Below are 102,056 nucleotides of genomic sequence, written 5' to 3'. Positions count from 1 at the left end.
GGTATGGGTAGTGGGTAGTACCCATTGGGTACCTAGTTATATGCCAAATATCATGATTTACGGTGAAAAGTGTTCCGTGCCCGCATTGAAAGGGCAGTGATTGCATGTATCGGAAAATATGAATTCACCGTACAGCGATCAGCTAACTAGCCTCGCGTACCATACCCAAAATAAGACAGGTAAGGACCTTTAAAAGCCAGACATAAAACGTGGTTAATGTTTGGCAATGCGGAAGGAAAGGGCAGCGTTGTGGGAGGCTATATTTTAAATCTATGTTATGTAACGGAATTTTATGCAAAAAGTGCACGACAAAAACTGATAAATTATGAGGTGAAATAAAGAACGTTGGGATATCCATTGGGTAGTGCAGAGTTCAACATGTTACATCTTTAATCATTTTTTTTGTCTTTTTTATTGCTGAACTAAGCACTGCATTAGGTACTGATAATGATTCAGCAATAGGCGATGCTTACAATAACATAAGTAACATGTTGTTATAGCATAAGTTAACATCTTGCCCCTTGCTCCCGACCAAAACAAAGCGTAGTGTTCCCGGTTCCGCTTAGGCGACGTCAAAATTCCACTCAGGCTTAGAAACTAGTTTCGGCACCGTATCATCTCATGACTGCACTATTACGACCAATTTACCGACATAGTTTCTGCGATCACAGCTTCCCCAGCTAACTATAGTAAATCTCAATTTGTAGCTAACAGTCTAATTCTAAATCCAGCTGCCGCTGTCTCCACACCAGACCAGAGCATAGCTCTGCAGTCTGCGGTCGCAGTGGTGCGCGGAGTCTCATCACCTCAATCAAAACACCGGACCGCTCCCGGCCGCGGGCCCACAGCTATGAGCAGCCGACCCCTGTCACCTGAGGCCTCAGCACACAGAGCCGGTCGGCGCCAGACGCGCGTGCATTGAGAAACGGTCCGGTTTGAGCGAGCTGCTACCGCCCACGCCGCGCGCGTGCGTGGGTGGACCTCGGCCCGAATCGGCACCTGGCAACAGACTCGGCGGCTGCCCCGGGGGCATTCGGTGGCCAGCCGGGTCATGGCACCGGACTCCCGTTAGTTGCTTTCGCCTGGCAGCAAGATGGCTTCGACTGACAGGTTCTTACGTAAAATACAAATATGGAAAGACTACGGCTCACGTGGTTCGGCGTTGACCTAATTTTCAGATATAGGAGTAGTAGTTATAGGTATGTACGTAACAGGTATTGAGATAAGTTGATTCTCTGGACCATTTCGTTTAACAGAAAGGACAATTACCTAATGAATTCCACCGAATTATTTTGTACCTTATATCAAGTCTGAATGATGCATTGCTGCGCAATTTATCGATATTTGGGCCGGCGATACCTACACCGAAGCATTCTTGCTATTCCCTCACGATCTGAATTTAAATAGGTATTTAGATTTGAAACGACAACTCTCCCTACATTTCAATGAGTTCCGCAACCACATAAGACATTAAACTTCTTCACTAGAAGTGTCCTTACCCACAAATGTCAGATCCCACCCTTTTTAAGATTTTGTATTCAAGTCCTCATGCCTACCAACGCTGACATTTTACCTAATGCGGACATTGTTCCAAAATGCATACTCGGAATGCGGATGGCTGCACACTGCACACTGCACAGTGATCGTCTATGTAGAGTGTAGACAGTCAACAGGCATACGCTTCACTACAACAGTGAGACACGACGATGCATGCCTCACTGCGGTGATGACATTAGCAGCTGCGGAAGGTCTGGGACCCGGGCCGCCCCACTGTGCTCAGATCGCGCGAGGTGCCGGCCAGGGTCTGCCTGACCCCGTCGGTCGGTTGGTCGGTTCAGCCAGAGTCGGCTGCCAACGCGCCCTCTGCCGGCGGCTGGCGGTGCGGGTCCTCCGAACTGCGGGTCCGGCAGTGCGTGTGTGGGCAGGACGAGCGCTGGCCAGGCAGGGTTTGAGCTGATACAGTGAGACAGAAGTGTGAGGGATTGGTGTAAGCGAGGAGAGCGACTGTGACGGAATCTGGAGAATGCTGAGATATGTGTGATCCTGTGTGATCGTGACGGTGACAACGTGCGGAGCGCATGAGTCCGCCGTGCTGGCGCATTTATTGAAACCAACCTGTCTCATCGCTGACGGTTCAAAACACTCCTGAGCTGTGTGAGCCGGATCGTCCGTCAACTTCATCTGGCAAATTTCATGAGTACCTGAGTGCGTGTCACCACATCGTGACGTCAGTAGCCGTCACGTGAACATCCGCCAGTGTCTGTGAGTGAGACACGGCGTGCGTTCGAAATCCAAGGGAGATTTCATCCTGCGAAGAAGGTGAATGCTCGCTTATATAGTGTCATACTGCGTGACAGTGGCCAACTCGTGGTCACAGGGTGAACGCTTTGGTCCCCCATATCCTGTGTGAATGTGCAACCAACTCCTGGGATTGTCGTATGGCCAGGAACGACGAAATACCCACAGAAGCGTGCTGTTTTTATTGCTTCTGCCATTAGATCTGAGGACTCCTGAAAAACAGCATCGATTTATTTCCTTTTGTTGTCTCAACTGGTAAACAAGGAGAGACCTTGCTCGAATTGGAGTGAAGTGGCTTTGAACTTTGCGGAGGGTGCAATCTAAGTGTTCCTTTATTATCCGCCGTCTTTGTTGTGAAGAGCGTCAGCGAACTTGTGGAACAGGACCGCTGAAGGAGTGAAGCGACCGCAGGGAGTTCAAGGTCCCAGCGACGGCTGGGTGCCAGCAGCAGCTCCGTCATCGCCAGGTGGGTCCCGAGCTGTTTACCCGAGTCCAAATTGAAATGACAGAGTGGCCCTGTGCGCCGCGTTTCTAATCGATTAGCCTTGGCTGCAGTCGGTGGATCAGCCAGCGACCTCAGCCGGCTGACATTACGGCTCAGTTCTTTGACATACCTACCCATTGGGCTGCTCTTTCGAAATCGAAATAAGTAGGAAAAAAATGTTGGCTTTTGCTCCATATTGCATACATATAAACAAAATTTAAAAACCTTTTTCCGCGGGAAATTAAAAAAGATTATCAAACTAATAATTTTTAATGAACGTTTTATTTTTATTTTTATTGAACTGTGAGAAGCAAGACACATTTTCGCACAGTTGAGGCGCTATATGGCCGAGCCACTTGCTAATGTTTTCCCTCGAGTTGAAAGGTAGCCAAATGCAATTCTCGAGTTGTGAAAACATCCTGAGAGCTATGAGATCACCCATTAGCTGATGTATATTTTAATAAGCGGCGGTTCACTTTAGTACAACATGGAAGCAGTTAAAATGCCTGTTCATGCCTAGCATTTTATTTGTTTGCCTTCAACAAACGAAGTGAACAACTAATTAGCCATAGATGGTCGGACTGTATTTCAACGGTATGGGACATATTTTCCAATTCGTTTGCGCTGTATTGATTTTAAAAAGGGCATCATTGGCATACCGTTTGTATATCATTAACTGCCCCTTTTCATATATTTTTGTGGGTATAGGCACCTACTAGGTGCTTATGGTTTTAAAAATCACCTCTATTCCATAAAATCTCAAAAGCATGCTGTGTCCTCTCGCTGTGCCCATGTTGAACTCGATAATTATGCTAACTAAGCATGACGCCTTACTAGGCTGGAGCTGTCGTTTCTTGCTAACTCATGACATGACAGGCGAAATAAGTGGTGAATGGTTTTTTAGCAACTTTCGAGACCTCTCCGGCAGTAAATGCAGGCCACTTTGTAGACCGCTCGCTAAAAAAAAAAATGGGAGACTTATGAGATTAATTGCTTACAATTGAGGCTGAAGGGATAAGAAGCATGGCTTATCTTATGGATGCTCTTTTGCCTAACCATTCAGCACAACGCATGTGGAAGAGAAATGTGCTCCATCATTTTTTTTTTCCTGTTCATTTCATTGATAATGCGACTGCAGAAACTCCGGCATCCATCTTGCAGCGTCATGTGGTGCCTTTTCAAATGCGATATCATCCACAATGCAGCAACCATCAGGATAAACGACAAATATATGAATGATTCGATGTCATTCATGCGCTTCGAGATTTATACTGCATGTTTCCTTTCCTTTCGACAGGATATTCATTCAGACACAGTGATTGATTTCAAACTTCACTGGGCTGTATCAGCCGTCAATCTCGTATATTTCTCCATAAACAAAAACAGTTCCCGGCGGTCGTCCACGAAGGTTGTGTTGGTTTGCGTACAATGAGCGTTATAGCCACGGTCACGTACCCCTGGACGTCCCATGGCCCCAGGATGTTCAGTTTGTTTTGATAACGGGCGCGAAACGATCGTCTCGTCATTGGCGGTGAATGCCGGATGACAGGTTGTTGTTGCTCGTCTGTTTGCACGTCTTGTCTTGAACGACTGGTAACGACAGGGTTCTGCACTGTCGTCACACAAGGGTGCTGTGATGGATTGTTGAATCAAGACGGTGCGTAGTTAAAACAAGAAAAATGTAGAATGATGCGCACTTGGATGGGTCTGGTGCGGCATATCGTTGAGGGCAACTGTTCAATTTCACTCGGCTGCATTGGAATGTCTAAAGTAAATGTTGCCATTAGTGTTTTATAGATAGCACGGCTGCAAGGCGCATTTTTCAGAGAACACAACTATTTTCCATTCAGCTGAGTGATGCGACATTCACCACCGAACAGCATATCATCTTGCATATTAATTGCAATGTGGGCAATGAATACTTAATGTTTCCATTATTTGAAGCAAAGCATTGTTGAAATTCGTCTAAAGCACATTGCTAGCCATATACGAGCGAGTGAATTCACAGACGGCGACCAGCTGTGCCGTCTGCGACTGTCGTCGCCGACCGACTCCCAGGCCAGTTTACATGCTCCGACCGACCCGCCGCCGCCGATGCCATCGGCTGTCAATGGATTAGTGGCCACTGGCCAGGCCATGTCTTCAGCTTAGGCAAATGTGGCGCGGCGAAAAGGTAATGCATGCTTTACAATGCCACGATCGCCAGCCGGAGAGTAATAAATATAAACTTAGCTCTGAGAATTCTCGCCCTCCTGTTCACATGTAAATTATTCTTTTCTCGGGCTAATTTACACATCAATTTTGAACTATGGCAAAATTACGCGAGCGTGAACACGTACCTACTGTATTTCGCCTTTTGTTGTAGGTCTCATCACGATCACTTTCGATGAGTTATGCAATTACAACAGCTTTGGATTTTGATGCATTCCTGCTCTAATGCCTATTTCATGCTAGGGGAGGAGTGAACTGAGCATCTGACTATCGTAAACTCAGGGTTTTAATTGCTTTAAATTCCATCCAAACGCTCGCGCAGCATTCGTGGCGTGCAAATATAGACTATGTGCAGCCGCTAAAAACTGCCCCTTCCAAGCATTGATTTTTATAGGAATTATCCACGCGGTAAGCATGCAGATAACCCCTTTGGCAAAGCAAAATGAAAAGATGTTATGCATGAGTTGTGAGAGCGTCTGTACGATTTAACAAATAATCCCAAAATTTGCTCCTTCACATGTTATGGAAGGTAGTTAAAACTTAAACTGCACAAGCCATGAAAGCTCTGGTATTTGAAATGACAAACGTTATGTTGACGAAGTTCCTACCACATGCCTCTCGACACTTGATAAATCTCATTTGAGGTGGCCATCCATATACAGTAACATAAGTTCTCAGATTTTGTGAAGACTTAGAACGCTGCTTCCCGAACAATGTCCCTAAGTAATAGCGCTCGCCGCTGAGCATGTTAAGAATATCAAGTAGCCGAAAACCACGGCCATTTGAGCCCGCCCGATGATCTGTTAGGTACTAATGTATTCAGTTTGCTTCTCGTAGAACGTTCTTTGCTTCTGGCACTTACCTTAATTGCAACGTCATATATGCAATAAAGGCAATTTTATGTTGTCCAATTAATCACAGAGTTTAATAACAACATCTACCTTCTACATGAACGACGAGCATATCCATCCCACGTATTTATGTGGCATGTTTTCGTGATATTTCTCTCGTGTCGTGGCATTTATCTGATGATATCAGACGACACAGAACCAACAATAAACGCTCCATCACCAGTAATTAAGTTTTCCATTAAAAAAGCCCTTCCTCCGACAAAACCCTAGCTCTAATTGCACCACTTGTACATACACTGCATCCCGCGGCTATGTCTCTGATAATGGGAGGTGTACCTGAGAGAGGCTTCATCGACGCGCGTGGGAGTGTCGCCACCGCTGCAGACCGGAAAGCGCGATTGCACGGGGGTTTGCGGATGTGGGTCTACCGTCTGTGGGTTCACAGGAGAATGGGCCTGCTGTTGGACAGGAGTGACCCGTCGCGACTAGCACGGCGGCTGACAGCGTACGGTAGCCGCGGCTCGTCTGAGTGACAGCGGCACGACGGGCCTGCACGGCGGCAGCTGGCATGCGAGTGTCTGGTGGTAGATGATCGGAAACGGGTGTTTACTCTTATTGGAATAAATATGGTGGCCAGCTGAAGAATTTCAACGTGATAGTAAGTACTTCCACGGATGGGTACGTGCTACTTTCGGTTTTGATGGTTCCTGGTTCCTGACGAAAACGCAAATTCCCGAATGATCCTACCTAATGGTTTAAAAAAAAAATGAAAGCACTTTTCCTCTCGTTGGCATTGTTGGCGACTTGAAAATAAAAAACTTGCTGTAACCGAGATAAAAAAGTGTCGTAAGAAAGCACTGCAGTAAAGCAAGCACCAAATTACCCATCTTTCGTGGTGATGTCTAGTATGAGACTGAATCAGCGTCTTCTTGCCAGTCGCACGGCAGCATTAACTTGCGCTGTAAATTTCCTATCATGTTGTATTCTGATTGTTTGTTTGTTTTGTTGGGTTAGGCCCTTTCGGTCGACAAGACCATTGCAGAGCCGGAAGGATGATAGGATTTAGGGGGAAACATTGGTCTGGGCAGGCATCCTAGTGAGTCGCCGGGGCTGAGCCCGTCCAGAGGACAGGCCACCCAGCCCCAAGGCACTCACTGCACCCGGCTACGGGGTGCGCTCCCTCGGGAGCAGCGGTGCCGCTCCAAGGGAGCAGCCCGCATGAGATAAAGTTGCCTGTCCAGCCCGGAAGGGGGTTGTGGCGTGGTGGAGAAGGATTTCAGTTTCCTGAGGATAGAAGCACGGATAGGTGTATTCTGATTTCTTTTCCAGGTCTTTTATTCTGCTTGTCATATAGGGGAGAGTGGGGCAAAGCGGCCACCCGGGGCAAAGCGGCCACCCATCTTTTTAGCCCTTCATAGCTGGCGTCAGTTCCAATTTATGGTTTCCAATTATACTTCTCTTCACGATCGTTCGAATGAGCCAGACCGGGGTTTCAGGCCCATCACCATTGTTCTGTGAAACACGGAAAAGCATTTCTTGCCAGGTTACCAACTATGTTTACAATTTTTAAATGTTATGTTATTCCATAACCGTTTTGGAATTTTATAAGCGTTCTTGTCCATGCATTGCATGGTTATCGTACATGTATTCTACCAATTTTAATGTTTTTTACCCCACTAATAGCTAAGCTGGAATATTTTTGTCTCGGACGGTATGCGCGGGGCAAAGTGGCCGGGGCAAAGTGGCCACCCCCCAATTGGCCATAAGTTGCTTCCATCTGGATAAAAACATTATTTATATTGAAATGTGTCGTCATGCATTCATCTTGGCCACTTTTCAGTTGCATGAGTTACCAAATAATGCAATTAAATGTTTATTTTCATGAAAGTCCTTTCTTTGTTTACCTACAGGTGGAAGATGATAAAGTAAACATCCATCTTCGATTAACCTTGTCACCATCAAATACACTAGTCGTACACGAGGCAACTGTTTTGTTTCTCATATCGGGACTTGAGAAGACGCCGGTGGCCGCTTTGCCCCAGGGTATGGGGCAAAGTGGCCAATATGCATAGGTTTAAAGTTTTGTCAATATCTTTCATATGTGAACGCCTTTGGAAATAAAACGCAGTTGAAATAAAAGGCAACTTACTAGGGATCACATTGGTATAGAAAGAATCTTTCCAAGTTTAAAAATCAAGCGTTGGCATCGTGAGAAGCGTTAGGGTGGCCGCTTTGCCCCACTCTCCCCTACTCATGTAGCCCGAATTTCAGCCCACGTTTCGGAGCGATCGAAATCCGCGAAACACTTTACTCCAATCCCGGCGAGCTCGGCCATTTATCACAGAAAGTGCGCCAATCGGAATTCGATAAAAGCTCCGAGTGAGTCCTGATAAAGCCATGATACCACAAAAGCCTCCTGCTGGTCCTTTCTTGGCCACAAAGTCGATTGTGCAGAGAACTAGGCCGGCCCCGCGACATTGTTTATAGGACAGCCATAACACTGGTACTATGTACGCGCCCGGGTTTGTGCATTGTCTCAACATTGCCAGCCGTCTGCAACATGGGGGGTGAAAGGTAAACGGTGACCGGCCGCCAGACGGGGCGGTGACAGGCAGTCCCCGGTGGTAGGATATGGGATCCGCTGGAAGCCCCAATCAGGTTATCTTCTCTGTGTGCAGATGTACCGATGTGGGGCGAACCTATCGGCGCATCTGACCCCAATACGAGGGCTACCAGCAATAAGGGGGAGGTGGGACCGCCCGGTGGGGTGGGCTACCACAAAATAATACAGCACACAGATTGGTGCAATGTGGTGACAGTCACCGAATGAGTGAAGTGAAGTCAGCATTGCTCCATGAGAGAAAAAGGTGGAGCGTAACCTAACATTCGATAATTAATTGACGTAATATGAATGGCAGGCGGCAGCCACCTTTCCCAGGCAATACACTATGTGTTACAGGGTTTTCGATCAGCCACGACAATGTTTGGAAAGGTGGTGACGGACACTAATGTCACCGGTGATTGTGTCTGTCGCTGCGCCTTTTCGAACATTACTAAATGCTGCTTGAAATGAAATCCCTAAACTGGGCCTTGTCGTTGTGCTAACACAGGAAAGGAGAAAATGTGTGATTGTGGGTCAAAAGCAGCAGAAAATGCGTATTAGATGGGAAAACAGTAGGGCAAATTTGGAACAATATTTAGAAATGGTGGTCAGCCATCGCACAAAAAGAAGGTTTAAAATGGTCTAACTTTAACTGACGCTTTAATAATAAATGCATTCTTAATTTATCCTTCCTTGGCAATGTGGCATTTGTTATTGGATTGACGGTGGCCAAAAGCAGTGAGCAACCCAAAAAATGGTTTGATTTGTGGATGGGACATTCTCAAACCTTTGACATGTGTTGAACAATATCAATCAAAGTATCCGTCAGTCGTAAGCCATCCATGCATTGATTACTCCGGAGTCGGACCTTTGGTAGATAGCGGCAAAAATACATATATGTATCCTACGTTTGTTTACACTGCGCGCGATATGACAAGCCGCCGTGCGGCGGCTGGCATGCCGACAATAGATCATTGTTTGTTCATGCCACTTTGGTTGGCGAAAACCGTACATAGAGTCCTAAATAATTGTACCAACGTCGATGCATGGAGCTGTATAAATGGCAGGCCACAATCAGAGAATAAGCTGCCCGGAGACCGAAACATACATAGGCTGGGGGGGGGGGGGAACCCGACTGGTCGTGGTTTAATGGCACTGTATCAGGAACTGCTGTCACTGCTGCTAGTTATTACGGAAAAGGTGTCGAGTGGCGCGCTTTTGCTAGGACGGGATGCCCGTCAATGGCCTCCGACCCTCTGTGCCACTTAAAAAATCTCCATTGAGCTCTCGTTAAATTGAACATTTTAGCAGCATTTTCTCAGCGCGTTCTCGCTTAAGTAACTGTGACCGTGACCGCCCAATGACCTCAGCTGTGACTGCCTTTTGTGACCGCGCCCCGACTGTCCGGAGTCGATGACCGGCCATGGTGAGCCTTTGACCGCCCGGTGACCGTGCGGTGCCTATAGCCGCCCTGTAGCCCTGTGGTGACCTCCGCCGGCCGGTGCCGCGGTGGTGGCGCGGCGGCGGCCATTTAATATCCCCGTCCGATCCCACACAAACACTGCTGCTGACCGGGGGCGTCAATATAGCCGCCTATCGCGCCGGCCAGGTATTAGCGACAGCTGATTGCGGCGCGCCGCGGCGCAATTGTCACAGTGCCATCGGCGCCGCGTCTGCCGCGCCCGCGCCACCGCCCGATGGCCGCTGAAGGTGATAATGGGGCCCGGATTGGGCCACAGTCGGACGTCAACCAGCTGTTGGTTGTCTTTCCTTAGCCCTTACCGTTTTCGAGCCATAGCTTGTGTTTGCCGTTTCTGCAACGTTCAAAAGTCGCAGTTTCCATTGCGCATATGTTGTCTGCGAAATTTGTGCCTTTCAGACGAATATTGCACCTTCCAATAACGCAGTTGCCGGTTTGCTTATGTATTTATGCAAGCCTAAGGCAAATCAGGGTTTGTTAAGATGATGATTAATTGCATGCATGTTCAAGCTTAAATTAAATGCCCGGCACTTATTTTAGTAGCATCACTTATTTCAAATGAAATGGATGGCTGTGATGAGCATCGTTATATATACTATGTAATACGAGAAGTAGTAGCCTTTGCTCATACTTTAATGTTCAAATAATGCACAAAATTGGGTATATTAAAATAATACTGATATTTCACCTTGCGGCATCATCAGAGTACACCTCTGATGATGCCGCAAGGCGAAATATCAGTATTATTTTAATATATCCAATTTTGTGCATTATTTGAACATTAATATGAGCAAAGGCTAGGTACTACTTCTCGTATTACATACCATCACTTATTTCTATTTACTTTGTTCTTGAATAATTGTGCAATTACTAATCCATTTACCGTAATGTTTGGGGCTGTTACATATCGATGGTCAGCGCCATAGGATTCCAGGAATCATTCCACCAGAGCTTTGAGTCGGTGAGGCTGATATCATCACCGTCTCGCCAGCAACTTTTAACCGTGAAATATTGGATTACTTTCACACACAGCACCGCGAAATGAGACGAGCCCTAGGGAAATTCACTGTCTTAGTATTTGCTACCATAGTGGAAAAGCTGCTCTCATACCTCAGATTGTCTGGATGAATGCGCGGCTCCTGCTGGCTCTGGAGTAGGTACTGGATTACTGGATTACTGGATGCATCCCATTACAAGACAAGTGCTCAGGGGAGCACTTTTTCTCGGAGCCGGCTGTGGTGACATGCAGGCATGCATAATGCAATATGCATGCACCCACACTCCACAGCTGGTGACTTTCGACCGTGGCTGGAGATATTATTTTGGTTAGTTATTTGGTAAGAATTTATTTCAAAATTAAGTTTTACGCATTTTATGACACCCAGTAGCGTGCTGTGTGTTCGGCTTCTTGTCTCGGTGAAAGCTCAGCGTGGTCGAGTAAACCACAGTCAGTCGGCTGTGTAGTGTGTATAACCGGCCACTTTGGGCAGCCGGGCCGCGCCGGCTCGGCCGCTATTTGCCCGGAAGACAGATTGTGGGCTATGACGCGCACCTTGCCGGCCCTGCCGTCCATAACAGTCACTCTGAATGTGTTCGGCCGCCGGGGGCGCCTGCGGAGTCGCCAGGCGATACTAATGGTCGGCCCCGGGCCCATTGTCGATGCATTACCAAACGGCCAGCGCGGCGGCCGGCGCGGCAGCCCGCCAATACACGTGCCTCGATACGATTTACTGAGGCGGGTTCAAAAGTCATTTTGATCAAATGGTGTGTAATGGCTCGTGCGTCACCGGGCTTGTTACACGTTAATCATACTAATTGGAATTGAAAGAAATGCAGCGGCCGCTGTGTGAAATCTTAGAATAATTATAAATCTAATCTCGAATCAAGTATCGATATTTTCGGATCGTTTGTAGGCATGCCATAATTCAAATGCTTCTGGGAGCGTGCTATGTTTCTGCCACAAACTGGATGTATTTCTGCTATGAAATCACTGCAGGTGAATTTTCGCTCTGCTTCTCCCGCAAATCTCTTTTCGATATCGCTTGTTTTTACATACCGTCTGAAGCCGATTGGAATAGTCCCCAGTGAAATGGCTGCAACTTTTCACATTCCCCATACACATACAGCCGTCCCCGTGGAAAAGTTGATTCCTTTTAAGTTATTCGTTTTCCCCACAACTCGACCGTTTCGGTCGCTCGTGGTCACTGTCTGGGGGCCAGACGCAGTTGCGGGCGGATAAATTCCCGTCGATTCGACGGCGGCCAAACACACTAACTACTCATCGGCTTCTCGGATTTCTTGGCGTGTCTAGTGAATGCAGGGTGGGACCCTCCCCCCCCCCCCCTCCCCGGTGGGACGGGTCGGATGGCACGGCTTCTTCGGGCTGTGCTCCCGGGACCGGGGAGGGGGACGGCTTGGGGTAGGGGGAGCGGTAATAGGAACAATGGGGCATTGGGGCAATTAGGTTGTGCTGTCTGCGAGCAATAGGTGTCCGTAACCCTCCCTGTCCCATGCGGGCGATTCATGGTGCTAAAACATAGCAATAAATTCATCAGACCTCATGATCATTTTACGTTATTATTTCTTTATCATGGCTCATAAGTTCATACATTACCTACACTATTTTCATGGTAATTAGCTTCTTCCATTGCAGTTCAGATGCATCACCAGCAGACGGTCATCTGGAATGGTTCCAACTGTTGAGCCGAGACCGATGCAACCAAATACGTCTGATGTCCAGCCCCTCCCCCCTCTCCCCCTCCTCCGTCCGCCCATCGGCACTCCGACAGGCCGCGGTATCGATTATAAATCAGTGTCGCCAGTTACGGGCGCCGCTGAAATCGGCGGCCACACCGCGGCAAACAGCGCTCCCCGTCGTTTAGCGTCAAAACGTCGGAGTTCGGCGTCGTCGCCGACGTTTGGCAATCGATGGGCATGGCCGCGCGGTGACCGGTCAGGGCCGGGGGATGATTGCATTGCTACGCATGCGATTGCGGAGCCCCCGGCGACTCGTTTCAGTCGATGAGTTCCGCAGACGTGATGTGAAGTCTGACGATCGCCGCGGCACAATATATTCTACCGACCGACTTCATTGAGGCTTGTATCAATGGTGAACCGGGCGCCGCCGTATTTAAAATTGGGTTCGTTGGAATAGTTGAATCCGGAGGTTCGAATCTGATGGTTTAATCGCCTTTTTAGGGCAACAGTCTTCCGAGAGTTGAGTCGGAAAGATGCGCTTTAGCATAGTCTCATAATAACTCCAATCTTACAATGGTTCTAACGAAGGTAACTTGAAATGTGAAGGAGGGTGTCGTTGTTTCGAGGTCTGCAATACGTATGATTGATTAGGCCAAGTTGTGATGCTTCAGCATAGTCAAGGCAGTCTTCAGTGTGATTCATTTAAATTTTAACATACACTACGACAAGGAACACGATTTTATGGAGTAGGTATGTCGCGAATAAAAGATGACACATGACGAGAAAAAATGGACTGTTCTGTGACACAAAACAAGCTCGAGGCTCAGACACTAATAAAGAGTATGATGGTACAGACAATCAATGAGTCAGACTGTCACGGCAGGGCGAAAATTCTCAGCGTTAAGTAAGTGAAATGCATTTCGTTGGAACTCTAGCTCGCATTGATATGGTTGGGGTAGCACATCCGAAACTTTTCTGACAAGAGCTAATTTAGCAAGCTTTTATGGTAATTCAATTGTTTCCATCGAATCACTAAAATACTAATTTTAAAAAGTACAGAGGATATAGGTCTCAGAGTTTGGCAAAGGGGGAATGGTATCAATTTGGTCGTGGTTGTTTCAGCTGATGATAAACAGCTAACACAATTTGCTGTAGGGTTTGTTTCACATCCCCTCTCAATGGCAACTCTAACCCGAGCCCCCTAATGAGGTATTTAGCCAAACACCGGGGGCTGGTGGTGGCGCTTCCGCTCACCTCTTTGTCTTTCTTCCGAACGGAATAAGCCACGTCAGATCCGACTCACGCCACCGAGTCTTGATCAGTTACTTTTTCAAGGTCATCATTCGCGGTCTCGGCTCAGGTTTTTCACGTTTATACGGCGACAAAAGGCCAATCAGAGGGTCACCATTCGCCTCCGTTCGCTAGGAGCAGGTATTGACTTACTAATTGAGACTTCCGACGGAAGTCGCCGATAGTCTATGGCACACCGATTGCTGGATAAAGATGCAGCTTTTTTGGCAGAAAAAGACCCCTTGAAAAAACCATTGGTATATTCCAGCCATTTCCATACTCTTGTGCCAGCTCCCTGGCGACACTCGAACATTTCCTCGCGGCCCGTATCCTTTGAGGGACAGCATTGCCTGCTAGGCAGTGAGCCGACATGACTCAATTTCAATCCTTTGAGTCTTCATTCGATTCAGTAGCCGATCATCCAACAAAAGTGTTCAATCAACGAGGAGTCCATTTTTGCAGTGTAGCGTTTTTCACTTTTGGATGTGTGCTGACTGCTGACTTTTGTTTCTGTTGAGCAAGAAACACTCAGCAGAATCATTTGAAGCAGATCCAGAATTTGTTCTCTGTTTTTGTGCTATGTTTATCGGACTGGTATTGAGGCGGCGCAGGACTGTGTTTGGAGAAGAGGAGCAGATATTGTTCGAGAAAATCATTTAGCGAGAAAAACCCACCCCGCAATCTCAAATCAAATGACTATCATTCTCCGCCGCTAAAATTGAACCATAGCTCAACAACGCTGCTCACTGGGAGAAAACCCTTCCGATTCACAGGTCAGGACAGTACCTACAAAGAGGCAATCATAGTGCCTAAAGATATACGAGGTAAAACCTTGTAAAAACACCGTTCCATGCTTCTATCCTCAGGATGCAGAAATCCTTCTCCTCCACGCCGCAACCCCCCTCCGGGCTGGACAGGCAACTTTATCTCATGCGGGCTGCTCCCTTGGAGCGGCACCGCTGCTCCCGAGGGAGCGCACCCCGTAGCCGGGTGCAGTGAGTACCTTGGGGCTGGCCGGCCTGTCCTTCGGGATGGGCTCAGCCCCGGTGACTCACTAGGGTGCCTGCCCAGACCAATGTCTCCCCCTAATTCCTACCATCCTTCCGGCTCTGAAATGGTCTAATTGGACCGAAAGGGCCTAACCCAACAAAACAAAAAAAGAAACTTGTAAAACATGAATTCATCAGACGTCATGACACCTTGATGCACTGGTAAGATAATGCCATAGAGTCATCAGTAACTTTTGTATGCAATGTTACATAAAAACGTACCGATTTTAACAATTATTGTCATAAACAACATACCAACCCACACAGATAGGTAAGTCGTCTCATAAATTTGGACCGAACGCCAACCAATCATACCCGGGGGTAATGTTACAAATCACTGTCGTGCTGCACAGACGGGGATTCCGGCGCCCGCAGCTCCGGCAGCCGGGGACCCATCTCACTCCAACCCGCGGCGGCGCTCCCACGTGAGCCGCCGTCGGTCCATCGTCGGTGGCGACGCTCCGACGCAGCCTCTGACGGCCGCCGGGTCGAGCCGAGACGGTGGGGTGGCCGGCCGCCGGCCGCAGCGGCCAGTCCCCGACGGCCCGCCGCCCCAGGCGGTCTCGGTGACCGGGGTCAGCGCCGGGCCGTCAGAGGTCAGCGCCAGGCCGTCGAGGTCAGCGGCGGCCGTCAGAGGTCAGCGGTCAGCGTCGAATCCCCTCCGGTTGAAGGGTCGCCAATCGACCTCGCTGGCTCAGCAACTGGCCACAGAGTGGCAGTCACTGATCGGTTCACGTCAGGGTGGAAACTAGACGATCAGAGCACAACTTTGCCGGTGAGTGTCCAATATGATTGAATATGGGGTCATTTCAAGTGTTATTTAAAGTGGCGTGCTCACATAGATCAGTACACAACCATATAATGTGTGTATGGGATAAGGGCGTTCTCAGCTATATCAGTAGGCGGAACTATGGTCAAGCGTACCCATTTTCGGGAACGCATTTTCGTTCCCATGTTTGGGAACGATAAACCCAAATATGGGAACGCCATGTAGGCATTATTTAAAACAAGAAAAAGAACCGTTAAATGACGTCCAAAAAATATAAAACGATCGTGAACCGCCTGATAGTTGTCTCAATATTGTTGGGAAAGAGTTTGATATTGTAAGGCCCATCGTAGTTTCAAATCGTTCCCCTATTTCTAAAGCAGTCCATCACCCGGGCCGCGAGCCCAAATTTGGGAACGCTCTCGTATACTGGCGCTGCAAGCGTTCCTTATTATGGGAACGGCGTACCCAAAATTGGGAACGATTTCACCGACGCCTTTCAGGGGCTCTTTTCATTAACAAGCATCACGTCCAACGCCGCAAATTATTGTTAATGCAACAATCATCAGATGACCTTTCCGGCAAGACCGTTGCATGTTTCGCCCGGTCTTCTGCGCTTTTATTCCCGTCGATCTCGCAGCGGGCACGCCCCCCTCTGCAGGATTACGTAATCCACAACGCTCAGCGATGTTCAACAAGGTCTTCCATACCTATATCCACCGTCCGCGCCGAGGGTGGAGACATGTCAAGCACCTGTCTGCTAATCACCGAGAGTTGACGAGCACAAGAAGTATCCAAAAATGGGAACGCTGAATATGTTACACCCTCAAAACACCTAGTCCCAATGAAAATCTAGTTTTTTCCTTTCTTAATGAGTGTAGTGGCAAAAGGCCTGGTAGGATGGGCACGAGGAACGATCGAAATCAGCATAAAAATTATAAATAAGCCACACAGAGCGACCTATATCAGAGAAATTCCCTCCAAACGATCATGCTTAGAAACGCCGAAGACAAAAACCACGCTCATGACGCTGCTTATAAAACAACGCCAAACAGCTAGCATCCAAATAAAATATGTCTTTCAGGGCTGATAAAATACAGCTGAATGATTTTAAACCACTGAAACTGAGTTTACAACAGTAGTTCGGTAAAATCACTGACGTTGCACGCGGTCGATCGCCCCGACACCAAAAGTCAACAATATTACCTCGGGACTGTCCGCGTGTTCGCTTGCATATGTCAGCATCTGGTGTCGCTAGAATGAAACTTCATAACCAGGCGAAAATTATTATACTTGACCTCAAAATGTAAAAAATGCTTCATTTTCCTTAAAATTGCATGTTAAATGTCGTATAACCCATATTTCCACCATTCTGTCATTTTTAAAAAATCATTAAAAATATCATTCCACGGTCAATTTCCTTGTTCCACGGTCAGATTAAAGATAACTTTATGGAGATTTAGTAGATACTTAAATCAGCGTGCACTTTTTTGAGACGTGATGCACTTTTGAGTTTTAGTGGGCGAACGGCCGAAAAATTGCCTTCCGTTCTCATAAATGGGAACGCCCGTTCCCATATTTGGGAACTCCGTTCCCAAAAATGGGAACGTTCCTATATTTGGGTACTCATGACCATAGTTCCGCCTACTGATATGTGGTCTGCAGTGCTCATCTGTTTGGTCGCCTCGCTTCGCACAATACTTGCTTTGTCATATTTTCGCGGGACACGATGAGGAATGTAGTTGCATTTCAACATTTTATTTTTGAAATGCATGGTGCTCGCAATAAGGAGACAAGAGACCGCATCATCGGAAACGGGCGATTTGGTATAAAACAAATATGTGGTTACGGGCTTTGCATGCGCATCGTGCATACTGGCCCTAACAGTATTACTCGTCCAACTGAAGTCGATTCCTCGCAATTCAGTCCCCTCGCTAGCGACTTTGAACTGCCACAGTGCACTGTGCAACTTGTGCCGTCTCTCTTTTGTTTTGTTGCATGAACACCAATTGAATTACTCCACTGTTCGTAACAGCCGGGCCATGGGAAGCTGGCTAATTTTCGGCGGCTGCAACACCGAACTAACCACCTACCCACCCGCTGGCGCTGGGACCTCCACTCATTTATTATCGCGACGGAAATGGAAGCGGTTCATTGTCAGCAGCCACGCACACCGCTCATCAGCTGTATAACGTATGGCCTGTTACACTTTATTCTGCGCGTGCCATGCATGAAATGACATTGCACGGGGCGCTAGGTTTCACTATTTTGGTTACATCATGAAAAATGCGAAAATTTGTTCGAGAGGTATGAGCCGATTTTGCTTTTAGTGTAGTAAATGACAAATTAAAAATAATAAAGGCTGTTCTTAAGTCAATGTAGTTAGTATTCCTTTATCATTGGTTACTTTACTCGCACTGTCCTTTTCATTCATGAGGTGAAAATAAAATGGAATGTGGAATGGATTTGACGGCAGAGATATGACGTTCGAATTCGCGTAACAAACGATGTTGATTTTTTTAAGGCAGGTCCGTCCAAGGTAGGTCCATTTTAGCAAAAAAAAAAAACACATTCGCATGCACTGTGAGCGAGCCGGACGTCTAACAGGAGCAGCAACGTTATGTTTAACAGCTAGATTATGTCGGGCCCTAATTCTCAGAACGTTGCCAATAAAGTCCCGTAATGACACTATTTTCACCCGCACAAGCACCGAGAACGAGGTAGTTGACGGCACTAACGTTGAAGTTAAAATATGAAGGTGAATTTTCATGTTGGCCGACAGGGCCTCACCGACTGGTGCCTGATAGGGTTACGCAGTGTTGTCCGCATCAGGATTCTTGTTTTCTTTGCCGTGCCATCCGTCCCCGGGAAATTCGGGCAAGCTATGGGGAAAATGGCAGAACAACAGTTGAGGAGTCCATAGACAGAGAGGGCTTCTTGGCGATTAACGCAAACAGTCTTTTATATACGAACCAGAAAAAAAATGGTAGGCATGGGGCTCGACCCGATCGAGCTTGGCCCGACCTGTAACACTTTTGAGAAATCAGGAACTTATAGCGTGTATGAGAAATAATAGAATTTAAATACATCTCCCATCTATGCTTATCTGTTATTTTCTTCTCAATCGTGCGTCGGGAAGAACAATCTCTTTTGTTAGGTAACCCATGGCCTCAACCTCAATGTTGAAACCTTTTCAAACCTTTTTGTGGGGACAATCCTCGCACGTGTTGCATGCTAAATCAGGGTTGTAAAAATTGTCCCGTTTGCAAAAACTCCACAATGTCCGTATGGAGTGCTTTGGCTTGGAACTGAATGGTGATGTTGGTGTATGGTAGAGTGGTGCTGTTGGTGTTGAATTGAAGAGTGGAGAAAGTTGACAATGTATGGGCTGATGGCGCTTGATAGAAGACTCTTTGACCCACGCAAGTTCACTGGGATTTCGCTTATAACGTGTGTACGTGCAAGGCGTTATTGTGCTCACTCGTCAGTCGTCCAGTGGCCCAAAAACGCCTCACCGGTTATTTCACTGATCTTAGCGCTCAGTCCGTATAGTAAGGATCTCCAGTACTATAAAGCGCTGTTCATGAGCTCCATGCAAAACTCAAGGGAGATAACAATCAAGTCTGGCTCAGTGAATGGGCGGCAGGGGAGGCGACGTTGTACACAGGTGACATGTCAAGCCACCTCGGCTTGGCAAAGCAATGCCAGCTGACTTATATGACTATACCGACCATTCGTGTCATACCGATTTGTATTAAACTGGCACATCTCAGAAGCAAGACCTATTATTTGATCTTTGTGTTGTGCTCTTTGAGCACTACCGAAATTTTCTGAGTGAGGATAAGGTGAAGAAAATGCATTTTCTTTTGTAACATTGACAGATCATTAATCTACACTAGCTGTGGATATACTTTTACGATGGGAGCGCATTCTCCTTAGGACTGCATTCCATTTTCCACGAAGTTATGCTCCTTTTACCCGATGTTGTGCGATTTATTCAAGCACGGCGCATTATCACTCGGACGTATCACGCGAGCGGTAAGCTCCGCTGATGTTAAGGTTATTACGTGTCGGTAACGAGAAGTAATGACCCATCTCATACGGTAAGTGAGACACCGGAGATGGATTGAAGGGCAACAGGTCTGCGGCAAGAGACGCTGCATTTGCGTGCGTGCGTGTCGTGGATTATGCAAATAGGGACGCAGAAGGACGAAAGGCAAAGCAAAATGGCCTGATGGGCGAATACCCTGCCACACCAAGGCAGCTATAAGGCGGTTGTCACTGACATGTCCAAATACATCTTACTAGAATGTAAATCATTTACATTCTATTTGGATGTATTTGGACATGTGTAATGTGTATGAAGTTTGCGCATTTTTGTAATTTGATAAGAACTGTGTTCGTTGTGGAGCTTCCATTTCCAGCTCCCTGTCAGGAAGACAGATGGTGTTTATAACGTCGTTTTTTTCTGTATAGGAAGTCCATCTATGTATGAGAAGACTCTCCCTACTTAAACATGCTTATTTCGGATTCCTGGACACATGGGTGGAGAACCTGCCCCGGCCACCCCGGCCGTGGCCGGGGTAACTTTCAGCCTACCCCGGCGCGGCCGGGGTAACTTTTCTACTCTTGTAAATCCTAAAAGCTGTCTCCATACGAGAAAAGAAAACTCACGCTCTTCGAATGTTGACTTCCATGGGCGTAATATTGCAAATCAGGTAGGTATTTACCATTTACTTAACTTGCCATAATCTCCAACCCAAAGACCCGCGTGTGGTCGCCAATGCCAAGATTGCTCTCACATCCTGTTCAGTTTCGAAATTTTGTCGCGCCTTCGGCGCACTTTTTTAAAACCACTGCTTAACCTCATTGCCTTCGACTGACCTGCCACCAACCGCAACCACACCCGTTTATGAGCGCACCCGTCAGGGTGCTCATAAACACCGAGCGGCCATCATGCTTCGAACTCGGACTGTTGTAACCGGGCCGCGTGCTCTCGCCACGCGGAATCCAACGCTCTAGCAACTGAGCTACGAGACCGGGACCGGTCGATATTCCTGGATCGACTCCATGTTTGTATTATAAGAGCCGTCCAACATTGAAAAAGGCTACGCCCGTGGATGTCAGTGACCTATTGTAGTGCTTTGCTATGGTTCGATCTGTCAATTTCTCTGTAAAGCTTCTACTATGGTGAGTTGTCTTTTTGTAGCTATTTTGAGACACAATAAAAAGCTGAAAACGCAACATTTAGGTACTCAAAATGGCATATGGTTTGGTTTGGGTTCGGTGTGAAATTGGAAGTTTAAGTAAAAAGAAATAATAATTTAAAAGGAAATTGCCTTTTCGATCATTCCAAAAATGTTTTGAATAATACGGTGTCGGATTCAACGCTCATCCTTGAACAAACACAGCATCCTATTCCATGCGTCAGAATAGGGGTTTGATGATGACCGTTGAGAACAACGTGAGTATATCGTCTTCCCGCGACTATCGGTCGCCGGCCGGGGTAACTTTTTCAAACATTCTCCACCCATGCCTGGACAGCACTCAGTATAATCCGTTGCAAGCAAGATGTATCACTCTGGTATAAAAGAAGTTGAAGTGCAGCATGTGACAACATAGGTAGATTAGCAGATGTGTCCTTTTCCACGAGCAAGCTTCACGGAAGCATTTGTCTTTGGTGCTCATTTTGAGTGCTGTTGGCTGAGTTGATAATGCCTTTTGTCCTAGACTGGTGACTTGGTCATCGCTCACTCAAGAGCCTTGCAACTCAGCGGTGCATGGCTGTGCAATAACGTCAATGGATTTCCGGCCCGGCAGAGAATAATGACTCACCAGTCTGGTGTCAGCCCGTTCAACGCGCGATCACCAGTGAATGGCCTATCTCTTCTCGCTGGATGTATTCCGGCCTGAGTGGATCCTGGTTCCATAAACTACATCTTCTATCGTCGTCAGTAAATCCACCTGGGTGGGATAAGTCCCATTGATGGGCCTGAAACTCACCTAATGAGTGCTATGGCGGGTGACGTTGAACATCATGTAGAACACTTGTCTGTTCAGTTTCCACATTTTTATCCATACACCTACGAATAATGTGATACAAATAACATTATTAACACTAAGGTAGATAATAATATATTACAACAGTGAAACCCGAATAAGAAACAATAACACTGATTTTTTTCTGAAGCTGGCTAGCTCCCTATAGGTAATACAGTGAACAGATCGAGTAGAACGTATCACTACTAATGAATGCCTAACTCAATACCTATTACTTTCCAAAAAATAGTCACGCCACCATGCCGCAAGGTGGTGCAAAAATGTGTTATGCAAGCAGTCGCATTTTAGTACATCTTATGGCACGTCCTATCACATATCGTGTAAACGACGCTGAACGTGCGTTACGTCTACCTGAATCTATTAGTTACCTTACCGTCCCCCTGCATTGTGTTTGTAGCTCTAAATTCAGTACAAAATGTCGCCTTTCGTCTTACGGAAGAGGCTTTCCGGCGAATTTACGACTGCTCGGGCCGTTAAATTAAAGCGATGACTACCTCCTAACGACACGTGAATTGCAAGTGGTCGAGGACATTGTTCTCGTACACAGCCACGACCATTGAGGTCAGACGCTAAGATGGGTGGGGTTCCAGGAATTTCATATTCAGGCTTCAGCTCTGGCTTGGCAAGAAGAATCATATCTTTCCGGTCTGTCATTGTATTGATTAAAACATCTGGAAAATATTTCTTTATTTTATTTACAATCTAATACATCACCCGTTTGCTTCTCTGAGGTTCTCGATCTATTCCTCAAATCCCTTTTCATATTTTGGAATGTTATTTCGTTCTGTGAGCGTATCTCTCTTCAGCTCTGTGGCTTCTTTCAGCTGCGGCACGTTTCCGTCTCTCTGCTCTCCTCCGTTCGCTGCCGGCGTCGGCCCATACCGCTCCTCTGTTCCGACAATAAACAAACGCTAGCCAGGTCGAGCTGCCAGCGTCCGTCCCCGTCCCCCTCCCCCCAGCACCTGGCCCCTCGTCTTTCGAGACCCGTGGACTCCTTCTGGATTCGGTGGCAGAGTTCCGATCAACCGAGTCATCGAGCCACGCCGCGTTTCACAAACAGATTATGACAAACCTGCCGTGAGCCGCGGCGGAATCCGTCTGTATTTATCGCGCAGCTCCGCCACCGAGGCTCGGATGGGCAGGCCGGTTTATTTCAGTTTCAGCCACCAAGTCTCCGAGGCCAGGCGCTAGGACGTGGGTGAAACAATGACATTCAGGTTATTTGACATTTGGTTCACTTCATGCCGCTCTTTCTAACACTTGTCATCAAGTCAAGTAAGATGACGTGCAAGCCCCTCCGAGCCTGCGAAAATAGTATAATGTCGTAATATATAAATAGTACAATGTGTACTTGTAATTTTGACAGCCTGCAAACGCCAATGAATATTTCTAAGAAATAGAAAACGCTGGACAAGTCCTTTCATTGCCCAGGTTTTGAACGGAAATTATGATTTATGATTAACTGATGCACAATGCAGATCTAAAAGCTGTTGTGATTACATACGTACATACCTAAGGTTCCATTTTCAAGATTGTCTTTCGATCTCTGCTTAGAAAATAAGCGAAAACCGACCCTGTATCGGTCTCTAAGTTTGCCAAATGGGGCCTGTCTTTCCGCTCAAAACACGAATTTTCTCGGTAAATCAAATCAAAACAAGGCTCCAAGTAGTACCAGCATCGTATTGAACGCGGCCGAACGATTCTGGGCGACACGACCGGCTCCATCAAGGATATGACAGGCACCCTGCTGAGTTCAGAATATTTGTGTTAATTTCATCAAGTTGTGATCCTATACCTATATCCAAACCCGAATATAAGTCATTCAAGCTAATTTCAGTTTCACTTTATGAAGCATAATTAAAAAATTGCACAGCGGTATGGCTCTAATTAACCCCTTCAAAAAAGTTGGATAAAATTTGTACTCGAATAGGCATTCGAAATCGAATGTCTTTACCCGAATTTGGTTTTGGTTTTGTATGTTTTGATCATCTAAGATGTGCTTGAATGAAACATTGCATTAAAACCGCCATTCAGTATGCCCTTGGAACCCCGTTATGGCCTTAACAACGACACACTGTTACCGATAAGTTTTTAAAAAGATATAACCAAATAATTTTGTTGTATCAACGTATAGCCTTGTGATAGCCCCGCCACCATATAACCGCTGATTCATTAGACCACCATAGTCGGTACACAGGTGCGGCGGAAGGCCCTCCGCTGACCCGGCCCGCTCGCCACGCCTCGGCAGAGTGCCCTGCCGCTATAGCGACCACATGATGACTGAGGTGTGTCAGGCCGCGGCGGCAGCGCTGTCGGCGTTATTACCTATCGGAGACGGTGTCGACAGTTAACCGATGGCCACTCCGCGCCACCGCCAACACCCCACTAATTCGGCCAACCTCGGGCACGAGATGGTGCCCGCAGTGACCAGCGCGATGCTCGGTTGGCTGTCACTGGTCACTGGACACAGCTCGGGTGACCAGAGTGGCCAGCCCGAGTGAATATCGGGGGTGGACAATGGCAGCCTGGAAATATCCTCGAATGTCACAAACATGGATGAGCCGAGAAAGCCGTTGCGATGGGATATGTTTGCACATGCACGACACGTGGCCGGATCTGGTGTCCGTGACAGTCTGTGTTGGTTTCGGGGAATAATGGCTGGGATGGTGTGCTGGGCTGGGCAACGGGCATGATACCTGAGGTCAGGCAGGGCTAAATTATGAGTCGGAGTTTACAAGTGGCATGAGCTTTCATGTGACAGGATGTGACATATTGCGCAGGGTCGAAGATTTAGGACAGGAGCCAACGGTTGGCCGTGGGATTGTCATTGTCTGGACACCGGATTTTATCCCGTCTGTCCCGTCCCTTCATCCTCTCTGGGCGCAGCAGTGGCGATGGGCTCGCTCCTCAGTTGGTACGTCGGTTGACCTGGTGTTTGGGGAGAGGCAACTCACCCACTGCGGTGGCTGGAGGGGTACAGCTCTCCCCCTCCCCCTCCGGGACGCTAAAAATAGTTCACTGTTGTGGCGGGAGCGAATTACGATATATCGGTGTGCCGTCGGCCGGTCCGAGTAATTCATGGCGCATCTTTCTGCGGCCGGCCGTGGGCGGATATTTCACGCCACTGCTTGTAGAAGATCGGCGGGGATGGAGTGTGGCTGCATCCAGAGCCGACCGTGAAAGCATCCACCCATAAATTCGCTGAAATAAGCGATAAATTCTGATGGAAAATAATCACCGACATCGGTAGAACATGGGTCAGAGAATCCGCCGCCCTCGGCGTCTTATGAGACAAGTGTGTCTACTTTCTGTCCAAACAAACAGGAATGCAGTGGAGACAAATAATCATGTGTCTTAGTTCATACATGCCGGATTGGAAAAGGTATGGTAGAAAAGGTATGAAAGGGATGAAAGGTTGGAAAAGGTATGCTATGATTCCTGCGTAGCACGTGCGCCCTGTTCCGTTGCTCTTGTTTTAAGAACTGTAAAGTTTTCGGTCAAGTTTAATGCCAATCTTCCAGCGAGTTACGTTTTTATACAAACTCATATTCCTACAAAGTTGTAACACTTTCGCCAGTGTTTTCTGTAGGAGCGCTATAATTGTATTCATCTGCCATATAGTGTTTGTTTAGCTGCTAAATTAGGGCCAGAAGTCAACATGGTATAATAGGCGTCATCCTTTGGGAGGGAAAGCGCGGGAAAGCGCTCGTTCTCAAATAATCTCGGACGAGTGCTGGTCAGGAATTAATCACCATGTTGGTAGAAATATGCATACAGGTGTCATATGAGTAGTGGCAACGACAGATTTGTATTCGGCTTCTTGTAGCATTTGTTATTCCTCAATAATATGAAAACTTCCGCTCCAGTCAAACCATTCTTCAAAAACTCGGAGCCCAATAGGTATAAGAAACGTGAGAAACACAAATATAATATTTCCTTACGAGAGCCGAGAATGGTTCAATGTTGTTGTTCGAGACTGCTCTCTGTAGCCATTAATTACTGATTAGGGATGGCAATTGGCTAGATTCAATTAACCTTCGCCCCAGTGGGGGGGGGGGGCATATGTTACCACCCTGTCGCGTTTTTTGCGTGTAAATAAAAAACCGCGGCGCGTAGCGCCGCGCCGCTTGGGGTAGCTTTTTGTACATCAATTTTGGACAATGTGTGAAATTTTTGACCCCAGGTCATGTCAGGTCAGGTCACCAGGTCAAGTTAACTGACCAAGCCTAAAAAAAAGTTTGCGATCATGTCCAGCCTGCAGTGTTTGTCAGAAAGGTTTCAAACTTGGTGGATTGCATGATGTTATAGACGCCTACAATTTGTTTATCTCGGATTTTTTTATATCTGTGACCTAAGGTCAGGTCAGTGTCGTGACCTTACCATTATAAGGCAATGGAGAAAAATGAAAATGTCTCTAGATCCGTGTGTACGCATAGGAACAGTCCAAATATTTCAGAATCACAATGATTTGGACCACCCGTGATGACCAAGGTGTCATTTTTGCTGATAGCCTCTAGAAAGGTCATCCGAGGTCATTTGAGGCTACAAACAGATTTTTGCCAATAACTCTCGATTGGAAAGAGATAGAACGCTGGGGATGGCTTCATTGTGTTTGTCTTGCCGAGACGCATCGAATGATATGCAACATGACCTTTTCCGGTCAGGTCATGACCTTGACCTGAGGTCAAATTTTCAAGTTGACCTTTGAAGGTCAAATTATAGTTCATTCGACGCGTCTCGGCGAGAGGAACACGATTCTGGCAATAGAAATGTCGTGGCTTTTTTAGTCGAAAGTTATTGTCGAAAAACACTTTTCGTAAAAACAGGTATTTTTGGAGTTTTTGCCCTCTGGAGGCTAAACCGTTGACCTGAGGTCAATTTTGGTGATGACCTTTTCATAAGAAGAGTTTAAAAGCTATCGATTGCTTTCCCATTCGTTTTTCTAGCTATTTTGATGATGACCTTTTCATAAGAAGAGTTTAAAAGCTATCGATTGCTTTCCCATTCGTTTTTTCTAGCTATCATAGTTCCTGAGATAAATGCATGTTTTCTGAGAAATATAATGACATTTGGCAAATTTTGACCTTTGATGACCTCCAGTGACCCCAATATTGTTCTAAGATGAAAATGACCTGAGTACTTTCAAACGTACGCATTGAGAGCTATCGACTGCTTTTTACCGCGTCTTCCTAGCCCTCTTAGTTTTTGAGTTAAGAGGTGGGTGGTAACATATGCCCCCCCCCCCTCCCACTAGGGCGAAGTTGGCTGAGACCGCCACTGGGGCGCGGGTTAAACGCAGAAGTGTGGGGAAAAGATTAGAATACTGGCTACAAGTGATCATTGCTTTATGCTTTGTTCCTCCGAGCACGTAAATTGCTTCCGTTATTTTGAATTCGATTATGTAACATGTTATTGTTTCTGGTTAAAACTGGCTTAAATCACTCAACTTAGGTTCAGGATAACCAAAATATAACACACATACTGGCATGTTAAATGTTAATATTCTGTTAAGCTGACGTAGCAATAAAACTTGTGCGAACACAGAAGTTCCCCATTGCAGCAGCACGCAGAGCACCGTTCCCCAACGTCAGGAAGAGATGAGAGCCGGCTCGCATCTCTGGGGTCTGTCTGGTGCGGTGTGGTGGGCGAGTATTTCCCCGGAGTCCCCTCCCCTCCCTCCTTCAGGAGACGCAGCCGACTGTGGCCTCCCCGACAGACCTAACGTGATACAATCAGCCGTGGCACGAATAGGGCGCCGGGTATAAATAGCCCCAACTGATGCCGCGACCGGACCTATTTCTGGAATTCATAAATGGCTCAATGCGTTTGATTTGATGAAGACAAAATCTTTAAAGGGGAAGAAGTAGATGAGATCAGAAGAAACGGGTGAGTAAGGAGAAACACTGTAGGAGAGAAGACAACTGGTTTCTGATACTTCGCGTGATTTCTTTATCGCCGTCTAGCATCAACTTTGAAGCGTTCTTGTCTTCAAGCACTATGTTCATGACATTTTCCCTGCGTAGAGATCTGGTTTTGTACATAAATAACAGTGTTATAAATTATTCTGTATTTTTCGCAACTCACAAATATAAAAATATGTTTCGGCTTGCGTCGTCGGCAGAATGTAGGCCAAGATTATAGTTCGTTTTTTCTAAGTTCGACCCTCACTGTAAACATCTCTTTGAACACAGCACGAGAATTGGCAGCCGAATTACTGAGAAAACTCGTTGGCGCACAATGATTTCGCAGACGATCAATTGTATCAAAATTATTTCTACCTGGCTTCTTTTCCCAGACTCGCAGCTCGGTATTTGCAGCCCCACAAGGATCGAGGACTTGTCAGGAAGTATAAGTAAACTAATTAATAAATCGCACGGCGTTAAACGTAACAGTATATCGTCGGTGTTAGAAATTTATTTTGAAAATATTAATTCATATCTCCAATACAAAGTGCGCTAACCAGTTTTCTCAGTAATTCAGCTAGCAATTCTCGTGCTGTTTCCAAAAAGATGTTTACAGTGAGGGTCGAACTTAGAAAAAAACTTGGAAAAAAAACGAACTATAGTGATAAGTAATAGCATGCCTAAGTTCCAACATTTTCTAAAGCTACATTTTCTGTATTTACAAGCTACGACACTACTGAACGCCAGATAGCAACAATATTCGAAAAAGAAAATGAAAAAAACGAATAAAAAAGGAAAAGGGAAGAAAAAGTAGCAAAAAAAAACATGTATGTTTGTCTCGGTATATAAGATAGCCTATTGACGAGCATAATTGTGGTAGATGTTTTGAGCTGCAGGTATATGCGTAAAATAAATCTAATAACTGGGTTACTCACCCGAATGTAAAAATAAAGCAAAACATGATTCTACATACCGGAATCAACTAAAGTACACTGTAAACCAAATCTACAAGTTGGCTCCTTGTTACAAGTTTGGTTCCAATTCGCATAGGCGTCACCTTGTCGATACCTTGTCGATTCACCAACCACAGGCTTGTTTGCCAACAAACTAACGGTTTGTCTACAAGTTTGGTTCCAATTCGCATAGGCGTCACCTTGTCGATACCTTGTCGATTCACCAACCCCAGGCTTGTTGGCCAACAAACTAACAGTTTGTCTACAAGTTTGGTTCCAATTCGCATAGGCGTCACCTTGTTGAGTACTAGTTTGGGCCTTGTGGACCTACCAACTTCTGGATAGGCATAGTCGTTTCCTTGTCGGTTCACCAACCCCTGGTTTGTTGATGAACTAGCCTTTGACTGGGCATTGCTAGCTTACGAATTGTCAACAAGTAAGTGTACTAACGCTCTGTTCGAACTTGTTCTTCCTTACAATCGCTTTGTTTGCGTTGATAACCTTAAGAACTTACGATTCGCGTTCGTTTTCAATTGCCACGATACTGATTCAGGAAATATTTTCGATACGGACAGGTTATTTTTTGGCTGCCAGTGGTGCACAAAACCATGACTGGCATCAGTTATTGCTCAAAGGCTTGCGCTGACAAGAAACGAAAAACTGATGGGTTATATAATCAATGAATGCATACACCACATCCATTCGGAAGTTTCTGGAATCATTAGTATTTATTACGGTCACGTAATTAATACTATTGACTGGAGACAATTCCGAGGACCAGCATACACATGGTCAGCTGCGCCTATGACGTCAGACTTGGCGGACCAATCAGCGGTCGCCGCCCGCCGTTAGCGGGCCCCGGCGCGGCGGTTTCAAACCAGCAGTTGTCGCGCGGCCGCCGTGCAGCCTGGAGCAGCGACGAGGGCTGTTCCAGCATTTGTGCAGTAAAAAGTGAAATATGTGAACTGTGGTGTTCGTGCTGTGAGTGAGGCCCCCTCTGGCCTGCGGGACGCACTAATCGTGCCTATACCCGCGGTCGAGACGCCTCCATTCCCCTGCGTGCGCAATGTAAGATGGACCAGACCTGTGCATGCACATGTGAGCAGATGTTTTGCGGTCGGTGTTTTTTTATATATAAATACATTTATTTGCCTTTCATTCAACTCTTTGTATTTTTAACTTAACTGATGGACATATATGGGCTGTAAAAGCTAATCTGGTTGGCGATCATGATTTATTCGAATTATCTGCGTGATCGTGCACGGTGCAACTGCCATGATTGCTATGCTTAATGTTCAGGAAATATTCGTCATACGGGCATGTTATACTTCTGGCTTGATGCGGTGCACAAAACCATGTTCTTCCACATACGCAGCAGTTCTTGCTTCAAAGATTTATATGCTGACGGTGCACGATAGGTATACCTACTGGGTATACCTACCTCACGCATTTACCACATCCATTCGGAAATATGCACTCGGAATTGTCTCCAGTCAATAGTACCTATTAATTACGTGACCGTAATAAATACTAATGATTCCAGAAACTTCCGAATGGAATGGTGTATGCATTCATTGATTAGGTATATAACCCATCAGTATTTCGTTTATTGTCAGCGCAAGCCTTTGAGCATGAGCAATAACTGATGCCAGTCATGGTTTTGTGCACCACTTCCAGCCAAAAAATAACCTGTCCGTATAGAAAATATTTCCTGAATCAGTATCGTGGCAATTGAAAACGAACGCGAATCGTAAGTTCTTAAGGTTATCAAGTATCAACGCAAACAAAGCGATTGTAAGGAAGAGCAAGTTCGAACAGAGTGTTAGTACACTTACTTGTTGACAATTTGTAAGCTAGCAATGCCCAGTCAAAGGCTAGGCTAGTTCATCAACAAACCAGGGATTGATGAACCGACAAGGAAACGACTATGCCTATAATCCAGAAGTTGGTAGGTCCACAAGGCCCAGACTAGTACTCAACAAGGTGACGCCTATGCGAATTGGAACCAAACTTGTAGACAAATTGTTAGTTTGTTGGCCAACAAGCCTGGGGTTGGTGAATCGACAAGGTATCGACAAGGTAACGCCTATGCGAATTGGAACCAAACTTGTAGACAAACTGTTAGTTTGTTGGCCAACAAGCCTGGGGTTGGTGAATCGACAAGGTATCGACAAGGTGACGCCTATGCGAATTGGAACCAAACTTGTAACAAGGAGCCAACTTGTAGATTTGGTTTACAGTGTATCGTGCACCGTCAGCATATAAGTCTTTGAAGCAAGAACTGCTGCGTATGTGGAAGAACATGGTTTTGTGCACCGCATCAAGCCAGAAGTATAACATGCCCGTATGACGAATATTTCCTGAACATTAAGCATAACAATCATGCAGTTGCACGATCACGCATATAATTCGAATAAATCATGATCGCCAACCAGATTAGCTTTTACAGCCCATATATGTCCATCAGGTTAAAAATATAAAGAGTTGAATTAAAGGCAAATAAATGTATTTATATATAAAAAAACACCGACCGCAAAACATCTGCTCACATGTGCATGCACACTGCACAGGTCTGGCCCACTTACATTGCGCGCGCAGGGGAAGGGAGGCGTCTCGACCGCGGGTATAGGCACGATTAGTGCGTCCCGCAGGCCAGAGGGAGCCTCACTCACAGCACGAACACCACAGTTCACAGATTTCACTTTTTACTGCACAAATGCTGGAACAGCCCTCGTCGCTGCTCCAGGCTGCACGGCGGCCGCGCGACAACTGCTGGTTTGAAACCGCCGCGCCGGGGCCCGCTAACGGCGGGCGGCGACCGCTGATTGGTCCGCCAAGTCTGACGTCAGGCGCAGCTGACCATGTGTATGCTGACCAGCTGACCAGTACAAGTTAGGCGCCGGTTAAATAACCATGCGGCAACAGGTTTCCAAAACTGGTTAAGAAACAAACGTTGAAACAAATGTAGAGTTGGTCTGGATGCTGAGAAGTTGGTGTGCATAGTAACTATTGACTCGTAGTTGTCACCTGACAAGCAATGCACCAGACAACGGCTTGTTTAAAAAGTATCAGTTGGTAAACATACCAAGAGATGATTGGTTATATTACACAAGACTTGTCAATTTGGTTTACAGTGTAACTGCACTTTTAAAAGAAGCAGTCACGACTAACGATTAGGTTCAATTCAATTAACCGAAGGTTTGTTGTCAATAGTTAAAACACTATTCTTTAGAATTGTGTTTTTCTATTGAAAAGCAAATCTGAGTTCCCTGACGCAATTTGGCAAAAGCTGCCTGAGATATGCTTGGTCTCTTAGAATATGGGAACTTCGTGTTATAAACTGAATAATGAGTAAATTTCTTTTTATCGTAAAATTGTTCATGCCTGGTCAATGTCATGCCGTTGAAAGCGTAATTAAGGTGCGTGTGTGTGCATATGTCTGTCTGTGCTTTTGTCAATAATGTCGTAAACGTTATGACACTGATCGGCCAGCGATAAGCACATCAGGTCCGGTGGTCAGGGGTGCTGGTCGGGACCAGGATTGTCAGTCCTGTCTGCCAGTCATGGTCCGTCAGTCGGTGCTAAAACTGCAGTGCCCCATGTGTGACTTGGTGATTATTTTGTGTCTTGATAGTGACACCAGTGATTAAATTCGTATCAGAGTTCTGTCGACGTGGTGAATGAAGACAGTGACTGGTGAATGGAGAAAGCGTGAGGATAAAAGATATAATCATGAGTGGTTTTAGCCATGTGGAACTAGCTATGCATCATAAAGGAAGTGGAAGCTGTTGAACTTTGATCAGTTAACGTACTAGCGAAATTGGCCAACGACTACTGATATGGGGAAAGGCACTCAGAGAAATATATTGATCGTCAATCAAGGCAAGTTCACTTTGTTGGAGTCTACCAGTTTTCAATACAAACTGACTAGTTGGACTCGAACTATTTATTGTCTATCCATGTTTAGTTGGCGAATAATCATCCCTGAAGATATCATTTGTTCGCAAAATGTTCATCTAGCTGAGTTACCAGTGTTTGGTGGCTGGAAGGACTCTCACCTTCTTGTTTGTGTTTGGTGAGAGGACTCGAGATTCTGAAAGTGTCCGATTATAAAGGCTCTGGGGGCTCGCTCTCATCTTTGTCTGTGATCGTATGGCTCGCCTTTTTGTAGTGTTGAGCTCCGGAACTCGCCGGCCAATTTGTTTGGAAATATAATTATCAAATACGCTGTCACATCGTCTCAAAATCAGCAGCACGCTTAGATTTTGTTGAAGTTGATTCTTGCACTCAAACTAATTAAAACTTTATGCCCTATTATGCGGCTGACAAAGTTCTTCTTAAGCCCTTATAGAACAACGATTACGTACAAAGTTAGTAATGCTTTGTGCGGCCTTCACTTTAGGCTTGCGAGGACAATTAGTTCCGCGAAGAGGCAAATTTCATTGTAAACTGGTCCGCACAACAATCAACTTGTTGATAGTCTTCAGATGGAAAAGTGGTGGACAAACTTAACTCTTAAGCATGTTGACCATTACCAAGGTGGGCTGGCTCAGATTATGTAGGTATTGACATTGGACAAGCATCATTTATCACTGCTACAACGACCAATTGGGTTGAGATGGACACATTTTATCCCGCGATATCGATACGCTGACGCGTTCAGTGATATCACAACTGGCAGACGAACCTGTTTTCTCTGTTATGTTTGTTAGTTGCGGTGTGTTTGTTAGTTGCGGTGTGCAACTCCGAAATTGTTACCGAATTGCTTAAAACTTCACCATATTCTCGAATTCTAGTGAGAGCCCTTGTTCTTACGAATAACACAAAATGATTGGTTACGTATTCTCTTATTGTACACTTACAGTTATTAACTATCATTGAAATGCAAATTTTTAGGTAGTTGTTTTCCATCTCCTCATCTCCTATTTGAACTAAACTACGATCACAGTGCAATGTCTGCGTTTGTTTCAGGCAGTGGGCGGCCCGGCGGGCCCGGCGGGTCGGCAGCCATGGGTCAGAGTCCGGCCAAAGCGACGCCGGCTCCGGCGGCCAGTATGAACGCCACCCTGCGGCAGCACATGACACTGCTGGAGCAGCAGCGACTCTGCCTGCAGGCCAACCTGACGGAGCCGCAACCCGGTGAGTGCAGGCGGCGCGGCGCGGCGTCTGTCCTTCAGTCACAGGGCCAGGGCCGGCATCGAACCGCAGACTGAGAAACAGGCCGCAGGCGCAGAGCCGCAATGAAAATGATATATCAATGCCATTAGCCTGAGGTCAGTTTCAGGTGAGGACCTAGGAATGGTAAACCTATGAAAAACATCGTCAATTAGATCTGGTTCCAAAAACATTTAGTCAGCTAGACACGAGTTTGATTTAGCGATGAGGTCCGTTCACATTATAGCACCCATAATGAGGGGGAGAATAGCAAAAATCCCAGTCATTTATTCTCTTCCATAAGGGTAATGAAAAGTCACGATATTTTTCAGTGTCCTGAACAAAACTGTTCTCATATTTTTGATGGGAATCATAATAATAACGAAATGAAGCAAAATCAACGTCACCTAATTGTAAAATAGTGACAAAGTGCTTGCGCTGCGCTGGTGCATTCCAATATCTTTTGCATCGATTGTGTGGTTGATGGCATACCAAGCACAAAAGCACAACATCCAATAATAGCACTGATGGACATTCCACTATGGATGTAATGCATAATTTGTTTCAATAAAATCATGCAGGGTTCTTAAAATGGCGCGCACTTGATCACTTACTGCCTCTCGAAATAGTTCGCGTGACAAATGCATGACAAATGATGCTCAGTGGACCTCAGGACATATTATTGCCCGTCATATCATTGCATTTGCAATATGTGTTGTGGATTATTTTGCAGCGATTTGTGACGTAGGAAGCATACACTGGCTACAAATTGTGGCTGATATTGATCTCGCTTTTGGGTTTTCAACACTGCGTTCGTGCCCCCGCTACCAGATCGTGGTGAAAGCGTTTCTTTGTGAGCCTTTTTATAGTTCGGCTTATGAGCATTGAACATGACAGCAGGACAGAATTGGCCAGACCATTATTAGATATCGCGCTGCATGTCTATCGCACGGAACAAAGATAAGAGTTATTATGCTGGTTTATACCGACCTGTATGTATACCTACTGTATGGGATATTTAATCTAGCATGATTCCTTGCTGAACTATACATGACAAAATCAGAACTTCCGAAAACGACCGATAACATCCGTTTAAAACAACACACTGAAGAAGTTCGTTCATTCGTTTTAAGCTGATACTTTAGGCAGGCGCCACTGACTGAGGGGAGCAGGCTGCAGAGTGCAGATTATCTCCGAATTGTAGCATCATTGCGAGAAGCGCAAAGCGGTTTTAGGAAATGCTCATCGAGAGGCATCTGAAGCTTATATGTAGTTTGATTTTTGGGGGCACGTTACCCTTCAAGGGAAGAACATTTTTATGTTAAGTTCTAGTAGACGCCATGTTGTCTGTTGATTACACCAATATCATTTTCGGACCCAATACTGACTAAATTGGTGTAGATATACGTACGGTCAAAGTCAGGACCCAGGTTCAAAAGGTAACTGATTTCTATAAAATTATGTAAATTGTAAATGCCATGTCACCGACTTATCCGTGCCGGCTTTGATCGTGGAACTCGATGGAAGTGTCGTCTGTTTCCTTTGAGGCTAATTTCATCAGGTGACTGACATTGAACTCAGTTCCAGGAAAGGTGACAAAAGCTCAATTTTTGACGTTGAAAAATTTAAACAATACAGGTCAACCGTATGAACCGATGTTATCATTTTTATTTTACGTTATCGACGCCTGGCCGCGCCTCCGAGCGTCCCGTACTCTTCTGACAGTCCTGACCGGCGCCCCCACCCACAGAGGGTCTGCACTGCCCGCGGGTGTTTGACGGCATCTCGTGCTGGGATCCGGCGCCGGCGGGCACAACGGTCACCCGGCCCTGTCCCGCCTACTTCCAGGGCTTCTACGAACATGTGAGTTATCCAATAAGAATAAGCGGGCTTACGTGGGCCTGTGGACTTACTGGCAACGTAAAGCAATGAGGTATATTATTGTGAAAACTATCCTGCAAGGTTGATAGCCAGTTTTATCTGTACCTTATCTCTCTTATCTCTGATCTTTCTTAAGTGTTTTTTTAATTGTATTGATATTTGGTAAAGCTTACTGATGTCTGCGTATCTATAGGGCGAAGCGATCAGCTGAGCAGGTCCATTTGCGGCCAGCTTTATATGATATATCTGAGTTCAGTTTAATTCGACTTTCCGATCTCCACTTATCAGGTAGTGTGCGTATGTAATTGGTATTTGAGTGTTTATTTGTTTTGTCTTTGAAGAGTTTTATCTGCCGTTATATATCAAGCATTGCAGGCAGACATTTACAAACGAACCAACAAATCACATCGAGAACGTCTGAATGCAAGGGCAAGTTTCTCATCTTGCAAGGCATCTATAAATGCATAAGCTATGCGTTGTATATGAAGCATTATAACTTCCGACAGAAAACTTCCAATAGTGATTTAATGAAGCGATGAATAAACAGAAGAATGATAAATGGCACACAGTGATTACACGAGCCTATGCCTGGCCTGGCGTCTCGGCGGATGACGAAACTGACGGCTCTTGTCGACCACACAGTCATCTTTGTCTCGGGCGATTGATTGTGGCCCGGGCGCCACAATGGCCTGCTATCGCCCCTGCTTCCATTCTCCGGCTCAGCGCCAGGTCAGCGCCGAGAGGAGCCACCGACTGAGAAAGGCGGCCCTCTTCAGCTCTGCCCGATCAGTCGTCACGGTCGGGAGAGAGCCGCCGCCGCGCCGTGACCCGACTGCGTCCTGGTGGTCTTTGGCCGGTGGATCTCCTAAGTAGCTGTGACTGGTGGCACTTTTGGCAGTCGGCCGTGGCTCAGCCAGCGTCCCCAAGTCTCACTTCAGGCAGGTGATTAGCCTTCAGCCTCATCAGCTGTCGCGGCGACTGCCCAAATGTAAACAGACCGGCGGGACAAAGGCGGCAGCGCGTGGCGGCGCGCGCGGTGGAGAGGTGTTTGGGCCGCCCGACCGCCGAGCGGTGTTTGAGCGGAACTGTCAGACCCGAGCCAGGTTAGATCCAGACCGGCACCGGCCGCAGAGCCAGGCGGGATCCAGGCCGGCCGCAGAGTGAAGTCGAATTTTCCGCATAGCTAAATTGCAGGACAGTGGCGAAGCGAGGCTGAGCAGCATTGTCACGTCTTTCGGAGCACGTCCTCAGGAGTTTGGTTTTGAAATAATGGACTTTGTGAGAATATCGAACCATTAACACTTCCGGGCGAGAGGAGAGGGATGGAGCCGACCCCACACGTTTTTGTTCGCGATTTCTTGGTATCCATTAGAGATAGGGCCCTGATAGCTGGTATACTTGACCCAGACCATTACCGAAACCTGGTCCCATTTTAATCTGACCTCAGAAATCAGCGATTGAGTTCGCACTTTGAATTGAGCACCAGTCGCTGCGTCTCCGTAACGGCGCACAACTCTTGTTCTCCACTTGGTTTCGAATGTCTAGCTCATGTCTAATGTCGAGGACGGTCGTGGCTACTTTGACTTCGGCCTGGACGTCATTGAAGACTATATGATTCTGCGGACGAGCGAGGCGTTTTGCGAGTTTGCAGATTCACTTGAGATTGCGAAGATGAGGAAGCGACTCCGCAAATTAACCACCTCAATGCAACATGTGCGACATTCATTCATGGTTCTCAAAAGGCCCAGGACGAATTCAGACAGCTTGAGCCTTTAGTAAAATATATCACAAATCATGCGTTGATATATCCGTAGATGTGGCACCACACTAGGCCACTCATTTAAGTAAATTGACTCTGTTATTGCTGATGAGGCTGCTGTTGCAACTTTGACAGAACTTTCATTCACCAAGGGAGGCGAAGTTACCTAATATGCCGTGACAGCAGCGTCGTTCCAAAAACGACGAGTGTACGTCCCTCGGCCACGCTCCACGACAGGTCGCCGAGTCAGACGATCAGCCTGCATCAGATCTGTCTCAAACTAGGCTTTCTGCTGATAAAATACATCCGGTTTCTGTTCAGAACATACTCAGAAGTCAGAGACGACCAAAGAGTGGCAAATACTTCATACATTTTGCTTAAATTTGATATAGATCCGTTGTGATAAAAGAATGCATCTGGTGCAGCAATATTGTATTTCAAAATTTCCCCGACTTTGATGTATTGGGAAGGGCTCTGTGATTTTATTCATCACAAAAATGGCCAGGTAGGTACTTCCAGTCGGACACCATTGATCTAGTCTACATTTATGTACGCATGCATATTGCATAATGCATGTGATCTAGGGAGCTGAAATGTTTCCTACATGTTCACATGTAGGTAACGACCGACCATTTCAAGTGCCATGCATTTTCAAAGAAGGCGGCTTGCTAAAAACCAGCTTGTTACGCTAGTTCGATACATCGACCGGAACAAGACGACGTGGTAAATAAAGACCTCCGAGTCTCCCGGATCCGAGTGAGACGAAAATGAGCCACCCAACCATTTGTCGACACTCCGGGGGTTCTTCCCAGCGACTCACAACATGTGTCGGACGACACACATTAGTATGCATCCGCTCAGGGACGAGTGTCTCCTCTCCCGATAGACACGTAATTAACTGTAATTATCTGCGCTGACAAGATACATAAATTACGCAGAGAACTCGAATTACTGAAAATGGAACAGAGGCATAGGAACACATTGGAGAAATTCCAAGCATGTTACTAGTACACCAGTTATTCATGTTTATTTATGGGTGAGCAAATAAAAATTGCTATTATTTGCAATGACACAATGATGAGCCGGATTTTTATACAGTTACTCGGCACAGCCCAAAATACACACGCCTGTGTTGTTTGAGTACGAAGTACGAACCATACCAAAATAAAATATTAAAAACTAAAAACGGAAGTTTTTTCTTCTTCTTTAAAGGTAGACTGCCACCTTTTTTTCACAAAACGGTTTTCACTAGAGCTGAGCCACCTATGTCCCAGACTGAAGTCGGTTTTCCGAAATTCGAACCCGTTTGCGAGAAATCGGAGACCAAAGTTCAGTTTGATGCCATTTTTTTAGTCCAAGAAAACCGACATCTCTACTCATGGGTGGAGAATGTTTGAAAAAGTTACCCCGGCCGGCGACCGATAGTCGCGGGAAGACGATATACTCACGTTGTTCTCAACGGTCATCATCAAACCCCTATTCTGACGCATGGAATAGGATGCTGTGTTTGCTCAAGGATGAGCGTTGTATCCGACACCGTATTATTCATAACATTTTTGGAATGATCGAAAAGGCAATTTCCTTTTAAATTATTATTTCTTTTTACTTAACCCTCGCCCTGGCAGGGGGGGGGGGGGTCGATGCGACCCCCCCTAAGGTTTTTCGAAGATAGCGTAAAAACGGCGGCGCGCAGGCCGCCAAATTTGGCACAGCCTATGGGGCAACCTTTTTACATATGACCTGAAAATTTCAGGTCCGGGTGACCTTGGGTCAGGTCACCAGGTCAGAAAAACCGGTACAAGGTCATGGTCAAATTTCAATTTTCTTTTTGCACCTGTCCAACTCACAGTTTTGGACTGATTTCCTTCAAACTTTCAGGATGTGCTAAGTTCACCGAGTTGTATAACATATAGTTCGGGGTTTTTTAGGTCACTGACCTGAGGTCATTTAGAGGTCATTACGTCGTAATGTTAAGCCTATGGGAAAATACTAAATTCCGAAAATACTGGAGATATCTACTTCTTTCTATCACTTTTGTGCTTTAAATCCATAGTAATTAACAGCAGGTCACTAGGTGCTTCGTTGTTTGGTGTACTTATCCATGGGTCAGGTCAAATTAGGTCAACTGAGGTCAAATGACGTTTTTGCCAATAACTTGGCACATAATGACGCTAGAGCTTAAAAAATGGTATCATTGTGTTCCTGGTGATCAGCGGAATCGAATGATATGCGATATGATGCAATTTGGTTAACTTGAACTTAATTAATAATTTTAAGTTTACTTAAAATTTAAGAAAAACTTTAAGTACACTTAAGCAAGCTAAAAAGTATATCATTCGACGCGCCTTGACGTGCTGAGTTCACTGGTGCTTTTTTTTTTGCTCTATCTTAATTAGATCAAAAGTTATAAGCGAAAAACGTTTGACCTGTTTTTAGCGAAATTTTTACATTTATACCCCCCAAAACCCCCCTAAATATTGACCTAGAGCAACCAAATTTGCACAGGGGCGAGAACTCCAGGGGGCCCACCTACCTACCAAATTTGGTGTTTCTAGGTGCCATAGGAGCCAATCGCGAGGGGGGGGGGTCGCATCGACCCCTCCCTGCCAAGCCGTGTTATGAAAAATGCCCTGCCAGGGCGAGGGTTAAACTTCCAATTTCACACCGAACCCAAACCAAACCATATGCCATTTTGAGTACCTAAATGTTGCGTTTTCAGCTTTTTATTGTGTCTCAAAATAGCTACAAAAAGACAACTCACCATAGTAGAAGCTTTACAGAGAAATTGACAGATCGAACCAAGCAAAGCACTAAAATAGGTCACTGACATCCACGGGCGTAGCCTTTTTCAATGTTGGGCGGCTCTTATAATACAAACAGGGAGTCGATCCAGGAATATCGACCGGTCCCGGTCTCGTAGCTCAGTTGCTAGAGCGTTGGATTCCGCGTGGCGAGAGCACGCGGCCCGGTTACAACAGTCCGAGTTCGAAGCATGATGGCCGCTCGGTGTTTATGAGCACCCTGACGGGTACGCTCATAAACGGGTGTGGTTGCGGTTGGTGGCAGGTCAGTTGAAGGCAATGAGGTCAAGCAGTAGTTTTGAAAAAGTGCGCCGAAGGCGCGCCAAAATTTCGAAACTGAACAGGATGTGAAAGCAATCTTGGCATTGGCGACCACACGCGGGTCTTAGGGTTGGAGATTATGGCAAGTTAAGTAAATGGTAAATACCTACCTGATTTGCAATATTACGCCCATGGAAGTCAACATTCGAAGAGCGTGAGTTTTCTTTTCTCGTATGGGGACAGCTTTTAGGATTTACAAGAGTAGAAAAGTTACCCCGGCCGCGCCGGGGTAGGCTGAAAGTTACCCCGGCCACGGCCGGGGTGGCCGGGGCAGGTTCTCCACCCATGTCTCTACTGTTTATCGATAACTTTGAAACATGAATTTTCTTATCTTTTGGCAAATATATGTCAAAACTTTGATTGTTTCGAGATCAGAGAAGAATTTTGGAGTGTCAAAATAAAAGTTAAACTTATATATTCAGTAGTTCATTTTTTCCAAAAAAGTGTGGGAAATGGGGTTTAACATGGGCCAGACCCATTCCAAATGAGCCATGATTTTTAAATGTTTTACGAAGTTAAATGCAAAATAAATTAAACATGGCCAATTTCTTATGAAATCATATATTAGTAAATCATAAAATACCTTACTTTTTCAAATAAAATGTAATAATCTTATGACCTTGAAGTCTAGTGATGTGTAAACATTGTCGCCAGACATTAACCGATTGATAATTGTATGATAATCGATAATTTTTTCGCGATTCACGTGATGATACTTTGTCAGGTGAATTCTAAAATTTTGTTTTATCCAGGGAATAAATCATAGGCCGATCTGAGAAAACTTTTTGAAGGTGGCAGTCTTCCTTTAACCCTCGCCCGTATACCCAGGGGGTGGGGGTGGGGGGTGGGGTTCGAACGGACCCCTCTCTCGGTTTTTCGCGAATAACTCGCGTAAAAAGCGGCCGATCGCAACGAAACTTTCAGTGCCCTCGCATTGCTCAATTTTACACCTACCCTGAAAATTTCATGACCCAGCTTGTTAGAATAAAGTCACAAGCATAAAACGTGGTCTCCTTTGTTGCGCTGATTGATCTCTTTGAAATTTGATAGTGGTATTCATTAAAAGAATTTTATTTTGAATTGAAAACACTGAATAATGTTCACTTTTTATGCCACTTAACCATGTGTCCACATTTGTTTTGCTAATAGTTCTTTTTATGCTGTACCATGTAACTATAAGAAATCTACACTCCATATTTCATGACCAGCGAACTTCAGCTGGGAAATGGAGCGCTTAAACAGAGCCTGTGATAGGCGAGGGCTTGATATGTATGATATGTACTTGTGTAGTTTTTATTCCGAAATGACATGAGTGCAGTATCATATATGTACAATGTACGTACATGTATACAACCTCTCAAATTTGTAGCGGCAACCGAGCATATTAAGCTAATGGAAAAATGCACGAAATGCCCATCGTCGCTCACCCGGTCATCAGCTCTGCGCATTGGACCAGTTGTGCCCGAATAGATGGCTTTCAGACGGTCGTCACTCGTCAAATGCTGATCAGAAGAGTCGGCGCGGAAAAACGACCTTATCGTGTAATTTAGGCCACATCCTCTTTAGCTAACAGCCTGGTCTTTATTTCCTTTGGAGCCCAATAAGGCTGATGAACTGCTCGTTTTCACCTAAAGAAGAACGGCAGGGCGTTGGTAAGTCGCTATTGGGCGAACTCGGCTTTCAGTCGTCCGCCGCTGCCGACTGCTAGGATCTCGAGGAAACTGCCGAAAAAGCAGGACCGCTGGAATGGGTCACTCGGCGCCGCCGACGGTGTCAATTTTTCACGCCAGCGCCAACTGAGAAAGCCGATGCCAAACAAGATTAGCACATTAGTCTCGCCCCCAGCTCGGCTGCGAGTGTGGCTCGCTGTAGTCCACAGCCACAGTCCACAGTCCACAGCAAGCCAATGTCGGCAGAGATAGCCACCGGATCCTTGGATACGAGTAGATATGAGGACGGCTGTTTGGAACCGGTGGAGACACGCTCGTCGGGTGACAGTCAATCAGATGTTATTGCCAGTGATAATTCCTGTCAGTGTCGCTGTCAGTACCAGTGACACTGTCAGCCCGAGTCACTGGACCAATGTCACATATCTCACTGGTGACACCACAGGGCTGCAAGTGCAGGCGCTATTGTCCCCAACTAGTGATGCATTTCGCGTTTCGACGATCCGGGGTCATAGGATCGAACAAATAACACCGCAGTCAGAGGTTCGATGTCATTTGCCGAGCCACGAACACCGGTGTCTAGTCCGATGTCATTGTGTCGAACCAGTCACAACGGTGTCAGTAGTCTGATGTCATTGTGTCGAACCACTGACACCGGTGTCCGCGGTCCGGTGTCAGTAGTCTGGTGTCATTGTGTCGAACCACCGACACCGGTGTCCCCGCGGCGGTCAGAGTCTGGAAGTTGCGGCGCCCGTTATTACTCATCAGCCCTGACCGGCCTGACGGGCGCCCAGGGACACGGTCGGCCGAAATTTATCGCCCCCGGCAGTCGCTGACCCGCCGATGACCTACGCCTGCGTAACCATCGGCCGACTACGGGCGGAGAACGGCCCGACAGGGACTCCTCAGTGCAGCGGATAGGAGGGCGTGTGGCCGATAACATCTCTTCCGCAAAATGTCCGCTGTGCCTTGTGAACAATTCAACTGTTATCATGAATGATGACAACATCAGAGGGGGGTGTGCAAGGAGGATTATATAGTTTTCCTGGGATGAAAATGAGAGTGATGACTGATGAGTGATGATGTCATTCTGTACGCGAGACATTTCGTACCGTTTCAACAACCAAGGGCATTTACATTGCACGGTAGATTCTGCTTCGCGGTCATTTGCCATATTTTCTTATAACATGACCATGTCAATATGATAGGTAATGTTCATTTATTATTTGGCTTACCTTTTTTACGACACACGGCTAGCTTGTTGATATTCTGTGTGAGATTCAGTCGCTCAGCGTCCATGTATTGTGTTGATGTTTATAGTAATACCTAAAATAGCATGCCAATGCAGGGCTGGATAAAACTGTTGGGCGACCTTCAGGTATAACGGGAACTGGGCACCGCCAAGTCACAGTAATTGAGCCGGGCCCGATTACAGGGAGATTGCCTCGCCCGTCACCCCAGAGAGCCGTCGGCGCAGATAATTTAGAGCCAGGGTGTCGGCAGACTCTGATGTTCCGACAATTAAATATCACGGCAATTAATCCGAGCCAGCTGGTGCCAGTTTAGGCGTCAGCTGAGAATGGTCCCAAATTTGTCCACCATGTTGTCGCACTTTACATAAACAACTTCATTAATCGGCTTACGCCTGCTGGAGATGGCCCGGTCAGTCAAATGTCTTGAAAGTCCTATTGTAATGAAGCGTATAAGCTGTCCAATTCGATTTTCATTAAACGCTTTTAAGGGTAAGCTGTTCTGACATCACCAATACATGCAATTGTGTGATAATTCCAGAAAAACGTTCAGAAAGCACTTTCATATAGCCCAGCGCCAAGCAGTGTCTCGCCATCGACCAAACCATGCTGTTGTTTTCCCGACTTATAATAAAATTTGTACATGAATGGAATATCCGTGAAATATGTCTATGAAAGATTCTTCCAGCCATGAAAGACATAACTGGAACCTTTCAGGACAATAAAAAGGCATTGCAGGCCTTAGATCGGCGGTGTTTTAATCAGCAATAAGTGTTAACATTTAATAAGGAAATGGGACGTCGCAGCAATATGAGGGTCCATGCACAGACACAGATGCCATGAGTGATTGATATTGTCATTGAATGCGTTTTCGTCTCCAAATGATAATTACTTTGCAGTGCAATTTATTAATTTGCATTTTGAAACGTTAATGTCGGTATAATTGCACACTTCAAAGAGAATTCATCACACAGGCATTGCCAAAACATTAACAGGGCTTACACCAAGGGAAAAATCCATCAGACACCAAATTTTAATGCCTTTTTTGGCGAGGCTGCTCTCCAGAGTGCACTTAGAGACATTTGTGTATTACATATAGTTACGCAATCCATGGAATGAATCAAGCTGATGCTCAATGATGTTAGTAGATATATTTGTAAAAAGAAGGGATAACGTTTTGAGCTCGGCTCGTCTTCTGACATAAAAAATCAATTTTTGGCTTGTGTATCTTAGGACGAGCTCTAAAGATAGACATAGACAGAGCAGACACAGAGATCTGAAAAAGACCAACAAATCTCTATCGAATCCGGCGTTGATGTATTTTTAGCTTACATAATTAATATCCGTTTAGCAAGATGAATGCAAAAATTCTCTTGAATAGTTTTCACGTAATTTTGGCATAGCCGTGCTCCATCTAGCACGCAATTATAATAGTCCTGAATCCCAACACCTCCCAACACAGCTTCGAGTCTGTCGGCTTAAAAGCTGCAGACCAAAATGTTTTTTATTTCAATCTAACGACCAAAGCTAAGCCTATCGATGCTTGAATATCTCTTAATTTGTATTTATAATGAAGTTTTACCCATTTGGAGGACATAATTTGAGCGGAGCAAATATCGAAACAGAATGTTTGGTGCAAGTACACCTATCTGCAGGCCTGCGTCTCAAGCTCATGGGTTTTTCTCAGTGATCCAGGCTTTGGCGATGCGTCAACATTGACGTCCGCCGCACATCCGCGCTGCCTCTGCGGATTGCTATCAATCAGGATAAGAGCAGCGGCCATGGCGCGGTGATCCACGCCAGTGCTGAGCTATGCACAAAGCTGGGCCATCACCATCGTGTATTTTATTACAGTTCGGGGCACGCAAAATTGCTGCTCTGGGAGGACATAATGAAGACTGATGAGCTCCTGAAATTGTATCACATGGCCCACATTAAAGTCTAGGGCCTCCATTCCCAGTAGCAAAACCTGTTAGCCATCCAATGCATAATAAAGGCGAGTTTTCGTCGACGGCCGCCGGTCCCTCTCATCAGGAACCGGTGGATTTAGAGCGAACAGCGCTCTGCACTGCGGTATAGGGTGGTTTGATCAAACTGTTCAAACCTCTATAGCCAGAGTGGCTTGTGAATGCGGTAGCAAAACGGCATGTTTGAAATTGCTGATGCCTTTGGCCGTGACTGCAATTCTTTTACCTATACATATCAGGCGGGTATGAATTAGTGGTATCAGTTTTAAATTATCGGAAGACCAAAACCAAACCGAAGACCGACAAGAACCATACGGAATATAAAAATGAACGAAGCCGAATCCATTTGCATAATTGAGAAAAACAAATCATATTTTTGCAATAAAGAGCGTTAGTACGGTAGTTAGTACGGTAACTACCGTACGGTACGTTAGTACGGTAGTGAGGATTCATGAAAGGTGACATCAAAATAGCTGTTTTCATCACAGCACTATCCCACTAGGAAGGCGACCACAACTGGGCATTATGATAGTTTGAACACAGGAAATGTCTTCAAAACATGCATACCGTGCATTTATGTGCAAGTTAATTAAGGCTGTATTGCATGTTTGTGAAGAAAAAACACGCGGAACCCTCAGTTTGAATAGTTATTTCGAAACATGAGTACTGAAATGCCCCACACTAAACTCCGTCGTATCAATAGATGATTCGATGAATTGCTAACATCTACAAACACGATCACAAACTTGTTCGTGCCTAAGTGCTGAATGCAGTTTTAATTCGCGTTGCAACCGTATAGTTGCATTTCACGATTGGATGCATACATGCTACATGTCAAAACACTCTGCTATTTTACTGGCGACTATTCACGGTGCGTCAATTGAAACTATCTTCACGTTCCGATATTGTGTTTCTCAGAACCAGATGCAGAAGCAATGCATGCCAGATGGCACTTGGTTCTTTCACGGAGAGCACAACAGGACCTGGACCAACTTCAGCTCCTGTCACATCGCGCCCGAGTCTAGCGGCCACCTTCTGCCCGATGAGCATCTCACCATGATCAACTACTCCGATAACGACCTGATCAAGGTGAGATGACAAACATCTCACCATGATCAACTACTCCGTTAACGACCTGATCAAGGTGAGTAGCAAACACTGATCATGATCAAATACACCCACAAAGACCTCATCAAGGTAAGGTGATAAACACCTCCTCATGATCAATCGCACAGACAACCACCTGATCAAGGTGAGATGACAAACCCCTCATCATGATAAACTTCACCGAGTACGAGATATCTTCACTCAATAGAAACTCTTTAAATACCTAATAAGATATCACCTGACCTTATCGAGTGGCTATAGATGACGGAAGTGTTAAAAGTGACACATAAATAGGTATGCATGCAACGTCTCTGTGCATCCTTGTCCCACTAAGTGCATGTGAGAGCCCTTAAAACAGATCAGTAGCAGGTACCATGCCTGATCATTTGGACGTTTTCGACAGGTGTGGACTCCCGTCATTAAGAACATCAGCAGGGCCGGCTACGGTATATCGCTCACTTCTCTCATCATGGCCATGGTGATATTCTGCAGCATACGGTGAGTACCAGTCACGGTGGCTGGGTGACTGAGTCGCCAGCTCTGCACGGAGCTCGCTTCATAGCCTGTGACAAAGCGGGTAGATGTATTCAACTGCGAGAGTGTGTGTATGTAAGTGTATCGGTAGTTGCATGTCGTCTAAGTCATGGTTGTCTTTTTCAATGTCTGTGACTGCGTCTGTATCAGCTATATATATGTGCCATTTTTTATTGGCCTGTGTCCATGCCTGCTGTCCGTATCTGTTCCATATCGGTGTCTGTAATTGTTGTGTCTGTATCCGCAACAAGTGCCCTATCTGTAACTTCCTATGTTGAAGATGTATCTGTATTAGGATATAGCTTTGACTTTATCCATCTGTTTGGATATGTGATGAGTTTCTTTTAGTGTGTCCTATATTTACAAGTTGATCTGTGCCTGTAGTTGCGGTTGAATCTCTTGTATATTGTTTCCGTGTCCGTGTCCTGTGCCTATAATTCCTGTCTCTCTGTCGATGATATCGGCTGTAGCGGGGTAATGTGCACGCTCGGTCCATACCTACTGAATTGTCCAGTGCCGTTCAAGAAGTCGGCGCGTCCACCCTGTGGCTTCGACCACTACGTGTATGTCTGTCAGATGTGTCCCGTGGCAAACAACAGGGCTACTAAATTATTCAGCACTCGCTCTCCGGCGACGGGAATGTTTGGGTGTCTTGAGCCTGCGGGCGCTGACAGGGTGCTATTATTCGCGACAGACAGACCGTACTGACAGCAGCCTGTGTGCTGTCATGTTAAGGACAGGGCCAGGCATCCAGTTACACTTTTCCGCCTGCACCTTCTTGACATCTGCTCAATTTTTAATTATCACACAGGCGGCAGTGTAGAGCAGTAGTGTACACTGCACAGCTTCCGGTCTTGATGGATTGTACACTGATAATCTGAATGAATCATTGCATTGCGATCTCATTCCGACGTGTACGAGTTGTTTTCTTGGTCACATATCTCTGTGAAACTGAGACGACGCCCCCGTCTCGCCGTTTTTCAGGAAGCTGAGGTCGTGCCCGCGGACAAACCTGCACATGCACCTGTTTGTATCGTTCATCCTGAAGGCCGGCATGTGGGTGGCCATGGATGTCGTCTCGTACGACTGGCTCGGTCCCGGCTACAGTGGCGTAAGTACGACCGTACCGCGGCTACAGTGGGGTAAGTACGACCGTTACCCCGGGTGCAGTGGGGTAAGTTCGATTTTATCCCGGCTGCAGTCCGGTAAGGACGATTTGCTGGGCCTGAATAGAGTGGGCCAAGTACGATTTTTACCCCGGGTTACAGTAGGGTAAGTATGATGTTTATTCCTGATGCATTAGGGTAATTACGACTGACTGTGACCGGCTATAGTGGGGTAGGTACGATTTTAACCCGGCTACAGTGGGGTAAGTACCTAACCCCATTTACAATTCGAAAAGAACAATTGGCTGAAATTGGGGATGGGCAGTGCGGTAAGTAGTTGCGAGTGGATGCAGTCCGTGCAGTGGGAAAGTTGGGAAAGTTGGGCCTCAGGGCACCGGCGTATTTAAGTGCATTCAATAGGTACATGCATTATGTGCACTGCACGATGTGTGTCATAGCTTAGGGTTAAATATATTAACCAGTCATCTGTTTATGATAGATAACCGTCTACTGTGTATAACCACGGTAATAAAAGGTTATTTTCTTTTTGTAAGTTTAATTTGTACTGCGCTATTGAGGCTTTATGTGCAGCAATCTTGAAAATAATTTTTTTTTTGTATGACGCAACATGCAAAAATATTTTTCCTTTTCTACAACTTGGAGATATTTATCACTTTCACGTGATATTTCCGCACACACTTATCACGACAATTGGTGGCATCCAGCAGCATCCTATCACATCACATGATGTTATTTCCTCCTGCGCTGTTTTTGATGAGTCGTGCTGCATTTCCTCGCCGTCTGTCGTGGAGCTGTGTGTCTGCTCGGTTTAGCTCTGCCAGTCTGCCGCCGGGCCCGGACAGCTTACGATGAATCCCCGGAGGACAGAGGCGCGCCACGGGCCTGTTCCGGAGCCGCGCCGCCCGACAGCCGCCCGTCCCGTCCCGACACGAGAGCTTCAGTTGTCTTGTTACACGAGATTCACAACAAGCCGGCGCCACTGGCGGATCCAGGGGGGGGGGGGCCACCGGGGCCATGCCCCCCCCCAAAAGCCTGAAAGGGGGGCCAACATATCTTTTGCCCCCCCCCCCAAAACGCTTGGAGAAAAATTAATGTGAGAAGGTTGCGTAGTAAATACCTACTAGAATCAGCAGCGTGATTCAATAGCGTAGAGAAAGTCAGGGGCGCGGGAACTACTTTCAGACTGGGGGAGCACACCATAATAGAGATCAACCTAGGGTCCCCCCAAATCTAGTTTTCTCACCGGTTTTAGGCCACTTATTTTTCATCCCTTGGCTTTTTCAAAAAAAAAAAAAACAGTTGCAAAAAAGGACGGTAATCCGTCTGAAAGTTGTGGGGGCACCGCCCCCACTGGCGGATCCAGGGGGCCACCGGGGCCATGGCCCCCCAAAAGCCTGAAAGAGGGGGCCAACATATCTTTTAGCCCCCCAAAACGCTCGAAGAAAAATTAATGTGAGAAGGTTGTATAGTAGATACTTACTAGAATCAGCAGCGTGATTCAATAGCGTAGAGAAACCCAGGCGCGCGGGAACTACTTTTAGACGGGGGGGGGGGGGAGGTCACACCATGATAGAGATCAACCTAGGATCCCCCAAATATAGTTTTCTCGCCGGTTTTAGGCCGCTTATTTTTCATCCCTTGGCTTTTTCAACAAAAAAAGAAAACATTTGCAAAAAGGAGCGGTATTCTGTCTGAAAGTTGTGGGGGCACCGCCCCCACTGGCGGATTCAAGGGGGCCACCGGGGCCATGGGCCCAAAAAGCCTGAAAGAGGGGGCCAACATATCTTTTGGCCCCCCAAAACGCTCGAAGAAAAATTAATGTGAGAAGGTTGTGTAGTAGATACTTACTAGAATCAGCAGCGTGATTCAATAGCGTAGAGAAACTCAGGGGCGCGGGAACTACTTTTAGACGGGGGGGGGGGGGTCACACCATGATAGAGATCAACCTAGGATCCCCCAAATATAGTTTTCTCGCCGGTTTTAGGCCGCTTATTTTTCATCCCTTGGCTTTTTCAACAAAAAAAAGAAAACATTTGCAAAAAGGAGCGGTATTCTGTCTGAAAGTTGTGGGGGCACCGCCCGCACGGCCCCAGAGTTGGGGGGGGGGGGGGCAAGCTGCCACCACTGCCCCCTCCCCCGGTTCCCGCGCCTATGGAGAAACTACCGGGTTTACTTTACTAGCTTCCTTCATAAAGTGTCGTCATGTCTTATCGTCACCCGAGAAGGTCTTATTGCATAAATATCGATTGAGCTGTCAAGTTAACAAACTTGCTGTGGCAGCCTGACCTGACATGACCCGCAACTTTTCATTCACGAAATATGCGCAATAATTTTTTTAGGAAAACTCACTGAGTTTTCGTTGAAAAAATTGTTTTGTTTCGTAATTGCACAAGAAGCATATGAGGGACCTTTTTGTCCCTTCCTGCGAAACGGTAAAAGACTTATTTCGGTCACAGCTCAGGCCAATCTCTAAGGGTCAGTCGGGTCACTTATTTCTTAAAAGGGTCCTTACGGCATCCAAGGACCAATTCCGGCTTTTGAGTGCGCCACATCAGCATTTGATGCTACGACAGATGTCGAAATCTGAATATATGTTACAGGCCGCATGAAAATTCGGTCCGTTTGCAAACGGCCTGGCCCAGTCAGGCCATATGAAACTACCTGAAAACACCGGCCGTTTGCAAACTATGACCTGAAATATCAGACCGTTTGAAAACGACCTAGTTAGTTTCGGCCTAGCGGATCCAGGGGGGCCACGGGGTCATGCCCCCAAGCCTGAAAGGGGAACAACATATATTTTTGTCCCCAAAAACACTTAAGAAAAATGAATGTGAGAAGGGCGTAGTAGGTAGAGAAAATACCGTATCATTAAAAATCTGTGAGCTTGATAAAAGTGTTGGTCTTGTCTTCACCCAAGAAGTTCTTATTGCACACTTTAACCATGGATGAAAGAACCTTCATCCCCAGGTTCTCCTTCATCCATGCTTTAACTCTCGATCGACGTGTGAAGTTATCGTGTAAGGTATCATGAAGCCGATCGCGACGAAACTTTAGTACCCTCATGGTGACAAATTCTGAAAATTTCATGACCCTGACCCAAGTGAACTTTGACTTGTGGCCTATTTCTCGAGACTGTTTGGCCATGTTGGAGGCCATGTTTGGCCGGAATAGCGATTCGGCGTATGTCGGCTCACATTATCCGCGCTTTTATAGTCTTTTCGTGGTTTAAAACGCTCAAACATGTGATATGATGTTGCTCCCACGCATTAGGGCGGATGCCAATGTCACCTTACGGTCAAGTCAGGTCATTGACCTTTGATGACCTCGGTGCACTTTTCCGAGTTTAACATGTTTCTAGGATAGTTTCGTTTAGCTGATTTTGAATTTAGCATTTTGCAGCCATTTGAACATTTACGAAGTAGTTTTGATGCCTTCGTATCATGTTACGTAGCTGCCAGTGGTAGTGGACACCTGCTATACGGACGCCCATAAGTACCCCTACTGGTTGATCTGACCTGACCTGCCCCGACATGGCCTAAACGCATGAAGACATTATCTATGATCCAAACTAACATGAAATTTGTGATCAGCACAAAAAAACGTATTACAGCCTTACTTTAGGAGGTTCTGACAGGTCCTGATTTTCCCGTCTTTTGGGTCTGTGACCTGACCTGGGCGGTGTTTCACGGCACGCTGCCAGCCGCTGCCAGCGCTGATGGCACTTTTGGTTTCAATGGAGACATCAACAAGCTTATACCCACAACACTACCGAAGGCTGACCTTAGCTCGCAGAATGCGCTGTCAGCGGCTGTCAGCACGACCGTGAAACACCGCCCTGGAAGGTCAACCAATGACCAAGGACCTTAAAATCGGGTATCATCGGCTTCGTCTCGTCACTCACGGGCAACACGCCTGTTTTTTTTTTTTCGCGAGCTCTAGCTTAATCAGGGGCCGAACGGCAGGGGGTCCAACCGACACCTCCCAGCCCGCGAAGGCTGCGCCACGCACCGACCTGGAGCGGGCTAATTGGTCGACAAAAGCAATTTGAAGTGTTTTCAAAGTAGTATTTAGGCTCGGGTTGGGTGGGCTACCATTTCTATATTTTTTATTTTTAGTTTAAAAAAATATCGTTTCAGGGCTGTGACGAAAAAATAAGTGGCCTAAATCCGATGAGAAAACAGGATTTGGGGGTACCCTAGGTTTGGTTACTTGCAGGAGTTGGCCCCCCCCCCCAAAACGCAAGTCTGGATCCGCCAGTGGCCGGCGCAGAGGTGGCACCAGACTTGGCAGGGTGATGTGTTTGGTTGGATTTGAGCCTGGAGCAGAACCCAAAAGGACTGAGATTTTGGGCGTATTTAATCTCAGTAAAACCACATTATGAGGCTGAGCTGTCAGAGACTTAACATCTGCATCAAGTGAAGATCATTTTATAAATAGTTGACACATATGAATCAAAGTAAGTTAACAAAAACCAACCATCCTAATTTTATAATGTTATGCCCAATTAAGTGCCTCGACTCAATGGAAAAGAACCCAAGCATTGTGAGTTCATGACACAATGTGCCAAACACATTATGTCTAGTGTTAATCATAAACGGGATTAGCATTGCACTCCGTTTAGCATGTATGTATTGTTAGTTCATCGATATAGGTATACATATTTATTCATACATGAATTCATATACAGATTTACAATGGCCATTCAACACTACGCTACTCAAGTTTTCTTTCCAATTCTTTAAATACCCCAGCATCGTAACAGTTTGTACCTGCCTACGTTCCCGACCCCTGAACGATAATGTGATTGACCCCGGCCTAACGTTCCTCTCCGACCATCTGCCCCTACAGCTGAGCTACACGGCTGGACAGGGTCCGGTCGAAGCCCGGTGCCATGCTGCTGGGGGCTGCTGCGGCCTGCGACGGATGGCGGCTGTTGCTTCCGCTCCCTGAGGAGATGCCGTCCTTGTGGCGCACAGGGCGGCTACCCACGGTTGCAGCCCGATGGCTTCATTCTCGGGACGCGGCCCGTTGGATGTGCGACGACCGGCACCTTGCGACCGCTGCGGTGACCGGCAGCGGTGCCCGCTCTCCTGACTTGACAACGGACTACATCTTCGTGCTGCCATGGGGTGGCGCCACTGCACTGGTGGGACGAGCGCCACTGGTGGAGCAGGCGCCATCTCTGAGGCGGTACAGCCGACCGGCTGGCTAACGGCGTCGAGCGCCTGATGAATGCTGCGCTGAGCGGCGATACTGAGTCGCCGCTCTCGAACTGTCGACGTCCCACTGAGCTTGTTGGACATGACTACGGGGCAGCCGACTAGACTACATCCTCGGCCGCGGCCCGTTGGATGTGCGATGACCGGCACCTTGCGACCGCTGCGGTGACCGGCAGCGGTGCCCCCTCTCCTGACTTGACAACGGGCTACATCTTCATGCTGCCATGGGGTGGCGCCACTGGTCGGACGAGCGCCACTGGTGGAGCAGGCGCCATCTCTGAGGCGGTACAGCCGACCGGCTGGCTAACGGCGTCGAGCGCCTGATGAATGCTGCGCTGAGCGGCGATACTGAGTCGCCGCTCTCGAACTGTCGAAGTCCCAGTGAGCTTGTTGGACATGACTACGGGGCAGCCGACTAGACTTCATTCTCGGCCGTGGCCCGTTGGATGTATGATGACCGGCACCTTGCGACCGCTGCGGTGAGCGGCAGCGGTGCCCCCTCTCCTGACTTGACAACGGGCTACATCTTCATGCTGCCATGGGGTGGCGCCACTGGTGGGACGAGCGCCACTGGTGGAGCAGGCGCCACCTCTGTGGCGCTACTGCCGACCTTGGACCGGCGGGATGACGGCGTCGAACGCCCGATGACTGTGTGCTGGACGGCGATACTGAGTCGCCGCTCTCCGGGCACCATCCCCATCGACCAAGGCCCGGCTGGTGCTTGGCGCCGGGTGCCGGATGGCCGCTGCGCTCGGCGGCGGTGCTGGGTCGCCGCTCTCTGGAATGACCGCTGACTCGTCTTTTTGATCTCGTCTTTGTGTTACCGTCTGGTTAGGCACTGTCAAACTCCCCAATATAACCTTTAACACTAACTGTCCGTATTCTAACAAAATTAACATGTGAATCCTTTCCGACCAATCCCGTTTGACAGTGCCATAAATTATGAATTGTTCAATGTGTGATCCCAAATTATAATCAATAAACGGAACGGAACGGAAAAATGTGCCGTTCTAACATGACGTTTCGTCAAGACATCCTGAAATATTCAATAGTACCAAGAGGTCAGTACCTTGCCACCTCCCCATGAATATTGCGGCGAACCACTTCCCCGTCACGCTGTTGGCATTACCTCAGTGGTCATCGTCATTCTCGCGGCACTGTCGCCGTTCTCACGGGAGATGGGCGGTAATGATGTTGGGCTTGTGGAGGTGGTGTTTCCCGGCGGCGATGGAACAGGAGCCGCGGCAACAGGTGGGGGGGGGGGTAGGGGGGGTCGTCACTGCCACTGTGACTCCTCAGTGAGGAGGGCAAGAGGGACGAGGAACCGGAATCGCCGCTGGCAAGATTGAACAGCAGGCAGACCTTAACTCCAAGTCTTTGTTCAATATGTCAGACGTTTGTGCAATAGCCAATATGGAAAGATGGGGGATTTATCTACCCTTTGGAAGTATTTCTGCTTTAAAAGAGCATTGAATTCGAAAAGTGGATCTCAGCCAGTGATGAAATGTGGGTTGCTTCCGCTCCACCAAGATGAAATGCTCACGTGATGCCAAATGTGACAAGTTTGTCATTTCGTAATCATATTTAGGTATCTACTATTTTTAATCTATAATTACGTGTCAACAATAGCCTTTGTGTTTTATTGTAATACAATATTGAACGATTACATAAAACTTTCCACAACATTTATTTAAGCTGTAAGTACAGAAGCCGAGAATACGGATAACCTTTAAAGAATGTGTGCTTGAATCTTACTTATTAACACGATGAATGACAAGTACTCGCACAGCTTCCAGTTGCCTTGAGTAGATACATAGGTCGGTCACGTTTTAATTTATCCGGCGGCTTCGGTAGACCTGTGGCGGAGACCGTCCGGCTGTTGCGCCGGCAGAGGTTTTCAGTGTCAGACCGGAGCTGCCTCGCCGTCTATACTGTTAGCTCAGCTGATGAGAGTGATGGTGTGTGTGGTCAGTGGTAGCCGATTCGGTAAAGCCCCGGTAAAGCGCTGGGGCCCTCAGGAATTCGTGCGCTTCAACATCAAGAAATGCGTGAAATGCTTGTATCTATGTTACTTGATTTAATAGAATTGAAACATGACATGCGAAAAAGGTGATGAAATAATTTCGTGTTAAGTTGAACTATGGACAGTTTTCTCAATTGCACGGAACTCCAAAATTATTTAATTTACGGATGTTAACAGACTGTTTCAAAACGGGAAAAGAAAAGCTGTGTTTCGAAATTGTATTTAAACTCAGGCGCTTGTACTGTTGAAAGGAAAAGCAGCCTCATCCATCATTGCCGGCATGCGAAACATGTTTGATAGTAAAGCAGCGGAGCTCAGTGTTTTGCTGCCCGCTGTCACCCGCCATTGTCGGCTGCATTGTGGGCCGGCCAGCCGGATGTGACGCCGGTTGATGGTGCCAGGCCTCGCCCGGTCCTCATAGCGCCCAATGGGGGCGGCCCGGTGATGGTGCCAGCCTGGGGCGGCCGCTGACCGTCGCTTCACGTCGTCGGTAAACTCTGAGACCATGGTCAGGCGGCTGCCTGATGAGACAACGCTGGTAAATGACAAATTTACAGTAATCACCATTGGATTTCATATAAATAATGAGTATAGAGGGAATGCGTTACATAGATACTTTCGCGTCCCTGTATTCGTTACAGAGAGTAGCTAAGATCGGTAGCAGCCGTGTTTTTTTTCAAAGTTAGGCGTTTTACCAATCAAGAGTACTGAGATTGATAGCAAAGCAACTGTAGTTGCTTTTTTTTCTTCAAAGCCTGGTGTTTTAACAATCAGCCGTAAGACGTCAGTCCTGTATTTCTTCACGTTCGCGGAGTTGTGCATTGTGCATGAGGTGATCTGTATTCCAGAGCATTTCGAACGGCCTGATTGCGTGGGTACCAAACAATGGCCCCTCGAGCAGGGTGAGAGCTGCAATTAGTACTTGTCCCGAGAGAATGTCTGCCGGTGGTCCGACTAGCGGTCTCCCGGCGCACGGTAGACTCACGCGGCCGGCCCGGTGTTCGGCGGCTCGGTCTATTCGTCAGGCGTAGCCAGTCACTGCGGCACAGCCTACCTCCCAGGTGCTCTCGAGCTTTGCCGGCTGGCCCACGGACTGTCGTTTGGTTGGACGGAAAATGCGAATATATTTGGGATGGATTGAAGAATTTGATGTCAAGTTTGCATGCCTTGAAATGCCTACTTCCAATGAGGCCTCATTTCGAATGCACAATCGATTCTAGGAGCCTGCGAAAGTTTAGTCAGCCGCGCAATATGCAGTTTATCTTTACAGTCCCTGTCCATTGCCCAACCCGTAAGTCCAATCCGGTAGGCACATACACGGTATGATTTTGAAACAAACGTGCGCTCAAACATGTGTTCACATACCCATAGGCCCATGTAGTTGAAGAGATGGACGAAAACGCTGAGTTTTGCGTTACCAACCAATAAAGAAAGCCTCCTGTCAGTAATTTGTCAGTGTTAGTCGACTTCTTTCATATTGTTGGAAGACTGAGCTCAGCTCCAGAGAGATGAATGTTTCCAAAATAAGTCGATTAACCCAACTTCAGAAACCGGAGCATCGAGAAACACTCAGGCGAATTACTTGCTACAGCGACTGTGTGTGTGCCTTTTTGCGTGTTTTTAAAATAGTGTGACATTAGAACTGAGCCTTTTAAATTACGTGATGGAACTTCCCCTCCACGAGATTTCATGGAGATCATACGAAGTATTTTTTTATGGTACTCCTATGAATGGCCATTGGCCACTAAAGTTATTTCTGGACTTGCGTTAGAAGTGATCCATCTCGATTTTGTGCTTGCAAGGAATTGACTACATCATATAACAGTAAAACGCCTTTAGGGCGACAAACGGAGCGAGCGAGAGGATGAGCCTTGCACGTGCGAAATTGTGGGGGGGGGGGGGGGGGTACCTCCAACTGACTTGTGCACTGCACCCTTCTAACCGGTCTCTAGCAATGTGCCAAATTTGAGCGCAATCGGCCTAGCCGTTCTCGACATCTGGAAGCGGCACCCTGCACGTGCGCACGTTCAAAATGGGTCCCAACTGACTTTTGCACGGCACGCTACTAACCGGTTCCTAACCATGTACAGCCCACCGCTAGAGTAATATGTGGTTTTACCAATCTCAACGGATGGCTTTGACCGACGATTTTTAAATGCAGACTGATTGAAAAGAAGACGTCAATAGATAAAGTTGTAGCTGCAAGGGTGAAGAAGATACATGTAAGCTACATTTAAAGTCTCGTTGCAGTCTGGCTAATCGTTCCTAGGCTTCAGAAGCAGAACATACCCATGACTGAAACCACACATTACTTCTGCTGTGGACTGTACCAAATTTCAGCGCAATCTGTTCAGCTGTTCTCGAGATCTGGAATCGACTCCTGCACGTGCCACGTGCAGCAGCACCCCGACTGTGGCACATGGATAATAGATATGCACTGCCTAGTGGGTGCTTACGTACATGCCAACTTTCAGCGCAATCGGCCCAGTAGTTACCGAGCTATTGCAATTGTTACAAAACTGACACCTCTTCGTTTTGCACGTCACCCACATGCATCGGGAGTAGTCCAATACTTGGTAGAAGGAATGAAGCTACCCTACAAAAATTACCGCATGGAAATCGGTCAAGCGGTTGCTGAGATATAAGCCTCGCAAAAGCGTTACAGGCCGGGCCGGGCCGCTCATACTGAGATTTTTCAGTTATATGGGAAAGACTCCGCTCGCTTCGCTCCCTCCGTAACCACATGATATGTTGAGGGGGCACATATCCCTTAGACACGCATGTATTCGCCTTGATTTGAAGTCCAAACACTATGAATGTGGAGATCATTTTTTGCCTTTACCATCCTTCTGCTTTTCGTTGTATTACACATAAAGTTAAAGATAATATAGGACCATGCTTTTTGCTTATCCGGTGTCCCCTTGAAAAAAGCGTGGGAACCGAACTAGTGGGACCATCTGCGCAGTTTTGATGTTTCCAAACATTCTCCCCGTGTTGAAGGCTCGTTCTCGCCACTTCCACAGAGTTGGGTGTGTAAGATGGTGACCAGTATCACGCAGTACTTCACCATGGCCAACTACTCGTGGGTCACCATGGAAGGGCTCTACCTGTTCTGTCTCATCTACCTGGCGCTGTTTTCCGACCACAGCAGCATCACGCCCTACATTCTACTGGGATGGGGTAAGTTCACGGAGTACGTACACGAGCCTGACGCTCGACCGTCCTGGAGCTGGACTGAATTAATATTTATGAAGACAAGTAAAACTCTATAAAGCATGCGTGACGTGAAGTTAAATGTCATTAGGTACCTGGTTTTGAACTCAAGGTGCATGATCAAAATGTTTATCTAAATGTTGGTTATATTTTATAAGACCGCTGAGATCTGCTTTATGAAAAGTCGTTGCTTGCTTCGCTTGCCAAATCTAGCCTTTTGTTATCCCGAGCTTTGAGAAAGTCGGAAAGTCAAAAGATATGGCCTGTAGCTTCACTAAGGAATTATAGTGCGACGACATATAGTACCTACTAATTATTAACGGCTTAGGACCGCAATACATATAATAAAGTCCCTTTGATTATCCGCTATGACAGCAGGCAAACATGACAAATAATAATTGTATGTGTGTCACAGGTTTTCCGATATGTTTTGTTGTTCCGTGGGTGGTGGTCCGAGCCCTGATGGAGGATTTCTACTGTTGGCGCGTCAACATCAACAACGGCTTCTTCTGGATCATTCGAGCACCAACCATCTTCCTGATCCTGGTGAGCAGCTCCAACGAGCAGTGCGTGGCAACTCTGTTACAATTATTGGGCTCACGGGCATGGGTTGTGTTATGACGGCTGGTAGGCACCTCACGTTACGATTACTGTGGAGTGACTTAAATCAGCGTGCGCCGCATAATTAATTTCAAATGGGTTCGACTCAAATTGGAACCCTCGCTCAATCGGGTGGTATAATCATAACATGTTGCCAACGAAAGAATTCGCAACGTGACGGCAAAAGATACGTTGCGTCTATGGAGCGCGAGGTCATGGTAAAATAAATGCCGCCTTCTTGCTGTGTGTGTAACCTGTGTGTGCAATGTGCTGTTGCACAGGTGAACGCGGTGCTTTTCGTGTGCATCGTGCTCATCTTGATGCAGAAGCTGAACTCGTCCATCTCAGTCGAGACGCGCCGTTACAGGTACAGGTAACTAATCTTACTACTTCTCCGGCTTCTGGCTGTTGTCTTCAGACGTTCACTTGCTGTTGAGTGTTGATCTCTTCTTTCTTTCATCGGTATTTTGCTGTGATTGTGACGGTCAACTTTTACCTTGTATACCTAGAATGCATGCTGTACAATGAAAACGACTCTTCTTGTACTTCTTCAAGACAATTATTAAATCAAATAATTGTCTGGACAACCGATCCCATCGTGCATGTCTAATCTCCATTCCCTATGTCCCAAGCATATAAAGTTAGTCACAAATATACTGACTTCAAACGATCGCACATGCACACTCTTTCTCTCGTCATTGTGCTGCATAGCTATGTTTTGAAATAGCTTCCGAAGGAAACAAAGATAATAAGAAAGTTTTACACATCATAGTCTTGAGCAACGTCCCCGCACATCCCACTACGAGTTTCTTCACTTCATGCCCTCGTCTGATGTCCCTTATACGATTCCATTTAATTTACGGTGGCGGCTGAGTCTCATTTTCCAACTGCCGGCCCCGCAGCCACCCTAAGAGATTGCACATGTCGCGCTTGCTGTCTGGCGGCCGTTTCAGAGGTCGAGACTCGAGTGATGCATTTGTTGCCTAATGATGTGAGTAGCAGGAGGGACGCTAGGAGGCCCGAATACCAGACGGCATACGCACTGTTGCATTTTGGTACTGATAGGCTGATAAAATCCAAATATCATGCTTATTGATTTATTTCTGTCGACATCGATTACGTACTCTATGAATTGCTACAGCAGCAGGATAATATTGTTTAGGTGACCGACTTCACCGATAAACATGACAAGAAATATGTTAGGCAGGCACTTACACAGCGCGATCCATCGTTCACAAAACTTTCTTCTAAAACAGACTAAAAATGACACTTCATTCAAAAGCACGACAAGAGGGCTGAGTGGATTGTTAAGAAAATAATTCACTGCTCAGATACTTGCCAGCTGCATGATGTGTGCTTTCTTTTCCATAACTTCTATGGCAGGTAAAAATAGGTATGAGGTTGCAGGGTATGACAGGAGCGAACCAAATTGGAGACGAAGAAGAATAGGAAAAGATGAAAATATTCAGGAAACAAGCAATGTTGGATCCATAAGTGAGGATGTTGATATCAATAGAAATTATCCATTTCTCTTTCTCTTCCTCTCTCTCTCCCTCTCTCTCTCTCTCTCTCTTTCTCTCTCTCCGTCCTTCCTCCCGTCCACGTATAATTGTCTGGCACTCCGCCAGACCACTCCCAATAACCTGTGGCGGCGCCGACGGTCTGCCAGTTCAGTATTCCCCGCACGTCGCCCCAGACCATGACCACAGGATCGCGGCGCCACCAGCCACAATACGCAGTCTCACCGGATCCGCACTCTTCCAACGCCGAGAACTCGGCTGACGGGCGTGCCGCTGACGCACTGCTATCCGACCGCCGACGATTCGGTTTGAGATGGTCTAATTGCGAGAGGAGGTGGTTTTAGGATGTTCAAATCGCTAGGGAGGTGTTTGCGATGGCCAGATGATGCGATGTTGATGTTGCCATTCAGTTGACGTCGTTAGTATGCTAATCATTTAATAGGTTTCCGGACTATGGCTTAGCAATTCGCTTCATTCAATAACAGTCCAGACTGCTGGTGCAGCATTTGTGGAGTAATCCGAGGCTGTCTGCAGAGAGGATTAGGGGACCGACCGGCTCGGACGGCGGTCCGATCGGCTACCTTTCGATAGCGTCAGTAACTACCGCGGCTCGTGCCAGCGCGCCCCCGGATGGCCATTGCCACCTCTGGCAGCGGTCAGCACACGGGCCAGTAGACACGCCAATTCCGTTTATTGGGGCCGCGGCTCGTCGTGCTGAGACATCGAGGTTTTATTGGTCCCACGTGCCGACTGCGGTGTCGGCCGTGCTGAAGTGTTTCAGCGTGGGCGGCCGGCTCTCGTGGCCTGGCCCATGGCAGAGAGGGGGGTGGCGGTGGCTACCTTATCGGGCGGTGGCTGTGGACGTGTTTTGGTATGTAGGTAAGGCGCGAAGAGCTCTTTGTGGTAGTGACAGGCGGACGCCGCGGCTGTGGCCTCGCCTACATGGTTGATGACGAGTGACAAAAGGGGGCGATGAAACACAAATGTATTGGATGGCAGAAAGTGATTGACAGAAATGTTGTGAGTTGGTCTCTGTCGGTTGGATTGCCAGAACGAACAAGGAAGATGCATGTGCAGAATCTGGTTACTTTATTTTAACCTCTGCCCCACCTCAGTGTTCCATGCAAGTTAAGTGACTACATTTCATGGTTGTCCTCAGCGAGGGCACTGGAGCGCTACCAGCTAGGAAGCTGGACGTTGGGCTCGTATACGGCAGAGTCTTCAGTGTTCACGTAATACATAAACTGCTTGGCAGAAACCGCCCGTTTTTTAAAACACCTGTAGTATGTATGTATGTATGTATTGACGATCAAGAGCAATCCACAATCGGCGTGGCGATTACACTCCGAGTCCGAGCTGGTTGAAGATAACACAAGAAATACCTACACAAGAATACGCACACACTTACGGATACGAAATACACAACGCGAACGCCGAACACGCACATACTTGGTGTAACCCGCACGAAGCCGCGTTCATAACTATGCACACAGACTCGTTTGCCTTTCATAGTCCAAGAGTCATGAGGCTAGCTACTATGGCTACTCTGGCTAGGCTTAAGCCCCTTTTTTACAGCACGGGCAAATCTGGCTGGAGGCAACTGCGTTAGCTCGAGGGGGAGAGTATTTAGGAGCGCCGCGGCACGGTAGGCGAATCTACGTTTTCCGGTCTCTAGTCGGGGTCGCGGTAAGTAGAAAAGGTGGTCTTGGCGAGTAGACCTTGCTCGTGTTTGGGAATTTTTGGAAAATAGGGTCGCGATCTCCTCGGGTTCACCTCTCTGGATGGCCTTGTGCGCCGTGATAAGAGTATGGTATTCAGCCATTGTTTTAGGTGCCATCCAGCCGAGTTGGTCCCGGAGATGGGAGACATGATCAAATTTACGGCGACCGAAAATGACTCTAGCGGCAAAGTTAAGAATTTTCTGAATGCGATCGAAGTTCTTTTGGCTACCATTACCAAATACGGAGAGACAGTACTGGATCCGTGACATGACGAGAGCCACCACTAGTGTCTTGGTGACACCGTCGGGGAGATAGTGGCGGACATGGGAGAGGCCAATTAGGAGACCCGTGCACCGGCGACTGAGCTCGGACACATGCGCGTCCCAGGACAGGGTGCCGTCGAAGATAACGCCCAGGTTGCCCACCTGCTTGCATGGCACTAGTTTGGTGTCGCGAAAAGAAACGGTGAAAGCAGGTATGCTTCTCAAATTTTGCCGACTGCCGAAAACCATGAGCTGAGTTTTAGCAGTGTTTACTTTAAGAGCATTTGCACTGAACCAATGGTCGAGAGACGCCAGTGACGCTTCCAAGCGCGAGATGAGTCCCCTAAGGTCGTTTAAAGGGCCACTCACCAACAATTGAGTATCATCAGCGTACTGGAAGACTGCTGCATCCTCAGAATAAAGTGATAGATCATTGGAAAATACCGTGAAGAGTAAGGGACCGAGTGCCGAGCCTTGAAAGACGCCCATAGAGTTGGGGAGAGGTTGTGATAATACCCGGCGACCGGACTCGTCCTTCAATGACACACTCTGTGTGTGACCCTGGAGATAAGCGGCGAACCAGGATGTCTCTATGCCGTGCATTGCCAATTTAGCGAGTAATAACTCATGGTTGATGACATCAAAACATTTGCTTAAATCAATAAGGCATAGCATAGAGACATCCCCCCTATCGGTGGCGGCCAGGATTTGGTCACTGACGGACAGAAGTGCTGTCTCAGTTGAGTGCCGGGGTCGGAAACCGTGCTGGGTATTGGCCAGAAGATGGTTTTGGGAGAGATAGCGATAGAGCTGTTTGTGAATCTGATAGAGCTGTAGGTAGAATCTGATAAGCCTGATAGTTACATGCAAATCATTTTTTATATTTGTATGCATAATCATCTTAAATAAACCGTTACCGTGTCCAATCGGATCAAAAGTAATGTCTACCTACCGGTTGTGTTGTCAGTTGATCCATGTATGTACAATAAAAATACCATGACACAAATAGGTAAAGCTTCGTGCTGCTGAATGCTGATCTAACCACAACAGCATGGGCAACGGTGCCACTCTAGATTCATCTAATCTGTTTACTTTGATCATTGAATATCGTTATTCGCAATCCCATTAGCATAATTATATAAGACAGTGATCACGTTGGCCTAGTACGTGACATTAATGGAGTCGTCTGTTCTATCGTTCTTCTGCCATGGGAGAGGAGGAGTAGGTACCTACTCTTCCTACAGGTGCTCGATTCGTTCTATATGGCATTTCATTCATCCTCAACCTCTCAAATACCGGAGCAGCGTGCTCTTGGTAGCTGATCTTTTTGTCAAGCATTCCCTTCTAAAGGTAGCGTGTTGTGCTGCCGAATGGTAACTGCGGGTCAAACTGACTCAAATTGGAAATGGTTGGGTATGCGGGCGCTGATAACGAATAGTGTGGCTCATGTTGTCTGGCCGCTGCCACCGCCGCTGCCATCGTCTCTTCTCCTATTTTTTCTCCCTCACTCTCTTTCTCTTTCCCTCCCTCCCTCCCACCTATATCGATATCCAAGTGCAGAGACCCTTGATCCTTCAACTGCCGGAGTCTCTCGACCCTCTCTGCCGCCTCGCTACCGATGCCGTTAATCCCTTCGCTGTTCTCTGACGCCGTTGGCAGGAAGCTGGCGAGGTCGACTCTGGTGCTGATCCCGCTGTTTGGCTTCCACTACGTCGTCTTCATCGGCCTCTCCGCCTTCATGAACGTCAACAGAGTGCTGGAGCTCATCTGGCTGTTCGGTGATCAGCTCTTCGCTTCATTCCAGGTGGGAGACGAATCGGTGCTAGCACGAGATGGTTGTTGGTTTGGTTTTCGCTGCCGTGTATGTTTGGTGTAAGTTTTTCATTTTTATGCTGCTTCCAACGATCTGAAGAACGCTGCAAGTTATTATTACCTGCTTATCTTGAGAGTACATACATACTGCTGCAAATTGCAAGAAACAAACCATCAGTTTTATACATTCGGACGCCTGCGTGTATTACCCATGAAAAGTGAACGGCCGGCCTGATGTTATCATCTAGGTCTACAATTGCTCATAGGCTTTAATTTCCTCTTGAAGAATGAGCCACTTTTTTCATCAATGCCTGAGCACTGATTTATTGTCCCACTTCCTTCACCATAACGTGCGGTCCTCTGCTTGCCCTGGCTCAGTGTGCTGAGAACTGAATGTGTTTTCCATCTTGCACGGAATGGGTGCCGTGTATTATAGTTGGAGTTTGTATGCGTCCCCGGTGGGGTATCACCAGGTCCCGCCCGTTACGGAGGCTGAGTGCGGGGAGTACCGTCAGCTTATGTCGGAGACAACCGCTGGCCTCCCACGGAAAGTGCCGTTGGCTTGTTTTACCACCGGCGTGATGCGATACCTGTCGTTATGTTGTTCTCTAAACCTGTGGACGATAAAAGCCAGATGTTTACAGCTGCTGGAACTCCGTTGTCATTCGCGTCGTGTTTATTCGACTTCGTCTACGTATTGACATGCATGTTTATTGTGATGTGTTGTAAAGGACTCGGGACCATGTAACAGCTCATCTGCATCCCACCATAACTAATGCAGATGCATATGAATCAATGGTGATCACTATATGTGATAATACCGTTCCGCCCCATTGACGAGTGGTCGTCGTAACGCGGCGCTTGAAGGAAAGTTATACTGCACCGCATAGCTTGGGACTCTGCGGTGCAGCATACCTTCAGGCGGCAATCGCTGCTGCCATCTAGCGGCAGGATCTAGAAACTGCATCGGCTGCGAGCAATCAGCATTGAGTTGGGGGGCCCTTGAAAAGTGACATTTTAAATACGCGTCCCTAAATGAAGCGTATCGCGGACACTGCGACCCTACAGTGCTAGAAAACTCACATTCCGGTGTTACTTACAAAGGAGTGTGAGAGGCTGTCATCGAGGTATGCCATGATCTTTTGAGATAGAGCATGGAAGATGGTGATAGCTGAACCTCTGGAGCCACAAAAAGTGCTCACAAAGTGGAGCACCCGCGTAGTGCACGCCACTTAAAAACGTCGAGCGCAATATCTTACTGCGGAACTACATTCTGTTCTGAGTTGATCATTCAAAACAAGCAGCATTAGCTTTACTACAATAGTTACCTTCTATATTTTTCTTTGATCACTGCCTTGATCGTGTTTCGCACCAACGGATGCATCGGCCAGTGTCTGAACGTTAATACTGATAGTGTCATCTATTTACGTATAATAAATTGGCGGAGTGAGATGGATCGATAAACTCTTTCTTGGTAACTTTCAAATGCTATCGGAATGCTCTCTCTATGCAGTATATACTTCTCCCACTGGAAGAAATATTTGAACACGGGGATGCTTCATCGTTCTTTCAGGCTGACGAATAACCTCCCGCGGTGGTCATATCACGTTTACGGCTTATCGGTTGCCCTTTCCGGGAAAATGTGGGCCGTCCATCGCTTCTAAGTTTGTTCGATACTGGTTAGCAGCCATATAAAATGCATCACGAGAGCCCACTAAAGCTATATCTTCCCCCGACCGACACAATCTGAAAAACCACCAACTTCAGCAATCTCGTTGTGGTGTGGGCATATAGGTCAGTCGAGTCGGTGAGCCCTGTAACAGCGGTTCAAGCATTTCCGAGAGGATAATCCCCTATGGCCGTCGGAGGTATTGGCAATCAAAATTAAGCCCTCGGCAAAGTTTGCCGGCACTGGTCCGGACCAGCGGCGCTCCTCGCAGAAAATTCAACAGTGTTCCCGCATTGTGCGTGTGCCGCCAGTTTAAATACAGATAGGTTATCCTCTGGTCGATCAACGAACCCAAAGAAGGTGCTAATTTTTTACATCCGAACAGGTAGGTCGAGTTATTATAAGCAAAAATTGCGTCAGTTATGTGTTGCATGTTTTGCACACAGAAAATTCTAGTGGACCACAATAGAGGCAGTTGACAACTTCTACAAATTATTTCATACTGTGAATCATATATGAAAATCCAAAAGCGCCAGCGCGCTCATCGAGTAGATGGTAAGGCAATGTTTTTATTTCATAATATCGCTCTTCTTTCACTTATGCTTATTATTTTCCCTTTCGTATCAAAGTTGCTCAATGAGCAAATATTGAAGATAAAAGCATACTTTACATGTGCCTCTAACTATCGCTTTTATTTCCAGGGTTTCTTCGTGGCGATTCTGTACTGTTTCATGAACTCTGAGGTGAAGCTGGAGCTGCGGAAGCACTGGGCAGCCTGGCGCTACTCTCGGGCGTCCGCCGCCTCCAGGGGCTACCGCATGAACAACGGCAAGAGCTATAGGTGAGGGCAGCTCTGCGGGCGTGTAGTAACTGCAGCATCAGGGTGCTGATGGCATTTGAGGTGCTACAAAAGCTTTAGTCATTAGTAACGTTATCCAGTCTATCGCTGACCTTTCCTTCACTTTATTCTACTATTCCTTGGAAGTGTGTTACCGTTTCGTCAGTATGACAGGCGACGAGGGAATTGTTCTCGATTTATTTCGTATTCCGCATACCGTTCACAGTAAAACGGATTACCATTTTTTTTATTCGGTCCTTGTCCGACTCACGTTTTGGGGGCATTCGCTGTCGGCTGTCGGCTCTATTACTGAGAGAGAACGTTGTGCAGCACTCGTGAGGTATACATATACGATTAGAAAGCAGTCCGGTGGGTCTGCTGTTCATCATCAGCGAGTTTTTCTCGCTTTGATGAGAGGGAACTACCAGATAATTTCACTTTATGATGGGAAACATAGTTTATAACGCCTGATAACGATCATTTAGTTTATCTTATTTAATAGCAAATATGTAAGGATTACACTCTATTATTTCTCACTTAACTATTTTTACATATTATTGCAAATTCAAAGGTCATAAAAAAAAAATCTTTTTTCGAGTCCATGACTGCGTGAACAGCACATGATTGTTACAAATGCTGTTCTTTTTTGCATTTATACCGTCCACCCAGCATTTATACCGTTCCTTTTAAGTACGAGTACTATGTGCTGAAAGGTTGAACCCGGTCCAAAGTTCTGGCTCTAAGGAGCTGAAGCTGTAAGGTGTGAGTACGACAAATTCTGTGCTCCGCTGAAAGCGCGCACTTCCCCAATCCTTCCCGGGCACGTGCTAACTGCACCCCACGTCTAAGGTCAAGACGGGCTTAACTCGCTGAGCGGAATAAAATGTGCTGCCATGCCGTGCTCGGAGAGCGGCCCGCGGCCCGGTGCCCGGTGCCCGGGTCGATGGCTCTTGTGTCCGTGGTCGCGGGCTGCCCGGCTCGTGCGCTCAGACTGAGAGCGCTGTGCGAACGGCGACGTCAAGTGAGCGCGTTCGCAGTATTTTTTAGCAAGCTCTGGCCTCTGAGAAAACTGACGCACTGGCTTAATGGCGAACGACTGTGGAGGCGCTGTTTAATTGGCACCTAAGCACACGCAGTGAAGCCGCCACGGGATTCTCCGCGGGTCAACCGTTGAGCTACGGTTCTCTGCTATGCGGGCCACCAGGCGCATAAATTAACAACATTCTGAATTGCATCAGGCCACTTCGATCTATATGTCGCTGTGTGAAGGAAACTGTTTGGCGTGTTATGATTGGCCACATTTTGGGTTATGTTACTATTAAGACATGATGACAATTCAAGTGATTGATGTAACATTGTGTGATGTGAACTGTGATACGGAAGTGTGAAGTTCACACAAGGGCGAGAAATTGCGCGAGATCAACTTCAGAAAATCAAGTCGGATTGTTGGGGAGGCAAAAATACAGTGGTTTTTGGGAGACGATTTGTGTCGGGCGGATTGATTTCTCATTTGCTTATCACAAGCTATTTCGGCTTTAACGTATTTAGCAGTGGAAATAAGAATGGCTCCAAGATCAGGGAAGAATAAGACGGGGAAAGTGGAAACAGGGCAGTTTGACCCCCGGCTGATAACGGAATTCGACGGATCAACTGATGTGATGGAATGGCTTTCACGGGCAGAACTGATATGTTCACATCGAGGTGTGGACGCCATCGAGGTGATACCTCTACGTCTTACTGGCGGTGCCTTCGCGGTGTGGTCCCAGCTCTCCCCCGATGCTAGAGAATCATTACCGGCCGTGAAGGCCGCCTTACAAGCCGCGTTCGCGCTCGACGAAAGCGCTGCGTACGATGCGTTCGTGACAAGGCGGCTGCAGCTTGGGGAGTCCGCGGATGTTTACCTCGCTGCTCTTCGACGGCTGGCAGATCGCTTTGGAGGCGTGCCGGAACGGGCTCTGAAGTGCGCCTTTCTCGCCGGTCTTCCCGAGTCCGTACGGAGGACACTGCGAGCCAGCTCCATCGCCGATGGTTTGGGGATCACGGATATACTTGCAAGGGCTCGTTCCGTGATGGGAGACGAGCGGCTGGTGATGGCGACAACATCGACCAGAGGACGGCCTCAGAGCTCCCGCCAAAGACGCCAGTTGTCGGCGGCAGATGCGGAAACGCAGAGGCCGTCTCGCGGTGCAGTGGAGCCGCGCCGTTGCTGGGTGTGTGGCGAACCGACACATCTGGCTGCCCGCTGTCCACACCGCGCGGCGGCGGGAAACGCGCTGGGAGGTGGCGCGTCAGCGCAGGCGTCGTCTCCCGCGCAGTAAGCTGTGGTGCGCTGCCGGTCACCGACATCATCGTGAATGGCAGGAGATGTCGGGCGTTAGTTGATAGCGGTTGCACTGAGACGCTGGTGCATGAATCGGTTTGTCGGGAATGGGAGCGGCAGCGCACTGCTGTTACAACACTGGGCGGCGACCCGGTGTACTGCGCCGGCGTTGCAACCATTGAGCTGAGGACGGTGTCTGGCCAGTCGGCAAGAGTCGAGGCACTGGTGTTGGAAGACAGGCCAATGGGAGTTGACTTGATTCTCGGTGTTCCCGGGATCTCAGCGCTTGGTGGTGTTACAATCGGATCCCCGTCCGACGTGCGATTTTGTGGGATGGCGATGGCGTGTCAGGCCGTTCCCACGGTGAATACGTCCGACTTCACTGTGCAGTTTGATACTGAGAAGAAGACGTGGACAATGGCTTGGAAATGGCGAGACGGAGCTGAGCCAACACACCTCAACAACAATGTGCCAGGGTACGCCGTGCCTGAGGAGAGCCGAAGCGAGTATGAGGAAGAATTGAAGGTGTGGATTGAGAACGGCTGGCTCACACCGTATGAAGAAGACGTTCACGGACCACCGCGCGGACTGATTCCACTGATGGCTGTGATACAAGGCAACAAGTCGAAGGTCAGGCCAGTCATGGACTACCGTGAGCTGAACAGTTACGTGCCCGCTCACACCTCCGATGCAGACGTTTGTGCGGACACGCTGAGGAGGTGGCGCCGACACGGACAAAACCTGGCCGTGGTGGACCTAAAGCGGGCATATCTACAACTGAGGACGGATCCGAGCCTCTGGCCCTTCCAGACCGTGATGGTTGACGGGACACGGTATGCTTTGACCAGGGTCGGGTTCGGTCTCAATATCGCGCCGCTAGTTATGAAGGCGGTGGTGCGTGCGGTCCTGTGCCAAGACGCAGATATACAGCGTGCGACGATCCCGTACGTGGATGACCTCTGCGTGAACGAAGATATCGTCAGCGCAGACCGAGTGGTGGAACACTTCGCAGCTTACGGCCTGGAGTGTAAGCCACCAGAGCGCGCTGCAGATGGAGCTCGAATGCTTGGTTTGCGCGTCAGGGCTGTGGCAGGAGCGCTGCAGTGGAAAAGAGACAACGAGGTCGGCGAGCCACCTGAAGTTGTCACTCGGCGATCGGTCTTCTCGTGGTGCGGCCGATTGGTGGCACACCTGCCCGTGTGTGGGTGGCTGAGACCAGCGGCCGCGTGGCTAAAGCGCCGCGCCAACGCGGTGACGAGTGGCTGGGATGACGTCACAAGGGACCCGATGCTGCTGGATCAGCTCCAGTATGTAGCGGAGCGGCTGGTCAGTGATGACCCTGCACGCGGTCGCTGGAGCGTTCAGGGCGAGAGCGCTGTGATTTGGACTGACGCCAGTTCTGTCGCTGCCGGAGTCGTCCTCGAGACACCAGACGGGCACATCATCGAGGACGCCTGCTGGCTGCGGCGGGACGAGACAGCTCATATCAACATGGCTGAACTCGACGCAGCCTTGCGAGGTCTCAACTTGGCAGTAGCTTGGAACATGAACAAGGTCGAACTGAAGACAGATTCGTCAACGGTTTACCGCTGGATCAGTGACGCTCTCAATGGTCGCGCACGGCTCCGGACTAAAGCCCAAGGAGAGATGCTGATCCGACGCCGGGTAGATACCATCCGGCAGATCGTGGAAGAATTGCACATCGAACTCACAGTAACGCTGGTGCGGTCGGCAGAGAACAAGGCGGACTGCATCAGCCGAGTGCCCGCTGCGTGGCTGCGGGAGCCGGACAGTTCACCGGAGCCCGTCTGCGCGGCAGCCGGGGCAGACGGTGTAACGGGAGTGAGCACAGGTTCCGAGGCCAGTGGCGCAGATGGCGGCGAGGCGACGAGCCTACACTCGGCTATCAGAGACGTGCACGCTCGAGCCGGTCACCCAGGGATAAGGCGCACGCTATATTTCTCGCGCCGTGATGTTTCTCCGACAGTGACCCGGAAGGACGCGCGTGCGGTGGTCACACAGTGTGATGTGTGCAGATCCATTGACCCGGCGCCGGTGAAGTGGCGACACGGCGTACTCAGCGTCAAGGAGACATGGTCCCGTCTGGCCATTGACATCACTCATTTCCGAGGTCAGCTCTATCTCACAGTTGTTGACTGTGGACCGTCTCGGTTCAGTCTGTGGCGGCGGCTGCGGCGGGCTGACACCGCACACGTGACTGAGGAGCTGGATCAAATCTTCAGCGAGCGCGGAGCCGTCGAAGAAGTCCTGGCAGACAACGACACGGCTTTTCGAAGTCGAGAGTTTTCAGCCTTCATGTCCAGCTGGGGAGTGCGGCTGCGCTTTCGCGCGGTCCATCAACCGAGTGGCAATGGGATAGTTGAACGTAATCACCGGTCGGTAAAAGTGATTATGGCAAGAAAACAGTGTTCTGTCACAGAAGCTGTGCATTTATATAATGTGATACCACAAGACGGGGAACGAGCTGAAACATCTCCCGCCGCCCAGGTCTACAAGTACAGGGTGCGGGACAGAGTGCTGGCCGGCGCCACTGACGGCAGGAACGAGGCGCCACCGACAGCACGTGCGGAAGATGCAGAAGATGGCGGGTATAGGATAGGCGACGAAGTCTGGATGAGGGTCCCAAAAACGCGATGTGGGGAGCAGTCTCGGCGAGGGGTGGTAACTGGTTTTATATCGCCTCAGGTGATGGAGGTAGATGGTGCCCCGTGGCACGTCCGTGACCTCAGACATCGCCAAGAGGTGTAATGTGATCTTGAGGATCAGGGGGGGATGTGATGTGAACTGTGATACGGAAGTGTGAAGTTCACACAAGGGCGAGAAATTGCGCGAGATCAACTTCAGAAAATCAAGTCGGATTGTTGGGGAGGCAAAAATACAGTGGTTTTTGGGAGACGATTTGTGTCGGGCGGATTGATTTCTCATTTGCTTATCACACATTGTTCATAGCACAAAGAGTGAATAAAATCCAACCGTTTTTAGTCATCTTCATGGTCAATTTAGAACTCTTGATATTCACATTTCTTACCCTGTTTATGTTACAAAATAAAGTCACATAACTGACGACTGAATTCCGGGGCCTTGATACGACACATAATGCTCTCACTGCTGCTCTCAACTGCTCTCAATTTCCGCTGACTTTCCTTTTCGGTTGCCTAACTGTTGGTGGTGGGCTCAGTCGTCATAACGACAGTCCGGGGGTTCGGCTCCCGCCCAGTTCCGCTTGGTCCTTGTTCGGTCTGTTCGATCCCCATCCTGTTCACTGTTCAGTTTAGTCCTTGGTCCTTATTTGGTTTCTGTTTAGTTTGGTCTTCTTTAGTCCTGTTTAGTCCCGCTCGGCCCCCGTTTGGTCTCTTCGGTCTCGTGCTCGGCCCGTGTTCCGTCATTTTTCGTCCCTCTTAATCCCACTCAGTCCCTTTTTCGTCCTGTTCAGTCCCTCTCGGTCCCCGTTTGGTCCTGTTCAGGCTCTCTCAGTCCATGTTTGATCCTGTTCGGTCCCACTCGGTCCCCGATTGGTCCTGTTCAGTCCCTCTCGGTCCCCGTTTGGTCCTGTTCAGTCCCTCTCGGTCCCCGTTTGGTCCTGTTCAGGCTCTCTCAGTCCATGTTTGATCCTGTTCGGTCCCGCTCGGTCCCCGCTCGGTCCCATTCGGTCGACTAACGGGCGCCGGTGTTCGCCAGAAGCACGGGCCGCAGCTCGGTGCAGAGCACCACGCTCATGGAGAAGCCGTCCGAGGCCGGCGGCCAGAGCCGCACGCCGTCCCCGCTCGTGGCGGCCATCACGGCCAAAGGCTCCTCCGCCAGACAGGTGGGCACGACGGCCGCCTCGCTGACACCCTGCGGCGCCGCCCCAGCTGAGGCGACGCTCTGCGACTGCTTGATGTTTGCCTGGTGCTGCCGACATGCTGCTGCTGCTGCTGCTGCTCTCATGCTGCTGCTGTCTTGCTGCTTATGATGTTCCTCTGCCCGCTGCCGCCATACCGAGCTGTCGTACTGCTCAATGCAACCATGCCGCCCTTGCCTCGTCATTTTACTGTTACACTGCTTCCGCCATCCTGATTCCAAGTCCCGCCGTCGCGATGTCGCTTTCATATCGGTGTTAGCTTGCTGTAACAAACCTGCCGCTGCTTCTTCTTGGGTTCGGCATAACTACGGTTGGCTCTGCTGTCATGCTTGATCATATTTTGTAGTGAAGAAGCAGGCGCAACGAAGCAAGGCATGTGATAATGTTAAGATTAGTGAGAAGTGTTCATTATTTTTCTTAAGTGTAAATCTGCACAATTTTTATTTTTTTTTATGCATTTCTCCTGTTTTCCTTCGTAGTTATTTAGGAAATTTCTTATAATTTCATGTAGTTTTCATTGCACAAAGCACCTAGTTAGTTTGTAACAGCCCAGGGTAGTTATAAACTTACTGGTTAGTTTCCTCGTGATACTGTATGCTTTATCGTAACGTCCCGTATATAACATTTAGTTACGTTATGCTCATTATAACGAACCTGAACGGGCAACTCGTTCTTGACACAATTGGAATCGCTGCGAACTAACTGATTATGCATGGTTCACAGCTTCCTACCTGCAGGTTGCAAACCACCGACCCTCACGTATTCCTTCTGGATAGGTATTTGTATATTTAAAAGGTGCACTTCGGCATGTTTTACTCTTTGGCGTTACTGACGTCAATGCTGCATATCAGGAAGACATGTTAGAAGCATTGAAAGGACATTACTGGCATCCGTCACTCGTCAGCTAAGCACATCAATAGTTTCAGCTACACCGCTAAGCCGTCTTTACTGACGTCTACATATGTGTTTCCCATACAAGTGTCATTCAGGACATTACAGCCCACCTGGTATACCTAGTCCGTTTTTGGATTTTCTTAATGTCTCGGGTAAAGTTTCCTATGTCTGTGCCTTTCATGCTTGTTTTTCATAGCGGAACAGTCTCCGTACCTTTTCAGCCTTTTAGCCCTTGCCCGTAAACTAAGGAGGATGGTTGCCATCCTATAGGGGTTTTTGCTTGGTGAGTATGTGCTGTGATATTTCTTCTCTTCTCAAAGGCGCAGGGCTTCATTGAGAGTAAACCCGAAACCCTGCCAGTGGCCATCGGTGCATTCAAATCGGTAGGATGATGGCCGTTGGGAAAGCTATAGGGAATAATATGGAAATCTGGTGGAATGGATGACTTGTAATGGAATTAGTATTCACCGTAAAGTACCATCAGTTTCCTGATGTTGCTTATGACGGATTTTGTGGATTTTGCGTTTTTTTCAATATAATCTACGGAATTTGTGAAACTATTGAGATAATTTGGTTCCATTCATTTTACGGTACCGACGAATGGTTCGCTTCAAATTTCAAAACGTAAACGAAATGGTGAGTCCAACGAAGAATGCTAGGCCCACACAAGTTAGCAATGCAAGAAATGCAAGTAGGTATCTCCTAGCAACTTAACCCGCGCCCTGGTGGGGTCTGTTTATAACGCGACCTGGTGGGGGGGGGCTATTTTTTGCCCCCCTCGTATCTCCGAAACTACTGGACGGATCCGGAAAATTCAAACGGCGTTCGATAGCCCTGTCAAATTTGTCGATGGAAACCAAATTTTATTGACCTCGGGGTCACCGATGACGTCACAGGTCAGGTCAAAGATAAAATGTTTCACCGTTCACGGGGCTTCTAGGGAAAGCGCTATAACACCGAGTAAAACGCATTTTGTCGAAAATCAGCGATAAGACGTCAGTTGTCTAGTACATATGTTGCTATTAGAGGTCACTGGTCATACCAGGTCAGGTCACAGGTCAGGTCACCAAAGGTCACCAAGGGTCACCACATGAACCCAACTTTACTAAGGTTGTGCGATGCATGTTTTATGGCCAGTTTTTCATTTCCAACCCAATGGTGTTGGTTATAAGACCATCAGGTACGGTTTAGGTCACTTTCTGGTGGAGGTCAGGTCAAGGTCAGGTCAAAAAAGGTCAAATTTAAAAGTTGATATTTTTGCATAAAATGGGTATCGATTCGATGCAGCTCCTCACGGGGAGTCTAATGGTGGTCTTTGTTTTGCACTACGAGGTCTAGAATTGCTAAAAATTGAGTTTGAAAATTTGACGTCATCAATTTTGAACAGTTTTTTCGCTATAACTTCGCCAAAAATAGAGGTATCAATCTAAAATTTGGTATGTGGATGGAATGCGGTAAGGACTATCACATATATTCCGGTTTTTGCGAAATTCAAAAAAACTTTTTGGATTTTTTGACTATTATATCCCAAAAATCTATTTTTTGTTTTTTGGGGGTCAAAATAAAAAAATAAAAAATCCGAGATAGCAGTTTTGTAGCCCTGTCAATTCTACAGCTTTTATGTCCTAAACATTTTTCTGTATTTGCAAAGCTATAGGCCTGACAGCTCTTCCCGCGAAACCCTTTTTTGGGTCGAAAACGGCAGAACATGACGTCACTCTGACGTCATTTCCGGCCAACCTATCATAGCTTTTGGAAAAATTTTTGGTCACAATGTGTAAAATTGATGTCCGGGAGGGTACTGAAAGTTTGGTGACGATCGGCGCAGCGGTTCTGGAGATATATCGAAAAGTCTGGAGGGGGGGGCAAAAAATAGCCCCCCCCACCAGGTCGCGGGTTAATTATAAAGAACCAATTTGGCCACCCGACTGTTTGTACAGTTCAAACCACAGCATAGGTCTAAAGCTCGGGTCCCACTGGCACCGTCTATCCTTACATTCTTTATCCGTCTCTGGACAGCGTTTGGACTATTGTCGACCGGATAATGCCGGTCGAGATGTATTTCTATCGGCCGTCGAGACTTATTGACCACCCAATGTCGAATCTCTGGATAACGAATATTTATTATTGTTGTTAGACCAAAAAAGGAAGTCACTTTGTCCGCTGAAAAGATAGCGGACTTTAGTGCTGGTTATTGTGGATGTATTAGTTTCCGTTTACAAAATTTTCAGGGAAAAGAGTTCGGTGATTCGTCAACGATGATGCACAACAACCCGGATAACATGTTTACCGACGTGCACTGCGCCTGTCTTTGCAATGACATTTGCGTTTTTATGGTATGGGGAAACGCCACGTATGAAGTAATTACAACAAAAAATAGGCACACTTTTGTAACTTTGTTTGTAACTAACAAAGTGTGAGCATTTCTGTCTCTGTCTCTGTCTCTGTCTCTGTCTCTGTCTCTGTCTCTGCCTCTCTGTCTCTCTGTCTCTCTGTCTCTCTGTCTCTCTGTCTCTCTGTCTCTCTCTGTCTCTCTCTCTGTCTCTCTCTCTCTGTCTCTCTCTCTCTGTCTCTCTCTCTCTCTCTCTCTCTCTCTCTCTGTCTCTCTCTCTCTCTCTGTCTCTGTCTCTCTGTCTCTCTCTCTCTGTCTCTCTCTCTCTCGTCTCTCTCTCTCTGTCTCTCTCTCTCTCTCTGTCTCTCTCTCTCTCTGTCTCTCTCTCTCTCTGTCTCTCTCTCTCTCTCTCTCTGTCCTCTCTCTCCTCTGTCTCTCTCCTCTCTCTCTCTCTGTCTCTCTCTCTCTGTCTCTCTCTCTCTCTCTCTCTGTCTCTCTCTGTCTCTCTCTCTGTCTCTCTCTCTCTGTCTCTCTCTCTGTCTCTCTCTGTCTGTCTCTGTCTCTCTCTCTCTTCTCTCTCTCTCTCTCTCTCTCTCTCTCTCTCTCTCCTCTCTCTCTCTCTCTCTCTCTCTCTCACCGTTGCTCTCCCTCCCTCGCTCGTTCCACCCTTTCTTTTCTTTCCCTTTCTTTCTCCCTCTGCCACCTGTGGACTGCGGTCGCCGCCAGTGACGATGGCCCCATCGCGCTGTCATTGTGCTGTGGTGAGCGGCCGTGACTACCGTGCGGCCCGCGCCGGAGGCTGTTTGTCCGCGGGGAGTCTGTTTGGTCGCCGGCGGCCCCGTGTGTGTCCGCAGCTCCCAACGGTGATTATCGCCCGGCCCTGGGGAGAGAGAGGAGCACAGGAGAGAGCGCGGAGCAGGGGAGAGAGTCACGGGAGGAAGGGGTGCTGCGACTGACAGTTACAGAGCCATCACACAAATGAAGAAACGGCTCCGACAATGACGGGAAATGAATGCACACACTGGCCGGCTGAGGAGACTGGCAGGAAGCGGAACCGCCGCCCCCTCCCCCCGGAACCGCCGCCCCCTCCCCCGGAACCGCCGCCCCCTCCCCCCCCCCAGGTCGTACGGAGGCCGATTAGGATCTGGTGCTCACGGACACTGGAGGACACAAGTGTTTGCTGAGAAAGAGCGGGCTTTTACCGCTGAGGGGCCTCTGCTTCCATCGTTGCTGAGGCGAGGTGCTGAAGTCGCTGACGTGTCACGCCAATGTAGCAGGGTTAGCGTGAAATTACCACTCAAATGACACTTGTGGAGGTATCTCCTGAAATGTGCCTGTCCCGCAGTGCATTTAACGAAAATAAATGATAATTTACTCTCATTTTCAAACGTAATGTACGAAGAGCAGTCGTAAACATTCTTCCTACCTGAACTCAAGTGCTCGAGTCTATCATGGTCATTGTGAATTCAGCTGCGGTATACGGTTACAACCTCCGAGACATAAGCCCGGCTCCAGTTTCGATTTGCCGCTCTGCCTTCATTTGACGCTGGCCGCATCTCGGGATCCCCAAAGCTAAATGAGTAAAACGTCATTTTCCGTCTGACTGCTCATCGGTGTGCTAATGGAAAATGCATGTAAATCTACGGTGAACCTCTGCTCAATAAGTCCTCATTGCCCATTCGTCGACACTCTGGAAATTGTGTGCTTTAAATGCAAATTTTTTGACGTATTAGCCTAAAAAGGTTAATCCAGTGTAGATGAAATCAATGGTCGATTTTGAGATTTGCCGCCAAGGCGCCAACCAAGGTATTCATATGATTCCAAGCATGAAAAATTGCAATATTTTTGCCGGCACATGGAGAATATTTAACTACTAAAAAAAAAAAACGAGCGAAGAAGCAAATGATAACGCATTACGTTCAGAACATTGTTTTGTCAATGACCTTTCAAATTGCGTGTTGAAGCTGAACTGTATTGAAGTGCTTGTGCAGTGTGCATGTCTTTTGACGGAATGACTGAATAACGCACATTTTTACGACAGAGCGGAACAAAACAAAACAAAACAATACAAAACAAAACAAAACAAAACGCGAAACAAATACGATGCAACGAGCGGAACAAAACACGATGTGCATCTAGCCATCTTCCTTTTGCCTGATAGTCACACAATTAACAAAAGTTTGAGCTAGGCAGCTAAATAAGTACTAATGACACATCTCAGCAATTAACGAGGAACTAACGAGAAGTTAACGAGGGGGGGCCGTTGTCGCCAAGATTAAAACGGGCCTCAGGAGAGGACATCAATGTGACAAAATACCCGATTAGTTTTGTTATGTGCTTTTTCAACCTTCTCGAGCTTTTTCAACCTTCTCGCGAAAAAGGCGCGGTAAACAGGAAAGTCGCAACTGCGGACTATAAACAATTAATAATTCTAAGAATCATCAAATAATTCCACGTATCTATCTATCTTTAAAAGCTTGCAGAAAAAAAACTCCAAGGAAACCAAGTACAATAAGTCGGCTTCATGGAGCCAATGTGCACTCGTTTTGAACTCCCCCCAATATTTGAGTACAATAAGACGGCTTCATGGAGCCAATGTGCAGTGTGCACTCATTTTGAATTACTGACACGGATATCCGCGCGGGCCGCCGACCCGCAGCGTAGCAGCAGCACGAGCTGGTAAAGGGCGGCGTGCCACGCGCCTCGAGCGGATCTCAACACGGCCGGCCGAGTGGCCCGAGTGTTTGCACAAGCTCCAATTAAACCGGCTGAGACCTGCCGGCCCGAACAACATCAAACGTCTGTCCCTCCTCCACTCCGCGCAGTGTGTACTCATCGGACTGTGTCCTGACTCATCGGCATTATTAGATTCGTCAAGTGAGCCATCAAAGTGAAGAGTGGCTTAAGTTGTCTACTTTTGCCTACGGCATATAAGGAACGGTGCTGGTTCCGGTTTAAAGTGTCTTAGTAAATGTTCAATTCAGAAGGATGACTATCGTACTCGATGTCTCAGATGAAAGGAGTTAGATTGATGCGAAGACCGGCGCTAAGTGCCCGGTTCGAAAAGTTTCTGTTCCTGCCGATTGAACCTTTCGTCGACGATGAGAAGCAGTCGATGCCTCCGGGGCACGTTTTGGGCGGGATGAGGTCGGCGAACGTCATGGATTGCTTGGGTCTTTGTGTGTACGTTCTCGCCTGAAATGGTGTCAGCTGTTCGGACTAAGAGTGATCCGAAAAGATTTCTGTTCCAGCTCACCATGAGACTTTTTGTCGAAGGCGAGACGTACATCAGCATGATGTATAGTCGACTACAGAATGATGTTCCACTTTTCACAGGCAATTATTTGCCTGGAGTGGTAGGCTGTGCCGCATCATACGGGCTGAGTTCACAAATTATACCTTTGTCCCAATGCTTACAATCAACACGCTTAATTGCGTGATAAACGGCACAACTTAGCGCTCCGGTCAACTGATAGCTTCTGAGGAGTGGAACATCATTCTGTAGTCGCTTCTATTATTATACGCTTCTATTATTTTTATCTCTAAGCTTAACACAGGACATATTCATCTGCAGAATCCAATGACAAGTACTTACTTTACCGAATTTCATGACACTTTCTCTCGCTATTCAATATGGCACCTAAATAACCTGAAAAATGAATGTGGCACAGTTAAGTAATAAGCGTCCCAGCGTGCGTCTCACCCCGTCTTTTAAGCCGCGTGTGACCTCTGCCCCATCTCTCCGCAGCCGTGTGTGGCCGAGTCCATCCGGGAGGACGCGCTCGAGGACAGCAGGGAGCCCAGCTCTGACATCATCCTGGTGCCGCCGCCGCCGGCGCCGGCGACCACCGACCCCCGGTCGGCCGCCAGCACCCTGCTGGTGTGTTATAACGGCGACAGCGGCGGCTCGGTACGGATCCAGACCGCCCCGGCCGCCCCCGCCGCCGCCGCAGACCACCCAGCAGCCGGCGACAACAACGCAGCCTGAACCAAAGACGACCCGGGTGCCGCTGTGGCACTGTTCGGTGACATAAGGCGCTGCGTTAGTGTGTAGGCATTACATCAGTGACGTAGCAGTACCGTCAGTGACGTGTGACGCATTACTGACGTCTGTTTTCTGCGGTCGGAAGGTATTTGATGAGCCGTTCCTGTCCCGCGGCCGTCCGCCCACTGTTGAAAAGTTGCTGTGATTTTTATGTTACCAGTCAGTGGGGACTGAAGTGGGTGCCGTTGTGACGCTTTCGACGCTGTATGAGCTGAAAGGGAGAGACGATTGGTGAGGTGACGTTGGAAGTGCGAGCTGTGGACGGGCCGTGGCCTCCATTGGCGCTTAGTGTGTGGTGGATGGGTTACAGCCGGTGTAAGACATTAATGTCATTGCGCATTGTACAATGTGCAGGCTGTTTACGTACAAGTTACCTGTGATGAATGTATCAAAGGCTGAGGTAGGACGAGGGCTATCTTTCGGATATTGTTGAAAATTGTCGGTTTCTGCTCTAAAAAGGCTCGAACAGGCAGCAGTCATGTTGTGTACAAATGAAATCCAAAATTGCCTTGAGAAGGCAAAAACTTGATCCTTACGAACGCAGAACGTTAGGTCTTTGAGGAAGTCTTTTCATGCCTGACATTGTTTGTGGTGCTCGATGAGGAAGCATACGCTACATTCCGTTCCGAGAACGTCTCTCCTACCACTGTAACTGTAATGGGTGCAGCCCCAGCGATGTCCCATGACGAGCGGGGCTAGATGCGGGTGTTCTCTATGGATAAACGAGTGTCACAATGAATGTGGACATGGGCCAATCAATCAGGAGTGGGGCCTATCGCTTACGTGACAATAAGTGAGATGGCTTTCTGGCAGCAGGCACTGGCTCGCTCTCCAGGCTCCATGTCAGCGTGAGTGCCACAGGCACACCATCACGAGTCACGACGGCGCGCCGGTACCTTATAGTTGCGCCCGTGGCCGTCAGGTGGCAGTGCGGCGCTGCATAACAGCTCTCTGTTGTGACATGGTGGCACACGGGCTGGCATGTGTTCCATTGTTGTTTACTTTTGATTTGATTTTTGTCATGAGTACAGGGTCTTTGTTAATGTGATGTGTTCTCTCATCTGTCGGAAATATGAAACCGTTTAATTGTTACCAAACACCAGTTTGCAACAGGTGACAATGGAGCCGAAGGAAAGGTGGAACCACGCCGCTGGATTCTAAATTGTTTTAACTTTTACTTGTTTTTTGTTTATTCAAATTTCCCTCCAACAGGCCATTGTTGCTCAATTTCTGGACGGTTCCTATTCAGAATGAAAAAATAGGCGAAGTTTAAATTGTCACATTCATTTCACTCTGGTCCCAGTAGGTAAAACGTACGACACTTCACGCTAATGACACTTATCCCGAATTTACTGACAACTCCGTCTGCAGTGTGGCAAACGAAAGAGACATTTAGTGGATGGTGTGTGAATATAAAGCCGATTGAACATGATGCAATTGCAAACAGGAAGTGCCTGTGCACCTGGAAAACCATAGTCAGCCAGGAGACTCGAGGGAATTAGAATCAAGTTGGACTCATTTAACGAAAGGGTATATGCTGCAGGTATCTGCGGATTTCACCGTTTTTCTACACATCTCGCAGCCTGTGCAAATACAATGACAACCATAGACTCCCATACCCACGATACCCATAATTTCGCTTCTTCGGTGGGTGGCATTTAACCATCCGAGGCCATGCAAGAAGCTTGCACTCGCTGGAATAGGGGGATGGCGTACTTCTTACCTAACTATTGCATCAAAAAGTTGCCCAGAAGTAGTGAATGAAAAACCAAAAAATGTTGGAACGGTTAACGCCCGATTATAAAGGAGAGCATTTCTCTACTTCAACTCTACATTTTATCAACGTAGCCGATTTAACTCAGTAGGTACGGGAAGTAACATTATCAACCTTTTCAATCTCCTCAGTCTTTTGCCACCTTTGCCTTTATTTGTTTCTGTTCACGTTTGTTCTCCTACGTGGACTGCAGCCCGCGAGTGGCCGATCGTCCGCCACTGACATCACCGTACTCGGTCGTCACTTTTTGCTGTTACCTACCTATTATTGTGAAGAAGGAATGGTCGCCGAGGCCCCTGAGCTACGATTTGCGCACGGCAGCGTCACCCTTCGAGAGACAGACTGAGGGACGCCAGGTGAAGGAAAAGGGCAGTATATTCACCCGTTGCGCGTTTGTTTGTCTTAGAGGGCCCTCGGTTGGCCTCAGAGCGCCCTCTTTTGCCTCATAAGGTCCCCCGCTGACCTAAAAGGGCCCGTGCATGCCTGAGGATACCTGTTTCAACATCAGGGCTCCGGGTACCTACTTTTCAGTATGAATAAATTGTAGGGAAGTGGTCAAAAGCAAGCTTCCTTTACTAGTACCTAGTCAAAATGGCCCTCGAAGCCATTTCATTTTTTCGAGAAAAAAATGTAGGCTCCAGGGGGAGAATGGTATCCCCCCGGATACGCCACCGTATCACGGCATAGAGGGCCTGTATCCGCTGGAGAGACAGAGAGAAAAGCGACCCTCCCAGCGGCGGGTGCCGACTCCCCGGGACCGGCCCACCTCCCCAGACCAGCCCCGGCCTTGGCGGCCCGGGCCGTTGACCCTGGCCATTGGCCAACCATGACCTCGGACAAGGAGTGCGTGCGAGACGAGCCGCTCAGAGGAACCGCGCGTCTCCGGACAGCCGGCAGCGGCCGGTCGCCGGGGACCGGGGTGTGGCTAGTGTGACGGCGTGGCGTGTCAGAGGTGCTCCTGGGTGTGACGATGTGACAAAAAGGGAGCTGACGGTCAGGGCGGTGTGATGATAGTCCCGTGGAGGCGCTGTCGGAGACAATGCGCCGCCGTGACCGCCCTGCTAGCTCTGAGCTTCATCGCCGGCATTGGACTGATATCAGGCAAGTCGATGAAATTCTTTTTTTCTGTGATGTCAGATGCTTCCCTGGGGAGAGATTACGCTGTTCTGATGCCTTGGTTTTGTATCTTTTTGTAGATTTTACCTGGTCCTACACACGTGCAAATTTATTAACTGACTTGAAAAAAAAAATCGTTGTTAGGCCAATCACCACTGTATAATCACTTACATTTCTGTGTCGTCCATCACGGCTTCTCTAATTTTTATTTGGCAGGGTGCTGGTGCATATTTTTTAAGGTCATACCATGTCATACCTTTGGTACAATTTTGAATATGAATATTCCATTTTGAATATGGAAGGTCAGAAGCTATGGGTAAAAGGTCCAACAACATGCCAACTCACTATGTCATTAATACCTTATAGCCTTTATGGACGATGGGCACCGGTCGCCATTTCTACACTATATTTTCTTGTTTCATTTTCAAAACATATCCTTCAGGGACACGTGCTTACCTACTGCTTAACCCAACCTAGGGTGGTGGTCTGACCGCAACATATCAAGTTGTGGGAAAATTTTAACGTCCCATAACTCAGCTCGTGGGTAACGTCGAAAATCATGAGGGTACTTATTATTTGGTCATCATCGTGCCTGATTAACCCGCGCCCTGCTGGGGGGGTGTTTGAACACCCCCCCCCTGTGGTTTTTCGCGAATATCTCAAAAACGGCGGCGCGGAGCGCCGCCGTTTTTGGTATACCTTATCATACATCAATTCTACACATGTTGTGAAAATTTCAGACCAAGGTCATTCAAGGTCAGGTCACCAGGTCACTTGAAGTGACCTCACCTCATAAAAAGTTTCAATGTCTGTCATAGCTACACCGAGTGACCGATCGCTTTGAAACTTTCAGCGATTGCTAAGAGCAATAGCATGTACAAAATGTATATCTCAGAATTTTGATATCGATGACCTAAGGTCAGGTCAATTTTGCGACCTCCCCATTATAAGTCAATGGGAGAAAATTGAAATGCGCCTCTTTTGGACGAAAGACATTATAAACACTCCCAAACACTGAATTACAAGTGGTTTAGACACACTGAACATGAAAATGGTGTCCGTGACCCCTGTTTATGCCCTGAGGTCATCTTAGGTCACGAATAGTATCTAACAGTTTTTCGCAAATAACTTTTGATAGAGGCATGCTAGAGCGATGAAAACGCCTTAGATGTGTTCAGCTCGACGATACGGATCGACTGATATGCAACATGACCCTTTCCGGTCAGGTCATGACCTTGACCTGAGGTCAAATTTTCAAGTTGACCTTTCAAGGTCAAGTTATAGTTCATTCGATGCGTCTTGACGAGAGGAACACGATGCCGGTAAAAGTAAGCTCGTACAAGGCTTGAGTCAAAAGTTATTGCAGAAAAACTGTTTCCGAAAAAATCGGCTATTTTTGCAGTTTTTGCCCCCTGCAGGCAAAACCGTTGACGTTAGGTCAAATCTGAGGAAATAACTCAGAAAGGGCGTTAATAGGGCTATCGAATGCGCTTTTCCGCGGCGCTGTAGCTCTATTGGTTCCCGAGTTATGCGTTGGCTTCTTGGAAATTGTCGACATTCGACCTTGAAATCGGCGAAATTTTGCCTTCAATGACCTCTGGTGACCTGACCTTTGACCTGACCAAAAAATTGACCGAAGTGATTTCCTCATTATTTTTGACGCTCTTTCGAACGCCGCCTTCCGCGTGTCGCTACGTGGCCCAGGAGCCGAGTTAGAAGGGGGGGTGTTCAAACACCCCCCCCCCCCCCCAGCAGGGCGTGGAAATCCAAGACCCCCAGCCGGGCGCGGGTTAAAAGTCAGGTCATTGGAAGTTATTTGATGGGCACATTTTTCCCAATTTCCCCGACACCGAGTAAAGAATATATGATTCCTATCAAACACCCTGAATTGATTCTATTCTCGCTCTTGATCATAAGATTCGGGAAGACTCAACCCGCCAGAACATCGGCGCAGGGTCAGGCCCACTGGCAGCACATCCCTCTGGCGTGACCGTTTAAACGGCTGAATGGTTAGCCACACAGGGACACTTGTGTCCCGGCAGGTGCCAAATCAATGCAGCGCACTAGTCAGTGGTCGACTCACCAGCTTTGCCATTCCGGGTTAGTTTGAGCAGATGCGGTCAATTGGTCAGTATAGGGCGAAAGACTCGCTGTGACGTTCCCGCTCCGTCTGTGACAGGTCCGGAGAGGGGTCCGTCCCCCGGCTGCCAGCGGATCCTGCGCCTGAGCTCCTCACTGCTGGGCTGTGTGGACCGCCACCCCCACCCGGGCGCCTGCCGCTCCGGCTCAATGGACGCAGCCGCGGTGACAGCCTGCCTGCGGCGGCGCGCCGCGCGGCTCCGGCGGCCGGCGCGGCTCGTGCTGGTCGGCGACTCCCGGGCCCGGATCCTGCAGCAGCAGCTGAGCGCCTTCCTGCAGCTGGCGAACGGCTCAGAGCCGGTGGACGTGCGCGCCGAGGACGTGCCCGAAGGCCCGCTGCGCCGTCACCAGCTCTCAACCACCCGCGACTTGTGCCGAAAGTTTGACAAATTCTGCAGTCACCTGGTGGGCAACGACCTGCTGCAGGTGGACTTCTGGCGGCGGCCCTACCTGCACACCCTGTTCACCGGCAAACTGCGGAGCCTCGTGGCCGAGTGTCGGGCGGGTGCGGACGGCTGCCCGGACCTGGTGGTGCTCAACGGAGGCATGTGGTACCTCAGAGCGTTCGACGCCATCAGGGACGTCATCAACACGCCGATGACGGGCGCGATGATGATGAGAGACCACGTGGGCGCGCTCAGAGAGGTGCTGACGGAGCTGGTCTCGCACACGACGGTCGTATGGCGCCTGGAAGAGGCCGTCATCACCGATGCCTTACCTCTGGACAGGAAGGATACGGTGCAGAGAAAGCTCACCATGTCACACGCCCTCTTCTTCGACCTTCAACGTCAGGTGAGTGCGGACATTTCCTCTGGCCTTCCATGTGTTTAGTCAAAGGATTGAGAAAGCAAGCAGAGACGTAGGTCTCGAAACGTTTGCATACAGTTTTCTAAGAGATCATGTGCGAATGCATGATGGAACGCACATAATCATCCTGCCTATAAGCTCTCTGTTAGTCCATGGTCATAATGCATGATTGGCCACGCACTGCGCACATAATCATCCTGCCTATAAGCTCTATGTTAGTACCAGTAAAACGCCTTTTGGGCGAAGAACGAGCGAGCGAGATAGTGAGCCCTGCACGTGCGGAAGGGCGAGAGGGTACTTCCAACGGGCTTGCGCAAAACACCCTTCTAACCGGTCGCTAGCGGTGTACCAAATTTGAACGCAATCGGCCCAGCCGTTCCTGAGATCTGGAAGCGGCATTCTGCACGTGCGCACGTGCAAACGGGGTCCAAACTGACTTTTGCACGGCACCCTACTAACCGGTCTCCAACCAAGTACCAAATTTGAGCGCAATCGGCCCAGCCGTTCTCGAGATCTGGAAGCGCCCCCTGCACGTGCGCACGTGCAGTAGCACCCTAACCGCAACACATGGGAATGCATTGCCTGGTGGGTGCCTACCTGTATGCCAAGTTTCAGCGAAATCGCCCCAGTAATTACCGAGTTATTAAAATGGGAACAAATTTGACACCTCTTATTGTTGTATTTTGCACGTGCACTGGGGTGACCTACATGCATTGAGAGTATCCTATTTTTGGTAGAAAGGATGCAGCTACCCTATAAAAATTACCGCAAGTCAATCGCCCAAGCGGCTGCTGAGATATGAGCCTCTCAAAATCACTACTTTTGCAAAACAGCTTGAACACCCTTGACATTTCACGTGGCACGTGCCACGACGGTCACTGAGATGTATCAAAAGTAGTCAATTACGGGGTAGAAGGGATGGGGCTACCCAGCAAAAAAGACCGCAGGCCAATCGGTCCTCCGGTTGCTGAGATATAGACCTCTCAAAAGCGTTACAGGCCGGGCCGGGCCGGGCCGGGCCGCTCATACTGAGATTTTTCCGTTATAACCAGTAAAACGCCTTTTGGGCGAAGAACGAGCGAGCGAGATAGTGAGCCCTGCACGTGCGGAAGGGCGAGAGGGCGCTTCCAACGGGCTTGTGCAAAGCACCCTTCTAACCGGTCGCTAGCGGTGTGCCAAATTTGAACGTAATCGGCCCAGCCGTTCCTGAGATCTGGCAGCGGCATTCTGCACGTGCGCACGTGCAAACGGGGTCCAAAATGACTTTTGCACGGCACCCTACTAACTGGTCCCCAACCGTGTACCAAATTTGAGCGCAATCGGCCCAGCCGTTCTCGAGATCTGGAAACGCCCCCTGCACGTGCGCACGTGCAGTAGCACCCTAACCGCAACACATGGGAATGCAATGCCTGGTGGGTGCCTACCTGTATGCCAAGTTTCAGCGAAATCGCCCCAGTAATTACCGAGTTACTGAAATGGGAACAAATTTGGCACCTCTTATTGTTGTATTTTGCACGTGCACTGGGGGTGACCCACATACATCGAGAGTATCCTATTTTGGGTAGAAGGGGTGCTGCTACCCTACAAAAATTACCGCAAGTCAATCGCCCAAGCGGCTGCTGAGATATGAGCCTCTCAAAATCACTACTTTTGCAAAACAGCTTGAACACCCCTGACTTTCCACGTGGCACGTGCCACGACGGTCACTGAGATGTATCAAAAGTAGTCAATTACGGGGTAGAAGGGATGGGGCTACCCAACAAAAAAGACCGCAGGCCAATCGGTCCAGCGGTTGCTGAGATATAAGCCTCTCAAAAGCGTTACAGGCCGGGCCGGGCCGGGCCGGGCCGGGCCGGGCCGCTCATACTGAGATTTTTCCGTTATATTGAAAAGACTCACTTCGCTCGCTGCGCTCGCTCGCTCGTAATGAAAAGACTCGCTTCGCTCGCTGCGCTCGCTCGCTCGTAACAAGGTCATTTGCAGGTAGTTTTGATACGGTTATTACCCCAGCTATTTGTCAAATTTGAGATTGAAATAGCCGTTGAAAACCGTTAATTCCCTTAGCGAGTCTATGAACGCGGGATTGTGAGTCGATCCAGCTGCCGAAGCCTTGGAGTGCTAGGCTAACATAGCATGCTCCTGAAAATGAACCAATGAAACTGGAGCTGTTCGCAACCTCGCTACACTGCGAATGACAACCATGCGGACGTTCCAGGTGCCGGGACTGCTGGTGTGGTCTTCCATGCTACCGGAGACGTTCGACTTTGCGCAGCGCGTGTGCCGCCCCGTCAAACAAATCGCCAACTCCACTGACATTGTCGTAGAGGAGATTTTCGACGAATGCGACGACGAGATCCACGTGGGCCCAGAGATGCGCCAGCGTTTCGTCTCAAAACTGCTGGACATTTTGTGTGAGACGGATGGGGATAGGGAGCTCGGACACTGCTGCAGAGGGTAGGCCGGCCACCCTCCCAGAGCTGCGAGCTTAAACAGTATGCCATCCACTATCGCAGGTACCGTAAATGCTTTAATTGCGCACTGCAGTGTGGCATACTAAGATCACACCCCTGGTATGGTATATTAACCCGCGCACCGACGGGGGAGTGGGTAACCGCCCCCCCCCCCCCGAGGTTTTTCGTGAATAGTGGAAAAACCGCGGCGCATAGCGCCACTAAATTTGACATTACTTTTCCCTCATCAATTTCACACATGGTGTGCAAGTTTGAACCTGCTACCTTTCAAGGTCAGGTCACCAGGTCACTTCGAATGACCCAACCTCAAATCACCTTTTTGCAACTTTGTCACTGTGTCAGAGATACGGTAAATGACGGAAGCCTTTGAAAGTCGTAGGATGTAATGAGGTTATTGCTAGCTACGATTTGTATATCTCTGATTTTTATATCGATGACCTAAGGTCAGTTCAATTTCTTGACCTCCCATTACAAGTCAATGGGGAAAATCAACCCCCTATTTTTTTCCATTAAAACGCGTCAGAATGGCCCAATATACCATGAATGACTTCATATAGGACCAACCTTGACTACCTTAAGGCCTTTTTTGCTCTTGGGTAACTGTAAGGTCATGTGACATCATCAAGGGTCAAAAGTGTTTTGCTAATCACTCCTTACAGTCATGTAACGAGATACAGCCGCGCGGATGGTCTCATTGTGTTCAGCTCGTCAAGGCGCATCGAATTATATACATGATGACCTTGAGGTCACGTGACCTGACGTCAACCTTTACCTTGAACTTTCCAGGTCAATATTATATATATATATATATATATATATATATATATATATATATATATATATATATATATATATATATATATATATATATATATATATATATATATATATATATATATATATATATGATTCGGTGCGGATTGAGGAGAGGATCACGATGGTGCCAAAAGTTTGTTCCTAGCTTGGCTACTTCAAAAGTTATTTCTAGCGCTGCCATTTCGAATTTTTTGACACCTGTGACGTCATCTTTGACCTGACCTGAAAACGACCCGGGTACAAATTGTAGATCTTGTCCGTGCGTACCCAATGCCGTTTACCGCTTGTCGCTATCTTGCTTCGTTCTCGAGATCTCAGGGGGGGGGGGCAGTCATCCGCACCCCCGTCGGTTCTAAGTTGGGCGGACCCCCGTCGGTGCGCGGGTTAATCAGACATTTCGTGAGTCTTTTTTAAAAATATGAAATAAAATACAGCTCAGATACGTAGGCACCATTTCAGTGTGTGAGCATGTGATGCCAGCAAGCGTACCGTTACTCCGCGGAATTAAACATTTCCCATACTCCATGGACTAACAATGGACGGATCACCATTCACCAGTCATTTTCATGGCTTGTAGTAGTGAATGTTTGCATTTTGGTTGTGAGGCGTAAAATATATTCAGTGTGTGTTGTCGCACATTACGGAGAGGTTGGTCTTAACCATACAAATATCAAGCCGAAATAAGCGTAAATATTTATTTCAATTCCCTCCCTCGTTAAATGTATTACAGCACCAGCACAATCCCGCACGATATTACAAAAGAGATTCAGTTTGCTTTAGTACTCCATCTACCGACGAAACAAAGCTATACAAAAAGAAACAGCAATGCAACCGTTGGGGGTATTTCATAACCTTGCTTCATGTTGAGCTCTAGCACATTTGAGCTTTGCAGACTGCCCTCTAATTAGACACAAATACACAAATGAGATAGCATTGCACAAAAGAAAAGAGAAGAAATGGCACAAGTCTGGCAAAAAGCCGATAGTTCCGTATCACAAAGTGCACATCACTCGTGAATATTTTTACATAAAAAACTGTTTTACGTGCTCGATGCTTTTATCCAGTAATTATCAGTTAACTAACGTTGGTCCCTTGACCGAGTTACAATTCACGATTCACCCATAACACTCCAATGGGAAAGATCCACTAACACCAGGAAGATCTTCAAAGGATCACAAAAATCGAATACCCCTGAAAGTTGGTTGTAGCTCTTCAGCACCTTGTCGGGTCATCTGATGGTCGGCCATCGGCGCCGCTATCGGCGCCCTCTGCCACAGTCTGCCGGTATAGAGGACGGTGCCACCGCCCTCTGCCACAGTGTGCCGGTATAGAGGACGGTGCCGCCGCCCTCTGCCACAGTGTGCCCGTATAGAGGACGGTGCCGCCGCCCTCCCCGCTCCGGTCGCTCAGGCGGCCGCAGTCATCTGCTTCAGGTACTCGGCGCGAGCCGTCATCTTGTCAGATTCCTCTCCCCGAGGGTAGGGTTTCCACACGGGCTCTCCACAGAACAGACGGCACGCCTTGATGTAGTTCTGTGTGGGACAAGCCCCGGAGAAATGTCACTCTACGGCGGCCAGTCCATGTCATGGCTGAGCCCAGATTTGGACCAGGGGAGGGGAAGAACAATAAAACTGGATCGAAATTCAACCGAAGTTGGTACCTAAGTATAAGAATATGTTAGTTCTGAAGAAGTTATACGCCCTTCTCTATAACATTGCTTAGGAAACACAGACATGATTGCTTTACAGTACGTGTTTCTTTGTTTTACCTTATACGTATACGCGTTCGTATGAACACGGTAACTATTTACTTGAGTAAGCCGCTATTCAGTACAACCAAGGACACCCGACGACAACGACAGATGAAGGAAAACTTGTGCGCGCACACAAGTACGATTAGCTAAATAGGACACCGATAACCATCGCTTTATCGCCGCCAAACAGCTATTTACTGGCGTTATCAGCATAGTTGTGTTTCGTCACCCGTCACCGTACAGCCAGAGCGGAAGACAAACATGGTTGAAAAGCGAACATGCTCTTTCCTTAAGCCATGCGCCCAGTCCTGTCCCGCACCGAACGAATCTATAGAATGTCTCTTATCTGCACATAGCAGGCGTCCGATCAGAAAGCACGCATTTAACTAATGGCATACGCAGTTAGTAGACCACCACCGTACTTCGGTACATACTAAAGCCGAAGATGGATCCAAAAAGGAGCTTGGTCCAAAAACTGACGGAGGATTGGAGGATATGTGGATGGGAAAGTTAAGTTATTTGATGGAATTGGTCATCCAACGAAGTAGTCAAACGACGCAGCCACACCAAGGAAAAACCAAGGTCTTTCCGAAACCCAACGGAATGCACATGCAAGTTGATGAACGCCCTGAGGCCAGAAGCGTCTGGAGGAGCATCGACCAGGAGAACCCGCGTCTCGGCCAAGAGTCGCCAGGCCAGGGACAGAAGCGAAGGAATGTTGGCCAGTGGTGCAGGCGCCAGGGCTCTGTCGTGGTTGCAGGCCTCGGCCGGATGGGGTGCGAGTCGGACGACGGTGAAAACAGGGCGCCTGGGGCGACTTGATCAAGGCTCTTGAAATTCACTCCCATAAACCACGTGACATCCAGCATGTAGAAGGCACTGAGAGGGGGAGAAGTTCTTAATAGTCACGTGACCAAATGTGCCCTCCGGCGCCCTGTTTTCACCGACGCCCGTGCCAGTCTCAGCCGGATCAGGGGGGGGGGGGTCTCAGCCAGGGACGCATGCGTCTATGAGGGTCCAGGGATGCAGGCCTCGGCCAAGGACATGGCTCCCGGCCACCCACCTTTGAGCAGCAGGTGAAGCGGTGGTAGCTGCCGGCCGGCAGCACCAGCAGGTCTCCGCGCTCCACCAGCACGCGCACCCACCGGTCGTCCGTGTCGCGCACGTCAAAGTACCCGGAGCCCTCCAGGATCAGGCGAATCTCCTCGTCCGAGTGCAGGTGCTCCTCGAAGAACGACTTTATCTGTGGCAGACAGGGTGAGGTGGGGACGTGAGACGTTGGTAGTTAGCGTCGACTGGGCAAAGTTGGTGAGTAGCTGGAGATGTTGAGCATCTCGAGTTGGTAGGCGAGTATAATAGGCGAGTCAGTTGAGATGGGACATGGGTGCGTGGGATACTATACAAACGACCCGGGAAAACGAAACAAGGGTCTGCGATGATGCAACACTGAGCGCCGTCCGTCTACTATCGCGGAGACAGCCGAGCAGCGACCAACGTATGGTGTTGTGACCCTAGTTTCTGCTGCTGGGAACACGATGACAAAATCGTTGGTGGGCACACGAGTACAAACTCGACAACTCTCATTATCGGAAAACGCGTCTAGCCAGTCGCCTTAACGAATAGATATGTAATCGTACACACGGCGGTGATAACTGCACTCACCATGTCCCAGATGGATCACGTGTACACGGCTCGAACGATAACCGTAGTCGTCCTTCAAGTGCGATAAATACGCTTCACCTTACTTACAGATAATCCAACTTCGCATCATCATTGGATAATGAGACCCATCTCAAACACCAGGAGGTAATCATAAATTTTATTTCTATTGATTTTAGCTGGGCAGAGACAATCACACAAAAAATGAACATACATTACTTTTTAAGCAATAATTACGATTGCCCCGAACTGAACTGCAATGAGCCAGTGATACTTCACCGGAACAGACGACAAAGTTGTCTCTTATCGCTAGCATATCCCTCCCATCCCTTCACAGCCCTAATGATATTGTCGAAGTCTGTAAACAATCCACAAAACGGCGACGGTACAACCGCACAATGAAAATGATTATAAATACACAACACCAGACCACTCAAACGACTAAACAATGAGGTTAAATGGATAAAACACACGCAACACTTCTCATCAAACGCGAGCGTACCGTTCTGTGTTCACTCATCCAGACACCCCCAGTGTTCTGTGACCTAATATGACCTGACGTCCCTCCCCCGGCACCACGGCCGGTCGGGACGGGTCACACCTCTCAGGGCACTCTCCGGTAAGGGGTGCGCCGTTTGTAGATTTTGTACTTGGCCAGCTCCTCGGCGGGGAGGTAGTCGGTGGGATCGACAAAGTTCGGGTCGTAGGGCACGTAGGGCGGCTCCGGGCCGCCCTCCTCGGGCGGCGGCGGCCCGAACCAGCCGTCCGGGGTACGCTCTCTGAACCGGCGCGCCGCCTCGCTGCCGTGCCAGCCGGGCTCTCCCTCGGCCGGGGGCGCAGCGGCGGCTCCCTCCGCCTGCAGACCTGACGGGCCCTCGCCGGGGTCGGCCTGGGACACCCCTGTGGAGCTCTGACTAGAGGTAGAGGCCCGGGTCGGAGCGCGCGCCGTGGTGCGCCGACGGGCGCCACCGACAGCGACTGAAGTCGAGGCCGAGGTGCCGGGGGCGGCGGCGGCCGGTCGGGCGGGAACGGCCGTCCGGCGAACCGGCGGGTTCTCTCGCACGTCCAGCGGCCCCATCAGGGGCTCCACAGCCGGCACCGCCCGTATCGGAAACCCGTAGTACTCCCACAGACGGATGCACGTGTAGAACCAGGCAGCCAGCAGCAGGAACGGCCAGAACATGGTGAACAGCATCACCGTGCAGCAGCACTGGTAGGGAAGTGTGAGCGCGCGCAGCGTCTGCAGGTACACCCGCCACGTGCGAGTGATGAGCGGCGCGAAGAAGAGGTAGACCCGCACCGCCACGTAGTGCAGCAGGCCCACGAGCAGCAGCGGGGACAAGTTCGACTTGGGGACGATGAAGCGCTTCACGTTGTCGTCCGCCATGGTCGGGCCGCGGCTGGCTGGCGGAGCCCTCACGGCACACCGTGGCGGATCGGACACGTGCCGCGCGTCTCACGGACGCACCACGTGCGCACAGGTGAATGGAACGGACCACCACACTCGGACCCCGGCTCAGAACTGCGCGGCCGGCGCGTGGTGACAGCGGTGCTTGCGTGCGTCACTCGTCGCTCAGCTGTGGGCCGGCGCCGCCGGCGGTCTCCGACCAATCAGAGCCGTCCGATAAGTCAGGTGACCCGACGAGCCGAGCCAGCCCAGCCGCCGGGCAAAGGTCGACCGTGCGCCGCGCGGGGGGGGGGGGGAGGATGGGGTGGTGCGGCCGGAGGCCTCGGCCACGGCCCACGCGTCCGCCGACCTTGAGCGGGTAGCAGTCAGACGTGCCAGGCACCGGTTGTATAAACAGATGCGGGCACGCCAAAGTGCGACCATCCGCCTCGGTTATGCCGATGACAGCAAGAAGACTTTAGTAAAAATGCCAATTACCGGGGTTACATGAGCAAGTAAATGCGTATCTATCAGGAACGGATTTTCCTATTCGCTCACCATTGTAGTCCGTTTGTAATGCGTATTAACTCTGCTCATGTAACCCCGAGCAGTGACAGTGAAAACGACTTCAGCGGAGGACCTACCAGGGTAATTTGAGTTCCATTGAGCCGGACCGGAACCGCACTAGCCATAAACCACCAGTACCAGGACGGATCGCATTCATCAGTTCTACCTTTGCAAGATGATACAGGGCAACATTTTTTCCATAACGCGCATGGGAACAAGTTACAGATCCGCACAGTGCATGGTTCATGCATGCATGGATAAACAGTATCCCAGAATAACCTGGCATTCATAAACACCCCGACGACCTCCCAGAATAACCTGCACAGTGTTACCATTACCGTAAGCCTTCCAACTCCTGATGAAATCGGGCTCCAGACTAGTTACCCATGGGTCAAATGCAAAAGGGATGACACGTGGATCGCACTTTGATATCTGGCATTCCCCATGCACCCGGACCTCAATACCGAACAGTATCCTTGGTCCAATCGGAAAAGAGCACGGCAATCACATTACCTCTTACAGCCTCGTCCTTAGCGGGGCAGACCTCTCGGCTCAGTATTAGGCATTGAGGCAGTCAACAAACTCCGGCACCAGGGACGACCGACAAGCGACAACACACCAGGTTTAGCACTTAGCAGTTTTGTCATCTTCGGTTGGGGACGCGTAACTGTCGGAAGAAGCGATACCTACCAAACGACAAGCCAACTCTACCCAAAGATAAGTTTTTAGGACGATAGATTTATCGTACTGACGCACTTCTATCTGCAGTAATTGCCGTTCAGCGATGCGTAAATGCAGCTTCTGACAAGAAAAGAAAATACTCATCTGTGCGCGTTCTTTGTAGCTTAGTTGGAAGACGAGCACCAACAATAACACCAACTTCAATGAGCACGCATTCGCTAAAGCCGTTAAGCCACTGTAAAGATATCTTCTCTTAGTATGGGAAGATGTCAGACCCTTACGAAAAAAAAAACACCTTTAACTAGCCCGGGAAGCACACGGACATTCAGATCAGACTTTCTCGCTCGGCACTGACCTTGGTCTCGTAGTTTTCCAGCTTGTCCGGCGACACAGTGATGACGTCCTTATAGTTGTAGCCACGCTCTTGGCGAATCTTCTCCACCAGAGGCGAGTTCTCAACGTCCTCGTCTTCAATCTGGGGGACGGGAAACAATCAGAACAAGGGCCGCTGGACAAAAAAAAAAAACACTGTGGACAAGGCGATGTTAATTGACATACCTTCCAGTACAGGCATCCAGTCCTCTCCTTCAGCTGATCCAGCGACAGTTCCTCGAAGGGCTCCGTTTTGTGGGGCAAGCGCTGGTCGTCGTCTGCAGACAGGTCAGCCATGTACCAAGCCTGGACCATTTTGGTGCTGGAAAAAAAGAGTGGGTTAAAGTCAGCCAAATGGTCGGTATCCCGTATCGGCAGTGTTTGTACTAAATTTGAAGGGACATAGACAGCTTTAGATCGTTCGATTTCAACTTACCGGGAGCAAACTGCAAAGACCCCCCCAAGACATTGTCGGAATCAACTTGCAGCCCCCCCCCCCCCTTCCCCCAATCGCACCTCCACGACCGGAGGGGGGAGGGAGGGGCAGTTCACGGCCAGTAGTACGGACCGATGAGGTACAGGTCTCGCGGGTTTTAACGGTAGGTTTTGCACCTAGACAAATTAGTATACTTCAGGCTATATCTTCGTCGTCTTAATCATTTAAGTGTTGAAGATGCGATCGACTTGTTGGTTCACAAGCCGGCCATGGTCGTGTAAAACGATTTCATCGTAGATTAGATCGATTAGTTTCTGAGATATAACCGGAAATGTAAAAGTGCAAAACCTACAGCTTAATCTCGCGAGAGCCGTACCTAAAGAGTACCTACGGTCCTACCTAATGACCGCCGGCAAGTCGGCGGGCTGGGGCGGGAGTGGGAGTGGGAACCTGGCAGGAAGGGGCGTCGCAGTGTACGGGTAGGGGTCGAAGGGCGGTAGAGGCACCCAGAATGCAAAGGTCAATCATCACCCGTTCCGTCGTATCTATCCTCAGGATACTGAAATCCTTCTTTTCCACGCCGCAACCCTAGTCCGGGCTGGACAGGCAACTTCATCCCATGCGGGCTCAGGCTGCTCCCTTGAAGCGCGGCGCAGCTCCTGAGGAAGCCATCCGTAGCCGGGCGCAGGGAGTGCTTGGGTTGGGAAGGGCTGGGTGGCCCTGGTCCGCAATGCAAAGACCGCAGTGCAAACTCAAACTCAGTACTTACGTTCCACGGTGCCGACCCGTCACGGACCTCGTGCGCGTGGAAATGCGAGCATGCGCGGGCCTTGGTAACAACTGGATTTCCATTACGTCATGGGTGATGATGTCACACCACGGGTGACGTTTCATTGCTGCTGCTGCTGTCCACGGAGGGCAGCGTTTGTGAGTGGAAAACAGTAGCAACATTGTAAATGAAGGCAGTATTGGCGCTTATGCTACATATGAAATTTATAACAACATATTGATATTAGTGAATGTTTATTTTTGTTGCTTTTCATAAACCCTCCATTTCAGGGTCTGCATGCTAAATTTCTGTTATTTTAGAGTCAAGCTATTGTACTAAGGGATTTATTTTGGCAATTTAGTCATTTGTTAGGTTATAAGGCTGCAGAAACTTTTAGTTGAGGTTGGTATCCACTATCCAGTTGCAGCTATAATTGTGTTATATTTTGTATCATTTTCTGAACATCAACATGTAAACACCTACCTATATGAATTCAAATTTTGTGATTGTAGAAAAGCAGTTACCCTCACATTGCAGCGGGGATTAGAACAATTAACCACACTTGTTATACAAAAAGCCTGTTTGCCATCAATTTTGGGAATCCAAATTGGGTATTGGTAAGGTAGATGTAGCACAAGCTGCCCGATGCACGAGAATGGGTCTTTCTAACCAAACCTTACCTGACCTGACCTACAACATACAGCCTTAAACCTAAAATTTACAACCTACGACCTAGTCCTACGGTATGACATATCACAACAGCTTGTGCTACGTCTGCTACCATGACCCAACTTTGTGCCAATTCATACCAACTTGGGATGACAGTCACTGCAGATGTGTGCTGACCATGCAGGTCTTTGTTACAATTGCAATTCTATTGTGTTACAGGTTCGGCGTTCTACAGCTGCGACCCGCCATGGCTGGGCCACCGCGGCGGCATCACCTTCAGGGTGGACCTGCCCGTGGCCACCTGCCGGTCGGACCCGCCTGCAGTCCGCAGGGAAGCTGCCCTGCGAGCCATTGCAGAGCTCCCGCACCCGGACGTCACTATCTGGTCGGACGGCTCGGCTCGCGGCGGACGGAACAGGGCGGCGCAGGCGCTGATCCAGTTCCACCACCTCAACAGAGAAGGGACCGTGCGCGCTCCTGCAGGGGCGGTCTGCTCCAGCCTAAGAGCAGAACTGACCGCCATGCGCGAGGCGTTCGCGGCTGTGGCCGGCCTGGGGGACGGGGAGTTGGCATCGACCAAGTCGGTCCGCCTCCTCACCGACTCAAGGTCTGGGCTCCAACTACTCGGCCGCGGCCCAGCTAACCAGACCATGGCCCTGGCCGCCGAGGTGTGGAGGCTGCTGAGTGCTGAGCACCCTCGCCGAGAACGGCACCGAGACGGTGCTCCAGTGGGTGCCAGGCCATGCCGGGCTGGACGGCAACGAAACCGCCGACCGCCTGGCTGGCGAGGCCACGGCGGGCGACCAAGACAGCGCACCGATCGACCTGTCGAGTGCGCGGGCCGCCGTCACGCGCCATGTCCGAGAGCTGTCGCGACAGAGGGCAACTGCTGCCCACCCGCACCCGGACCCCACGCCTGGCCACGACTCCCTGGCGCGCTGGGGTCGGTGACGCTGTCCCAGCTGAGGACCGGCACATCACCGCTGACCCGTGACACGCTCCACAAGATTGGCCCGGAAGCCGACGACGAATGCCCCGCGTGCGGGGAGCCCGACAGCGCGGCGCACCTACTGACCGATTGTCCGGCCTATGAGGCGGCCCGCCGCCGCCGCTGGGGTGTCGACCCTCGCCTGGTCGACGTCCTCGGCGGCCCGGCGACGAAGGTCGTCACCTTCATCGAGGATGTTGGGCGGACCGAGCCGCCGCTCGACCCGCCTGCGCCGCCGCCCCCTGAGCGAGTTGGCGATGGGATGCAGAAGAAGAAGAAGAAGCAACTGCCAGCACGCCACGGCGGCGAAGCCGAGTTCCGCCGCTGGACCGCCCGCGCAATGGCCAGCACAGACAAGAGACAACCGAATCACAACACCTACAATTACGTTATTGTTATGGTATTGACATTGTTACAATTAACCCTGCTCTTTCGAGCGTGGATGCACGCTGAAATTGTCGCATAATTCCATGCAGCTTCCACCCTTCTGCAATACAAAGTTTGAATACAATGTAGTCTTACAATAGGTTTAGAACTTATGTGCAGATTGTCGATGCTGGTTGACTTGATGATTGGAATTGTGTTTATCTGTTTCATCTGTTTTGACTTAAATATATGGCCATGGACTATGGCCTACCTTGGGAAGTGTCTCTGATTTCAACAAAACATTTTTCATCAGGATACGCTACAGGGTACATAGTACATGCGTAGTGAAAATTTTGAGCATGTATGGGTGCGCATGTGGAGATGTAGACTGCGAATGAGACGGACTACGACGGTTTTTGAACCAATTAAATCTGATTGACAACGTAATGTAGGACTAAAAACTGACTGTCAGAAGAATATTCACAGAATATTCACTTCACCCGTTACAACGAAAAGGGAAAGTCAGGGAACAGAGGCAGGGTACATCTCGAAGATCAATCAAATTGCAGGTGCCGATTGGTTATGGATCATCGTAGCTCAATGTACTGCCTTGTGCTGCTTTATTGATTGAAATTGCTTCCAGCTTGTATTAAAAGAAGTCATTATGTAAGATTTTAAAAAGGTTCTTGAAAAATTTAAATACTTTGAATTGATATTTCTGCAGAATAATACACCCGTATCATTCTTTACATGTCAATATTTGTATATTATCTAGCAGGTAAGAAAATAGTGGCCTCAAGTTTCTAGAAAATATCTGATTTTGCTCTCTGGGCCACTGCAGATCCCTAAAAAGTTAGGAGCCGTCTTCATTATTTAATGTATAAAACCAAATAAATTATCACTGCTCAAAAGTGGAAGAAATGACAAATGAAAAAAAAAGTTTTCCTACAGCGTTGCAATCCAGATTTCAAGATAGTGATGGGCGCACTAGAAAGCAAGTAAAAGTACTCCACAAGGTAAAAGTAAGGAACAAGAATATCCTTATACTGTTTCAGAATTCGGTAACAAACATTTTTTGTGTGTTTTAAATACCCGAACGAATCGATTCCAGAATCAGTCTTGATGATACTATTTGGTTTTTGTATGGTGTTGGTGGTACTTGAATGACCAAAGTCAGTACATGTCCATCACCTTTCGATATTTCCGTGGTGCTCGCTCCCATTTCATAGCTGCTCACGGTGTTTTCTGCTGACGTCATATGGTGCTGCTCCACTAGCGCCACCATACGGCGTCAGCTGGCGAATTATCCAGTTAATACCAGAGCCCGCATGCGCCCTCTTTGACAAAAACAACAACTCCGTTTTAGACCCTGCTTGATATTTTCCGCAAAAGCATTACAAATGACGTCATCATAATCTGAAAATGCTTCTTTTTACATTCAACGTTAATTTAGATGTAAAGTTATTCAATTTTTATTTTTTATCAATACCAGGCTAATAAGTCTTTTTAGCATTTCTGTATCAGATTGAAAACGAAAAAAGTGGAATTCAACGCACTGCACATTACAATGTGAAAACGTCTCGTTGTTCTTATGCAAAGTGGTCCCATTTCATACATTCTCTCTAGTCTCTTTGATCCGTTTAATCACATTTAATTCACTTTCAAATGCTCTGTCTTTGGGACTATAAATGACAAGATACGTCATTTATGACTGTCAGGAGAAAATCACGTGATAGTTGATTGTTCCTCTCGGAAAAGTTTACGACATGGTTTTCTGACGTAAACATACGGACGAATGAAAAACAAGCATTTTCCACGGTGACTATAAATAGCATTTTCCACGGTGACTATAAATAGCATTTTCTAGCGATCGCACTGAAGAACGGCATATTTACGTCTGGACAACGAGTTGCGGGGAAAAGTGCTGATTTTGTTGCAGTTTTAGGAGCCGGTGATTGAAGAACGAGCAGAGAAGCCCGTGCCGGGAAGTGTTGATTTTATTTTTATGACGTCATTTGTTATTTATTATTCAAAGCTACTTGTTTTGATCCCGTCTCCAGCCTCAAATGTCTAAACTGCGTCAAAACCGAATCTTGGTCCAAACAATAGAGGTCAATGGTCCAAACACTTGGTCCAAACTTGGTCCAAACATGATTAACGTATGACTAATTTGATTTTATTCCGAATTAATTTCATTTTTGGTGCCAACGAATAATTTAATTTCGTCTGGTCTCCGAAGATATGTAATGACAGAGAAAAAGGATATACTTGGTGAGTAAACTGATATCATTTTGTAGGTACGTAATTTAACATTTTTTGTGCCACTGAAATACATTTGATTTGACATGACGATACCTATTTCAGTTTCGTTCTTTATTTCATAAATGAGATAGATAAGTTCGAGACAAGCATTTAACCCTAGTACTCTTAACTTAGGCGGAAAGTGCCTTTTTCAGTGAGACTATATGTACCTACTTAACTTGTTTATTGTTAATAGTGATTGTAATTGACAATGGTTATTCACAGAACACGCAATTGAGGTGTGGGCTCGGCTGTTTGATCACCGGCCATTCCTGAGGGGTGAAATCAAGTCATTTGTTCATAATTTTGAGGTAAGTATCTGCTGGCAAATATGGCTCTGTTGAGCTCCAATAGTATAAAGGCTAAAATCAGGCTAGACCAGGGCCCCAATCTTACCAAATGCTGAGAATGCGCATTCATGGCATTTGGTAACATTCAGATT

General features: G+C 48.1%; 4 protein-coding genes across 18 annotated transcripts in view; 3 read left to right on the top strand and 1 right to left on the bottom strand.

Moving 5' to 3' along the window:
* The first annotated feature begins 1,816 nt into the window (after positions 1-1,816).
* On the top strand, positions 1,817-81,586 carry LOC122389122 (vasoactive intestinal polypeptide receptor 2-like). Of its 11 annotated transcripts, none has more exons than XM_043380823.1 (13): positions 1,817-2,764; positions 33,616-33,783; positions 35,549-35,661; positions 46,363-46,533; positions 46,955-47,049; positions 48,070-48,196; positions 58,478-58,634; positions 59,083-59,213; positions 59,549-59,640; positions 64,431-64,575; positions 66,954-67,093; positions 73,110-73,236; positions 80,247-81,586. In XM_043380823.1, the coding sequence occupies exons 2-13, from the start codon at positions 33,654-33,656 to the stop codon at positions 80,484-80,486; spliced, it is 1,668 nt and encodes a 555-aa protein (XP_043236758.1). In that variant the 5' UTR covers positions 1,817-2,764; positions 33,616-33,653; the 3' UTR covers positions 80,487-81,586. The 11 variants fall into 11 exon arrangements, with proteins under 11 accessions (XP_043236758.1, XP_043236762.1, XP_043236765.1 ...); XM_043380827.1 differs by having other exon boundaries at positions 1,841-2,764; positions 73,113-73,236; XM_043380830.1 differs by having other exon boundaries at positions 1,847-2,764; positions 59,549-59,634; positions 73,113-73,236.
* Positions 81,587-83,169: 1,583 nt separating this feature from the next.
* On the top strand, positions 83,170-88,965 carry LOC122389121. Its single transcript, XM_043380821.1, has 3 exons — positions 83,170-83,418; positions 85,613-86,364; positions 88,595-88,965. Exons 1-3 carry the CDS (start codon positions 83,325-83,327, stop codon positions 88,835-88,837), a joined length of 1,089 nt encoding a protein of 362 aa, XP_043236756.1. The 5' UTR covers positions 83,170-83,324; the 3' UTR covers positions 88,838-88,965.
* Positions 88,966-90,347: 1,382 nt separating this feature from the next.
* Positions 90,348-97,340, bottom strand: LOC122389120 (1,2-dihydroxy-3-keto-5-methylthiopentene dioxygenase-like). The gene is made up of 6 exons (XM_043380820.1): positions 97,291-97,340; positions 96,272-96,407; positions 96,069-96,188; positions 92,483-92,662; positions 91,050-91,198; positions 90,348-90,967 (listed from the first exon to the last, which is right to left on the bottom strand). Exons 2-5 carry the CDS (start codon positions 96,398-96,400, stop codon positions 91,073-91,075), a joined length of 555 nt encoding a protein of 184 aa, XP_043236755.1. The 5' UTR covers positions 96,401-96,407; positions 97,291-97,340; the 3' UTR covers positions 90,348-90,967; positions 91,050-91,072.
* Positions 97,341-101,102: 3,762 nt separating this feature from the next.
* Positions 101,103-102,056, top strand: part of LOC122389118 (transmembrane protein 199-like) — a 7,150-nt gene continuing 6,196 nt past the window's right edge. For 2 of the 5 annotated variants that reach the window (XM_043380818.1, XM_043380817.1), the window contains exons 1-2: positions 101,395-101,584; positions 101,840-101,925. The gene's annotated coding sequence lies outside the window, so the exon portion shown is untranslated. Of the gene's footprint in view, positions 101,585-101,839; positions 101,926-102,056 lie in introns of all 5 variants that reach the window. The other 3 variants (XM_043380816.1, XM_043380815.1, XM_043380819.1) reach the window with 3 other exon arrangements.

The sequence above is a fragment of the Amphibalanus amphitrite genome, unplaced genomic scaffold (genome assembly GCF_019059575.1).
Source record: "Amphibalanus amphitrite isolate SeventyFive unplaced genomic scaffold, NRLGWU_Aamphi_draft 000344F_arrow, whole genome shotgun sequence".
Taxonomy (NCBI): domain Eukaryota; kingdom Metazoa; phylum Arthropoda; class Thecostraca; order Balanomorpha; family Balanidae; genus Amphibalanus; species Amphibalanus amphitrite.
Note: the sequence above shows the minus strand (reverse complement) of the source record. Positions and strands in the feature narration are given on the sequence as shown.

What these genes read in the sequence shown, in the direction of transcription:
- LOC122389122 (XM_043380823.1), top strand. Translation starts at nt 33,654, where the DNA reads ATGGGTCAGAGTCCGGCCAAAGCGACGCCGGCTCCGGCGGCCAGTATG. An exon ending in CCGATAACGACCTGATCAAG is followed by an intron (nt 46,534 to 46,954) that starts GTGAGATGACAA and finishes CGTTTTCGACAG; the next exon opens with GTGTGGACTCCCGTCATTAA. An exon ending in CAACCATCTTCCTGATCCTG is followed by an intron (nt 59,214 to 59,548) that starts GTGAGCAGCTCC and finishes GCTGTTGCACAG; the next exon opens with GTGAACGCGGTGCTTTTCGT.
- LOC122389120 (XM_043380820.1), bottom strand. Translation starts at nt 96,400, where the DNA reads ATGGTCCAGGCTTGGTACATGGCTGACCTGTCTGCAGACGACGACCAG. An exon ending in CTGGATGCCTGTACTGGAAG is followed by an intron (nt 96,189 to 96,271) that starts GTATGTCAATTA and finishes CCCGTCCCCCAG; the next exon opens with ATTGAAGACGAGGACGTTGA. An exon ending in TGGAAAACTACGAGACCAAG is followed by an intron (nt 92,663 to 96,068) that starts GTCAGTGCCGAG and finishes TGTCTGCCACAG; the next exon opens with ATAAAGTCGTTCTTCGAGGA.
- LOC122389121 (XM_043380821.1), top strand. Translation starts at nt 83,325, where the DNA reads ATGATAGTCCCGTGGAGGCGCTGTCGGAGACAATGCGCCGCCGTGACC. An exon ending in CGGCATTGGACTGATATCAG is followed by an intron (nt 83,419 to 85,612) that starts GCAAGTCGATGA and finishes CGTCTGTGACAG; the next exon opens with GTCCGGAGAGGGGTCCGTCC. An exon ending in TCTTCGACCTTCAACGTCAG is followed by an intron (nt 86,365 to 88,594) that starts GTGAGTGCGGAC and finishes CGGACGTTCCAG; the next exon opens with GTGCCGGGACTGCTGGTGTG.